The sequence below is a fragment of the Taudactylus pleione genome, unplaced genomic scaffold (genome assembly GCF_031769625.1).
Source record: "Taudactylus pleione unplaced genomic scaffold, aTauple2 ptg000007l, whole genome shotgun sequence".
NCBI lineage: Eukaryota > Metazoa > Chordata > Amphibia > Anura > Myobatrachidae > Taudactylus > Taudactylus pleione.
In genome coordinates, this window is record NW_028284410.1 from 25200326 (window position 1) to 25344504 (window position 144179).

The 144179-nt window shown below is 45.3% G+C and overlaps 1 protein-coding gene across 1 annotated transcript; it reads left to right on the forward strand.

Annotated features, from left to right (window-relative positions):
- The first annotated feature begins 32813 nt into the window (after window positions 1-32813).
- Window positions 32814-109990, forward strand: LOC148542995 (uncharacterized). Its single transcript, XM_088460604.1, has 13 exons — window positions 32814-33273; window positions 34050-34150; window positions 39394-39567; window positions 44118-44209; window positions 44332-44417; window positions 45601-45683; window positions 47493-47648; window positions 82203-82326; window positions 82649-82744; window positions 83498-83646; window positions 99988-100044; window positions 109352-109533; window positions 109843-109990. Exons 1-13 carry the CDS (start codon window positions 32814-32816, stop codon window positions 109988-109990), a joined length of 1908 nt encoding a protein of 635 aa, XP_088316730.1.
- The last annotated feature ends 34189 nt before the right edge of the window (window positions 109991-144179 follow it).

A 144179-nucleotide genomic window follows, 5' to 3' on the forward strand; every position in this document is an offset into this window, starting at 1 on the left:
ATCTCCTGGTCCCTCCACAATCACAGCTCCAACTCCAATTACTCCCGATCACTGGCCACAGTGATCGGGTAGCCCGGCGTGCTCCTTGTGCCCCTGCCCAGCCCTGCAGCCACGGATTTGCCCTTAGTGTCCTGATCACTGTGGCCCCACAGCACAGAGAGTTCCTCGCCCAGCCCTGCACTGCAGCAGCAGCTACCTCTGCCCCCAGTGTCTCGATCACTGTGGCCACAGTGATTAGGTAGCCCCGCTGCACCACTGGTTCCCCTGCCCAGCCAGCAGCCGAGAAAATCTGCCCTCAATGTCCCACCAATGACTTTGGCCACAGTAACCCCGTGGACTCCCAGTGCCGCACTTAAGCTACAACTACCTTTGCCCACAGTAGCCACCAGTCCAACACTGCCCGCACATCACTGCTCACCACTACCAGCGCTCTTGTTCCCTCTAGCCCCCCTTCCTCCCCTTCCTGGTGTGCCTAACCTGCTGATGAACCTGTGCTGTCAAACTGAATGGCAACCAGGCAGCGAGCTGAACCTGCCCATGAGCCGAGGGGCTCTTTCCTCTGGCCGGTTCCCCCCTTTCTCCCATCCCCGCTGCGCTGAGCATGACATGCTGTTGAATGACAGCCAGGCAGCGGGCTGAGCCTGCCTGGCTAAGCGGCTCCTCACACATTCTGCATCCTGACGAGGCTTCAGTAAGTAGCCGTATAAAAGTACAAGTACATTTCCCGATGATTTCTGCATCGCCGGGCCGACAGAAAGGTAAGTATATTTAATTGGGTGCAGGGTGTGCATTGCATGGCCTGCCCTGGCTTGTGTGCATCGCACACCTTGCACCCATTATAAATACGCCCCTGCTTCTTGGAGAACTGGGACACAAGGGACCATTATGGAAATGAGGAGTGCGAACATTTATAGTTTGCAGGGGGGCGCCGAACACCCTAGCACCGGCCCTGCATATACATCAGTAATATTGAGTAACATCGGCACCTTACTCAGAAATTGCTAACCTCGTCGCACGCAGTATACCATCGCAGTGGCTAATTTATGCACGCCCATGCAAACGTACAGGCACGCCTGCGTTTCACCAACTATTCCCCTGTCACCACCCCAAAGCGCTCACAGCCTGTCACTCACTCTGAGATGGCTTTTTTTCTGCGTGAGTGATCACCGAGCAATCGCAGTGCTAATGCTGCCCATCCACTACTAGATGCGGGGATGACAGCACGATTACGACATAGTAATCGCGCCGTCGTCCCCCTAGGGGTGAAGTGTATACACTGAACGTTCAGACGTTCAGTGTATGCAGATCAATCATCCCCGAACATGGCAACCTGACGGCGGTCATCAGGTTGACCGTCTTGTTCGGGGATGATGGATGCTAAAAACAACCAGCGGGTGCGTGCATCGCTGGTCGTTTTTAACATTTTACTGCCCAATTTGCGGCTGATTACCAAGCAATTGAGCGATAACGACGGTCGTTATCGCTCAATCGCTAGGTTTAATCGCCTAGTGGATGGGCACCTTAACTCACGCACGCGCACTGCAATGAATATGCATGAGCAGTACGCAACATTGACCAATCTGCGTAAACTGTTGCAGTTGCTATCCGTGATGAATCAAGTCCTATGAATTGATGCCCATGTAGCAAACTGTGACCTGCTTTAAGCCTATGGAGGCTTTACTTGCCAATCACCGATCCCTCTCTTGCAGCCTCCATATGGTTCCAGAAACTTCCCCATGTGAAAGACTCCTCCAAAATGCTGGTAATTCACAGGGACAGCAGTTATCGCTACCACTGTCCCTGTGGATTCAGTTTAGACATAGTGGGGATATTTTCATTCAAAATTAAAATATCCACCACAATACAGGAATAATAATCGCTGCAGTGTAGTGATTATTAAAAGATAGGCCCTTTAGAGTTCTAATAATACCTATTTTAGGGGCATATTTACTAAGCAGTGGAATTTCAAAACCCTCAATTTTTTACAGAATTTGCCTGTAATATATAAAAGGACAATAATACTTAATGCAAAATCAAGCTTGTTTTGCATTAGGTATTATTGCCCTGGCATGCAAAATCTGTATATAAAAACTGAGGGTTTTGAAAATCTACTGCTTAGTAAATAGGCCTCTTAGTTTGAATAATGAGAAATTTGTTAAAGAATGGAATATGACTGTTCATTGACTGTTCTTTTAAATTCATTTGACTTTTTATTTTTGGGATGAAAGGAATGAAGGAAATGTTAAAAGGTTTGCGTTTTCTTCGTGAAAAACTAAACCCCAAGAAAAATCAAGAACCATGTAATTTGTTTAGAATTGTTTTTGATAAAAATTAATACTAAAGTTGAGGAAGCTGTCATGTAAAATTATCAAAGTTATTAAGTCAGAAATTAGTCTAAAAGAACTTTTAAAACATGTAGGGCTCTATTTATTAACATTATTTTTACTAAAATAAAGTGAAAATGGGTGTTTTCACACCCTTTTCACATTATTTTAGTTTCACCTACAGTTACTATAGGGCAATTGGAATATAATTCATAAAATTCTACTCCAACCCCTAAGTATCACTTATTTTTATTAAGCAGATCGCATTTTCCATAATTGTAATGGGAAATGTGATCCGACCAGAGCTACTAAAAAACTGTAAAAAAAATACCGGGGAAAGCCCTCTGATAATAACGCCACCCGGAAGTGGCGTTATCCATGGTCTCCCCGGTTACCGGACTCCTGTCCTGCTCTAACGGGGAGAGCAGAGCCGGGAGTCGGCCCCAGTGATCAGCTGTGTGGTCTAAACAGACCACACGCTGATACACTGTAAAAAAAGGAAAAAAAAATGTACTTACCTGACTCCAGGGACCGGTGGTCAGGGCTCCGGGTGATGTCCTCCCTCCAGTCAGCTGGTCTCCTATACTGCACTGCGGCCCAGTCATCAGGTGATCGGGTCCCAGTGCAGTATGGGATATCACCTGACCGGAGGACAAGGAGGACATCACCTGAGCCCGGATCATGCAGTTAAGCGTAATTAAGGGAGGGGAGGGTTGCGGGGAGTCCGCAATTGTGGGGGCGGGGCTTAATGATGGGGCGGGGCTTAGCGCTGTTGGGTAGCAGCGACAGTTGGTCGGCACATGCACGGGGGACTGGTCACGGTATTTTTTTGCGAAAATACCGTGACTAGTGTACGGAGGGGATTCACAGGGACAGAGCTTTCTCGCAAGCTCTGTCCCTGCAAGGGTTTTGAAATAAATCCCTGTGATATTGCCTGAATTCGTAATGTGAATTCAGTCGGTAATATCACACTACAATCTGCATTACCAATGCGGATTGTAGTAAATAGAGCCCGTAGTGACAAATCTTGTGTTATTCATTTTTATGACAACATTAGTAGGAGTAAGGCTGTTCAGTCTAGGAGACAATGGATTGAATATGTCAGGAAGCTTGGTTCGGATTACCCCTGATTTTGCTAGACTGGCATAGTGATTTAGGTCACAAATAAATTATAATATTGCCCACAGGCTGAAGACAATAAGGACTTATACAATCTCTCCACTTGCGCAATGCTGCTTGCAGTTTCTTGCAACTTAGATTCCTGTCTACATGGGGTATAAAAGATGTCCGGACCTAGCACACAGTGGTAGGTGATGCCTGAGTGTAGTTCAGCTTGCTGATATTCACTACAGTAGCCTATGTCATGACCCGGCCCTTGAGGTTTCCAGTCAGAGGACTGGGAGTTGGGGTGACTAGGTGGGGAGGCAGCAGTAAACGAGGAGGAAGTACATATGACTTCCTAGTTGGCCAATTCCGGGGATAATAATCAGCATGTCACCCACCACCGCACCTGGTGTCTGACCGGGCTGCTAGTAAGTAAGTAAGTAATGGACTATCCAAGGCCGAATCCTGACAGCCTACTCCAGTGATTCCCGACCTGGCTGTAAGGTTTCTATTTGCTCTGTTTACCCGCACATGTGGCAGACACTTGGAATTTCTTCTGCCTGACCCTTGCTACTGATGCTCAGATGTTTAGCAGACTTATGGACAGTATTAGAATGCACTACTTATTATATGCTATGTTGCTGATACCATTTGACTTTTCAATTAACAGTCTGTACCAAGAGTTACAGCATTACATGTCCTTGTCTGAATAGCATCTATTCTGCCTTTGCTGCCTGTTTGCTACTTACTGTAATTCCTAGTTCAACCCAGAGTCCCAGCCATTGGGGTCCTCTGAACATTTTGGTAGCATCTATATCATGTTCATATGACAGGATAATTGCAATTGGAGCATTGTACCTTTCTCAAAATCTAGAAACAATAGACCTCTATGTGGTAAAATCAGTTTCATACTGGGGTATTAAGGGCCCACTGGGGAAATGTAGTGGCAGGGGCCCGCTGAAGGTGTGTGACCAACCATTGGGTAGGTGTGGTTATTAATGGGAGGAGCGGGAGGGGTAATTATTTATTAATTATATGTAATACTATATTGAAAATATCTGCCCCTATTCCCTCTTTCTCTCCCCAGCCCCCTTTCTCCATATGCAGCAAATGTGAAAGTGATTAGTAATAGCAGTAGCAGCCATCCATATCCAGCAGCAGGAGCAGCAGCAGCAGTTTCACTTTTTCCTGTGACAGCATAGCTCCATGCATGAGTGAGAAGCAGGTTCTCATGTGGTGCATACTTGCCTGCTTTTGAAAAAGCATTTCAGGGAGAGTGTGAAAGCAGCACCTATGAGCGCGTGTTACAGTGGGCGTGTACAGATAAATCTGAGAGGCGTGTCCTAAACCTGACTTACATCCAAATGTAAACCCAGCCCAAAAGCAGTTAGTAAGATCTGTTTGTTGATCAAAACATACTGATAATTTTCAGAAATTCATAGGGATCATTGTGCATTATAATAACCAATGCAAGGAAATGACACTAATGATCCCATTTGAATGTATATATCTTTGATTTTTAATATAACAGCTTCATAATGGGGGTAAGGATGAATTGAGGGAGATTGATAGACTCTTCAGGGAGACAGGGAGATTGCTACTATTTCAGGGATCTCCCTGACAATGAGGGAGAGTTGGCAAGTATGCATGGGGTGGCTGTAATCTCTTCCCTCCTGTCTGCCTGGTAACAGTTGAAACAGACTCCCCACTCGACAGGGGTTAGCAAAGAGCAGTGACATAACTTCATCCCAGTCGCCCGGAGGCAAGATAGATGTTGGAGTCCCCCTCCCCCACACAGGGCCGCCATCATGGAGGGACTGTGGGGACTGGAGTCCCAGGCCCAAACACTCAGGGGGCCCATCCAGCATCTGCTGCCACCCACGCACCTGCCCGCCTGCCACTACCCCCCTGCAGTGAAAGGCCCTGAGGGCCTGCAGTTGCCCGTGCAAGTGCCCACCACTATCCCCCCAGCCGGGCCTCCCCCCCACTGCACAATACAGCTAGTGAATAAGTGACTCGTTGTGAGTCACTTCTCACCCAGCCGCGCTGCCCTCCCGCATTGGCCGCAATGCCCACTACCTTGCCCCCAATAGTTCTTTTCTTACACTGAAGCAAACGCGGCGAGACGTCATGACATCCCGCCGCGCCGCTAAATGAGAGAGAGGAGCCGCGATGGGTGGGTAGTATGAGGAGCCGGTGTCCGGAGCATAGAGGCTGAGTCAGAAGAAGGAGCAAGGTAGGTAAGTTAAGTGTATGTGTGTGTCTTTGTCTGTGTGTCTGTGTCTGTGTCCTTTCTCCAAGACCCAGGCCAGGCCATTTTGATGGATGTGTAGTCCATTTCAGACAATGGATACAGTTGATGGGACTGAGGGAGAAGGGGTGGGGGCCCATGCCTTTTTTTTCAGTCCCGGGTCCCATCATTTCTGAATGCAGCCCTGCCCCCACATGCCAACTCTTCAACTTTGTTACACAAATGACGCGCCGTTGACATCCAAATGAAAATGAGTTGTGTTATGTGACTCAGTACTCTCCATCCACTTACAACTCGTTACCTGCTAACCTGTTACCGCTTGTGTTCACCCTTTGATGCAGATCCATGCGATATTGGACTGCTAATTTGACGCATGTGCAGAGTGATATCGCAGAAAAGGATACATGTGCAGTAGTGTAAAAATCGCTAATTCCTTCTGCAATTGTGACTGCCAGACAATACGGAGAGCATTTTAGTGACGCTAGACAATACAGAGAACATTTTATTGACCACCATATAATGCAGAGGATGTGTGACTGCTATATAATGCAGAGACTATCAGTGCCCACCACATGCAGAGAGCATTGCCACGCCCACAATATAATTTAGAAAGCGTTGCAGTGCCCACCATATAATGCAGAGTGTCACAATGCCCGCCATATGATGCAGAGTGTTGCAGTGCTTGTCGGCTAATGCAGAGTGTTGCAGTGCCTTCCATGTAATGAAGAGAGTGTCGCAGTGACCCCCATATAATGCAGAATGTCGCAGTGCCCCCCTTATAATGCAGAGCGTGTCGCAGTGCCTGACATGTAATGTAGAGAGCATCAGTAATCACCATATAATGCAGAGAGCATCGCAGTACCTGCCATATAATACAGAGACCATCCGGCCCACCATGTAGAGATTGTTGCAATGTCCCCCATATAATGCAGTGTCGCAGTGACCCCCATATAATGCAAAGTGTCGCAGTGCCCACCATATAATGTAGAGCGTGTTAAAGTGCCTGCCATATAATAGAGAGCGTCACAGTGCCCACCATATAATGCAGAGTGTTTTGCAGTGCCCACTAAGTAATGTGGAGAAGCAAATAATGGAACACACATACATTTTATATACATTTATATACTACATATATATTTTATTTAATATACTAATATATATATATATATATATATATATATATATAAACAAAAGTTTACACTAGCTCCTAGCAACCAAGACAAATAAAAAAGAAATAAAATTAATATAGAATAGCATGACTGAAAATTGTGAGAAAAAAGAAACTAAAGTGCACAGCATAGTAAAAGAAAATATATATACACATAGATACAAAATCAAATAAACTAAAATCAATTCAGTTGTAGAAACATGTATACACAAACAATATAACAGAATTGCACTATATTAAACAGCTACCATGATGCACATATAATGATGCAGAAAAAATGTAGCAGAAACAAGGCAAAGCCAATCTCTAGCAGGAAACTACCAATGCCTCCAATATGAGTTATTAATAACTATAGCAGAGAATGATACTATAAGTAATGAGATATCACATGAATCAAATAATGAGGCTACCAATACATTAGGATAAAACACCCCACTATATTTTTCATTAAGACCGTGTGGCTGTACAGTGTTAAGTTCCAGGATCCATATTGTCTCCAAACGCAGTAATTTAGTGATCCTGTTGCCACCTCTCAATTATGCAGGAATGTAGTCAATAGCTTTATATGTTAATCTGGCCAGATTATGACCAGCAGACTTGAAATGATGGGCCACCATTTGATCGATATTCTTCCCTTTAAAAATGACTCGGATAGCAGACCTATGTAAGGCCATTCTTTCTTTAAATGACCTGCTAGTTTGCCCTATTGAGTAAGTCTGCAAGGACAGGGCATGTATTGACCTTGTGTAGAGTAGGTCAGTTTACCCGAATGTGGATTGTTGAAGGTAGGTCCCAGAATCAGATAAGAACAAGTGACACTGTTTGGGCATCGGTAACAACCTGTTTTTTTCACAGAGGACAAAAAGTTACCATCATGAGCACTAAGGGCCTGATTCAGACCCGGACGCTAAGCTGCGAACACTCGCTATGGGCAATTGTCGCCCATCTGCGCATACGTATAAATCGCAGTGCCTGTGCGCAAGCCTGTCATTGTGATCGGGAATCGTACGCTCGTTGAACACAGACTGAGCGCTACTTTGAGTGACAGATTGTGCTGTTTGTGGGTGGTAACAGGGGTAGGTGTTTGTGAACGGAGGAGTGGTGGTGCAAACGTAGGCGTGTCTGGGCGTCAAAACAGAGTTTAATGGGCGTCCATAATTAGCATGGAGGCATCATTGTACACGTCACTTGGTTGTATTTCAGTCTGTCGTGATGCTTGCGGTGGGGTAGGGTCTACCTCAAGCGCTGCGTGCAGCTCCGATGGCTCTCGATGTTACTGATTAATCATACATTTCCTGGAGATGATGTGTGCTAAGAAAGAAAAGTGGGCGTCATAACACCGGTGTGCGCTCACTTTGCTGTCGCTCTCTAATACATAGAGGGTGTCTTTAAGCCAGACAGTGCGATCGCGGAGTTTGCATACCCAGCCCCTGACGGCTGTGAGAGTGAGCAGCTTAGCTTCCGGGTCTGAATTGCCCCCTAAATCCAGTAATGTCTGTTTTGACGACATGATCTCTTATGTTCCTACCTCTTCCATTAGAGTTTTTTTTTTACTTTAATGAATGCAGATCTTTGTCCAATGTGACAATATTGCCCTTTGAACCACTGGACTAGCATCTGTATATTCAGTGGTCAAAATAAGATGCTCATCATTTTTCTTCCTGCTAGATGGACAAAACAATAGTTGCCTAGACATGGGTAAGACCTCTTGTTTTTGATCCCTTAATAATTTCAACAGGTAACCTAGATCAAAAAAGCGGTCAATGACGGCATCTAATTGGTGGGGCAGTTCACTCTGATATGGGCTAGAAGCATCATCTGTGATTTCGGTAACCCGCGATTTAGTGTATTGGGATTGTGACTTGAATATATCAATAAAGTATTATGGTCAGTGGGTTTGTAAAAGACTTCTGTAGAAATATTACCATCACTAACATTACTTTAACATTAACATTCAAGAAATTAATCTCAGAAGGGTGACATTTATATGTAAATTTGATATGTGTATCCTGGGAATTTATGTCATCTATCCAGGTGACAAAGTCAGCTTCTTGACCAAACCAAATTACAAAAAGGTTGTCTATGTACTTTTTGTACAAACACCTTACCCTGTGCAATGAGATGTTGTAACAGCAGTTGTTCTTCAAAATCAAACATAAAAACATTCGCATACGATGGGGCCACATTGGACCACATTGAAAACCCGGTCAATTGAAGAAAAAAGTGCCCATCATGGATGAAATAGTTCCAGGTCAGAATGAGTTCTAGTAGCTGTAGACACAGGGGTATACTGATATGTACCCATAGTGGGACAAGCTCAGGAAACTTTCATGGCACTTATGCCCTCATTATGTGGTATAGCAGTATACAAACTGCTTACATCCATGGTGCAAAATAGAGCATTATCTGGAATAGTTTGAAGTTGATGCAAAAGCCAATAAAATGCTGGTAGTGCCCTTGAGGAGATGCGGAAGTTCTGTAATCAAAGGTTGTAGAATAAAGTCCAAAATCTGTGAGACCATCTGAAATAAAGAGACCCTGGCTAAAATTATCAGTGAGTGACGGTTTTCCGTAGTGTTGTGTGTAACTATATATAATATATATATATATATATTCACAGGGAAACTGGAAAGGAAGTGGAGCTTGCCATATTCCCCCCCTGCATGTAGGAGGGGAGAAGAGGGGCAACACTTGTCAGGCAACTGTTGATCTGTTCCTGCCTGTGGCTGCAAGGAACTCTGAGTGCCATGCAGCAGCTTGTCTCCTTACCCCATGAATTAGTGGTGGTGACGGTGCTGCTGCATAGCTACACACATAGATGAAGGCCTGTCACCAGCAAGCAACGGCACTGTGCCTGGCAGGCCAGTCAGACCCTGGAGCAGCGCGTACTTACTAGTAGAGGACAGAGGAAGTTGGCTGGGACACTGCAGAGCTGGCTGCCACCTCCATTGTCTCCGGCAGTTCCACCCCAGAGAGCTCCACAGTCGCAGAGGTTGCTACAGGCAACCGTGTTCTGAAATCTGGTCTGGTTTTCACCCAACTGGGGACCCGCTGCTGCCGGTGCAGATGACAGCGGGGGCCCACTGCTGCTGGCACTAAGGACGGGGGCCCACTGCTGCTGGCACTAAGGACGGGGACCTACTTCTGCTGGCACTTATTACGGGCCCCCGTTACTTTGTACACCATAAAATAGTAGGTTATTGCTGCCCATAAGCCCCTGATGGTGACCCTGCCCATAGGAACTAGTGACACCAGTTTATCCTATGTATGGCTCCGCGGCCCGATTAAAATTGGTTGAGCTGTAAAGCAGGAGGGCCCACTAGGGATGTACCCAGCTCCCCAGTGGCCAGTATGAGCCTGACTAAAATAAATAAAAATTCACCTTTGCTTTTCTTCCAAATAATAAGATATAGGGCCTGATTCAGAGATGGGCGCAGTGCGATATTTATGCAGCTGAGCGATGTTTTGCTACTGCCCATCAGTGGAATCCCTTACTGCGCAATCACAAACCCAAGTGTCCTGTACTGTTCAAAATTACGTGCGTCATTGCTAATACTTTAGAAAGGGTTTGCAATAACTGGGTGTATTAGGGTGGAGACTAGGAGGTGACATAAAGTGATTGCAAAAAGGGGACGTTCCATGGGTGAGTTATGGGAGTGTCACAGGCGTGTCTGGGAACGCTGCTGCCTTCCCAATCACAAATCTAGTTCTTTAGAGGCAAAGTCTAGTTGGATGTGAGGAGAGCAGCTAGAGGAGACCCTAGGCTACAGCAAATGTCGATGGTGCGACCGATATTACATCGATGTTGGAGTGTTTACAATCTCCATCGAAAATGCACAAACCACACAGCCTGAGAGTGGGCACAAAGGGAAGGCTGAGATAAGCAATCTGCATATTCCCGCATCCGCTATGGTGAGAGCAGCTGCAAGCGCGGCTTCATTACCAACCATCTCTGAATCAGGCCCATAATGCACACAGGGCCGGCCCAAGCCTAAATTTTTTGGTAAGCGAATATAGATTTTGGCGCCCTTTATATATATGCGATTTAAATTTTTCTTAAATATTGGTCCCGAACTTCAGGCACACCTAATATTAATAATTGTATAGTTTGTAATAATCTAGTTCTATCTAAAAGTATAATAACCAGGCTAACCTGGTCGATATCGACCAGGTTCGCCTGCATACACAGGTGATGGTTGATATCGTCGTACCATGTGTACACACCTTTAGGCTGTAACAAAATAAATAAATCCATGAGAGAGACAGTGTGAACCATAGGAGTGGCCAAATCAACAGTGTGGCACATTCTAAGAAATGAACAAAGCACTGGTCATCTTGCAACAGAAAAAGGGCTGGACGTCCATGGAAGACATCAATGGTGGATGATCGCAGTAGCCTTTACATGGTAAGTGATCGCGCGGAGTGAAAAAAATTGTGGGTCCCAGGTAGGGGTGTGCACCGGACACTTTTCGTGTTTTGTGTTTTGGTTTTGGATCTGGATCTTTCTTCGTGTTTTGGATCTGGATTGGTTTTGCCAAAACCACCCTTCCGTGTTTTGGGTTCTGGGTTTTGTGTTTTGGATCTGGATTTTTTCTTAAAAAATAAAAAAAACCCGCTAAAATCACATAAATGGGCCTTTTTTTGTTCCTACGCTATTAATAACCCCAATAACATTAATTTCCACTCATTTCCACTCTATTCTGAACACCTCACACCTCACAATATTGTTTTTAGGCCAAAAGGTTGTACCGAGGAAGCTGGATGACTATGCTAAGCGACACAAGGGGGCGGCACAAACACGTGGCCCATCTAGGAGTGGCACTGCAGTGGCAGACAGGAAGCCAATCAGCGTTATGGTGCCCATTTGCATGTAGCACGAACCCGGGAGATCCGTGCTACATGCATCTGTGTGATTGGCACAGAGCAATGACAGGTCCGTGAGACCCGTCTGTGCTGCTGTGGTAAAAAAAAAAAAAAAAACCTGTGTAAAAAAAGAAAAAAATGGCGTGCACCCCCCCAAAAAAGAGCAACCAGCCCCGGGCATTAGTAACCCAGTGCTGGGTGTGCTTAAATACAGGGGACAAACGACGTAGGGGTCCCCTGTACTTAAGCACAACCAGCACCGGGCTAGTCAGAACCAGCGCTGGTTGCCAAAATACGGGGGACAAACGACGTAGGGGTCCCCTGTATTCTGCGCAACCAGCTCTGGGCTCTGATCCGGTCCTGGTTCTGGAAATATAGGGGACAAAAAATGAGTAGGGTTCCCCTGTATGTTCCAGAACCAGCACTGGACTTTTTCTAGCGGGGGGCTGATGCCACAGCCAGGGGAGCCCTTTCACCGGGCCCCCCAGCCGCAGCATCAACCCTGACCGCTAGTCAGCCCAGGCCGGGGATCCCTGGAGAGCTGGGGACCCCCCCAATAAAGGGGTCACCCTCTCCAGGGCACCCCAGGCCCAGGCTGATAGCCCGGGGCTATCCCCGCCACCCCTGGTGGCGGTGGGTGGCGGGTTGATTGTGTGGTGTGGTGTAAATAAAGAATATCAAACATTGTCTTTACAAGTAGAACTGCAAGTCCCAGCTAGCCTGCCCCGCATGCTGGTACTTGGAGAACCACAAGTACCAGCATGCAGGGCATTAAGGGCCCACTAGTACCTGTAGTTCACCTGTAAAAAAAATGTTTAAAAAAACACAGGACACACACACCGTGACAGTATAAGTTTATTAAACATACATACACACACACACATGTACACATACTCACCTATGTAACCTGTAGCATCGGTCCACTTGTCCGGTAAAGTATCCCTAGGGGACCTGTGAAAAAAAACATACTCACCATCTCCTATGCGAGGTTCTGTCCTCTTCGTTCCAAAGTAGGCATCCCCGGACTTGGCAAAAAAAAAAAACGAAAACGCGATCCACGAACTTAGTACCGTTCTATAGAACGGTACTTCCCGAATGAGAGCTTAGCGGCGGGGTATCACCATGGAAACCCCGCTGCTAAGCGTTCATTGGCTGAGAGAGGTCATCTCCCGTCTCTCAGCCAATGAAAAGGCTCCCTCCATTGTAGTCAATGGTGGGAACCGCAGGGTAAACTTTAATAACCTTGCGGCTCCCAGCATTGACTACAATGGAGGGAGCCGTTCATTGGCTGAGAGAGACGGGAGATGGCCTCTCTCAGCCAATGAACGCTTAGCAGCGGGGTTTCCATGGTGATACCCCGCCGCTAAGCTCTCATTCGGGAAGTACCGTTCTATAGAACGGTACTAAGTTCGTGGATCGCGTTTTCGTTTTTTTTTTTTTGCCAAGTCCGGGGATGCCTACTTTGGAACGAAGAGGACAGAACCTCGCATAGGAGATGGTGAGTATGTTTTTTTTCACAGGTCCCCTATGGATACTTTACCGGACAAGTGGACCGATGCTACAGGGTTACATAGGTGAGTATGTGTACATGTGTGTGTGTGTGTGTGTGTGTATGTATGTTTAATAAACTTATACTGTCACGGTGTGTGTGTCCTGTGTTTTTTTTAAACATTTTTTTACAGGTGAACTACAGGTACTAGTGGGCCCTTAATGCCCTGCATGCTGGTACTTGTGGTTCTCCAAGTACCAGCATGCGGGGCAGGCTTGCTGGGACTTGCAGTTCTACTTGTAAAGACAATGTTTGATATTCTTTATTTACACCACACCACACAATCAACCCGCCACCCACCGCCACCAGGGGTGGCGGGGATAGCCCCGGGCTATCAGCCTGGGCCTGGGGTGCCCTGGAGAGGGTGACCCCTTTATTGGGGGGGTCCCCAGCTCTCCAGGGATCCCCGGCCTGGGCTGACTAGCGGTCAGGGCTGATGCTGCGGCTGGGGGGCCCGGTGAAAGGGCTCCCCTGGCTGTGGCATCAGCCCCCCGCTAGAAAAAGTCCAGTGCTGGTTCTGGAACATACAGGGGAACCCTACTCATTTTTTTCCCCTGTATTTCCAGAACCAGGACCGGATCAGAGCCCAGAGCTGGTTGCGCAGAATACGGGGGACCCCTACGTCGTTTGTCCCCCGTATTTTGGCAACCAGCTCTGGTTCTGACTAGCCCGGTGCTGGTTGTGTTTAAGTACAGGGGACCCCTATGTCGTTTGTCCCCTGTATTTAAGCACACCCAGCACTGGGTCACTAATGCCCGGGGCTGGTTGCTCTTTTTTTGGGGGGGAGGACGCCATTTTTTTCTCTTTTTACACAGGTTTTTTTTTTTTTATTTACCACAGCAGCACAGACGGGTCTCACGGACCCGTTAGTGCTCTGTGTCAATGACACAGATGCAAGTAGCACGGATCTCCTGGTCCGTGCGTGCATCTGTGTCATTGAAATACACAGCAGCACAGACGGGTCTCACTGACCCATCTGTGCTCTGTGTCACTGTCAATCACACAGATGCATGTAGCACGGATCTCACGAGTCCGTGCTACATGCAAATGAGCACCATAATGCTGATTGGCTGAGAGCCGTGACAGACGGCTCTGTCAGCCAATCAGCACTTTGCCCATTAAAGGCAAAGGCATTTTTTTTTAAATGGCCGCTCGAGGCAAAACCTCGAGATCCGACAGCAGATCTCGAGGTTTTGCCTCGGGAGAGGGATCCGGGGCAGACAGGGAGATCCGAGCTTGGGCTCGGATCGCCCCGGATCCCCGAAGTTCGGGTGGGTTCGGTTCTCAGGGAACCGAACCCGCTCATCTCTAGTCCCAGGCAGGGCTGTAGCTAGGGTAGTGCGGCCGTTGCCATCGCACAGGGCACCACAGGTCAGGGGGCGCTGTTTGGGCCTATCAAATTTCTGTTTATTATCATTCTCACTTGTAGCTTCCTCTTATTTCATCCCCAGCAACTCCTGGCCTCCCCTATCTCTTCCCTGGCCCTTCCCCATGAAGCCATGGCCCTTTTTTGGGTGCATTATGTCCCTTTGAAAAATGAGGGGGGCGCCAATGCTCTTTCTGGCACAGGGCACCAAAAAGGCTATTTACGGCTCTGGTCCCAGGGACCCCTCACTTAGAAATTAAAGGTGCTAACCCACTGCTTATATGTCCATCACATATTAAGGGGGGGTGATGGCAGACAGCAGTTGCGACAGTGTTTGGGGGCAAGGAGGGGGCTAGGGGCAGGCAGAGCTGGGGGTAGGAAGGTGGTAAGAGTAGATAGCTGCTAGGGCAGTACTGAGGGGCAAGGAGGGTGTTAGGGGCAGTGCTGGGGGCTAGGGAGGGACGGCAGCACTGGGGGTGGGAGGGGCAAGTGTAGATAGCAGTTGGGGGCACAGAATGTGCACTGTGACAGCATGCCCACCTCCCTTACAAAATGTGTCAGCATCGCTCCTTTACACACACAGAATGTGATAGCATCCTCACCCAATACACACATATCCCCTTACGCATATAGATACACACACACACAATGAGTGACAGCATGCCCTCCCCCTACATACAAAGTGTGACACCATATCCCCTTACACATACACACTGCGACAGATACACACACACACACACACACACACACACACACACACACACACACACACACACACACACACACACACACAATGAGTGACAGCATGCCCTCCCCCTACATACAAAGTGTGACACCATATCCCCTTACACATACACAATGCGACAGATACACACACACACACACACACACACACACACACACACACACACACACACACACACACACACACACAATGAGTGACAGCATGCCCTCCCCCTACATACAAAGTGTGACACCATATCCCCTTACACATACACACTGCGACAGATACACACACACACACACAATGAGTGACAGCATGCCCTCCCCCTACATACAAAGTGTGACACCATATCCCCTTACACATATACAATGCGACAGATACATGTCCCCTTACACACACACATATACACAATGAGTGACAGTATGCCCTCCCCCTACATACACACAGTATTCTAGAAGGGTAGTGTCTAAATCTCCTTCAAGGAGAGGACCCTGACGTCATCAGCCAGTGTCCAGCGTCATTCCCTACCTTCCAAGTGGGCATAGAGGGGGAATATAACCATGTGGCGAGCGTAGCAAGCCCACGAGGGGACATCTTTCTTGATTTATTAAGGACAACTTAATTGTTTAGCTGTCTTTCATTGGCATGAACTGCCCCCTCACTCACGTCACTTCCAGGTTCCCAGCAAGAAGGGGAAATAAGCTCTACCATTCTGGAAGTAGTATGACAGTATGCCCTACCCCTACAACGTTTATCGCAGTGATATAAACTCTTTTATGGCCACAATTTATAGAACCAATAGGAGAACTCTTGTCAAGGCAGCCGGGCGATGCTGGCAGGTGCATTAAGATCAGTGTGAAGAAGACATAAATACTTGCTTGCATGTATGTGTGCCATAAAAAATTATATATTATATATATATTTATATTTATACACACACACAGTGTATATATAATGTATACCTCAGATTTTTGTTTGTTAAAGCCCAAAAATGGGGCATGGCCTCACTACAGCTATATCTATATATACTGTGGAATCGGTATGATATCCAGGCTGCCGCATGGCCGGCAATTCGATTCCCAGCAGCGGCAGCCCAACAGATCAGCAGAGCCCGGCAGCGGAAGCTCAACAGAGCTGGAAATCCCGATCATCCCTAAGGTAAGTATAAACTAACCTAACCTAACCCCTTAATCCTAACCCTCCTTAGGGGTGCCTAACCCTAACCTTCCCCCCAAGTGCCTAACCCTAATCCCCCCTCTAAGTGCCTAACCCTAACCTCCCCTTCCCCGCTGCCTAAACCTAAGTCCACCGGGGGGGTGCCTAACCCTAACCTCCCCCTCGGGGTGCCTAACCCCATTCCCCCCGGGTGCCCTAAACCTAACCCTCCCCCCCTGTGACTGTCTGCTCGCGGCGCCTGGCATCCCTTCGAACAGGATGCTGGGCGCCGGTCTCCCGGCATCGGGTAAATGACAGGCGTCTAGATATAGACACCGGTCATTTATCCCATGCCGGGATAAAGCTGCCGGGAAGCTGGCTGTTGGTATTAAGGCAGCCAGTTTCCCAACTGCATACCTATACTGTAGATAGATCTATTATATATCCTCACCAAAAAGAATTTGCCCCTTGGCTGTCATATAGCCATATTTATCTAATTATATGGCTTAAACACCATTAGCATGATTAAGCCCAATAATTAGATAAATATAGCTATATGATAGCCTAGGGTCAAGATATTTTTGGTGAGGATATATATCAATAAAACCCACAACATTAGCATGTTGAAGCCCAGCCCCAGGCCAGCACCTCTTCACTTGATATGTCTGTATTTTACTGTGACACACACTGTCAGTCTGACACTGACAGTGTTATATGATCTTACCAGCAGGCAGCCCTTGGACATGAGGGATGTGGCTAACCTATCCGAATCGCTGCATTGTGCCATCGATGGTAATTACTGGGAACCATCGATTGTAGCCATTGATTGACTCCCAATCAGTGTCACTGTCATTACATATGCTATTTCTCTATCCTGCCTGCTGCTCGCTACTGGGTTACAGCTCGGGTCACATGGTACAATGACATCGCCAGTGAACACGGTCAGCTGACTTGAGGCAGCAAGCTAAGTTACTGCTCTGTGTCGCGTCCCGTATGCATAGTCCCACCCCCATCTCCCCGCCACTCGGAGCCGCTGTGCCTTTATGCACCCCCTGTGCTGCGGTGTGCGGGGACTTATGGAAGGGGAAAGCGAGTCTCCCCGGCCCGCAGTGTACATGTGTGCCCAGTGCCGGCTCCCGCTGGGGGAGTCATAAATCAGCATGGTCGCGTACCATGCGTAATTATAGAACCGGCCCTGAATGCACAGCAGACTGATTATCCAGCTATGAGGAATCAACCTCACTCTCCGACTACTTCCTTTATTTAGAAAGATCACTGCTGAGATGATTAGAATATTTTCGGTTAGCATTATTTATTTATTTATTTTATTTATTACCAGTTATTTATATAGCGCACATAGGGGGTCATTCAGACCCACTCGCGAGCGGCAGTACGCTCGCAAGTGGGTTGATGGTCCCCACTGCGCATGCGCACGACGGAGGGAGCTCCGTCGTGCGCATGCGCGAGACCCGGCGAGCGAAGGACTTTCCATCGCTCCGGGTCTCGCACCAAAGGGGGCGTGCTGTCGATGTTGATTGACAGCACGCCCCCTTTGGTGGGCGTGCCGGGGGCGTGCCTGCCAGACGGAGGCGTTCCCATGGGAATGCCTACCGTCTGAAGCCGGCCCCACTGACATCACTAGTGATGTCAGTGGGAGTGATTTTGGCTCTGATAGAGCCAAAATCACTCCTGGCCTTGCGGCTGGGAAACCCGACCGCAGGGTTTCCCTCGCAATTCCGATGGTCGCGATGGTCAAGACCATCGCGACCATCTTTTTGCACGCTCGTATATGCTGTGGGTGGTGACCCAGGAGGACGCTCCATATTAATGGAGGAGGGCCCTGATTCAGGGCGATATTCCACAGCGCTTTACAGAGAATACTTGGCCATTCACATCAATCCATTCCCCAGTGGAGCTTACAATCTATGTTGCCTGTCACACTACGGTTAATTTATGTTGGGAGCCAATTAGCCTACCAGTATATTTTTGGAGTGTGGGAGGAAACCGAAGCACCAAGAGGAAACCCACGCAAGCACAGGGAGTATATATAGGCTTACCATACTAATATATATATATATATATATATGTATATATATATATATATAATTATATATGTATATATATATATATATATATATGTATATATATATGTATATATATATATATATATATACTAGGGGTGTGCACCGGCCACTTTTCGTGTTTTGTGTTTTGGTTTTGGATCTGGATCTTTCTTCGTGTTTTGGATCTGGATTGGTTTTGCCAAAACCACCCTTCCGTGTTTTGGGTTCTGGGTTTTGTGTTTTGGATCTGTATTTTTTTGAAAAAAAGCATAAAAACAGCTAAAATCACAGAATTTGTAGGTTTTTCTGCTCCTATGCTATTATTAACCTCAATAACCTTAATTTCCACTCATTTCCAGTCTATTCTGAATACCTCACACCTCACAATAGTGTTTTTATGTCCAAAAGGTTGCACCGAGGTAGCTGGATGACTATGCTAAGCGACACGAGTGGGCGGCACAAACACGTGACCCATCTAGGCGTGAAACTGCAGTGGCAGACAGGATGGCATTGAAAAACTAGGCCCCAAACTGTACATAATGCAAAGAAAAAAAAGAGGTGCAAGATGGAATTGTCCTTGGGCCCTCCCACCCACCCTTATGTTGTATAAACAGGACATGCACACTTTAACAAACCAATCATTTCAGCGCCAGGGTCTGCCACACAACTGTGGCTGAAATGATTGGTTCGTTTGGGCCCCCACAAAACAAGCTGGCAATTAATCTGTCCCTGCACAAACTGGCTCTACGGAGGCAAGAAGTCGTCCTCATCCTCCTCATCCACAGATTCCTCACCCTCTTCAGTGTTATGTACATCCTCATCCTCACAGAGTATTAATTCGTCCCTGCTGGAACCACAGGTCCCTCTGTACGTTCTGGAGGCTGGTCTCCCTGGAAGAGTTGATCATTCATTTTATGAACATCATCTTCTCCACATTTTGTGGAAGCAACCTCCTACGCCTTTCGCTAACAAGGTTCCCGGCTGCACTAAACACTCTTTCGGAGTACACACTGGAGGGGGGGCAACTCAGGTAAAATAGAGCCAGTTTGTACAGGGACCTCCAAATTGCTTCTTTTTCCTGCCAGTACAGGTACGGACTGTCTGACATGCCTACTTGGATGCTGTCACCGATGTAATCCTTTAACAGACAGACGCACGCTTGTCGCTGCTGCTTTAAGGATTCAAGTGCGGCTACAGCCCACACAATTCACAAAGACAGAAAAAAAAAAAGAATATTTTTATTGTTTGTGGAGCACACTTTGAGGGTTACACCACCCTCTAACAGACAGACGCACGCTTGTCGCTGCTGCTTTGAGGATGCAAGTGCGGCTACAGCCCACACAATTCACAAAGACAGAAAAAAGAAGAAGAATATTTTTATTCTTTGTGTAGCACACTTTGAGGGTGTCACCACCCTTTAACAGACAGACGCACGCTTGTCGCTGCTGCTTTGAGGATGCAGGTGCGGCTACAGCCCACACATTTCACAAAGACCGAAAAAAAAAGAACAATATTTTAATTGTTTGTGTAGCACACTTTGAGGGTGTCACCACCCTTTAACAGACAGACGCACGCTTGTCGCTGCTGCTTTAAGGATGCAGGTGCGGCTACAGCCCACACAATTCACAAAGACAGAAAAAAGAAGAATATTTTTATTGTTTGTGTAGCACACTTTGAGGGTGTCACCACCCTTTAACAGACAGACACACGCTTGTCGCTGCTGCTTTGAGGATGCAAGTGCGGCTACATCGCACACAAGTCACAAACACATTAAAAAAATAGTTTTTTATTTTTTGGAGCACTTCGTGAGTTACACCACCCTTTAACAGACAGACGCACGCTTGTCGCTGCTGCTTTAAGGATGCAAGTGCGGCTACAGCCCACACAATTCACAAAGACAGAAAAAAAAAGAACAATATTTTAATTGTTTGTGTAGCACACTTTGAGGGTGTCACCACCCTTTAACAGACAGACGCACGCTTGTCGCTGCTGCTTTAAGGATGCAGGTGCGGCTACAGCCCACACATTTCACAAAGACAGAAAAAAAAAGAACAATATTTTAATTGTTTGTGTAGCACACTTTGAGGGTGTCACCACCCTTTAACAGACAGACGCACGCTTGTCGCTGCTGCTTTGAGGATGCAGGTGGAATCTAGACGGGATTTGGAACCGAGGACACACTACCTCCATCAATTGTCTAAATCCCACTGCACTAATGTCGGATACCGGACGCACGTCTAACACCAACATAGCAGTCAAGGCCTCAGTTATACGTTTTGCTTCAGGATGACTGCTGTCGTACTTCATCCTCATCGCTAGGGACTGTTGGAGGCTCAATTGTTTAGTAAAAGTAGTGATGTTCCTACTTCCTCTCTGGGATGATGAACAACTCCCAGCAGCAGCAACAGCACTAGTAGGAAGTGGTTCTTGATCTTTCCCTATTTTATTTTTATCAGAGAAAGTTTGGTCCTCCATTTATGTTATATTGATATATATACGTGCGGCTAAAGCGCACACAAACACAGAAAATATTTTTTTATTTTTGCTGGAGAGTAGTGCACTTTGTGGGTTACACCACCCTTTAAGAAATGAGCCAGCCGGCTCTTTACTTATGGGACACAGGCGCACGCTTGGCGCTGCTCCTTTGTTGATGCACGTGCAGCCACAGTGCACACAAGTCACAAACACAGAAAATATATATTTTTTTGGTTTGGAGTGTACTTTGGGGGTTACAGAACCCTTTAACGGTCAAGCCAGCCGGCCCTTTACTTATGACACAGGCGCACGCTTGGCACTACTTTGTTGATGCACGTGCGGCTACTGCGCACACAATTCACAAACACAGAAAATAATTTTTTTTTTGGTTTGGACTGGAGTGTACTTTCGGGGGTTACAGCACCCTTTAACGGTCAAGCCAGCCGGCCCTTTACTTATGACACAGGCGCACACTTGGCACTACTTTGTTGATGCACGTGCGACTACTGCGCACACAATTCACAAACACAGAAAATAATTTTTTTTCGGTTTGGACTGGAGTGTACTTTGGGGGTTACAGCACCCTTTAACGGTCAAGCCAGCCGGCCCTTTACTTATGACACAGGCGCACGCTTGGCACTACTTTGTTGATGCACGTGCGGCTACTGCGCACACAATTCACAAACACAGAAAATAATTTTTTTTTTGGTTTGGACTGGAGTGTACTTTCGGGGGTTACAGCACCCTTTAACGGTCAAGCCAGCCGGCCCTTTACTTATGACACAGGCGCACGCTTGGCACTACTTTGTTGATGCACGTGCGGCTACTGCGCACACAATTCACAAACACAGAAAATAAATTTTTTTTTGGTTTGGACTGGAGTGTACTTTGGGGGTTACAGCACCCTTTAATGGTCAAGCCAGCCGGCCCTTTACTTATGACACAGGCGCACGCTTGGCACTACTTTGTTGATGCACGTGCGGCTACTGCGCACACAATTCACAAACACAGAAAATAAATTTTTTTTTGGTTTGGACTGGAGTGTACTTTGGGGGTTACAGCACCCTTTAACGGTCAAGCCAGCCGGCCCTTTACTTATGACACAGGCGCACGCTTGACACTACTTTGATGATGCACGTGCGGCTACTGCGCACACAATTCACAAACACAGAAAATAATTTTTTTTTTGGTTTGGACTGGAGTGTACTTTCGGGGGTTACAGCACCCTTAACGGTCAAGCCAGCCGGCCCTTTACTTATGACACAGGCGCACGCTTGGCACTACTTTGTTGATGCACGTGCGGCTACTGCGCACACAATTCACAAACACAGAAAATAATTTTTTTTTGGTTTGGACTGGAGTGTACTTTCGGGGGTTACAGCACCCTTTAATGGTCAAGCCAGCCGGCCCTTTACTTATGACACAGGCGCACGCTTGGCACTACTTTGTTGATGCATGTGCGGCTACTGCACACACAATTCACAAACACAGAAAATATATTATTTTTTTAGCACTTGGGGGGAGCACCCCTGATGGACAGAGCACCCCCTGGACAACACTACAGCACCCCTTTAGGACTGGGACACTGCACAGGACTTTGGAGTGGACACAGCCCCTATGGAGAACTGACTGCACAACACAGTCCAGCCAGCCCCTATGGACTTTGAAGTAGTGGACACAGCCCCTATTAACAACAGCAGCACAGCACAACACAGCCAGCCCCTATGGACTTTGAAGTAGTGGACAACAGCAGCACTACACTACACTACACTACACAGCCCTAACTCCCACCCTCCCTCTTCACTGTCCACAGCCGAGTGAGAAAATGGCGCCGACGTGGGTACCTTATATAGGATCCAAAACCCGCGAGACTCGGAAGGCGGGATGATGAAGTTTTGCCTCGATTTCAGATCCGAGTCAGGCGGGAAAAGTCGAGCCTGATTCGGATCGGACTCGGATCGGGGGGGCTCGGGGGGGTTCGGATTTCAGAAATCCGAACCCGCTCACCCCTAATATATACACAATGTAGTTAAAGGCAGCACTTCCACAACAGATTAATGACATGGGAGAACTAGCTTCACGTGCAATGTTTCAGATGTTTTATTTAATCTTTCATAAACAGTACCTTTATACCCCTGTGTCAACTCACACCAAGCAGACAAACCTGTGCCCCCGGGAGGCGCACGCCACAACAACATGCGGCGACATGCCTGATAACATCACACGTCAGCACACGCGACAGCGTAACCCAAACCCACCCGGAGGCACACAACCAGTGGTAACAGTGCAACACTAGTTACCTAAGTTACATGTAAACAAAACAAACGCGCGTGATCCAAATCTCAGTGGTCATAACACTAAACTAAGACTGTGCAGCAGCGTAATTACATTATTATATCACTAACTGGACTTAAAACATAGCCAGACAGGGAAGTGGAGAAGCTCTGGAATCAGAAATACACATGCCTGGATAACATTAAGAAAGGTAAAGGGACCCTGGACCTCATTCAGAGCCGGTTGCACAGAGCATGCGGTCGGTCTGAATGAGGGGAGGACGTCTTGAATTTTCAAGAAGTCCTCCTTTGCGGTGGTAAGGCTGTGGGTTAACACCCACAGCCTTACGACCGCCTAAGGTGATGGTCTCGATGGTCAAGACCATCGCGACCATCGGGGCTTACGACGAGACCCTAGGGTAGGGTCTCCCTTGTCGTAAGCCCCGGAGAGCTTTTGGCTCTGTCTGAGCCGGAAGCTCTCCACTGACATCACTAGTGATGTCAGTGGGGCCGCCCCCAAACGGTAGGCGTTCCCATGGGAACGCCCCCGTTTGGGCTGCCGCCACCCCGGCCCACCTTCCAAACGGGGCGAGCTGTCAATCAACATCGACAGCTCGCCCCCTTTGGATCGAGACCCGCTACAACTGGCGCTGTCGGTCGTAGCGGGTCCCACGCATGCGCACGACGGCGCCGTCACCGTCGTGCGCATGCTCTGTGGGGGGCCATCGACCCGGTCCGAGCGCATCGGCGCTAACGACCGGGCCTGAATGACCCCCCCTGTGTGGTTTAAATGTCATTATGTGCTGCAGTGTGCATATGGGGCTATGCGTGATATGCTGCATTAAGAGGCTGTAGCTGCATGAGGGGTGAGCTCACTGATGAACTGCAGCGTCTAAGCAGTGCCAGATTAAGGTCCAAATGTGCCTGGAGCTGATAATAATTTAGGGCCTATTGTATGCTGCTACAAAGGGTGTGACCAGAGCTGTGACTACTGATGTACGGGCGTGACCAATGCTGTGTGGGTGTGGTCTACCCAGGTGGTCTGGCCTGTGCCGTGTGGTCTGGCTAGCTCCACTGAGGGCATAGCTTGTGCCTATCTTCAACCACTCTATAGTGGAGCTACAACAGATATATATATATATATTGTGAAATGGTGTGAACTCTATTGTGTACATTTCCTTAAATAGTTTAGACTATTATAAAAGAAAAACATTTTCATAGATTATTGCCATATTTCTTTATATCTCACATCACTAGCACAATAGATACATTATTTATAAATAAACTACCTTCTTACTGTAGCTGTAGCCTTTAAAAATAATATAAAATAATAGATGCAATCGCAATACTGGACAAGAGCTAGAAGAGTTACCTTACTGCTTTGTAGAGGTGCACATGTGAGCTGGCTTGGGCTCTCAGTTTTACAATTTTCTGAAAAAATAATACAAATAAAGTTCAAAATAAAAAGTCTGCACAACAATCGGTAACATCGAGTACCAACGGAGCCTCACGTACACTTGCACATGGTCTGACCTTACTCAGGAGTTGCTAACCTCATCATACACAGGGCCTGATTCAGAGCCGCTCGCTAGCGCTGTGCGTTCACAAGCAGCCCCATGTTCTGCGTACGCGCATGCCATGCTTCGTTCTGCGTGTGTGCGAACTACACACTGCGATCGTATCCCTCTTGCTCGCCCAGCAAAGGCAGCCCAAGGTAATGAGTGACAGGAGAGGCCGTTTGTGGGTGGTAACAGAGGCAGGACACTAATAAGGGGGGGTTGGAGATGTGAACGCCGGCGTGCCTGAGTGTTTCAACGCCATTTTAGAGGCATGCATAATTAACACGCAGCGTCATAGTACACGTCACTTGCCTTTATTTTTACACTGATTTCCTCACAATGCTTGTGGTAGGGTAAAGCAACTGCAAGCACTGTGTTTGCATCCGATGGTGCTCGATGTACCAGTGTTTTAATACACTTCCTGGAGATGACGTGTTGCTGGTGGGCGGCTTTGCCTGTGCGATTGGGTGTATGTTCACACAAAGTGGCCGTTCGCTTAGACATGGTGGGCGTGCTTATGCCTAGGCGAGCGTTCACTTCCCATGGCGTCACTTCGACAAATTTGCATACGCAGGGAGCGAGCATACGCAGATAGTGAAGTGTAATGAAGGGAGGGGGGGGTCGTGGGGGGGGTGGAGGGGGTTTCGCGGGGGTCCGCGATCGTGGGGGGCGGGGCTTAGCATTGGTGGGGGTAGCAGCGACGGTGGGTCGGCGCATGCGCGGGCTCTTAGTTGCTGTATTTTTTCCGAAAATACCGCGACTAGAGTGCGGATTGGATCCGCAGGGACAGAGTTTTATCACAAGCTCTGTCCCTGCAAGGGATTTATAGTAAATCCCTGTGATATTGCCTGAATTCGCAATGCGAATTCACTCGGTAATATCACACTACAATCCGCATTCAATATGCGGATTGTAGTAAATAGAGCCCTTAGCCTCTGTCCGGTTTACAAATCTGACTGTGCACATGCTTGCACTTTTGTCCCTGGTGCTTATGTTGCAGTATGTAATTTGCACGGCATTCTGGGACGCTTTTCCGGCAGTGATGTTGGTGGTCACAGACTGCCACATCACTGCAGGGGAGACAGACATGCATGAGAATATCCATTCTGCACATGTGCAGAATGAATTTCCTATTTAAATACCAGGGGTAACAGCAGGATGACACAGTTGCATGGCATGCGACAGTATCAGCTGAAGCCATGCGATGGCACCAGATAAGTATTAAATAAATAGGCCTTGATGGCTACTTTTTTATTTTTATTTGCCTTTTCTCTCCTCCAGCCTCCCTCTATATAGATTTTCTTTAAGATTATATACATACAGTAATACAGCATCAGTGTGTTTTTTAGGAATTTCTGCTCGTCTGTGAAATCTGGCAACCCAAAACAATTGAATTCTAACCAAACTTTTTTTATTACACTCCTCTCTCCCCCTAATATCTCCCCCACACACCATAAGATCATCCAAACCCCACTAGGTAGGAGCATACAGATTAAAGACCATTCACTGTACTGTACCTCCACATAACCACAAGACATATAGTATAACAAAAAAAAGTGCAGCCCTATACTCACCCAATCTTTAGCTATTAAAAAAAGGCAGATCCTTTCAGATTCTAGAAGCTCCAAAAAACTGACTGCTACCACAGAGAGCAGGAACACCGTCCATTGTGCAAAATGTATGAGGAGATAAACTGCCGTTCAAGGATGCCAATCTTTACTAGGGGTGTGCACCGGCCACTTTTCGTGTTTTGTGTTTTGGTTTTGGATCTGGATCTTTCTTCGTGTTTTGGATCTGGATTGGTTTTGCCAAAACCACCCTTCCGTGTTTTGGGTTCTGGGTTTTGTGTTTTGGATCTGTATTTTTTTTAAAAAAGCATAAAAACAGCTAAAATCACAGAATTTGTAGGTTTTTCTGCTCCTATGCTATTATTAACCTCAATAACCTTAATTTCCACTCATTTCCAGTCTATTCTGAATACCTCACACCTCACAATAGTGTTTTTATGTCCAAAAGGTTGCACCGAGGTAGCTGGATGACTATGCTAAGCGACACGAGTGGGCGGCACAAACACGTGACCCATCTAGGCATGAAACTGCAGTGGCAGACAGGATGGCATTGAAAAACTAGGCCCCAAACTGTACATAATGCAAAGAAAAAAAAGAAGTGCAAGATGGAATTGTCCTTGGGCCCTCCCACCCACCCTTATGTTGTATAAACAGGACATGCACACTTTAACAAACCAATCATTTCAGCGCCAGGGTCTGCCACACAACTGTGGCTGAAATGATTGGTTCGTTTGGGCCCCCACAAAACAAGCTGGCAATTTATCTGTCCCTGCACAAACTGGCTCTACGGAGGCAAGATGTCATCATCCTCCACATCCACCGATTCCTCACCCTCTTCAGTGTGTACATCCTCATACTCACAGAGTATTAATTCGTCCCTGCAGGAACCACAGGTCCCTCTGTACGTTCTGGAGGCTGGTCTCCCTGGAAGAGTTGATAATTCATTTTATGAACATCATCTTCTCCACATTTTGTGGAAGCAACCTCCTACGCCTTTCGCTGACAAGGTTCCCGGCTGCACTAAACACTCTTTCGGAGTACACACTGGAGGGGGGGCAACTCAGGTAAAATAGAGCCAGTTTGTACAGGGACCTCCAAATTGCTTCTTTTTCCTGCCAGTACAGGTACGGACTGTCTGACATGCCTACTTGGATTCTGTCACTGATGTAATCCTTTAACAGACAGACGCACGCTTGTCGCTGCTGCTTTGAGGATTCAAGTGCGGCTACAGCCCACACAATTCACAAAGACAGAAAAAAAAAAAGAATATTTTTATTGTTTGTGGAGCACACTTTGAGGGTTACACCACCCTTTAACAGTCAGACGCACGCTTGTCGCTGCTGCTTTGAGGATGCAAGTGCGGCTACAGCCCACACAATTCACAAAGACAGAAAAAAGAAGAAGAATATTTTTATTGTTTGTGTAGCACACTTCGAGGGTGTCACCACCCTTTAACAGACAGACGCACGCTTGTCGCTGCTGCTTTAAAGATGCAAGTGCGGCTACATCACACACAAGTCACAAACACATTAAAAAAATAGTTTTTTATTTTTTGGAGCACTTTGAGAGTTACACCACCCTTTAACAGACAGACGCACGCTTGTCGCTGCTGCTTTAAGGATGCAGGTGCGGCTACAGCCCACACATTTCACAAAGACCGAAAAAAAAAGAACAATATTTTAATTGTTTGTGTAGCACACTGTGAGGGTGTCACCACCCTTTAACAGACAGACGCACGCTTGTCGCTGCTGCTTTAAGGATGCAGGTGTGGCTACAGCCCACACAATTCACAAAGACAGAAAAAAAAAGAACAATATTTTAATTGTTTGTGTAGCACACTTTGAGGGTGTCACCACCCTTTAACAGACAAACGCACGCTTGTCGCTGCTGCTTTGAGGATGCAGGTGGAATCTAGACGGGATTTGGAACCGAGGACACACTACCTCCATCAATTGTCTAAATCCCACTGCACTAATGTCGGATACCGGACGCACGTCTAACACCAACATAGCAGTCAAGGCCTCAGTTATACGTTTTGCTTCAGGATGACTGCTGTCGTACTTCATCCTCATCGCTAGGGACTGTTGGAGGGTCAATTGTTTAGTAAAAGTAGTGATGTTCCTACTTCCTCTCTGGGATGATGAACAACTCCCAGCAGCAGCAACAGCACTAGGAGGAAGTGGTTCTTGATCTTTCCCTATTTTATTTTTATCGGAGAAAGTTTGGTCCTCCATTTATGTTATATTGATATATATACGTGCGGCTAAAGCGCACACAAACACAGAAAATATTTTTTTATTTTTGCTGGAGAGTAGTGCACTTTGTGGGTTACACCACCCTTTAAGAAATGAGCCAGCCGGCTCTTTACTTATGGGACACAGGCGCACGCTTGGCGCTGCTCCTTTGTTGATGCACGTGCAGCCACAGTGCACACAAGTCACAAACACAGAAAATATATATTTTTTTGGTTTGGAGTGTACTTTGGGGGTTACAGAACCCTTTAACGGTCAAGCCAGCCGGCCCTTTACTTATGACACAGGCGCACGCTTGGCACTACTTTGTTGATGCACGTGCGGCTACTGCGCACACAATTCACAAACACAGAAAATAATTTTTTTTTTGGTTTGGACTGGAGTGTACTTTCGGGGGATACAGCACCCTTTAACGGTCTAGCCAGCCGGCCCTTTACTTATAACACAGGCGCACGCTTGGCACTACTTTGTTGATGCACGTGCGGCTACTGCGCACACAATTCACAAACACAGAAAATAATTTTTTTTTGGGTTTGGACTGGAGTGTACTTTCGGGGGTTACAGCACCCTTAACGGTCAAGCCAGCCGGCCCTTTACTTATGACACAGGCGCACGCTTGGCACTACTTTGTTGATGCACGTGCGGCTACTGCGCACACAATTCACAAACACAGAAAATAATTTTTTTTTTGGTTTGGACTGGAGTGTACTTTCGGGGGATACAGCACCCTTTAACGGTCTAGCCAGCCGGCCCTTTACTTATGACACAGGCGCACGCTTGGCACTACTTTGTTGATGCACGTGCGGCTACTGCGCACACAATTCACAAACACAGAAAATAATTTTTTTTTTGGTTTGGACTGGAGTGTACTTTCGGGGGTTACAGCACCCTTAACTGTCAAGCCAGCCGGCCCTTTACTTATGACACAGGCGCACGCTTGGCACTACTTTGTTGATGCACGTGCGGCTACTGCGCACACAATTCACAAACACAGAAAATAATTTTTTTTTTGGTTTGGACTGGAGTGTACTTTCGGGGGTTACAGCACCCTTAACGGTCAAGCCAGCCAGCCCTTTACTTATGACACAGGCGCACGCTTGGCACTACTTTGTTGATACACATGCGGCTACTGCGCACACAATTCACAAACACAGAAAATAATTTTTTTTTGGTTTGGACTGGAGTGTACTTTCGGGGGTTACAGCACCCTTAACGGTCAAGCCAGCCGGCCCTTTACTTATGACACAGGCGCACGCTTGGCACTACTTTGTTGATGAACGTGCGGCTACTGCGCACACAATTCACAAACACAGAAAATAATTTTTTTTTTGGTTTGGACTGGAGTGTACTTTGGGGGTTACAGCACCCTTTAATGGTCAAGCCAGCCGGCCCTTTACTTATGACACAGGCGCACGCTTGGCACTACTTTGTTGATGCATATGCGGCTACTGCGCACACAATTCACAAACACAGAAAATAATTTTTTTTTTGGTTTGGACTGGAGTGTACTTTCGGGGGTTACAGCACCCTTAACGGTCAAGCCAGCCGGCCCTTTACTTATGACACAGGCGCACGCTTGGCACTACTTTGTTGATGCACGTGCGGCTACTGCGCACACAATTCACAAACACAGAAAATAATTTTTTTTTTGCTTTGGACTGGAGTGTACTTTCGGGGGTTACAGCACCCTTAACGGTCAAGCCAGCCGGCCCTTTACTTATGACACAGGCGCACGCTTGGCACTACTTTGTTGATGCACGTGCGGCTACTGCGCACACAATTCACAAACACAGAAAATATATTATTTTTTTAGCACTTGGGGGGGAGCACCCCTGATGGACAGAGCACCCCCTGGACAACACTTCAGCACCCCTTTAGGACTGGGACACTGCACAGGACTTTGGAGTGGACACAGCCCCTATGGAGAACTGACTGCACAACACAGTCCAGCCAGCCCCTATGGACTTTGAAGTAGTGGACACAGCCCCTATTAACAACAGCAGCACAGCACAACACAGCCAGCCCCTATGGACTTTGAAGTAGTGGACAACAGCAGCACTACACTACACTACACTACACAGCCCTAACTCCCACCCTCCCTCTTCACTGTCCACAGCCGAGTGAGAAAATGGCGCCGACGTGTGTACCTTATATAGGATCCAAAACCCGCGAGACTCGGAAGGCGGGAAGATGACGTTTTGCCTCGATTTCAGATCCGAGTCAGGCGGGAAAAGTCGAGCCTGACTCGGATCGGACTCGGATCGGGGGGGCTCGGGGGGGTTCGGATTTCAGAAATCCGAACCCGCTCACCCCTAATCTTTACTAGTACTAGTTCCACTTCAGTACACAAGGCTCCACTGGTAGCTCTACATTTGCTTTACTGCTGGGGGCATGGCTTTGGCCCGGGCATCCAAAGTGAATGGTTTGGGCCTTGGGTAGCTGGGGGGCGGAGCTTCAGGTTGGGTGAATGGGCAGAGTTTCGCTGGGCTAGAGTAAGTGAGCATGGCTTTTGTGGCTGGGGGCATGTGTGAGTGGATCTTTGATTGACTGGGGGAAGGGTTTCAGACATCCGGCAGGGAGGTGAAGCTTTGAATTATCCAGGGGGTGAAATGAGGGCCTGATTCAGACCCGGTCGCAAGCGCTGAGCGCTCACGACCGGGTCGATGGTGGCCCACAGCGCATACGCACGATGGAGCCGGCTCCGTTGTGCGCATGAGCGAGACCTGGCTAGCGACGGGCAATCTGTCGCTCCGGGTCTTGCACCAAAGGGGGTGAGCTGTCGATGTTGAGTGACAGCTAGCCCCGTATAGTGGGCGGGCTGGGGGAGTGGCTGCCCAAACGGAGTCGTTCCTGAGGGAACGCTTGCCATTTGGGGGCGGCCCCACTGACATCACGAGTGATGTCAGTGGAGAGCTTCCGGCTCTGTTAGATCCGAAAGCTCTCTGGGGCTTGCGATGAACGAGACCCTACCACAAGGATCTTGTCGCAAGCCAGATGCTCGAAATGGTCTTGACCATAGCGACCATCATCATGGCCGCTCGCTATAGCTGTGGGTGGTCACAAACAGCTATGCGAGCGGCCAGGAGGCCGCTCCTAAAAAAGCCAGCGCCCGCCCTGAATCAGAGCAAGCACTCGCTTTTTGCGAGCGCCTCTGAATCAGGCCCTGAGTGTGCTCGGGTTTGGACTGCATGGTGACAGGAGCAATTTCTTTTCTGTCAACAATCTCTGTAGTGATTCTGTGGGCCTATTTTCATTGGGGGCCTGGAGTTGCAGCTCCACCAACTCCATTGTTAATCCAGCTGTGTTTAAGAGGGCTATATGATGTAGAGTAGTGGTGCTGTGTTATACTGCAGAATGTTTTAATATGACTTTATATTGATGCTGCAGTACATGTATTTGGTGTTTAACAGTTAGGTGCAGGTGCACAGGTAGTGTGGGTTTTCCATTGCAAATCCCCTTCTTCCAATCTTCGGAAACAGTGGCAGATTTGCAGTAGGCCATTAGGCACATAGTGGTGCTGCATGCTTGGGACAGCACAGTAGGCCGCACACTCCCGCCGCTGCAACAGAGCATTTGGGCTTTTTTTTAGACCTTATTATCTCACTGTCCGCCTGGAGGCATCTGATTTGGACGAGCCGGATATTTCATGTAAGGATGGAGCCAGGAGTTATGTGATCATTATGTTTTTAAATAGAAAAAAAGGACAGTGTATATTTAGATTTTGGAGGGGGACACCAGACACCCCCGCACTAGCCCTGTGTGTACTTACACTAAATTGCTGCATAAAGCTTGCCTCCCTCACCTGTGCAGAAAATGTGTCAGTGCCCTCTGCCAGTTCTCCTACCTGTGCTCAGATTACTCTTCAGAGAAACCCTCAGGATGTGCACAAGTGTCACAAATCTACATGCATATGGCGTTAATAAATGCCACTATGCATTTGGTAAGTGTGAGGGATGTATCGCAATCAAAATGTGGTGCTTGATACATCCTGCCCTAAATACCATAGAAACACAATTACAGTCAGTACAGGGAGCATGTGGCTGGTCTCACGGCCACTGACATCACAGGGTTCCATCAGTGACAGTTGGTGGTGAGTGACTGGAGCTGAGCAGCCAGAAGATGGAGCCCAATCACAGAGAGCGAGGAGACCAACCAGAGGAGGAGAAGGAGGTGATGAGAGGTGAGAAGAGGAGGAGAGATCCTGTGGCATCCAGCCAGCTCCTGTATCCCAATGCAGAAGATGTCACAGAGTTGAATATTGTTATCATCAATGAGCTTGGTGAGTATGATGAGGTTACACCTGTTGGAGGTGAGGACAGGAGCAATGTCACCCCAGAGGGTCACCAGCACGAAAGGGAGAAGACGAGTTCCCATCAGGCCATGTCTGGCAAGAAGAAGAGGAAGCTTCAAAGGAATGGAGAGACAGGACAGCGGAAGAAGAAGAAGAAGAAGAAGGAGAAACATCATGAGGAGGATGTGCATGGGAAGAGGAAGAGATTACACCAGGATGTGGCCGAGGTCCAAGAGAAGAAGAAGGTCAGGAAGGATGGTGATTCCCCCCATGCATTGGACACACCAGGTAATGAGGGATACGTGGTTTTGACAGAAAAAGGTTCCTCCATAATTTAGAACCTGCTTTCCTACTGCTACTAGTTATAGATCACACTGTAGCTGCTTATCTGTCACATTTTACTTAATATTTCCCTGGGCCACATTGTACTCACATAGAGGGAGGTATTGTGGCCGCCATCACTTGGATGAGGGATTGAAGCACATTGATTTAATGTGATTCAATGTCCCAATCATATTGGACTTAGAGACTGTGGGCTGTATTATATGTATATTAGTACTCTGATTATTTGTATTAATTAGGAGCATATTGCACATCACAACGACAATGTATATGTTGCTGTAAGTCACTGTGAAATGGGGAGTTTTAAAATACAAAAACTACTAATACCTTTAACAAATGTATATATGAATAAATATGTGTGTGTATATAATTAATGATACACGTAGAGCTTTTAGAAAAGAAACAAATCGTATTTAAGGAGAGATTTACCAAACATTGGAGAGAAACAAAATACCTAACAATCAGACCCTAACTGTCACTTTACAGGCTGTTTTAAAAAAAATTACAGGAGCTGATTGGTCAGTACTTATCTCTCTCCACTTTACCTCTTTCCAAGGTTTGATACATCTTCCCCTTTCCCTTCTTTACAATGGGTCCTAAAATGCAACATCCCGTAGGGCCCCTATGCCACAGCTGGTTTCTGATTTGTATAATATTAATGATCTGACTCTTCATTTTTATAAAGAAAAAAATCATAACCTATTGTTATGTTACCGCATTAGGAGGAAGCGGAGTCTCCTCATCCTGCCCTGGCAACAGAACCCCATTATCCATCAGGAGGTTCATTTTCCACAAAGAGCTCGGCCAGGGCAGCTTTGGGAAGGTAAGATTTGTGGCTTCTGTCTGGTTTGTCTTTATGTAACCATTATGCCTAACTGTGTGTGTGTGTATATTATATATATATATATATATATATATATATATATACATATATAAAATAGCATAAAGCTTGGCATTCCTCCTCAATTAGTGATTCCGGATGCCCTTCGCAAGTAACAGAAACTGCAGGGTAGAAAGTGGTGGCAGCGGCACTCCTTAATAATGAATCAGTAAACAAATGAAGTAATAAACTTCTTTACTTCAACGTTTCAATCTTTTGGATTTTCGTCAGGACGAAAATCCAAAAGATTGAAACGTTGAAGTAAAGAAGTTTAGTACTTCATTTGTTTACTGATTCATTATTAAGGAGTGCCGCTGCCACCACTTTCTACCATATATATATATATATATATATATATATATATATATATATATATATATATGTATATATATATATATATACACACAGTCAGGTGCATAAATATTGGGACATTGACAGAATTTTCATATTTTGGCCTCTATTCACCACCACAATGGCTTAGAAATGAAACAAACAAGATGTGCTTTAACTGCAGACTTTCAGATTTAATTTGAAGGTAATTACATCCAAATCAGGTGAACAGTGTAGGAATTACAATGGTTTCTATATGTGCCTCCCACTTTTTAAGGGGCCAAAAGTAATGGGACAAACTAAACAATCCTAAATCTAACTTTCACTTTTTAATACTTTGTTGCAAATCCTTTGCAGGCAATTACAGCCTGAAGTCTGGAATGCATAGACATCACCAGACACTGGGTTTCATCCCTGGTGATGCTCTGCCAGGCCTCTACTACAAATGTCTTCAGTTCCTGCTTGTTTTTGGGGCATTTTCCCTTCAGTTTTGTCTTCATCAAGTGAAATGCATTCTTAATCGGATTCAGGTCAGGGGATTGACTTGGCCATTGCATAACATTCCACTTTTTAGCCTTAAAAAACTCTTTGGTTGCTTTTGCAGTATGCTTCGGGTCATTGTCCATCTGCACTGTGAAGCGCCATCCAATGAGTTCTGAAGCATTTGACTGAATATGAGCATATAATATTGCCCGAAACACTTCAGAATTCATTCTGCTGCTTTTGTCAGCAGTCACATCGTCAATAAATACAAGGGAACCAGTTCCATTGGCAGCCATACATGCCCATGTCATGACACTACCACCACCATGCTTCACTGATGAGGTGGTATGTTTTGGATCATGAGCAGTTCCTTTCCTTCTCCATACTCTTCTCTTCCCATCACTCTGGTACAAGTTGATCTTTGTCTCGTCTGTCCATAGGATGTTGTTCCAGAACTAAAATGGTTTTTTTAGATGTTGTTTGGCAAACTCTAATCTGGTCTTCCTGTTTTTGTGGCTCACCAATGGTTTACATCTTGTGGTGAACCCTCTATATTCACTCTTGTGAAGTCTTCTCTTGATTGTTAACTTTGACACATATACACCTACCTCCTGGAGAGTGTTCTTGATTTGGCCAACTGTTGTGAAGGGGTTTTTCTTTACCAGGGAAATAATTCCTCTGTCTTTTGGTGTTGCTGAGCTCTCCGATGCAGTCTTTCTTTTTAAGAATGTTCCAAATAGTTGATTTGGCCACACCTAATGTTTTTGCTATCTCTCTGATGGGTTTGTTTTGATTTTTCAGCCTAATGATGGCTTGCTCACTGATAGTGTCAGCTTTTTGGATCTTATATTGGGTGTCGACAGCAACTGATTCCAAATGCAAATGTCACACCTAGAATCAACTCCAGACTTTTTACCTGCTTAATTGATAATGAAATAACGAGGGAATAGCCCACACCTGTCCATGAAATAGCTTTTGAGTTGATAGTCCCATTACTTTTGGCCCCTTAAAAAGTGGGAGGCACATATAGAAACCGTTGTAATTCCTACACTGTTCACCTGATTTGGATGTAATTACCCTCAAATTAAATCTGAAAGTCTGCAGTTAAATCACATCTTGTTTGTTTCATTTCAAAGCCATTGTGGTGGTGAATAGAGGCCAAAATATGAAAATTCTGTCATTGTCCCAATATTTATGCACCTGACTGTATATATATATATATACAGCTATATTTACTTATAACAGTACATTAGGAGAATGTGATTTAGTTGATGAAGGGGTAGTAGGTAGGCTGCTGAAGTGACACTGTTACATTTTCCACATGCCTATTGTCAGTTCTGTATAAGTAGCTGCACTACAGAGACAGTTCCAGGACAAGGAAGCGGCAGCACCTGGCAAGTCACTGCCCAGACCAATGGGTACATTTACATTATGTAATCTAGTACTATGGAGAAAAATAATGCATTCATTGGTGTATCTATAATGGGTGTAGGGTGTGCAGTGCACACAGGTCTTTGGGTACAGGGGGACCCATGCCGCACACCCTACACCCATATAATTATACGTACCTCTCTGGAGTCCAGTATCAGCAGGCACTGCACACAGAAATCACAGAGAAAATGGTGCATTGGCACAAAGCCAGAGTTTACTGCACTGCCAGAGAGGAGGGGGCCGCATTGAGGCTGCACACGGGCCCCTCCTGTCTTTTACTGCCCCTGAATAGATTTACTTATTACTGTAGCATAAAAGTAAATCCTATATGTGCATGCTATTGTGAAAATAATTCTGTGCACATTAACCACATGGTCGCAGTTTTCCGACCACACCAGGCAGTTTTTCATCTGATCTGGTCGCAAAATTTCTTCCTGCAGCTGCTGCTCTCAGAGGGACCTTCTGAGTGCATGCACCCACCCTCAGTGTCTGTTGTGCTCCACATCACTGCTAATTGGATGGCAAAGCAGGACTCCCCACCCAGCAGCTCCAGAGATTAACAGCCGCTGGGAAAAAATAAATTAACCTCCCCCCTCAACCCCTAATGGTGCGTACACACTACACAATATGCTCCCTGAGCGATATTGTGTAGTGTGTCCCCGGCAGGCTGTGCTCAATGTGATTCATGACATTGAGCACAGCCGCTGAACGATATCATTAACGATATCGTTCAGTGCCGGGCTCTCTCCCCCATTCCCCAACATGCAGCAACCTGACAAGATCATCAGGTTGGCCTGCATGTCAGCCCGATGAACGATGATGACGAACGACCCGCGGGAACGCGCGTCGTCGTTATCGTTCATCGTTTTGGGGTTAAAAATGGACGATAAAGTGGACGACTGAACGATAACGATATCGTTATCGTTCAGTCGTCCACTTTATCGCCCAGTGTTTACGCACCTTTAGTGTACCTGGTTCCTGAAACTGGGGTCAAAATGAAGGTCGTGTTCCGATATTTCGACAATTTTTTTTTACAAGTATTAAAATATATTGAAATCATATTGGATAAGTTGAAATAGATGTTCCTCACCTAATTCACTCATAAAAAAACCCCAACAACTTTTGAGCATTTTTTAGAATAGAAATTCGTCAGTTAAGTGGTTAAATCAAAATCCCTGTGTTATACAGCTCCCAGTCATGCACATACAGTCCCAGTCCCAAACATATGGCATTGGCTGGTTTGCATGATTACCAAATGCTGCCCTATATAATATAGATCAACATTGGTGGAAATTGGATCAGGACAGGGGACATCACATCATGGATTTGGTTTGTCTACGTCATGGATGGGTGCATGAAAAGCACTAGGTTGTACCTTTTTACCATCTGTTCTCCCTCCTATCGACCATTCACTTCCCCAAACACCAGTGGCAGGTGTGCGCAACACCCATTTACCACTACTATACAGAAAAGCAGTGACTAGACCCAGGGGCATAGGGAGAGCAGTTCCAGTGGAGCGCAAGCTCCAGGCGCCAAAGGTGTACGGAGGCGCCGCCCGCTGTGTACCCGGCAGCTGTCTAAACTGACAGCCTCCCGGGCAGAGGTGGGCTGGGCCGGGGGGCAGGGTGCCATGTTCCCCCCGGGCCACAGCACCATGCGGGCCGCGGGCAGTCTGTGTCACAACTGCACCGCGCGTGTAGTGCTGACCGGACGGAGTTTGATCAGCACTACACAGTGACAAGCACACAGGCACCGGCGCCGGCAGCTGTGTGTTTTAATTAGCAGCCAATGACAGTCTGTCAGACTCTCACTGACTGCTGCGCTCCGGCTCCGGCAGTGGGTAATGGGAGCGACGTCATGATGTCTCTCCCATAATGCAGAGCGGGCCAGCCTGGGAGGACAGATGGAAGAGCAGATGGTGGCGGCGGGAGCAGGGATTCAGGTATGTGTTTTTTGTTTTTTTTATTACTACTGGGGGTGGACCACTACTGGGGGCACTACAAGGGGGGGACCACTACTGGGGGCACTGCATCAGAGGACCATTGCTAAGGGCACTGCATAGGGGGTGACCACTACTGGGGGCACTACAAGGGGGGCACAACTACTAGGGGCATTGCATAGGAGGGGACCACTACTGGGGGCACTACAAGGGGGGACTACTACTAGGGACACTACAAGGGGAGGACTACTACTAGGGGCACTACAAGGGGAGGGGACTACTACTAGGGGCACTGCATGGGGGGGGCTACCACTGGGGGCACTGCATCAGGGGACTACTGCTGGGGGCTCTATATAAAGGGCAATACTGGGGGTACTGCATTGGGGGGAACTACAACTGCGGCCACTATTTAAAGGGTACTGCATAAGGGTTACCACTATTGGGGGCACTGCATGGGGGGCTACTACTGGGGGCACTATATAAGGGGCACTGCATAGGGAGTACCACTACTGGGGGCACTATATAAGGGGCACTGCACAGGGGTCACCACTACTGGGGGCACTGTATAAGGGGCACTGAATAGGGGGGATCACTACTGGGGGCACTACTGGAGGCATGTATAAGGGGGACCTTTCCTGGGGCACAAGGGGCACTGCATATGGGCACCACTACAAAGGGCATTGCATAAGGGTTCAACTACAGGGGGCACTGCATATTACTTCTTTTTAATGTAATCCCATATAGACACGTCATGCTCCCTGGAACACTTTAGTGTGTGAGTGTGTGGGGGGCGCCATAGCATGCACGTGCTCCGGGCACCCTGTCTACATGCTACTCCTCTGACTAGACCTCCCAAACTATTCAATAGAGATATTACATTCCATTATCTCCTAACACAGTATATTATCATTGCTCATGGTATGATCCCTACCTCATATGAGAGTGTTTGTCATATATATCAGTCTTTCCTCCTGATTCTCTAATGCCTCTCTGTCCTGCACAGGTGATACTGGCATCTGACACCGTGACCAGAAGACAGCTTGCAGTGAAGGTCATCAGGAAGAGGGAGGTGCTGCAAGAGGACGTGGTGAGAGAAGTGCTGGTGGATCGAGAGGCCCTGCACGACATCTCTGGAACGGCCTTTGTCATCCGAGGGCTTTTTGCCTTCCAGACTGAGGTACTTTAATGAATATTTCTGTTACCCCTCTTGGTCTGGAAAATGTTGATGCTGTTCCTGGGCATCCTTACATCTATAATAATAATTAGGGGTGTGCACCAGCCACTTTTCGTTTTCGTATTTTGTGTTTTGGTTTTGGATCTGGGTCTTTCTTCGAGTTTTGGATCTGGATTGGTTTTGCCCAAACCACCCTTCCGGGTTTTGATTTTGGATTTGTATTTTTTTTAAAAAAAGCATAAAAACAGCTAAAATCACAGAATTTTTTTTTTGTTCCTATGCTATTAACCTCAATAACATTAATTTCCACTCATTTCCAGTCTATTCTAAACACCTCACTCCTTACAATATTGTTTTTAGGACAAAAGGTTGCACCGAGGTAGCTGGATGACTATGCTAAGCGACACAAGTGGGCGGCACAAACACGTGGCCCATCTAAGAGTGGCACTGCAGTGGCAGACAGGATGGCAGTTTGAAAAACTAGGCCCCAAACAGTACATAATGCAAAGAAAAAAAAGAGGTGCAAGATGGAATTGTTCTTGGGCCCTCCCTCCCACCCTTATGTTGTATAAACAGGACATGCACACTTTAACAAACCAATCATTTCAGCGCCACGGTCTGCCATATGACTATGGCTGAAATGATTGGCTCGTTTGGGCCCCCACAAAACAAGCTGGCAATTAATCTGTCCCTGCACTAACTGGCTCTACAGAGGCAAGATGTCGTCTTCATCCTCATCCACCGATTCCTCATCCTTTTCAGTTTGTGTACATCCTCATCCTCACAGAGTATTAATTCATCCCCACTGGAATCCACCACCACACTGTGGTGTGGTGCTGGATTCCTCTGTACTTTCTGGAGGCTGGTCTTCCCAGAAGAAATGATAATTCATTTTGATGAACATCATCTTCTCCACATTTTGTGGAAGTAACTTCCAACGCCTTTCGCTGACAAGGTTCCCGTCTGCTCTAAAAACTCTTTCAGAGTACACACTGGAGGGGGGCAACTTAAATAGAGCCAGTTTGTACAGGGGCATCCAAATTGCCTCTTTTTCTGCCAGTACAGGTACGGACTGTCTGTCATGCCTACTTGGATGCTGTCACCGATGTAATCCTCCACCATTCTTTCAATGGTGACAGCATCATATGCAGTAATAGTAGAGTGGTCAGAAATTCTTGGCAAGTCCTTCAGTCCAGACCAGATGTCCAAATTTAGTCCTGCCTGCCCTGCATCACCGCCAGCAGATTGGTTAGGATATCTAAGTTGTTTCCTGGCAGCCCCACCGTGTTACAACCTCTTGCTTCAGGTGATGGCAGGGCAGGTTCAAGAGTGTTTGCTGGTGCTCCAGTCTTCAGCACGCAGTCACTGAATGGCGAAAGTGGCCCAAAATTTTTCGGGCAAAGCAATGTTTCTCCTGCATGCCCCTGTCATTTTTAAAAAAATTCTGCACCACCAAATTTATTGTGTGAGCAAAACATGGGACGTACTGGAATTTGCCCAGATGTAATGCCCGCACAATATTGGTGGCATTGCCAGATATCACAAATCCCCAGGAGAGTCTAAGTGGGGTAAGCCATTGGGCAATGATTTCCTTCAGTTTCTATAAGAGGTTGTTGACGGTGTGCTTTTTACTGAAACCAGTGATATACAGAGTAACCTGCCTTGGAACGAGATGGCGTTTCTGAGATGCTGCTACTGCTGACGCTGCTGTTGTTGCTACGTAAGGCGATACATCTAACCAGTGGGCTGTCACAGTCATATAGTCCTGTTCCACTTGTCCACATGTCCGTGGTTAAGTGGACATTGGCTACAACCACATTTTTTAGGACACTGAGGACACTTTTTCTTATGTCTCTGTACATTCTCGGTATCGCCTGCCTAGTGAAGTGGAATCTAGACGGGATTTGGTACCGGGGACACACTACCTCCATCAATTGTCTAAATCCCACTGCACTAATGGCGGATACTGGACGCACGTCTAACACCAACATAGCTGTCAAGGTCTCAGTTATCTGCTTTGCAACAGGATGACTACTGTCGTACTTCATTCTTCTCGCAAAGGACTGCTGGATGGTCAATTGCTTTGTAAAAGAAGTAGTGGTGTTCCAACTTACTTTCTGGGATGATGAATGACTCCCAGCAGCAGCAACAGCAACAGTGGCAGCAGTAGGCATAGCAATGCAGGAATCTCCGGAGGAATCCCGGATAGGAGAGGAGTCAGTCATGCCAGTGACATGGCCTGCAGGACTACTGCCGATTCTGATTGAGGAGGAATTGAGGAGGGAGTTGCTGGTGTGGTTTGTAGGCGCTTGGATACAACAGGACAAAGGGATTTAGGTGTCCCTGGACTGCTTAGGGTCTTAGCCACAGTTTCTGAACTTGACAGTGACTTTTTATGAACACGCTGCAGGTGACGTATAAGGGAGGATGTTCCTAAGTGGTTAACGTCCTTACCCCTACTTATAAGCTACATATTGCAAGACAGTGGTTGTCTGGATTTGGATAGAAATAATTCCAGACCGAAGAGGTGTATTTTTTGGTCTTCTGCCCAGGCATGACAATGGGCCTTTTCAACCAACGGACAACAACTGTCTCCCCCGGTGCCTGATTTAAACAAACCACATCACCATCAGAATCCACCTCGTCAACTTCCTCCTCAGCGCCAGCTACACCAATAGCCTCATCCTGTTGTACTTCAACAGTGACATCTTCAATTTGAATATCAGCAACTGGACTGTGGGTGCTCCTTCCAGCACTTGCAGAGGGCGTGCAAACGGTGGAAGGAGCCACCTCTTCCTGTCCAGTGTTGGGAAGGTCAGGCATCGCAACCGCCGACACACACCTTGGGGATTTGTGATATCTTCCTAGAATGCACAGTTCTTTGCTGTGCTTTTGCCAGCTTAATTCTTTTCATTTTTCTAGCGGGAGGAGGAAGACTTCCATCGTCATGTAAAGCTGAACCACTAGTCATGAACATATGCCATGGCCTTAGCCGTTTCTTGCCACTCCATGTTGTAAATGGCACATTGGCAAGTTTATGTTTCTCCTCAGACGATTTAAATTAATTTTTTGGGATCATTTTACTGAACTTTGGCTTTTTGGATTTTACATGCCCTCTACTATGACATTGGGCATTGGCCTTGGCAGATGATGTTGATGGCATTTCATCATCTATGTCATGACTAGTTGCAGCAGCTTCAGCACTAGGAGGAAGTGGCTCTTAATCTTTCTCTATTTTATCCTCCAAATTTTTGTCCTCCATAATTTTTACTGAGTGCATTATTTTTATGGAGTGAATAACCCCTGTAAAAATTATTTGGATGAATTAAATCACCCCGTTTTATTTGGAGTGAATATACACAGGGCACAGGTCAGCGTAGCCCTACAATACACACGGGAAGGCCCTGTAAAAATTATTTGGATTAATTAAATAACCCCTCTGTATTTGGAGACTGGAGTGAATACACAGCACAGGGCATCATAGCCCTACAATACACACGGGAAGGCCCTGTATATTTTTGGATTAATTAAATAACCCCTGTAATAATTATTTGGATGAATTAAATCACCCCTTTTTATTTGGAGACTGGAGTGAATACACAGCACAGGGCACCGTAGCCCTACACCACACAGGGCAGCCCCTGTAAAAATTATTTGGACTGAATATACAGTGCAGGAATGCACCACTGGACTGATACAGCAGAGCAGGTCACCCCCAGACTGATACAGCAACACAGCACCACTGGACTGGACTGATACAGCAGAGCAGGTCACCCCCAGACTGATACAGCAGCACAGCACCACTGGACTGGACTGATACAGCAGAGCAGGTCACCCTCAGACTGATACAGCAGCACAGCACCACTGGACTGTACTGATACTGCAGAGCAGGTACCCCCAGACTGATACTGCAGAGCAGGTCGCCACCCCACGCCACGCCACGCCACACCACTTTCCCACAGATACTAGAGAGACCTGTCCTCTCACTACCCTCTCCAGGACTGGAGTGAAGATGGCGGGGTGGGAGGCGCGAAATGTGCAAAGTCCAGGTCTTGCAAGAATCCGACACCAGGATGATGACGTTTTGCCTCGTTCCGGGAACTGAGTCTGGCGGGAAAACTCGAGCTGGACTCGGTTCCCGGCTCGGATTGGGGGGGGCTCGGGGGGGGGGGGGGGTTCGGATTTCGAAAGTCTGAACCCGCTCATCCCTAATAATAAAATGGTGATGTTTATGTGCAAAACAATGTTATATAGTACTTGTACAATGGTATCATGCCACTACTCTATTACACACTGCATGAGCAATACATCAAGTTTGCTGGCCCTAATAAAACACCCAAACCTGTTTTTAAGTTAGATTTGATGCACACAAAGCAGAACCCACAGAAAATTCATATAATCTGCCTCTATCCATCTCATCAAGTGATTTACTCATTAATTGTCACATCCAGTCATTATTAATGTGACACTAAGCTATGAGCTGTCTGTAGATGCGGATAAGTGGGAACAATAATATATTGTATTATATTGGACTTGTGTCTGTCTACTGACAGGAGCTTCTCTTCCTGGGGATGGAGTTCGCCTATGGAGGAGACCTGTTTGACCTTCTGGAGAGAAGTGGGCCCTTGGACCTACACACGGCAACGTAAGAGCTGTAAATGGGGTGAAAAAAGACTGAATAGATGAGGGTCTGACTCACATAATGATATATAGAAGGTCCAGGGTTACAGGGCTTGGTGGATGCAATTTCTGATGTGTCCTTGGTAGCTGGGTCAGTTATCACCCACCCTGGCTCATTGGGCCTGACTCAGAGGTGTTGGGAGTTGCATTTGTTATTGTGATTTGTGGTCTGGGTACGTAGCTGTGATAATATGCAGATTCTATTTTCTGCCTTCCCCTTGTGCACCAGCGTGTGACAGAGAGTAAATGTGCTGAGACGCCCACTTATACAGGGGTATTCAATATGGGAGCGATAAGTCCGTTTTTGCGTTAATATATATGACGTAATTATCGCAGGTTTTAGTTTTACACCGTATTCAATTTCAAAGACTTTTCGCAGGTTCGAAAAGTCTTTGGCAAAAAACGGGGATAACTTTTCACCACTGAATAGGTGGCGAAAAAAAGTGCAGAATTGGAGTTTAGGGGTGCAGGCTTAAAAAAAATAGCCTGCACCCTTCAGAATGACCCCATGAAACGATCTGTGTCAAAAAAAAAAAAAAAAATCGGGACACCCCAAAAAAAGCACAGAGGGGGCCCTTTTTTGGGGGGTCCCCAACTCCCCCAGGATCACCGGCTTGCGCTGACCGACTTGGGGTGTAATGCTTTGGACCTGGAGCCCCGGTGATTGGGTCTCCGGGCTGTGGCATTACACCCCGGTCGGTTGGGTCTGGTGCTGGTCTTAAATATAGGGGGTACCCCACGTTGTTTTTGCCCCCTATATTTAAAACCAGCACTAGTCCCTGCAGCCTGGTGTTGGTTTCTAAAATACGGTGGAACCTTCACATTTTGTTCCCCGTATTTTTAGAAACCACCACTGGCTGGCAAGCCTGGGGCTGGTTTGGCTTTTGGGGGGGGGGACCTTATGTCATTTTTTTTGTAATTTTTTACTAATTTTTTTTACAGTTTAACTAAAACGGGAATTTTCGGGAAATATTCTAGGGACCCCCCTAAAGATGTCTAGACATGGGGGATCACTATGGGTATCCCCATTTTTAACTCCTGAAGGAAGTCGGGGTTTCTAATAGCCGCGGCAGGAAAAAACACCTTGCAAAGCTATTTAAAAACCTGACTTTCTTTTGCAGGCAAAAACGGGGTTACCCATAGTGATCCCCCATGTCTGGACATCTTTAGGGGGGTCCTAGGCATATTTCCTGAAAATTCCCGTTTTTTTCCTTAAATGGGGTCAAGGGTCATTTTTTAAAAAACAGGGATAATTTTTCTAAGCACTTTAGCAAGTTAAAAAAAATGCAGAATAGGGGTTTGGGGGTGTAGGCTTATAAAAAATAGCCTGTAGTTTTGGCCATATTAAAATTGCAGATCTGGGCCTTGCAATAAACAACATGCATGGAGGTCTGGTCGCCTTTGGCTATGCAGGGACACCAGGCTATATTGCCCCCGAGGTGAGTTATAGAGGCTGTCTTATATGGTAATATTTATGCTAAATAGCAAGTACTACAGATAGTAATCATGTCTTACTCTGGGTGACCTAACCACAGTTATAGTCTATCAATGCAACATATCTCTGCTATTTACCTTGCTAATATTTACACAATAATGTAACACAAAATTGGGGTGCAATCTACTTCTTTATTATTTTATATAATGATAGATAGAAAGAGAGACAGAGCAAGAGTCAGACTTTTTGGTTTTCAATGGACCAGAAAAAAGCTGTGTAACATATGGGGCTCTATTTATCAACATTATTTTTACTAAAATAATGTGAAAAAGGGTGTTTTCACACCCTTTTCACATTATTTTAGTATCACCTATAGTTATTACAGGGCAATTGGAGTAGAATTCGTAAAATTCTACTCCAACCCCTAAGTATTACTTATTTTTAGTAAAGCAGATCGCATTTCCCATAATTGTAATGGGAAATGTGATCTGACCATAGTTACTAAAAATAAATGTGAAAAAAATATCGGGGGAAGCCCTGTGATAATAACGCCACCTGGAGGTGGCGTTATCCAGGATCTCCCCCGGTTACTGGACTCCTGCTCTGCTCTAACGGGGAGAGCAGAGCCGGGAGTCGGTCCCTGTAATCAGCTGTGTGGTCTAAACAGGCCGCAAGCTAATTACTGTAAAAAAAAATTAAAAAAAATTACTTACCTGACTCCAGGGACCGGTGATCGGGCCTCCGGTGATGTCTCCCCTCCGGTCAGCTGGTCTCCCACAGTGCACTGCTGCCTGGTTATCAGGTGATTGGGCCCCAGTGCAGTATGGGAGATCACCTGACCGGAGGAATGGAGAACATCACCGGAGGCCCGGAGCATGCAGGTAAGTGTAAGTAAGGGAGAGGTAGGTCGCGGGTGGGGGGGGGGTAGGTCGCGGGGGGTCCAGCCCACCAAGGAGGGATCAGATGTTTCTTCTCCAGCCAGGCCTCTCCCATAGGGGAAAGTGGGGTGTCACCATCTTTAGAAGGCCTTAGCTAATGGATACAAGCTATAAAAAGATGGGATTGTTAATTAGCCCCTTAATGCTGTCCCCATAGAAAACTATCAGGATGCCTGATTCAATTGCTCCTTCTTTACAGCCTTGTTCAAAAGGGATGATATTAAATTCTGGCCTAAATACACTATGTGTAAACAGTAATTTCTGTGTTTCTTAAGGACAGAGGGCCTGATTCAGAGGTAGACGCAATCTCATTGGCGATTGTGTCTTTGTACCCAGTGCTACTGCACCAATAGATGCCACTAGTGGTTGCACCATTGAAACTTGCACCAGCCCTATGCTAGGTGCAGATCATCTGCCTGAGTATGGCCTCCAATGTGAATGATTAGGCATTTATGTATGCAGCCACTCTCAGCAACACACTCATATCACTCCAATAACACACTCATACTCTACCTCTCCTAACAGAGATAGATCCCAGGTGCAGGTTGGAAGTTGCACCTCTGGCATTCTGCTAGGTCTGAGTGCCTGGCAGCTGTCTGGCTCTGATACAGGCCAGGGTGCAGATCATTTTGGTGATCTGATCGGCAATATAGGGAACCCCCTTTCCTGTGAGAAAGGGAGGTTTGGGGCACATCCAAGCTGCCCGGCCCAGCAGGAACTATCCCATGTAAAAATACACTCTTGGATTCCACCAGGGAAATATTATTCTTACACCAATGTATGGGATTTTAATACAGTGTTTACTATTCAGACTTTTATTTACATTATAGAGAATAACCTATAGTTTGAAGTAAATTAAGTCTTTATTTTGGCAGATGGAAGATTTCCTTGGGTACAACAGTGCGGCAGACTGGTTTTCCTTTGGAATCGTACTGTTCCAAATGCTAACTGGAGAATCCCCGTTCCTGTGCAGGCTGCTTGACCTCCCGAGCTTTTCATTACATCCTGATGCGCAAGACATCATTGAAAAGGTGAGTGTGAGTAAGTGCTGAGTATGCTTCTCAGGTTGCAAGATCACTCATTTAATATGAGAAACAGGAAATGTAAGTGATAAATATAAATAGAAACCTTTACAAAGAGTAACACCCTAAATTAGCAAAACACAAATACAGAGGTAACATATTTGTATAATAGGAAACAAAAGTACAATTGCGCACTGAACTGTAGCCTATTGTGCGGGGGAGCTGCGTTAATGAGGAAGAGTATCTGACCTCCTAAAATAGATATAAAGCAAAAGATAAAACACGCTCTATAAACCCCTTGATGTAGTATGATGCAGAGGAATGGATAGTAATATAATGCAGTGTGACAAAATAGATAGATGAAGCTGATATAGTAGTGAAACTTAGATTTACTAAAGAACTCTATTTTTTGTTTATGTAGGCATCTCAGTTAGGATTTTGAGAATATTATATTGATTGTGTATATGTATACATTATACTTCAGTTCTTTAGTAAACCTACGTTTCACTAATATATCAGCCTCATCTATCTATTTTGTCACACTGCATTATATTACTATCCATTCCTCTGCATCATACTACATCAAGGGATTTATAGAGCGTGTTTTATCTATTGCTTTATATTTGTATAATACACCATAACAAACCTACAGATAATTATAAATTCCAACTAATACAAATTTACTGAGCACATATTAAATCACAACAATGGAATATGTTAGTGTGAAAACATAAAACGGGGACAGTAATGGCAGGCTGACACGTTACATACCTGTGTAACATCATGGACCTAGCGTTTTTACACCTGCACATAGCAAGCAGAGTAAACAGGTGCCCACTGTACCAGTGCTGGTTTTACACGAATGCTGCACTTGTAAACACACAAAACATAGAGTCACTCACCAGACGCACTCTTGTCTCTTTGCTGGAGGAACGCTTGCGATCTCAGTACCTGCCAATCAGCCCTCGTACCTCAGGGCCCTAAATCTCGCTGACCAGGTGAACAACAATGCAAGCTGGATGTAGTGCTCTCCCTAACACCCATTACCCCTATACTCCCAAACAAGGCATTTACACCAACAATGCAGTAATAGTTACAAAGCAAAGTAATAATGGTGAAAACAATATTATAAGCTGTGAGGTGTTCTAAATTAGGGATGTGCGCCAGACCATTTTTGCTGGATTTGGATTTGGCTCTGATTTGTCGTCAGTCTTTGGATTTGGATTTATCCAGCGACAGGAACTGCCACTTTTGTGGGAGTCAAGGTGCTTATAGCCTATTGCCCAAGGGGTCACAGTGCTTATACACACAGAGGGCTAATGCGCAATCAGTCACGGTGCTTGTATACAGTAACAGTACACTGCACAGTGGGATACATCACAAAAAAAAATTATAACATATGATTTTTTTTTTCAAATTAAATTTGCTTTTTGTTTTACACTGGAGCAAATGGGCAACAGCCACCTAACAGCACAGCCTGGAGTCTGGACACAGGCTACTACAGCCACTGTAATAACTCTTCCCCCTACCCTGCCTATGGTCACTAACAGCACAGCCACTTAACAGCATAGCCTGGAGTCTGGACACAGGCTACTACAGCCACTGTAATAACTCTTCCCCCTACCATGCCTACAGTCACTAACAGTACAGCCATTTAACAGCACAGCCTGGAGTCTGGACACAGGCTACTACAGCCACTGTAATAACTCTTCCCCCTACCCTGCTTAAAGTCACTAACAGCACAGCCACTTAACAGCATAGCCTGGGGTCTGAACACAGGCTACTACGGCCACTGTTGTAGCGCACACCACTGCTGACTCTTTCCCCCACCCTGCCTACAGTCACTAACAACACAGAGCCAATGAAGTTTATGCAGTCGAATTTGCAGAGCTCCATGCAGTGTGCGTGCTTAAAGACAAATGGCGCCGAGTCCCGGGCCCAGCGCCTTATATAGAACCAAGTATTGTGAAAATCCAACGTCAGGAAGATGATGTTTGGCCTCTCAGTGGATCCCTGCTGTTCAGAGCGGTTCGGACCACTCATCCCTAATTATCATTAGCCTACCTTTAATGTGTACCTGACTGTGGGAGATGCAATGACTAGGTGACAAGGTTACTTAACATGCGGCATGTCCTCTTTATGGGACACACACTACTATCCATGGACAAACGAGAATTGTTACAGGGCCTAGTGCCCTTCAGTGATGCTGGCCTAGTGTTTGCCTATCAATGGGGCTGAACAATACCTATGATGCTTGCTGTCCTCAGGCCTGTTGCCTCCCTAACAGGGCCAATACTAATACGATACAGGGCCTAATGACATAAGTTGGTCTGGCCTATTGCCCGCCTTTTCAGGAGCCAGATATATGTTTCCTACAGGACCTAATGCCCTCTGCACATCTGGCCTACTGCCTGCCTAGCAAGGGCCTTCAATAATGCTACTGAGACCCTACTGTCCCCATATGCCTAGCCTATTACACTCCAGTACTAGTGCCTAATGGGGCCCACAGGATGCAAAACAATTGGACTTACCAGTCCTGTAGTCTTTGGCTGATCCACACCTGGTTCCGCCATGGTTATCCACGCTGTGTTCGCCTAAGGCAGGCTACTCCACACTGCCTCAGGGCTTCCAGTGGTCTTTAACTGAGGGGCAGTGGCCACTGCTTCCTCAGGAGTTTTGCAGCCATTGGACCGTATTTGTCAGTGACACCTGGATATCAATGGTACAATGGGATTGGTACCCCTTCATCATCATACGGGACAAATCAGATTTGTCATACCACTTCCCCATGAGGCGACACTCTTTGTTTGGGTGCTCGTCTTATGTACCTATTTGAAAAATGGGAGTGGGGGATTTTCTGGCCGAGGGCACCAAAATGTCTATTTATGGCTCTGCACATGCCTTAGACGGCCACTGGTTCCCGGCACTTTGGCAGCCGGGATCTTTCCAGATCCAGGGCTGCGATTGTACCCAGGGCACCAGCCGGACCCCGTTACACTGACATATAGATGTCTTCCCATACACCTAACCTCATTACAACATACAGTGCAAGTCACCCATCGCTAATGAGCAGCTCTGAGAGGTGTAGCGTAGAGTCTTTTTCTTTACATTTTGCATCTTATTCACATTGCAGATACAGTGACTCACCACTTACAGTGTACTAAAGATGTTGGGCTGCAACTTTAACCACACAGGAATTCCTTTTAAACACATACAAAGTTGCAGATAAAGTACAACAGAACTTTGCGTGACAAAATGCGCATAGAGTCAGACTCATTTACACACAGATGTACAAATGTTACATATCAAACTGATCAGTGTAATCTAGGAAAGTAGTTTTGCAGCTTCCAGTTGTTTTATTTGTGAGAATAAGATGCACATTTTGAGGGAAAAGACGCTGGGAGGGGCTGTTTGGCATGTCTGAGGCCACAGTGTATGACAACACATCTGTATATATTGTATAAAACACAGACATCATATATACTAGGGGTGTGCACCGGCCACTTTTCGTGTTTTGTGTTTTGGTTTTGGATCTGGATCTTTCTTCGTGTTTTGGATCTGGATTGGTTTTGCCAAAACCACCCTTCCGTGTTTTGGGTTCTGGGTTTTGTGTTTTGGATCTGTATTTTTTTTTTAAAAAGCATAAAAACAGCTAAAATCACAGAATTTGTTGGTTTCTCTGCTCCTATGCTATTATTAACCTCAATAACCTTAATTTCCACTCATTTCCAGTCTATTCTGAACACCTCACACCTCACAATAGTGTTTTCATGTCCAAAAGGTTGCACCGAGGTAGCTGGATGACTATGCTAAGCGACACGAGTGGGCGGCACAAACACGTGACCCATCTAGGAGTGACACTGCAGTGGCAGACAGGATGGCAGTTAGAAAAACTAGGCCCCAAACTGTACATAATGCAAAGAAAAAAAAGAAGTGCAAGATGGAATTGTCCTTGGGCCCTCCCACCCACCCTTATGTTGTATAAACAGGACATGCACACTTTAACAAATCAATCATTTCAGCGCCAGGGTCTGCCACACAACTGTGGCTGAAATGATTGGTTCGTTTGGGCCCCCACAAAACAAGCTGGCAATTAATGTGTCCCTGCACAAACTGGCTCTACGGAGGCAAGATGTCATCCTCATCCTCCTCATCCACCGATTCCTCACCCTCTTCAGTGTGTACATCCTCATCCTCACAAAGTATTAACTCGTCCCCACTTGAATCCACCACCACAGGTCCCTCTGTACCTTCTGGAGGCTGGTCTCCCTGGAAGAGCTGATAATTCATTTTGATGAACATCATCTTCTCCACATTCTGTGGAAGCAACCTCCTATGCCTTTCGCTGACAAGGTTCCCGGCTGCACTAAACACTCTTTCGGAGTACACACTGGAGGGGGGGCAACTCAGGTAAAATAGAGCCAGCTTGTACAGGGGCCTCCAAATTGCCTCTTTTTCCTGCCAGTACAGGTATGGACTGTCTGACATGCCTACTTGGATGCTGTCACCGATGTAATCCTCCACCATTCTGTCAATGGTGACAGTATCATATGCAGTGACAGTAGACATGTCAGAAATTGTTGCCAGGTCCTTCAGTCCGGACCAGATGTCCAAACTTGGTCCTGCCTGCCCTGCATCACCGCCAGCGGGTTGCTTAGGATACCTAAGTTTTTTCCTGGCAGCCCCAGTTGCGGGAGAAAATGAAGAAGGAGCCGTTGACGTGTCACGTTCCGCTTCAGCTGACAGTGTGTTCACCAGCAGGTCTTTGCACCTCTGCAGGCTTGTGTCAGCCGGAAAGAGAGACACCACATAGGCTTTAAACCTAGGATCAAGCACGGTGGCCAAAATGTAGTGGTCTGATTTCAACAGATTGACCACCCTGGAATCCTGGCAAAGCGAATGAAGGGCTTCATCCACAAGTCCCACATGCCGAGCGGAATCGCTCCGTCTTAGCTCCTCCTTCACTTTCTCCAGCTGCTTCTGCAAAAGCCTGATGAGGGGAATGACCTGACTCAAGCTGGCTGTGTCTGAACTGACTTCACGTGTGGCAAGTTCGAAGGGCTGGAGAACCTTGCACAACACGGAAATCATTCTCCACTGCGCTTGAGTCAGGTGCATACCCCCTCCTTTGCCTATGTCATAGGTGGATGTATAGGCTTGTATGGCCTTTTGCTGCTCCTCCATCCTCTGAAGCATATAGAGGGTTGAGTTCCACCGCGTCACAACCTCTTGCTTCAGGTGATGGCGGGGCAGGTTCAAGAGTGTTTGCTGGCGCTCCAGTCTTCGGCACGCAGTCGCTGAATGGCGAAAGTGGCCAGAAATTTTTCGGGCCACCCAAAGCGTCTCCTGCACGCCCCTGTCGCTTTTCAGAAAATTCTGCACCACCAAGTTTATTGTGTGAGCAAAACATGGGACGTGCTGGAATTTGCCCAGATGTAATGCCCGCACAATATTGGTGGCGTTGTCAGATATCACAAATCCCCAGGAGAGTCTAAGTGGGGTAAGCCACTGGGCGATGATTTCCCTCAGTTTCTCTAAGAGGTTGTCGGCGGTGTGCCTCTTACTGAAACCGGTGATACACAGCGTAGCCTGCCTTGTAACGAGCTGGCGTTTCTGAGATGCTGCTACTGGTGACGCTGCTGCTGTTGCTGCGTAAGGTGATACATCTACCCAGTGGGCTGTCACAGTCATATAGTCCTTAGTCTGCCCTGTTCCACTTGTCCACATGTCCGTGGTTAAGTGGACATTGTGTACAACAGCATTTTTCAGGACACTGAGGACACTTTTTCTGACGTTTCTGTACAGTCTCGGTATCGCCTGCCTAGTGAAGTGGAATCTAGACGGGATTTGGAACCGGGGACACACTACCTCCATCAATTGTCTAAATCCCACTGCACTAATGGCGGATACTGGACGCACGTCTAACACCAACATAGCAGTCAAGGCCTCAGTTATACGTTTTGCTTCAGGATGACTGCTGTCGTACTTCATCCTCCTCGCTAAGGACTGTTGGAGTGTCAATTGTTTAGTAAAAGTAGTGGTGTTCCTACTTCCTCTATGGGATGATGAACGACTCCCAGCAGCAACAGCAGCAGCGGCAGCAGGAGGCGTAGCAATGCAGGATCCTCCGGAGGAATCCCGGATAGGAGAGTCAGTCATGCCAGTGACATGGCCTGCAGGACTACTTCCGATCCTGACTAAGGAGGAAATTGACGAGGAGGGAGTTGACGGTGTGGTTTGCAGGCGCTTGGATACAACAGGACAACGGGATTTAGGTGTCCCTGGACTGCTTACGGTCTTAGCCAAAGTTTCTGAACTTGACAGTAACTTATTATGAACGCGCTGCAGGTGCCGTATAAGGGAGGATGTTCCTAGGTGGTTAACGTCCCTACCCCTACTTATTCCACCTTTACATATGGTACATATGGCAAGACAGTTGTTGTCCGGATTTGGATAGAAATATTGCCAGACCAAAGAGGTGGAATGTTTGGTCTTCTGCCCAGGCATGACCGTGATGGGCTTTTTCATCCCACGGACAACAACTGTCTCCCCCGGAGCCTGATTAAACAAACCACATCACCATCAGAATCCTCCTCGCCAACTTCCTCCTCAGCGCCAGCTACACCAGTATCCTCATCCTGTTGTACTTCAACAGTGACATCTTCAATTTGCATATCAGCAAGTGGACTGTGGGTGCTCCTTTCAGCACTTGCAGGGGGCGTGCAAATGGTGGAAAGAGCCACCTCTTCCCGTCCAGTGCTGGGAAGGTCAGGCATCGCAACCACCACCACACTTGGACTCTCCTTGGGGATTTGTGATATCTTCTTAGAAAGCACAGTTCTTCGCTGTGCTTTTGCCAGCTTAACTCTTTTGATTTTTTTAGTGGGAGGAGGGCTTCCATCGTCATGTGAAGCTGAACCACTAGTCATGAACATACTAGGGATCGACCTTAGCCGTTCCTTGCCACTCCGTGTCGTAAATGGCATATTGGCAAGTTTACGTTTCTCTTCAGCTGATTTAAATGTCTTTTTCAAGGTCATTTTCCTGAACTTTGCCATTTGGGATTGTATGTGCCCTCTACTATGACATTGGGCATCGGCCTTGGCAGACGACGTTGATGGCATGTTATCGTCTATGTCATGACTAGTGGCAGCAGCTTCAGCACTAGGAGGAAGTGGTTCTTGATCTTTCTCTATTTTATTTTTATCGGAGAAAGTTTGGTCCTCCATTTATGTTATATCGATTTAATATATACGTGCGGCTAAACACAGAAAATAATTTTTTTTTTTGTTTGGACTGGAGTGTACTTTGGGGGTTACAGCACCCTTTAACGGTCAAGCCAGCCGGCCCTTTACTTATGACACAGGCGCACGCTTGGCACTACTTTGTTGATGCACGTGCGGCTACTGCGCACACAATTCACAAACACAGAAAATAATTTTTTTTTTGGTTTGGACTGGAGTGTACTTTGGGGGTTACAGCACCCTTTAACGGTCAAGCCAGCCGGCCCTTTACTTATGACACAGGCGCACGCTTGGCACTACTTTGTTGATGCACGTGCGGCTACTGCGCACACAATTCACAAACACAGAAAATAATTATTTTTTTGGTTTGGACTGGAGTGTACTTTCGGGGGTTACAGCACCCTTAACGGTCAAGCCAGCCGGCCCTTTACTTATGACACAGGCGCACGCTTGGCACTACTTTGTTGATGCACGTGCGGCTACTGCGCACACAATTCACAAACACAGAAAATAATTTTTTTTTTGGTTTGGACTGGAGTGTACTCTCGGGGGTTACAGCACCCTTAACGGTCAAGCCAGCCGGCCCTTTACTTATGACACAGGCGCACGCTTGGCACTACTTTGTTGATGCACGTGCGGCTACTGCGCACACAATTCACAAACACAGAAAATAATTTTTTTTTGGTTTGGACTGGAGTGTACTTTCGGGGGTTACAGCACCCTTTAACGGTCAAGCCAGCCGGCCCTTTACTTATGACACAGGCGCACGCTTGGCACTACTTTGTTGATGCACGTGCGGCTACTGCGCACACAATTCACAAACACAGAAAATAATTTTTTTTTTGGTTTGGACTGGAGTGTATTTTGGGGGTTACAGCACCCTTTAACGGTCAAGCCAGCCGGCCCTTTACTTATGACACAGGCGCACGCTTGGCACTACTTTGTTGATGCACGTGCGGCTACTGCGCACACAATTCACAAACACAGAAAATAATTTTTTTTTGGTTTGGACTGGAGTGTACTTTCGGGGGTTACAGCACCCTTTAACGGTCAAGCCAGCTGGCCCTTTACTTATGACACAGGCGCACGCTTGGCACTACTTTGTTGATGCACGTGCGGCTACTGCGCACACAATTCACAAACACAGAAAATAATTTTTTTTTTGGTTTGGACTGGAGTGTACTTTGGGGGTTACAGCACCCTTTAACGGTCAAGCCAGCCGGCCCTTTACTTATGACACAGGCGCACGCTTGGCACTACTTTGTTGATGCACGTGCGGCTACTGCGCACACAATTCACAAACACAGAAAATAATTTTTTTTTTGGTTTGGACTGGAGTGTACTTTCGGGGGTTACAGCACCCTTAACGGTCAAGCCAGCCGGCCCTTTACTTATGACACAGGCGCACGCTTGGCACTACTTTGTTGATGCACGTGCGGCTACTGCGCACACAATTCACAAACACAGAAAATAATTTTTTTTTGGGTTTGGACTGGAGTGTACTTTCGGGGGTTACAGCACCCTTAACGGTCAAGCCAGCCGGCCCTTTACTTATGACACAGGCGCACGTTTGGCACTACTTTGTTGATGCACGTGCGGCTACTGCGCACACAATTCACAAACACAGAAAATAATTTTTTTTTGGTTTGGACTGGAGTGTACTTTGGGGGTTACAGCACCCTTTAACGGTCAAGCCAGCCGGCCCTTTACTTATGACACAGGCGCACGCTTGGCACTACTTTGTTGATGCACGTGCGGCTACTGCGCACACAATTCACAAACACAGAAAATAATTTTTTTTTTGGTTTGGACTGGAGTGTACTTTCGGGGGTTACAGCACCCTTAACGGTCAAGCCAGCCAGCCCTTTACTTATGACACAGGCGCACGCTTGGCACTACTTTGTTGATGCACGTGCGGCTACTGCGCACACAATTCACAAACACAGAAAATAATTTTTTTTTTGGTTTGGACTGGAGTGTACTTTCGGGGGTTACAGCACCCTTAACGGTCAAGCCAGCCGGCCCTTTACTTATGACACAGGTGCACGCTTGGCACTACTTTGTTGATGCACTTGCGGCTACTGCGCACACAATTCACAAACACAGAAAATAATTTTTTTTTTGGTTTGGACTGGAGTGTACTTTCGGGGGTTACAGCACCCTTAACGGTCAAGCCAGCCGGCCCTTTACTTATGACACAGGCGCACGCTTGGCACTACTTTGTTGATGCACGTGCGGCTACTGCGCACACAATTCACAAACACAGAAAATAATTTTTTTTTGGTTTGGACTGGAGTGTACTTTCGGGGGTTACAGCACCCTTTAACGGTCAAGCCAGCCGGCCCTTTACTTATGACACAGGCGCACGCTTGGCACTACTTTGTTGATGCACGTGCGGCTACTGCGCACACAATTCACAAACACAGAAAATAATTTTTTTTTTGGTTTGGACTGGAGTGTACTTTGGGGGTTACAGCACCCTTTAACGGTCAAGCCAGCCGGCCCTTTACTTATGACACAGGCGCACGCTTGGCACTACTTTGTTGATGCACGTGCGGCTACTGCGCACACAATTCACAAACACAGAAAATATTTTTTTTTTGGTTTGGACTGGAGTGTACTTTCGGGGGTTACAGCACCCTTTAACGGTCAAGCCAGCCGGCCCTTTACTTATGACACAGGCGCACGCTTGGCACTACTTTGTTGATGCACGTGCGGCTACTGCGCACACAATTCACAAACACAGAAAATAATTTTTTTTTTGGTTTGGACTGGAGTGTACTTTCGGGGGTTACAGCACCCTTAACGGTCAAGCCAGCCGGCCCTTTACTTATGACACAGGCGCACGCTTGGCACTACTTTGTTGATGCACGTGCGGCTACTGCGCACACAATTCACAAACACAGAAAATAATTTTTTTTTTGGTTTGGACTGGAGTGTACTTTCGGGGGTTACAGCACCCTTAACGGTCAAGCCAGCCGGCCCTTTACTTATGACACAGGCGCACGCTTGGCACTACTTTGTTGATGCACGTGCGGCTACTGCGCACACAATTCACAAACACAGAAAATAATTTTTTTTTGGTTTGGACTGGAGTGTACTTTCGGGGGTTACAGCACCCTTTAACGGTCAAGCCAGCCGGCCCTTTACTTATGACACAGGCGCACGCTTGGCACTACTTTGTTGATGCACGTGCGGCTACTGCGCACACAATTCACAAACACAGAAAATAATTTTTTTTTGGTTTGGACTGGAGTGTACTTTGGGGGTTACAGCACCCTTTAACGGTCAAGCCAGCCGGCCCTTTACTTATGACACAGGCGCATGCTTGGCACTACTTTGTTGATGCACGTGCGGCTACTGCGCACACAATTCACAAACACAGAAAATAATTTTTTTTTGGTTTGGACTGGAGTGTACTTTCGGGGGTTACAGCACCCTTTAACGGTCAAGCCAGCCAGCCCTTTACTTATGACACAGGCGCACGCTTGGCACTACTTTGTTGATGCACGTGCGGCTACTGCGCACACAATTCACAAACACAGAAAATAATTTTTTTTTTGGTTTGGACTGGAGTGTACTTTGGGGGTTACAGCACCCTTTAACGGTCAAGCCAGCCGGCCCTTTACTTATGACACAGGCGCATGCTTGGCACTACTTTGTTGATGCACGTGCGGCTACTGCGCACACAATTCACAAACACAGAAAATAATTTTTTTTTTGGTTTGGACTGGAGTGTACTTTCGGGGGTTACAGCACCCTTAACGGTCAAGCCAGCCGGCCCTTTACTTATGACACAGGCGCACGCTTGGCACTACTTTGTTGATGCACGTGCGGCTACTGCGCACACAATTCACAAACACAGAAAATAATTTTTTTTTGGGTTTGGACTGGAGTGTACTTTCGGGGGTTACAGCACCCTTAACGGTCAAGCCAGCCGGCCCTTTACTTATGACACAGGCGCACGTTTGGCACTACTTTGTTGATGCACGTGCGGCTACTGCGCACTCAATTCACAAACACAGAAAATAATTTTTTTTTTGGTTTGGACTGGAGTGTACTTTGGGGGTTACAGCACCCTTTAACGGTCAAGCCAGCCGGCCCTTTACTTATGACACAGGCGCACGCTTGGCACTACTTTGTTGATGCACGTGCGGCTACTGCGCACACAATTCACAAACACAGAAAATTATTTTTTTTTTGGTTTGGACTGGAGTGTACTTTCGGGGGTTACAGCACCCTTAACGGTCAAGCCAGCCGGCCCTTTACTTATGACACAGGCGCACGCTTGGCACTACTTTGTTGATGCACGTGCGGCTACTGCGCACACACTTCACAAACACAGAAAATAATTTTTTTTTTGATTTGGACTGGAGTGTACTTTCGGGGGTTACAGCACCCTTAACGGTCAAGCCAGCCGGCCCTTTACTTATGACACAGATGCACGCTAGGCACTACTTTGTTGATGCACGTGCGGCTACTGCGCACACAATTCACAAACACAGAAAATAATTTTTTTTTTGGTTTGGACTGGAGTGTACTTTCGGGGGTTACAGCACCCTTAACGGTCAAGCCAGCCGGCCCTTTACTTATGACACAGGCGCACGCTTGGCACTACTTTGTTGATGCACGTGCGGCTACTGCGCACACAATTCACAAACACAGAAAATAATTTTTTTTTGGTTTGGACTGGAGTGTACTTTCGGGGGTTACAGCACCCTTTAACGGTCAAGCCAGCCGGCCCTTTACTTATGACACAGGCGCACGCTTGGCACTACTTTGTTGATGCACGTGCGGCTACTGCGCACACAATTCACAAACACAGAAAATAATTTTTTTTTTGGTTTGGACTGGAGTGTACTTTGGGGGTTACAGCACCCTTTAACGGTCAAGCCAGCCGGCCCTTTACTTATGACACAGGCGCACGCTTGGCACTACTTTGTTGATGCACGTGCGGCTACTGCGCACACAATTCACAAACACAGAAAATAATTTTTTTTTGGTTTGGACTGGAGTGTACTTTCGGGGGTTACAGCACCCTTTAACGGTCAAGCCAGCCGGCCCTTTACTTATGACACAGGCGCACGCTTGGCACTACTTTGTTGATGCACGTGCGGCTACTGCGCACACAATTCACAAACACAGAAAATAATTTTTTTTTTGGTTTGGACTGGAGTGTACTTTGGGGGTTACAGCACCCTTTAACGGTCAAGCCAGCCGGCCCTTTACTTATGACACAGGCGCACGCTTGGCACTACTTTGTTGATGCACGTGCGGCTACTGCGCACACAATTCACAAACACAGAAAATAATTTTTTTTTTGGTTTGGACTGGAGTGTACTTTCGGGGGTTACAGCACCCTTAACGGTCAAGCCAGCCGGCCCTTTACTTATGACACAGGCGCACGCTTGGCACTACTTTGTTGATGCACGTGCGGCTACTGCGCACACAATTCACAAACACAGAAAATAATTTTTTTTTTGGTTTGGACTGGAGTGTACTTTCGGGGGTTACAGCACCCTTAACGGTCAAGCCAGCCGGCCCTTTACTTATGACACAGGCGCACGCTTGGCACTACTTTGTTGATGCACGTGCGGCTACTGCGCACACAATTCACAAACACAGAAAATAATTTTTTTTTTGGTTTGGACTGGAGTGTACTTTCGGGGGTTACAGCACCCTTAACGGTCAAGCCAGCCGGCCCTTTACTTATGACACAGGCGCACGTTTGGCACTACTTTGTTGATGCACGTGCGGCTACTGCGCACACAATTCACAAACACAGAAAATAATTTTTTTTTTGGTTTGGACTGGAGTGTACTTTGGGGGTTACAGCACCCTTTAACGGTCAAGCCAGCCGGCCCTTTACTTATGACACAGGCGCACGCTTGGCACTACTTTGTTGATGCACGTGCGGCTACTGCGCACACAATTCACAAACACAGAAAATAATTTTTTTTTTGGTTTGGACTGGAGTGTACTTTCGGGGGTTACAGCACCCTTAACGGTCAAGCCAGCCGGCCCTTTACTTATGACACAGGCGCACGCTTGGCACTACTTTGTTGATGCACGTGCGGCTACTGCGCACACAATTCACAAACACAGAAAATAATTTTTTTTTGGTTTGGACTGGAGTGTACTTTCGGGGGTTACAGCACCCTTAACGGTCAAGCCAGCCGGCCCTTTACTTATGACACAGGCGCACGCTTGGCACTACTTTGTTGATGCACGTGCGGCTACTGCGCACACAATTCACAAACACAGAAAATAATTTTTTTTTTGGTTTGGACTGGAGTGTACTTTCGGGGGTTACAGCACCCTTAACGGTCAAGCCAGCCGGCCCTTTACTTATGACACAGGCGCACGCTTGGCACCACTTTGTTGATGCACGTGCGGCTACTGCGCACACAATTCACAAACACAGAAAATAATTTTTTTTTGGTTTGGACTGGAGTGTACTTTCGGGGGTTACAGCACCCTTTAACGGTCAAGCCAGCCGGCCCTTTACTTATGACACAGGCGCACGCTTGGCACTACTTTGTTGATGCACGTGCGGCTACTGCGCACACAATTCACAAACACAGAAAATAATTTTTTTTTGGTTTGGACTGGAGTGTACTTTCGGGGGTTACAGCACCCTTTAACGGTCAAGCCAGCCGGCCCTTTACTTATGACACAGGCGCACGCTTGGCACTACTTTGTTGATGCACGTGCGGCTACTGCGCACACAATTCACAAACACAGAAAATAATTTTTTTTTGGTTTGGACTGGAGTGTACTTTCGGGGGTTACAGCACCCTTTAACGGTCAAGCCAGCCGGCCCTTTACTTATGACACAGGCGCACGCTTGGCACTACTTTGTTGATGCACGTGCGGCTACTGCGCACACAATTCACAAACACAGAAAATAATTTTTTTTTAGGTTTGGACTGGAGTGTACTTTCGGGGGTTACAGCACCCTTAACGGTCAAGCCAGCCGGCCCTTTACTTATGACACAGGCGCACGCTTGGCACTACTTTGTTGATGCACGTGCGGCTACTGCGCACACAATTCACAAACACAGAAAATAATTTTTTTTTAGGTTTGGACTGGAGTGTACTTTCGGGGGTTACAGCACCCTTAACGGTCAAGCCAGCCGGCCCTTTACTTATGACACAGGCGCACGCTTGGCACTACTTTGTTGATGCACGTGCGGCTACTGCGCACACAATTCACAAACACAGAAAATATATTATTTTTTTAGCACTTGGGGGGAGCACCCCTGATGGACAGAGCACCCCCTGGACAACACTACAGCACCCCTTTAGGACTGGGACACTGCACAGGACTTTGGAGTGGACACAGCCCCTATGGAGAACTGACTGCACAACACAGTCCAGCCAGCCCCTATGGACTTTGAAGTAGTGGACACAGCCCCTATTAACAACAGCAGCACAGCACAACACAGCCAGCCCCTATGGACTTTGAAGTAGTGGACAACAGCAGCACTACACTACACTACACTACACAGCACTAACTCCCACCCTCCCTCTTCACTGTCCACAGCCGAGTTAGAAAATGGCGCCGACGCGGGTACCTTATATAGGATCCAAAACCCGCGAGACTCGGAAGGCGGGATGATGACGTTTTGCCTCGATTTCAGATCCGAGTCAGGCGGGAAAAGTCGAGCCTGACTCGGATCGGACTCGGATCGGGGGGGCTCGGGGGGGTTCGGATTTCAGAAATCCGAACCCGCTCACCCCTAGTATAGTTATACTGTAGTTTAAGGATAGGTTAGTAATAGTGTAAGGATAAGAATAGACTTTTGTGGCCAATCTAGTCAACCTGGTGGATTTTCCTCCAACAATGATGAGGAACAATGCCTGACCAAACACACCATTCTCGCAGATCAACCCAAATCCATTTCAGTCTCCCCAAGTCACTCCCAAATGAGTAAATAAATAAAAATCCCGGGAAGCACAAAGATACTAGCTTTACCCTCTACCAACTGCATAAAACATTCCCAACACAAACCACCACCACCCATTGCCGAAAGAGCTATTAATGGAGGGCATTTTTACGCCATCACACAACCTTATGCCAGCCCCAACCTTATTTAAGCACTCTAGTACTTCCCTGCAGGGTGGTTGCAGAAGTAATGCACCTAGATCTGCATGTTTAAGGCGTGTGATTGGCCGGCTATTGAGGGGCTAGGTGGAGGCCGGAATTTTAATAAAAAATATAATTGAAATATTTTTCTGGGACTTCCCTGCAGGAAAGATTCAAGATATGCCAATGGATGTGCATGTTTGAGGTTCTGTATATTATTCGGGGTAAAGCACCTCCCCTAGGGCCCAGAACATACATGGTTACCACCTGGTAGAACAGCCACCTGTGACCAGACTATGCTTAGTTTGTGGCTGCTTTAGCCGACAGCTAGATTGACTAAAACTACAGGCTCCCCACTCCCAGTCTAGAGGGAAATCTCTCTCCTAAATCGGGGCCTCAGGTGCGTGGTCCAGTGTTGTGGCCCAGTGGCAGGTTAGTAGCATAGGGTCTTTCTGTTACTGCCTGCAAAGGCAATGACTGCATTCTTCCGGGAAACACTCAATATATGGGAGAAGGGACCAGTGGGATGTCCTGGGATTACACTTCCTAGGCCTGCCCTGGCACCCTGTATTCCGTGTACGATGTGTAGATGACTGTGACCATTGTTGGAAATGTCCCAAACAAACTGAAATTAAAGCAACATGATACCAGATGCATCTCAGTGCCTAAGTGCACTACTGACTTTTCTGCAGGGTGGGTTATGGAAATGGGAGGAGTTTGAAACACAGGACCTGATTCAGACCCGCTCGCTAGGATGCGTTCGCATGCAGCCAGCTGATTGTTTGCATTCTACACATGCGTACGCATCGCAATGCATGTGGGTGAACCAGTGCGAGTGATCGGGAAGTGTTCGCTCGCTGTGCATAGACTGTATGGCAGAATGAGTGACAGGAGAAGCTGTTTGTGGGTGGTGACAGGGACTGGTCGCTAGAAACGGGGGAGTGGAGATGCGAATGCTGTCATGCCTGAGCATGCATAATTAAGAGGCAGCATCACTGTACACGTCACTTGATAGTTTTTCACACTGAAGCACTCGCAGTGCTTGCGGCAGGGTATGGTCAACCACAAGTGCTGCGATCGCATCCGATGGTACTCAATGTTACCGATGGTTGCATACACTTCCTGGAGAAGACGTGCACAAGTGGGCATCTGCATACACAATGCGATTGCACATTAAGACATAGTGTATGTGCTAATGCCTTGCGTGCGATCGCCTGCCTTGCCGAATTTGCCTACGCATCTAGCGAGCGGGTCTGAATCAGGTCCACAGTTCCAAACTCCTTGCTGAGCCCCTATTTCTCCAAGTTCCAGTGTCCCTAGAGGATGATAGCTAAATAATAACTGAGGCGTGTGATTGGCCGGCTATTGAGGGGCTAGGTGGAGGCCGGAATTTTAATTAAAATATTTTTGTGGAACTTCCCTGCTGGAAAGATTCAAAAGATGTATCTGGATCTGTATGTTTGAGGGTCTGTGTATTTTAGCAGACTTTCCTCTGAAAAAAGCCCAAGAAGCTGGTACCAAACTGTTAAGGGTTAAGGGTTAAGCACCTCTCCTAGGGCCCAGTATATACATGGTTACCACTAGGGGTGAGCGGGTTCGGATTTCTGAAATCCGAACCCCCCCGAGCCCCCCCGATCCGAGTCCGATCCGAGTCAGGCTCGACTTTTCCCGCCTGACTCGGATCTGAAATCGAGGCAAAACGTCATCTTCCCGCCTTCCGAGTCTCGCGGGTTTTGGATCCTATATAAGGTACACACGTCGGCGCCATTTTCTCACTCGGCTGTGGACAGTGAAGAGGGAGGGTGGGAGTTAGGGCTGTGTAGTGTAGTGTAGTGTAGTGCTGCTGTTGTCCACTACTTCAAAGTCCATAGGGGCTGGCTGTGTTGTGCTGTGCTGCTGTTGTTAATAGGGGCTGTGTCCACTACTTCAAAGTCCATAGGGGCTGGCTGGACTGTGTTGTGCAGTCAGTTCTCCATAGGGGCTGTGTCCACTCCAAAGTCCTGTGCAGTGTCCCAGTCCTAAAGGAGTGCTGTAGTGTTGTCCAGGGGGTGCTCTGTCCATCAGGGGTGCTCCCCCCAAGTGCTAAAAAAATAATATATTTTCTGTGTTTGTGAATTGTGTGCGCAGTAGCCGCACGTGCATCAACAAAGTAGTGCCAAGCGTGCGCCTGTGTCATAAGTAAAGGGCCGGCTGGCTTGACCGTTAAGGGTGCTGTAACCCCCGAAAGTACACTCCAGTCCAAACCAAAAAAAAATTATTTTCTGTGTTTGTGAATTGTGTGCGCAGTAGCCGCACGTGCATCAACAAAGTAGTGCCAAGCGTGCGCCTGTGTCATAAGTAAAGGGCCGGCTGGCTTGACCGTTAAGGGTGCTGTAACCCCCGAAAGTACACTCCAGTCCAAACCAAAAAAAAAATTATTTTCTGTGTTTGTGAATTGTGTGCGCAGTAGCCGCACGTGCATCAACAAAGTAGTGCCAAGCGTGCGCCTGTGTCATAAGTAAAGGGCCGGCTGGCTTGACCGTTAAGGGTGCTGTAACCCCCGAAAGTACACTCCAGTCCAAACCAAAAAAAAAATTATTTTCTGTGTTTGTGAATTGTGTGCGCAGTAGCCGCACGTGCATCAACAAAGTAGTGCCAAGCGTGCGCCTGTGTCATAAGTAAAGGGCCGGCTGGCTTGACCGTTAAAGGGTGCTGTAACCCCCGAAAGTACACTCCAGTCCTAACCAAAAAAAAATTATTTTCTGTGTTTGTGAATTGTGTGCGCAGTAGCCGCACGTGCATCAACAAAGTAGTGCCAAGAGTGCGCCTGTGTCATAAGTAAAGGGCCGGCTGGCTTGACCGTTAAGGGTGCTGTAACCCCCGAAAGTACACTCCAGTCCAAACCAAAAAAAAAATTATTTTCTGTGTTTGTGAATTGTGTGCGCAGTAGCCGCACGTGCATCAACAAAGTAGTGCCAAGCGTGCGCCTGTGTCATAAGTAAAGGGCCGGCTGGCTTGACCGTTAAGGGTGCTGTAACCCCCGAAAGTACACTCCAGTCCAAACCAAAAAAAAAATTATTTTCTGTGTTTGTGAATTGTGTGCGCAGTAGCCGCACGTGCATCAACAAAGTAGTGCCAAGCGTGCGCCTGTGTCATAAGTAAAGGGCCGGCTGGCTTGACCGTTAAGGGTGCTGTAACCCGCGAAAGTACACTCCAGTCCAAACCAAAAAAAAAATTATTTTCTGTGTTTGTGAATTGTGTGCGCAGTAGCCGCACGTGCATCAACAAAGTAGTGCCAAGCGTGCGCCTGTGTCATAAGTAAAGGGCCGGCTGGCTTGACCGTTAAGGGTGCTGTAACCCCCGAAAGTACACTCCAGTCCAAACCAAAAAAAAATTATTTTCTGTGTTTGTGAATTGTGTGCGCAGTAGCCGCACGTGCATCAACAAAGTAGTGCCAAGCGTGCGCCTGTGTCATAAGTAAAGGGCCGGCTGGCTTGACCGTTAAGGGTGCTGTAACCCCCGAAAGTACACTCCAGTCCAAACCAAAAAAAAAATTATTTTCTGTGTTTGTGAATTGTGTGCGCAGTAGCCGCACGTGCATCAACAAAGTAGTGCCAAGCGTGCGCCTGTGTCATAAGTAAAGGGCCGGCTGGCTTGACCGTTAAGGGTGCTGTAACCCCCGAAAGTACACTCCAGTCCAAACCAAAAAAAAAATTATTTTCTGTGTTTGTGAATTGTGTGCGCAGTAGCCGCACGTGCATCAACAAAGTAGTGCCAAGCGTGCGCCTGTGTCATAAGTAAAGGGCCGGCTGGCTTGACCGTTAAAGGGTGCTGTAACCCCCGAAAGTACACTCCAGTCCTAACCAAAAAAAAATTATTTTCTGTGTTTGTGAATTGTGTGCGCAGTAGCCGCACGTGCATCAACAAAGTAGTGCCAAGAGTGCGCCTGTGTCATAAGTAAAGGGCCGGCTGGCTTGACCGTTAAGGGTGCTGTAACCCCCGAAAGTACACTCCAGTCCAAACCAAAAAAAAAATTATTTTCTGTGTTTGTGAATTGTGTGCGCAGTAGCCGCACGTGCATCAACAAAGTAGTGCCAAGCGTGCGCCTGTGTCATAAGTAAAGGGCCGGCTGGCTTGACCGTTAAGGGTGCTGTAACCCCCGAAAGTACACTCCAGTCCAAACCAAAAAAAAAATTATTTTCTGTGTTTGTGAATTGTGTGCGCAGTAGCCGCACGTGCATCAACAAAGTAGTGCCAAGCGTGCGCCTGTGTCATAAGTAAAGGGCCGGCTGGCTTGACCGTTAAGGGTGCTGTAACCCCCGAAAGTACACTCCAGTCCAAACCAAAAAAAAAATTATTTTCTGTGTTTGTGAATTGTGTGCGCAGTAGCCGCACGTGCATCAACAAAGTAGTGCCAAGCGTGCGCCTGTGTCATAAGTAAAGGGCCGGCTGGCTTGACCGTTAAGGGTGCTGTAACCCCCGAAAGTACACTCCAGTCCAAACCAAAAAAAATATTATTTTCTGTGTTTGTGAATTGTGTGCGCAGTAGTCGCACGTGCATCAACAAAGTAGTGCCAAGCGTGCGCCTGTGTCATAAGTAAAGGGCCGGCTGGCTTGACCGTTAAAGGGTGCTGTAACCCCCAAAGTACACTCCAGTCCAAACCAAAAAAAAAATTATTTTCTGTGTTTGTGAATTGTGTGCGCAGTAGCCGCACGTGCATCAACAAAGTAGTGCCAAGCGTGCGCCTGTGTCATAAGTAAAGGGCCGGCTGGCTTGACCGTTAAGGGTGCTGTAACCCCCGAAAGTACACTCCAGTCCAAACCAAAAAAAAAATTATTTTCTGTGTTTGTGAATTGTGTGCGCAGTAGCCGCACGTGCATCAACAAAGTAGTGCCAAGCGTGCGCCTGTGTCATAAGTAAAGGGCCGGCTGGCTTGACCGTTAAAGGGTGCTGTAACCCCCGAAAGTACACTCCAGTCCTAACCAAAAAAAAATTATTTTCTGTGTTTGTGAATTGTGTGCGCAGTAGCCGCACGTGCATCAACAAAGTAGTGCCAAGAGTGCGCCTGTGTCATAAGTAAAGGGCCGGCTGGCTTGACCGTTAAGGGTGCTGTAACCCCCGAAAGTACACTCCAGTCCAAACCAAAAAAAAAATTATTTTCTGTGTTTGTGAATTGTGTGCGCAGTAGCCGCACGTGCATCAACAAAGTAGTGCCAAGCGTGCGCCTGTGTCATAAGTAAAGGGCCGGCTGGCTTGACCGTTAAGGGTGCTGTAACCCCCGAAAGTACACTCCAGTCCAAACCAAAAAAAAAATTATTTTCTGTGTTTGTGAATTGTGTGCGCAGTAGCCGCACGTGCATCAACAAAGTAGTGCCAAGCGTGCGCCTGTGTCATAAGTAAAGGGCCGGCTGGCTTGACCGTTAAGGGTGCTGTAACCCCCGAAAGTACACTCCAGTCCAAACCAAAAAAAAATTTATTTTCTGTGTTTGTGAATTGTGTGCGCAGTAGCCGCACGTGCATCAACAAAGTAGTGCCAAGCGTGCGCCTGTGTCATAAGTAAAGGGCCGGCTGGCTTGACCGTTAAAGGGTGCTGTAACCCCCAAAGTACACTCCAGTCCAAACCAAAAAAAAATTATTTTCTGTGTTTGTGAATTGTGTGCGCAGTAGCCGCACGTGCATCAACAAAGTAGTGCCAAGCGTGCGCCTGTGTCATAAGTAAAGGGCCGGCTGGCTTGACCGTTAAGGGTGCTGTAACCCCCGAAAGTACACTCCAGTCCAAACCTAAAAAAAAATTATTTTCTGTGTTTGTGAATTGTGTGCGCAGTAGCCGCACGTGCATCAACAAAGTAGTGCCAAGAGTGCGCCTGTGTCATAAGTAAAGGGCCGGCTGGCTTGACCGTTAAAGGGTGCTGTAACCCCCGAAAGTACACTCCAGTCCAAAGCCAAACCAAAAAAAAATTATTTTCTGTGTTTGTGAATTGTGTGCGCAGTAGCCGCACGTGCATCAACAAAGTAGTGCCAAGAGTGCGCCTGTGTCATAAGTAAAGGGCCGGCTGGCTTGACCGTTAAAGGGTGCTGTAACCCACAAAGTACACTCCAGTCCGAACCAAAAAAAAATTTATTTTCTGTGTTTAGCCGCACGTATATATCAAATCGATATAACATAAATGGAGGACCAAACTTTCTCCGATAAAAATAAAATAGAGAAAGATCAAGAACCACTTCCTCCTAGTGCTGAAGCTGCTGCCACTAGTCATGACATAGACGATAACATGCCATCAACGTCGTCTGCCAAGGCCGATGCCCAATGTCATAGTAGAGGGCACATACAATCCCAAATGGCAAAGTTCAGGAAAATGACCTTGAAAAAGACATTTAAATCAGCTGAAGAGAAACGTAAACTTGCCAATATGCCATTTACGACACGGAGTGGCAAGGAACGGCTAAGGTCGATCCCTAGTATGTTCATGACTAGTGGTTCAGCTTCACATGACGATGGAAGCCCTCCTCCCACTAAAAAAATCAAAAGAGTTAAGCTGGCAAAAGCACAGCGAAGAACTGTGCTTTCTAAGAAGATATCACAAATCCCCAAAGAGAGTCCAAGTGTGGTGGTGGTTGCGATGCCTGACCTTCCCAGCACTGGACGGGAAGAGGTGGCTCTTTCCACCATTTGCACGCCCCCTGCAAGTGCTGAAAGGAGCACCCACAGTCCACTTGCTGATATGCAAATTGAAGATGTCACTGTTGAAGTACAACAGGATGAGGATACTGGTGTAGCTGGCGCTGAGGAGGAAGTTGGCGAGGAGGATTCTGATGGTGATGTGGTTTGTTTAAATCAGGCTCCGGGGGAGACAGTTGTTGTCCGTGGGATGAAAAAGCCCATCACGGTCATGCCTGGGCAGAAGACCAAACATTCCACCTCTTTGGTCTGGCAATATTTCTATCCAAATCCGGACAACAACTGTCTTGCCATATGTACCATATGTAAAGGTGAAATAAGTAGGGGTAGGGACGTCAACCACCTAGGAACATCCTCCCTTATACGGCACCTGCAGCGCGTTCATAAAAAGTTACTGTCAAGTTCAGAAACTTTGGCTCAGACCGTAAGCAGTCCAGGGACACCTAAATCCCGTTGTCCTGTTGTATCCAAGCGCCTGCAAACCACACCGTCAACTCCCTCCTCGTCAATTTCCTCCTTAGTCAGGATCGGAAGTAGTCCTGCAGGCCATATCACTGGCATGACTGACTCTCCTATCCGGGATTCCTCTGGAGGATCCTGCATTGCTACGCCTACTGCTGCCGCTGCTGCTGTTGCTGCTGCTGCTGGGAGTCGTTCATCATCCCAGAGAGGAAGTAGGAACACCACTACTTTTACTAAACAATTGACCCTCCAACAGTCCTTAGCGAGGAGGATGAAGTACGACAGCAGTCATCCTGAAGCAAAACGTATAACTGAGGCCTTGACTGCTATGTTGGTGTTAGACGTGCGTCCGGTATCCGCCATTAGTGCAGTGGGATTTAGACAATTGATGGAGGTAGTGTGTCCCCGGTTCCAAATCCCGTCTAGATTCCACTTCACTAGGCAGGCGATACCGAGACTGTACAGAAACGTCAGAAAAAGTGTCCTCAGTGTCCTGAAAAATGCCGTTGTACACAATGTCCACTTAACCACGGACATGTGGACAAGTGGAACAGGGCAGACTAAGGACTATATGACTGTGACAGCCCACTGGGTAGATGTATCACCTTACGCAGCAACAGCAGCAGCGTCACCAGTAGCAGCATCTCAGAAACGCCAGCTCGTTACAAGGCAGGCTACGCTGTGTATCACCGGTTTCAGTAAGAGGCACACCGCCGACAACCTCTTAGAGAAACTGAGGGAAATCATCGCCCAGTGGCTTACCCCACTTAGACTCTCCTGGGGATTTGTGATATCTGACAACGCCACCAATATTGTGCGGGCATTACATCTGGGCAAATTCCAGCACGTCCCATGTTTTGCTCACACAATAAACTTGGTGGTGCAGAATTTTCTGAAAAGCGACAGGGGCGTGCAGGAGACGCTTTGGGTGGCCCGAAAAATTTCTGGCCACTTTCGCCATTCAGCGACTGCGTGCCGAAGACTGGAGCGCCAGCAAACACTCTTGAACCTGCCCCGCCATCACCTGAAGCAAGAGGTTGTGACGCGGTGGAACTCAACCCTCTATATGCTTCAGAGGATGGAGGAGCAGCAAAAGGCCATACAAGCCTATACATCCACCTATGACATAGGCAAAGGAGGGGGTATGCACCTGACTCAAGCGCAGTGGAGAATGATTTCCGTGTTGTGCAAGGTTCTTCAGCCCTTCGAACTTGCCACACGTGAAGTCAGTTCAGACACTGCCAGCTTGAGTCAGGTCATTCCCCTCATCAGGCTTTTGCAGAAGCAGCTGGAGAAAGTGAAGGAGGAGCTAAGACGGAGCGATTCCGCTCGGCATGTGGGACTTGTGGATGAAGCCCTTCATTCGCTTTGCCAGGATTCCAGGGTGGTCAATCTGTTGAAATCAGACCACTACATTTTGGCCACCGTGCTCGATCCTAGGTTTAAAGCCTATGTGGTGTCTCTCTTTCCGGCCGACACAAGCCTGCAGAGGTGCAAAGACCTGCTGGTGAACACACTGTCAGCTGAAGCGGAACGTGACACGTCAACGGCTCCTTCTTCATTTTCTCCCGCAACTGGGGCTGCCAGGAAAAAACTTAGGTATCCTAAGCAACCCGCTGGTGGTGATGCAGGGCAGGCAGGACCAAGTTTGGACATCTGGTCCGGACTGAAGGACCTGGCAACAATTTCTGACATGTCTACTGTCACTGCATATGATACTGTCACCATTGACAGAATGGTGGAGGATTACATCGGTGACAGCATCCAAGTAGGCATGTCAGACAGTCCATACCTGTACTGGCAGGAAAAAGAGGCAATTTGGAGGCCCCTGTACAAACTGGCTCTATTTTACCTGAGTTGCCCCCCCTCCAGTGTGTACTCCGAAAGAGTGTTTAGTGCAGCCGGGAACCTTGTCAGCGAAAGGCGTAGGAGGTTGCTTCCACAGAATGTGGAGAAGATGATGTTCATCAAAATGAATTATCAGCTCTTCCAGGGAGACCAGCCTCCAGAAGGTACAGAGGGACCTGTGGTGGTGGATTCAAGTGGGGACGAGTTAATACTTTGTGAGGATGAGGATGTACACACTGAAGAGGGTGAGGAATCGGTGGATGAGGAGGATGAGGATGACATCTTGCCTCCGTAGAGCCAGTTTGTGCAGGGACACATTAATTGCCAGCTTGTTTTGTGGGGGCCCAAACGAACCAATCATTTCAGCCACAGTTGTGTGGCAGACCCTGGCGCTGAAATGATTGATTTGTTAAAGTGTGCATGTCCTGTTTATACAACATAAGGGTGGGTGGGAGGGCCCAAGGACAATTCCATCTTGCACCTCTTTTTTTCTTTGCATTATGTACAGTTTGGGGCCTAGTTTTTCTAACTGCCATCCTGCCTGCCACTGCAGTGTCACTCCTAGATGGGTCACGTGTTTGTGCCGCCCACTCGTGTCGCTTAGCATAGTCATCCAGCTACCTCGGTGCAACCTTTTGGACATAAAAACACTATTGTGAGGTGTGAGGTGTTCAGAATAGACTGGAAATGAGTGGAAATTAAGGTTATTGAGGTTAATAATAGCATAGGAGCAGAAAAACCTACAAATTCTGTGATTTTAGCTGTTTTTATGCTTTTTTTCAAAAAAATACAGATCCAAAACACAAAACCCAGAACCCAAAACACGGAAGGGTGGTTTTGGCAAAACCAATCCAGATCCAAAACACGAAGAAAGATCCAGATCCAAAACCAAAACACAAAACACGAAAAGTGGCCGGTGCACACCCCTAGTTACCACCCAGGAGAACAGCCGAGAATGGCCAGATTGTGCTTAGGACTTGGGCCCTCATTCAGAGCCACTCGCAAGCGGGCGCACGTACGTTAGGCGTACGTACAAAAATATTTAAATTCAATGGCTCGCTCGTATTTTCGTTCGCATCTAAAATTCCTCCCTAAACTCTGACGACCCCTCCTCTAACTAACGAGCGTACGAAATAGCGAGCGTACATCCCCGAAATGGCTTGAAAGGAACGCACGCACACGTATAAACAGGAAGTGGCCTTGTCAGATGTCGATTACCTGCTCCTTTATTCTGCCTACCTCCATCAATCGTATCATGCCAATCAATGTATCAATTAGCTTAATTGTTTGTTTTTTTTCAACACAATGCAAGAAACTTTACTCTTGTCCGTGTTTGTGTTTACCCGCAGAATACGTACGGATGAAACATTCGCTTTTATTGTTCAAAAAACATGTGAACCACAATTAAACAATTGTACTATTGCTGTGGATCCCCGCATATTTCCCTGGGTTCATTTCTTTATTTAAATTTGCTTACGCATGTCACTGCATCAAGCCTATCCTAACTCTCCAGAGATTTCTGGCCCTGTCGAACACATGACTCATACACTAACCAATAAAATTGCTCCTGTTAATTTCCAAAATACATTAGCCAATCAGAAAATTTTTACACACTTTATCAAAAATGATTTTTAAGAAAAACACCATTGCCATCATGAGAGCCTCCGCATTCACCAGGCGTGAGCTGCTGGTGCTTACGGAGGTCATGGATCGCCGGATCACCAGCCAGCCTCAACCCATGACCAACCGGCAGAAGCGCTCCGCGTATGCGGAGGTACGGTCCCGCCTGCGGTCCTTCGGCTCACGCCGCAACATCGGGCAGCTGGAGCGCAGGTGGTCCGACCTGCAACGGCGAACGCCCCGCTTGCTGGCATGCTTTCGCATGCAGATCCTGGCAAGTAAGTGTTATGTATTGTGGTTTTAATGTTTGTGTTTGTGGGGCAAACTGCGTCTGCATGTTTTCCTGTCTGTTCTATTTATTATTTGTACTCATATCTGCGTCTGCATGTTTTCCTGTCTGTTCTATTTATTATTTGTACTCATATCTGCGTCTGCATGTTTTCCTGTCTGTTCTATTTATTATTGGTACTCATATCTGCGTCTGCATGTTTCCCCTCTTTTTCTGATTTTTTAATTCTACTGCTATTTTTTTTGGTTTTATTTTTTATTAATTTTTTTTTTTTTGTTTGGTTGCCCGGATTTGTCCATAAACTAAACGCAATTTCTTTGACATATTTTAGGGGGACAGCCAAGACTCCGCCGTCAACGTCCGTCCAGACGGCGTTCCCGCCCACTCTCCCCAACCCCCAGCCAACACTCCACCCCAAATCTTTCCCCTATTCCCCACTCCTCCCCATCCTTCCCAGACCCTCTCCAGGAAATGTCGGGCCTCCTTCCCCTCCGTCCCACTTCCCCCTCTCCTCCACCCACCCCTCTTCCAATTACCCCCTCCCCGGAGTCCAGCATAACTCCGCCCCATTCTTTGGGGAATGACGGATCCTCCGAGGAGGATCATGGAGGTTTGGCCGGAGCTCCCGATTTGTCTCCCGGTATGTTTTTTTATTTTTTTTTTTAAAGCACAAACTGTTTGTATGTAATCATGTGTCGTGCCTTTCTTCGTGTTTTTGTGGCTTGACTTTTGTTGATTGTGAAGGTTTGCCTTTACCTCTTCCTGGTGATTTAAGCATACACATATCATACCTGTGGGAATTTGTACCTAGGCCTTGTATTTTTGCCAGCCCACCCTTTTTATTTCTGTTTTTGGGTTTAGGAGTGATTTGGTTTTTTTTTTAAGTTTTTCTGTGGATTCCCTATTGTTGTATTAACCCACACACTTTTCTCACCCACAGAGGAACAGAGGCATCGGCAAGAGGTGGCGGATGTTGTGGGGCAGATGCGCCACCATGTAATCGGCCTTCTGGTGGCCCTCGACCGGCTGTCTGGCCTCCTTCGGCATTAGATTTTTTTTTTTTGTTCTATTTTCCAAATAAATTTATTAAGACAAATATACGTTGTGGCTCATTTTTAAAAACCAAAACCAAGATAGTTTAGCCTGACATAAGTTCCTGCAAGGATTTCCCTTTTTTAAAAGTTAGATTGTGTTTTGTCTTTGTATGTCAAACAGACACCAGAAACACATAACAGTAACAATGTCATTTCCCTTTTTGGGTGTAGTGTCAATTACAGATTTCTACATTTTCCAGGTTCCTACTTGGTGCGCAAGCTGCTTAGGCCAATCTTACAAATCCCAAGGTTGGGCCAGGCTTCCTTTTGGTGTGGATTGGGAAGCTGAAAACATATTTCAGTTTTGCTCAACTGGCGTCAGTACTGGTTTACCCCTTAGTCAAATGTAACTTGTGTTAACCTGGTTACACTTGCTGTTAACGTCCCAAAAAAGGAAGACCATTTCACTCTTCAAACATTTATTCACAACATAACAGAGAAAACAAAGTGGTCACTCCCAAAAAAAATACACAGTGATAAATTCAAATACAACACATACCAAGAAATAATTAAATAAAAACACAAAATCAAGAACTGGTTGACGAAGGACCATGCCAACATGATTCCACAAACATGGCGTTGCGATATGGGTTCAAGAATATATGCCCAAAAGGACCAGATCCAGGTTTGGTAAGGGTAGCAGGAAGTAGTGAGCGTTGGAGTGCCAAAGATTATGTGAACAAACAGAAGATGGTGAGAAAATTAAAAATAAATTAGATGTTCGCCAAAAAACAAAAACACATTAGGTATAAACACTGGAGTTTTGTGCAAACTTACCTAAAAAATCTGGCCACCACATCATCGCGTATGGCCCCCCCCACATACTGACCTTCGACCAACCTCGGGGGGGCCATCCTCAGGTAAGGCATCCTCTGGCTGCATTGGGACACCACTCCTTATGGCAATGTTGTGAAATATCCCACACAGGACCACAATTTTCGACACCATATCCGGCACATACATGAGCTCGCCACCAGAGCGGTGGAGGCATCTGAATCGGCCTTTTAAAAGGCCGATACAGCGCTCCACCACTTGCCTGGTGGCTGTAAGTGCGGAATTATACGCACTTTGTGGCTCTGGTGTGGGAGCCAAATAAGGAGTGAGCAGCCAGGACATGCAAGGGTATCCACTGTCTCCTGTGAACAAAAATAGACCACATCAGGAACACTGTGTATCAAGCTTAACATTGTTATGTACTAAAGGTCTCCACTTACCCAGAAGCCACGCATCACCAGCTTGTAGGTTGGTTAATTTCTGCCATATCCCTGATTGCCGGATGACGAAGGAGTCATGAGCACTTCCGGGTAATTTAGCATTCAGGGACAGGATCTGGAGGGAGGCATCACATACCACCATTACATTCAGGGAGTGATAGTGTTTCCTGTTTCTAAATATTGCCTCCAGCCGTGCTGGAGGCTGAAGTGGTATGTGAGTACCATCCACAACCCCTATGATGTGTGGGAAGCCAGCTATTTGGTAAAAATTGGCCTTGGCCACACTAAGGGCACCCATATCCAAAGGCATTTTAATAAAATGATGGAGGTGCTTGAAAAGTGCCTCCATCACTGCCCTCAGGATCCTGGAAAAGGAGGATTGGGAGATGCCCGCCACTATTCCCACCGTTGTTTGAAATGATCCTGAGGCACAGAAATGTAACACCGCCATAAATTGCGTCAGTGGTGGTATTGCTGTTGGACTGTCAATTTGCCGCTCAAGATCACTTTCTATTAATGAGAGAGTGTCTATGATGATTTTGGGAGGTAGACGGTAGCGTCTTAAAACCTCATCATCGGGCATTCCAAAAAGGGTGACACGTGTTCGAAATATCTGGGGCCTTGCATGCCTACGATGCCTACGCCTGGGACGAGTTTGAGGTTGGTCGTCTTCCGGGAGCAGGGCCAGAACAATTCGCCCCAGATCTACCTGAAATTCAAAGTTTACAATGTAAGGCTTTTGACCCACCCCAAAAGTAAGAAAAAACAACTTAGCTTTCTGATACCATCCATAGCTGCTTACATGCCGGGGTATTGTCATGATACGTATAAACTGTAAAAAAGCCAACAATGAGACTTCAAAAATTTAGAGGGTGTTTTTTTTGTTTAAAAATTGTTGCAAGCCAACACAGAAAATAGCGGAAAAACACATTTGGCCATCGATGAAAACGACATTGCACACCGTACGTCAAATAGGGTTCAAATGGACCCAAAAAATGGAAAAGGGAAAAGCAAAACTGGATTATATGATGAATAAGCCGTCAAAAATGCGGTAAATAATTCGCAAATGCAAGTCGCTACACCAACAGTCAAAAATGCGGTAATTAATTCGTAAATGCAAGTCGCTACACCAACAGTCAAAAATGCGGTAATTAATTCGCAAATGCAAGTCGCTACACCAACAGTCAAAAATGCGGTAATTAATTCGCAAATGCAAGTCGCTACACCAACAGTCAAAAATGCGGTAATTAATTCGCAAATGCAAGTCGCTACACCAACAGTCAAAAATGCGGTAATTAATTCGCAAATGCAAGACAAAAAATGGACTTACCCAACTCGAATATATAAGATTTCCACAAAAAACTTCTTTGGGTCCGAAAACAAAAAAAAACTAAAAAAGATGAAATGAGTGTTAAACAAATTAACGAACCACAAAACAGAAGAATACACCAATTGGCCACAAATTTGAATGCACAAAACTTACCAAATCAGGAAAGGATGTTGAAAAAATGAAAAAAATGCGAACGGAAAAACCAAAGAAATGTAGCAAAAACAAACAAAAAAACAACTCTGCCAAATCCTCCAAACGCAAACAACCAAATCCAAACCACTTAACCGACAACACTCCAAAAACCCCACCTCGAATCCACACACACCAAGCCATAAATAGTGTTTATTTTCCCGCACAAATTAAGGATGAATCATAGGGACGCACAATCAATGATGCGGCCGCAAACTAAGGACGCATGTATAAATACGTCACGAAATCACATAGAATTTCTGGATGATTTCATGCTGGAAGCAGAGACATGGCTTCAAACCAGGGAAACAATGGTCAAAATTGCGGCGGTAAGGCCTTCATGCATTTTGTGTCAATGATTCTTTTAAAACATAATATTGTGCAAGTTGTGAAGTGGCTAAATCTGCATATTTACCCAAATAGGTGAGGAGGATGACATGGAAGAGACTGCTGGCCCCAGTCAACCCGCCAAAGCTGCCAAAAAAAAAAGGCAGCCACATTTCACAAGCAAGGAGATGGAGGTTTTGATCCAGAAGTGCGTTGACATCCTGCCCCAGGCAGCCAGGAATATGAGCCAAAGCCAGAAGTGGAGAATGTGGGAGGAGGTCGCCGTTGCTGTCAATAGGGTGGGTGATTATGTCCGTCTAGCCCGGGATGTCAAACGGCGGTAAGTAAACACTTTCCCATCCTATAAACAAACCCCATTGTAAAAAAAAGGATAATGGTTCCAAATTCATTCCACAGATGGGCAGACTTCAAATATCGTCTCAAACAAAAACTTGCCGACAGGGCTAGGCATGCAAGGGGGACAGGTGGGGGTCCCACCCCTGTGTCATTGGAGTTGACAGACTTAGAAGAGATGGCACAGGGGTGTGTGCAGGCTGTGGAGGTGTTTGGCGTGTCCAACATGGATACGGACATGCCAGACTTTGCGGCTCCTCATGTTGGCCAAGGTAAGTCTTGTGATGTCACCAACTCAGAAATGCTATTGTGCCAATATGTAGATTCTAATGTGAGTCTTTTCTCCAATTTCCTAACAGAGACAGAGGCGGATGAGTCTGCTCCAGAGGGGAGCCTTGGCCGCAGAATTTCTGCTGGCTCTGCAGGGGAGGAACCAGTACATCCGGCTGAGGACCCTGCAGAAGCCAGTCCAGGGCGTGCCCCCTCGCAGGCAGTGGGCCTCCTCACAGAACTCAATTTTAAATCGGATTGCCATACGGAGATTCTGCAGAGGATGGACGCCAGTCTGATACGGGTGGCTGAGGCCCTGGAGCAAAATGCTGCGGCCAACGTGACCATTGGTCAGGCCCTGGCGGAAAATACCAGGGCCAACATCCGCATCACCGATGCCCTGGAGCAGCTCGTTCGCCAGCACATGGTGGAGCCGACCTCCCTTCCTGCCGGAACATCCGGATCCTCCACCTCTGGCACAACATCAGCCAATCCTCCAAATGTGCCTAGCCCTGTGCCTAGTCCAGAGGCCACAACATCTGCCTCTGGACAGGCCAGCCCGATGGCATCCCGAACCCGGTCTGGCGCCCACCCTCACCCAGCCAAACGGGCGAGAAAACGGTGACAGCAATGGCGACTTTTCCCACACTCCTTCTGTGCTTGGCTCATATTCCTTTCTGTTCAAAACTTCCCTCTCCTTTCTTGTGAAATGTTTTTAAATTTTGTATTTACGCTTATGTTAGTAGTTATGTTATATTTTTTTTTGGATCAAATATCTTGGCCACAAAAAAAGGCAATACAATATTAGGCCAATTTGTTTGTGTGTAAACAATAAATTAAAAACAAAACACTGACATTGTATTGTGACATTATTGTACAAATGGGTTACATTTAATCCTGGCCTTAAACGCAAAAACTGACCCTCTTTAAAAAAAAAAAAGGCCTCTTTAAGGAACGTTTAAAAAATCACATAGCGATGCAAATTCCACAGTAAACCAAAAAAAAGGGGAGCTAATTAAAAGATGATGACATTATTGTTACAATAGGCCATAACCACCAAATTGTGGCCAAAATAAAACCCCAAAAATGTACGCTAATTGATTGTGTAATCATGACATTAGCAGCTCTGATTTCCACCTGCGTACGCTTTTGTGCTATCCCAATAAACTGCTTTCCAAACACATACCAAGCCGGATTTCAATCCAACACTAATTACTTTACTGACCAGCCGCGATTAATCGCTGCACCATCGCGGAGTCCCGGGACGGAGGAGAAGGCCATCGCCAATGTGGTCGAGTAATCCTGACCCTAAGCTGTGCGAGCATTTTGAAGGGAAAGCGGATGTTTCAGTGACGTATGAGACGGTCCGAACACATTTGACGTTCGCATCTGCTAATGTATGTACGCCCCAAAAACGCCTCGCCACGCCTGCGTTTTTTCATCTCCACCCCCGTCAACACCCAAAAACGCCCTGTTCTGTCAATCACATTTGACATGTCACTTCCTGTACGCTATTTTAGGAACGAGAGAAAAAAAGCTCGCAATCTGCCGTACGCACATGCGCAGTGTAACACCGATGCATGCGCGGTTAGTCAACATCGGAACGCAACGAGCGTACTGTTGTTAACGTGCGGCTCTGAATGAGGGCCTTGATTCAGTAAGGATCGCTATTGCGAATGCAATAGAGATTACGCACACAGTTCAACTGCGATAGTATGCTAATCCATTGTGATCGCTATGCCATCACAGCACAACATAAGGACGCCCACTTTACCTTACACACATCCGTAATTTTAAGCAAGACTACAAAACCATCGGTACAATCGAGTACCATCACAGCCATACGCACACTTGCGCAAGGTCAGACATTACTCAGAATTTGCTAACTTCAGCGCATGTTATGAGGTTTCAAGCTATGCATGGCATCACAGTGGATAATTTATGCACGCCCATGCAACGATGTTCAAACGCACTGGCATGCCTGCGTTTCATCCCCCCAAACGGTACTTCCTGTCAATCACTCTGCGATGGGTCTGCAAAGTCACTGCGATTGCAGTTCCAATCACAGTGGCCGATTCGATGCATACGCATGCGCAGTACGTAACAATCGGCTGATTGCGTGTTTTTTAGCAGTTGTGATCCAAGCTGAATCAGGCCCTTAGTTTGTAGCTGCTTTAGCGAACAGCTCCAACCTTATCTGCTTCACAAATACTTTTTGTGTAAGTCGTGGTCATCAGAGAGTGACTAAAACTACAGGCTCCCCACTCCCAGGCAGGAGGGAAGTCTCTCCCCTGAAGCAGGGTCTCAGGTGCGTAGTCAAGTGCTGTGGCCCAGTGGCAGGTTAGTAGCATAGGGTCTTTCTGTTACTGCCTGCAAAGGCAATGACTGCATGCTCCCAGGATCTATGTATGGAGCAAAGGTAGCAGTGGTATGGCCTGGGATTACACTCCCTAGGTCTGCTCCTGGCACCCTGCATCAGGATATGCTGTGTAGATGGCCGTGAGCAATGTTAGAAAAGTCCCAAACAAAATGACGGCACAAGTCACACACTCCTAGTTATGGCCCTGAAGTGCGCTACTGAGTTCTCTGCAGGGTGTATTATGGAAAAGGGAGGAGTCTCAAACATAGGTCCTGATTCAGACCCGGATGCTAAGCCGCGAACGCTCTCTATGGGCGATTGTCACCTTTCTGCGCATGCGTATAAGTCATAATGTGCATGCACAGGCCAGTCATTGTGATCAGGAATCGCACGCTCGTTGAGCACAGAATGAGCGCTACTTTGAGTGACAGATTGTGCTGTTTGTGGGTGGTAACAGGGGAAGGTGCTTGTGAATGGGGGAGTGGTGGTGCAAACGTAGGTGTGTCTGGGCGTCAAAACGGAGTTTAATGAGCATCAATAATTAGCATGTAGCATCATTGTACACGTCACTTGGTTGTATTTCAGCCTGTTGTGATCGCAGTGCTTGCGGTGGGGTAGGATCTACCTCAAGCGCTGCGTGTAGCTCCGTTAACTGCTGATTAATCATACACTTCCTGGAGATGACGTGTGCTAAGAAAGAAAAGTGGACGTCATTACATCGGCGTGCACTCACTCTGCCATCCGGACAGTGCGATTGCGGAATTTGCATACTCGGCCACTGATGGCTTCGAGAGAGTGCAGCTTAGCATCCGGGTCTGATTCACCCCCATAGTTCTAAACATCTGCCTCACCTCTATATCTCCAAGTTCCAGTGTCCCTAGAGGATGATAGTGAAATAATAACTAAGGCGTGTGATTGGCCGGCTATTGAGGGGTAGGTGGAGGCCGGAATTTTCATTAAAATATTTTATTTAAAACAGAATGCTATTTATTTTGCACATCTGTACAATAGTGAAGCAATCAACCACCAGCTTCGTCTCTGTTCTAGTAGCACAGACCACCAATCATTCAACACATTGTTTCTCCTTCATCCACTAGGGAACACTGGAGGCTTCAAGACAGTGGGGTATAGATGTGTGCTAAGTGGCAGCTGGCACTTTAACTTTTTTAAGTGTAACAAGCTCCTCCCCCTCTATACGATCGTCCTCGTTTGCAGGTCTGCTGCTCTAGAAGACCAACATGGGCGCAGTCCTTAGCTATATCTATTACTGGAATCACAAAAGCCATGGCTCCTTCCCGTGCCTACGGCAATGCCACAGGTCTCAAAAAAGAGTTCTCCAGTCAGACGACTCGGAGGAGGAGGATATGCCAGTTTTAGAAGAGGGCGAATATGCTCCAGATTTGCCTGAGGAGCTCGAGGAGGAGCCTGAGCCTGTGTCTGAAGGGATAGAGGCGTTATTTCTGCAATCCACCAGGTATTGCAGATAAAAGAAGAGGCCAAGGGTCCTGCAAGGCAGTCTTTCTTTTTAAAGAAACAAAGACAGGCTGCTACTTTTCCAATTTCAGAAGAACTGGATTCTCTTCTGATTTCAGCTTGGGAGCATCCAAATAAAAAATTTCAGATGTCCCGGTGGTTATCATCCTTTTATTATTTTCCTGCAGATAACAGAAAATCTTGTGAGATTCCTCCTACGGTAGATTCGTCGGTGTCGCGTCTGTCTAAGAAGACTAAGCTACGGTTCCTGGGGCCACGTCTTTGTAGGAGACATCAGACAGGAGATTGGAGAATACTCTCAAGTCCATTTATACAGTGGCTGGTGTGACTCTGCATCCTGTGATTGTAAGCTGCTGGACTAACAAAGCAATTCAGCTTTGGGCAAAACAATTGGCTGACGGAGAGATCAGCTGCCAGTGGAGGAGCTTATTTCATTAGCAGAGCATATAGGTGAGGCTGTAACTTACCTTGGAGAGGCATCCAAAGATGTTTGCAATATCGCCTCCAGCTCTGGCAATTTCTGCGCGCAGGGCGCTGTGGCTTAAACATTGGCAGGCGGATGTAGAATCAAAGAAAGCTATGGAAGCACTTCCATTCATGGGAAGTGTATTATATGGAGTGGAACTAGATAAATGGATTTCTCAGGCTTCTAGGGGTAAATCCACTTATCTTCCATATGTGGCTCCACCCCCTAGAAGATCTTACTCGGGACCCTTGTTTCGGTACTTTCGTGCTCCGGGACATTACAGAGGAGGACCATCAACTTCCTGTGGTTCCAGAGGACATGGCAGAGCTGCAACATCAACATCTACTCAACAGGAGGTTAAGTCCACTACCAAGCATAGTGTATGACGGGCTTCCCTCTCACCTGGGGGACCCCAGAGTGGGAGCACATCTTTGGGACTTTAGAGAAGTATGGACGGAATCCTGTATGGACGCTTGGGTCTGGGATCTCATCACTCTGGGATACAAGCTTGATTTTCAGTTTCAACCTCTACCTCGGTTTTTTACCACAGGTTTACCAGTTTCCAATGACAGGAGTGTTGTATTACAAGAAGCAATAGACAAACTTCTATCCGCAAGAGTGATGGTCCACGTTCCCAGGAATCAGACCGAAAAGGGTTTCTACTCCAGTCTTTTCATGGTTCCGAAGCCGGACGGCCCAGTCAGACCTATTCTGAACTTGAAGGATCTCATGACCTCATTCAGAGTCGGTCATTGCGGCCGCACGGTCGTACGCATATGATGTTTTTCTTTCTGCGCCTGCGCACGGCTAGCAGTGCGCATGTGCGTACGAGGTCTACCGATGAAAAATACTGACGGTCGTAGGGCTTCCGACACGGAAGTGGATTGCTAAAGTTGATTGACAGGTAAGACCGTTTGTGGGAGTATACGGGGGTGGTGGTCTGCAAACGGAGGCATTCTTCAGCGTTTCTAGGCGTTTTAGGGGAGTGCATAAATTACCTGCTTCGTACGACCAAGAATTGCGGATGCATGAAAACGTCACTCTGCGAACAGGATGATCGTCCAGGCTAAGGTAAGCAAGAAGCGTCTGTAAGCCACAACAGTACAATCGTTAATCTGATGTTACCTGCGATGTTTCGATTTGGAACCACACAAACCAAGCAGCTAAGATTGCGGCATTGTAACTATTAACACTGCTAATTACCTTGTAACTCATTTCACTTGCGTGTGCATTAGGAAATTCGTAACACAAATGTTTATTTGTGCTTTTTAAACCTTTTTTTTGTAAAACAGTTTTTAAAACATCTAGCATTGTGTTTTGCATAGCAGCCTTTTCAGATACCACACTTTTTAAACCTTTTATACATTGATATAGTTAAAGATAGACATTTTTGGTATAATGTTTTTTTATTTTTGGGAAATTTGGATGCACGGGTAACCAATCCAGGGATGCGCTCACATCTAGCACAACCCATGCAGTGATTACGGAATGCAGGAAAGGTGTGCATTTGTAGTTAGGGAAATAAGGATGCACGGGTAACCAATCCAGGGATGCGATCACATCTATAAAAAAGTCTGCACAAGCAGTATTCTTCATGCTCTCTCACAGGTTACCACAATGTCAAGCGAGGAGCATGGTGAGCAGAGGCCAACTGAGCCAGGTAAGTTCCAATCACATTTTTTACACAACACAAGAACTGGTCATATTTCCCTCAATAAATAAAAAAAATTTGTACTATTTTAAAAATTGTTGTTGGTGCTGGGAATCAAAGTCCACCAGTAGGGGAGGAGGAGGCGGGTCCAAGCAGGCCAAGGCCAAGAAACCCTCCATTTTCACGGATCGAGCTTGAGACATTGGTGACCATGACAATGGAGAACCTAGTCAATGCACCCAGAAATATGGGGGCTGGAGCCAAAGACAAGATTTGGGAGGAGATATCCAGGGCTGTTAATGGTGTGGGGACAACCTACAGAACACAGAAAGTCGTAAAAAAATGGTAAGAAAATTATATTGTGAGTGTACTGAAGGCCAAAGCTTGATCTTATTTAAAAAAACTAACACTTAAAATTTCCAAAATAACATTGACAGCTGGACGGATTTCAAGTACCAACTGAAGAGGAAGCTACGGAGTAGGGTGGACCATGCTGCGGGGACAGGTGGTGGTCCCATCCCTGAGGCGCTGGCCTCGACAAGGTTGGAGATGTTGGCTCAGGGATGTGTGACGGAAGAGGAGATAGTCGGCGTGTCCACTATGGACACTGACATGGCCGACTTCAACGCTCCACATGTGCAAGAAGATAATTTAATTTTGCAAAACAAAAAGTCTCTGTTTTTTTTTTTGGGGAAAAACAAATAAATTTTTTTTGTTTATATTCCAGACTCAGAGGAGGTAGTGCCTGCTCCTGAGGTCAGGTCTGGGTCCAGCACAGATGGAGACTCTGCAGGGGAGGATCCAAGTACTCCATCTGGGGACCCTGTGGAGTCTACTCCAGGGCAACCATTAGACCGAGCAGTGCCTCTCCTCACCAGGTTGGTCTCCCAACCTCAGGATAACACATGTGTTCTTCTGAGGATGGAGACCACTCTGGTGAGGGTGGCGGTGGCCCTGGAGACCATTGCTGGGGCCCTAGATCATTTGGCCAATACCCAGGAGCAGGCCAACCCACCTGCCATGATGGAGCGAGACTCCCTTCCTCCCAGGACCACCACCTCTGGCAGCCCAACAGCCACCCCCGCAAGTATGGAGAGCCCTATGCCTAGGCCAAAGGAAATCCCATCTAACTCTGGCCAGGCCAGTCGGCGTGTTACACGCCAGTTGGCTGTCCGTAGCTTACCTCTTCCTCCGAGCCGGCCCAAATGACGCAAGTAGCCCTGGATATCTCTGCCCTCACCTGTTGTCCAGTCCCCATATTTCTTGTCACCAATGTCTCAAGCTCTTTTTTTTTTTTGGACCAAAAATGTTTTTTTTTTTTTTTTTTCATTATTTTAATTATATACAAATGTTGCCTAAACAATTATTCTTTACATTGTGATGAAAGGCAATTTTCACAAAAATAGAAAAATGTCATACCAAAAATGTCTATCTTTAACTATATCAATGTATACAAGGTTTAAACAGTGTGGTATCTGAAAAGGCTGCTACGCAAAACACAATGCTAGATGTTTTAAAAACTGTTTTATCCAAAAACTGTTTAAAAAGCACAAAGAAACATTTGTGTTACGAATTCCCTAATGCACACGCAAGTGAAATGAGTTACAAGGTAATTAGCAGTGTTAATAGTTACAATGCAGGAATCTTAGCTGCTTGGTTTGTGTGGTTCCAAATCGAAACATCGCAGGTAACATCAGATTAACGATTGTACTGTTGTGGCTTACGGATGCTTCTTGCCTACCTTAGCCTGGACGATCAGCCTGTTCGTAGAGTGACATTTTCATGCATCCGCAATTCTTGGTCGTACGAAGCAGGTAATTTATGCACTCCCCTAAAACGCCTGGAAACGCTGAAGAACGCCTCTGTTTCCAGACCACCACCCCCGTATACTCCCACAAACGATCTTTCCTGTCAATCAACTTTAGCAATCCACTTCCGTGTCGGAAGCCCTACGACCGACAGTATTTGTGATCGGTAGAGCTCATACGCACATGCGCACTGCTAGCCGTGCGCAGGCGCAGAAAGAAAAACATCGTATGCGTACGATTTGCAGTTATTAATGAACCATCTATATCGTTTGGTGGTTTGTACAATCGTTCCATATGTAGGTACAATATAGTTTGTTCAGGAGTTCAAGTGAAATCGCATACCATGTGTAGGCCCCTTAAATCAAATCAATATTTAGTGTGACCACCCTTTGCCTTCAAAACAGCATTAATTCTTCTAGATCCACTTGCACAAAGTCAGGGATTTTCTAGGATTATAGACAGGTGTTGGAAAACATTGCTATAGGTAATAACGGCTAATGCCATCTGATGGATCTTTTCTACACAACATGAGCAGTAGCGCCAGCAGGGGGGGTTTCTGAGTACCCAGAAACCCCACTGACAGCAGGTACCATGTTATTAAGTCTTGCCCCCTTGTAGCAAAATGCTGCGATATACGGGTCAATCGGGAGGAAGCGTAGTCAATATGACCCGATTGACAATTTTCACTACAGCCCTGCCTCACAACCAGTCAGCAGCTACTAACTGTAGAGCAGTCTGTGATTGACTGGCCGGCCCGGCTAATGACAGAACCACCCGATCTCTGTCATTTACTGGGGTAGAGATATATCATCAAATACATCTCTACATGTCAGAAGGGTCCGCATTTTTTTTTATTTCCAAGTCCTGTGGAGTCTACTGGACTAGGGGACAGATACTACACCAGGAGGTAGGGGAGTATTGGATTTTTTTTATAGGAATAATGTGGGAACTCTACTGGAGAAGTACATAGAACATCTGGCACAAGGTAAGTGTGTGTGAGTGTGTTATGTATGTCATAAAATTTTACTTTCAACGATGTGTGAGTTCTGTCATTAATTTTTTTTTTTTTTTTTTACAGTGGGGCTATAGGAGCCGGCCGCCTACTGGCTTTTGTAGTTCCACAAGTGCCAAAGGGCAGGTACACTGGGACCTATAGTTCCACTATAAAAAACAATAATATAATTCTATTTTTCACACTATTACCCCTGCACTCACCGGCCAGGGCTGCAGGAAAGAGCACCAGGCTTCAGCGTAAGCCTGAGGTGCTCAGGAGATGAGGGGTCCCCGTCTCCCCTGAGATCACCAGATTGGGCTGCTTAGCTTGGGGTGTTAATGCTTTTGGCTCGGGAGACCAGGTGAAAGGGTCCCCTGGCTGTGGCATTACAGCCCAGCTAGGTTTGAGTCAGGTGCTGGTTTAAAAATAAGGGGAACCCCACAACATTTTCTCCTCCCCTATTTTTAAAACAAGGACTGCCTCAGGGTGCCCAGTGCTGGTACACAATATATGGGCGAACCCTACACATTTCCCACCCATATTTTTAAAGCCAGGACTGGCTCAGAAGCCCATGCTGGTTTTGCTTTTGGGGGGGGGGGGGCTACGTATTTTTTTTTTTAAATGAACCCTTTAGAGAATAATTAGAGGCATAAATATGCACAGGTCACACTGACCTGTGTATGTTTCTGCCAAACATGCAGCTGAGAAAGTAGTCTATTTAAAACTTCTATTTAGGACAGGGTTTGCTAAAATTACACCAGTGATTATAATCACGATTATTGGTAAATTCCCGAGTTGTATATTTTCAATGGAAAGTACTTGTGAGGTTGGCTGATGGTGTATTTATTACTATTTGTGTTTTCACACGAGTTTTGCAGAGAGTTTCATGATTTCTCACCTGAGTTTGCTTTTAGTAATTTGTGAGTTGTAAAAATTAGCAAAACACACCCATGTTTGACAACGCAACCAGATATGATTCTTAGTAAAATTACCCCGATTTGTGTAGACCTTGGGGTAAATTTACAAATATTCTAGTTTGGTTGAGATGACAATCTCGGGTAAGTTAAGGCATGTTTTTCATCTCGCAAATTTACTAAAGATAAACTCGGGTGAGTTTGGGAAAGATTTCTCTCTTTCACTGGTAAAACTCGGGTGAGATCGCAAACTCAAATCAACTCACCATCGGCCAAATGCGGAAGTACTTTTCATGAAAAGGATACAACTCGGGAATTTATCAAGAATCGAGACTACAGTCTCAGGTGAGATTGTAGGAAACTCCCTGATAACTTGAAGTTTTAAACACTCCATCTCCTGAGCTGCGAGTTTGGCAGAATCATACACAGATCAGTATGATTTGTGTACGTTTCTGAATGTAAACACTATGTAAATGGTTAATATTTAATAAAAAAAGACATAGGGTCCCCCCAAATCATAACCAGCCCCGGACTGCTTAGCCAGTCCTGGTTCCCAAAATTATGGGGAAAAAAATGTGTAGGGTACACCCGTACTTTAGGAATCAGCACCTGGCTGCAGGGCCCCACAGTCCTGAAACCCCAAGCTTGGTCTGAAACCTGGGGCTCTTCCCCACACGATATCCATCCATCTATATATTGGGCCTAATTCAGAGGTGTATGCTATTACCAGTGGCGTAACTAGGGTATTTGGAGCCCAGGGCAAATTTGAAAAGGGAGCCCCCCCCACCACCACCGCGATATGTGTGCGCACTTAAGGCGCGCTCGGAAAAAAATGGGCATGGTCACTTAAAAATGGGGCCTGTCAACATGATACACCCCTTTATTTTCACGCTGAACATTCCTATCCATATGCACCTTAACCCCAGTAGTACCCCTTATACAGTACCCCCAGTATGCAGTTGTGGTCCCTCTTATGCAGGCGCATAGTAGTGCCCCTTAAACAGTATTCCCAGTAGTGGTCCCCCTTATACAGCCCCCAATTAGTTCCCCTTACTCAGTGCCCCCAGTAGTGGTCCCCCCAAATGCAGTGCCCTATGTAGTGTTCCCCCTTATGCAGTGCCCCCAGTAGCAGTCCCCACAATGCAGTGCACCCAGTAGTGGTATCCCCTTATGCAGTGCCCTTTATATAGTGCCCCCAGTAGTAGTCCCCCCCCTATGCAGTGCCCTTTATATAGTGCCACCAGCAGTAGTCCCCCCCCCCATGCAGGTTTCCCAGTAGTGGTCCCGCTTATGCAGGCACCCAGTAGTGATCCCGCCTATCTAGTGCCTCCTGTAGTGGTTCCCGCAGTGCCCCTAGCAGTAAGCCCCTTATATAGTGCCCCCAGCAGTAGTCCCCCCCCTTCCCATGCAGTGCCCCCAGTAGTGGTCCCCCTGATGCAGGCTCCCAGTAGTGACCCCCCTATCCAGAGGTCCCTGTAGTGGTCCTTCCTGTTATTGCCCCCAGTTGTGGTCCCCCCAGTGCAGTGCCCCTAGTAGTAGGCCCCTTTTATAATGCCCCCAGTAGTAGTTCCCCCCCCCAAGTAGTGGTCCCCAGTTGAGGTTCCCCCTCCCGATTAAGTGCCCCCTGTAATAGCCCCCCCAGTAGAGGTCCTCCCAATAATGGTGCCCCCAGTAATAGCCCCCCCCAGTAGAGGTCCTCCTAATAATGGTGCCCCCAGTAATAGCCCCCCCAGTAGAGGTCCTCCTAATAATGGAGTCCCCAGTAAAAGCCCCCCAGTAGAGGTCCTCCTAATAATGGTGCCCCTAGTAGTAGCCCCCCCCGTTGTGCCCCCACCCCAGTAGAGGTCCCCCCAGTGGTAGCCACCCGTGTTGTGCTGACAGGTTTTTAAAAATATATATATAAAAACATACTTACCTGAATCCATGCTGCTTCTGCTCCTCCAGTCCGCGCCGCCGCTCCCGCCGCCACCGCCACCCGCCAGTCCTCCCGGGCTGGCGCGCTCAGCATAATGGTACAGACGTCATGACGTCTGTCCCATTACCCACTGTAGGAGCCGGACGGAAGTCCAGCTCTTGCAGTGGGTGCTGCAGCAGTCAATGAGAGTCTATCTGACTCTCATTGGCTGCTGTTTAACACACACATCGCAGCCAGCGCTAGCGGCGATGCGTGTGTTATGCACAGCCTGAGCCCGCCTCCTGGCGCTATTGGGCAAGTGCTCAGGGGGAGGGAACAGGCTCAGGCGTGCAGCACAGGACCGGCGCTGGAAGCCTAGCGCCGGTCCGGTGTAAATGTGTAGCGCTGACCGCACTCATTGCGGTCGGCGCTACACTGGTGGCTAACTAGGGCGGGCCAGACCGTGGCCGGCGGCACCCCCCCCGCGCCGCCGGTCCCACGGCGCCCATGGCACGCACCCTGCCCGACCCTCCCTAGTTACGCCACTGGCTATTACAGCCACGACTGTGTCTTTTGCCACAGCGTGACTGTGACGTATATGCTAATACCACAACCAATATGCTTTCTACTGAGACACACATACCCAGCATCGCAAAATCCCACACTGACGTACCATTAGCCACAATTGCAGCCCTATGGAGGTGCAGAATATCCAACAGAACATTGCCGCTGATGCCAGTGCAACTGCCTCTCTCAGCATTTAAAGTTGTTCTGCATGCGCGCAGTGTGACTCAGACACATGTGGCAGCAAAGACGGTGTAATGGTTATCATTACTGCCTCACAGCTCTGAGGTCATTGGTTCAATACCCACTATGGCCCTAACTGTTAAGAGTTTGTATATTCTCCCTGTGCATGTGTGGGTTTCCTCCAGTTGCTCCAGTTTCTTTCCACACTCCAAAAAATATACTGGTAGGTTAATTGCCTCCTAACAAAAATTAACCCTAGTGTGTATGTGTGTGAGTATGTGGTAGGGAATATAGACTGTAAGCTCCACTGGGGCAGAGACGGATGTGGATGGCCAAAACTTCTCTCTAAAGCCTGTCGAATATGTGTGTGCTATATAAATAACTGGTAATAAAATAAAAAAAATAATATCACCATCTGGTACAGAGGCTCATTATATGTGTATGGGAATGTAGAGCTGACAGTTAGGGTACTGAAGGGGAAAGTATACATATCATCATCTGGTACAGAGGCCCATTATATGTGTATGGGATTGTAGTGCTGACAGGGTACTGAATGGGAAAGTATACATATCACCATCTGGTACAGAGGCGCATTATATGTGTATGGGAAATTGAATGTAGTGCTGACAGGGTACTGAATGGGAAAGTATACATATCACTATCTGGTATAGAGGCCCCTTATATGTGTATGGGAATGTAGTGCTGACAGGGTACTGAATGGGAAAGTATACATATCACCATCTGGTACAGAGGCCCATTATATGTGTATGGGATTGTAGTGCTGACAGTTAGGGTACTGAAGGGGAAAGTATACATATGACCATCTGGTACAGAGGCCCATTATATGTGTATGGGATTGTAGTGCTGACAGAGGGCCTGATTCAGAGCCGGACGCTATTTGCGTTCGCTCGTTCAGAAAAAGGGGCCGGCTATTTAAATTGAGCGCTCGCTCTTTGCGGTCTGTTGACGCCTCTATGTCTGAGCAAGCGAACGAAATATGCGCTCGCTATTTTGTAAAGACGCCCCCTGGCCGCTCGCATCCTACGTCATCTCCGCTATTTATTTGATTAATCGAGTACATCGAAAGGCATCTGAACTGCTCGCAGTGCTTGTGGTAGGATTTTCCTACAGCAATCATGCGAACAGTTCAGGCTAAGAAACAACCAAGTGACGTGGTCGATGACACTGCTTTGTTAATTATGCACACCCTTAAAATGCCCGTTTTGACCTTTTGGCACGCCTGCGTTCGGATCTCCACTCCCCGTTTTCAAGTACCTTCCCCTGTTACCACCCACAAACGCCTCATCCTGTCACTCAAATTAGCAGGCACTCTCTATTTTGCGAGCGCTCGATTTCCGACCGCAATGACTGGTTGGCACATGCGCATTATGACCCATATGCATGCGCAGATGTGCGAAAATCGCTCGGAGCGAACGAGCGACCGCTTACGAGCGGCTCTGAATCAGGCCCAGAGTACTGAAGGGGAAAGTATACATATCACCATCTGGTACATAGGCCCATTATATGTGTATGGGAATGTAATGCTGACAGTTAGGGCATTGAAGGGGAAAGTATACATATCACCATCTGGTACAGAGGCCCATTATATGTGTATGGCAATGTAATGCTGACAGTTAGGGTATTGAAGGGGAAAGTATACATATATAATGGTCCTCTGTACCAGATGGTGATATGTATACTTTCCCCTTCAATATGTCAGCATTACATTCCCATACACATATAATGGTCCTCTGTACCAGATGGTGATGTGTATGGGAATGTAGTGCTGACAGGGTACTGAAGGGGAAAGTATACATATCACCATCTGGTACAGAGGCCCATTATATGTGTATGGGAATGTAGTGCTGACAGTAAGGGTACTGAAGGGGAAATAATACATATCACCATCTGGTACAGAGGCCCATTATATGTGTATGGGAATGTAGTGCTGACAGTTAGGGTACTGAAGGAGAAAGTATACATATCATCATCTGGTACAGAGGCCCATTATATGTGTATGGGAATGTAGTGCTGACAGGGTACTGAATGGGAAAGTATACATATCACCATCTGGAACAGAGGCCCATTATATGTGTATGGGATTGTAGTGCTGACAGTTAGGGTACTGAAGGGGAAAGTATACATATGACCATCTGGTACAGAGGCCCATTATATGTGTATGGGATTGTAGTGCTGACAGAGGGCCTGATTCAGAGCCGGACGCTATTTGCGTTCGCTCGTTCAGAAAAAGGGGCCGGCTATTTAAATTGAGCGCTCGCTCTTTGCGGTCTGTTGACGCCTCTATGTCTGAGCAAGCGAACGAAATATGCGCTCGCTATTTTGTAAAGACGCCCCCTGGCCGCTCGCATCCTACGGCATCTCCGCTATTTATTTGATTAATCGAGTACATCGAAAGGCATCTGAACTGCTCGCAGTGCTTGTGGTAGGATTTTCCTACCGCAATCATGCGAACAGTTCAGGCTAAGAAACAACCAAGTGACGTGGTCGATGACGCTGCTTTGTTAATTATGCACACCCTTAAAATGCCCGTTTTGACCTTTTGGCACGCCTGCGTTCGGATTTCCACTCCCCGTTTTCAAGTACCTTCCCCTGTTACCACCCACAAACGCCTCATCCTGTCACTCAAATTAGCAGGCACTCTCTATTTTGCGAGCGCTCGATTTCCGACCGCAATGACTGGTTGGCGCATGCGCATTATGACCCATATGCATGCGCAGATGTGCGAACATCGCTCGGAGCGAACGAGCGACCGCTTACGAGCGGCTCTGAATCAGGCCCAGAGTACTGAAGGGGAAAGTATACATATCACCATCTGGTACATAGGCCCATTATATGTGTATGGGTATGTAATGCTGACAGTTAGGGTATTGAAGGGGAAAGTATACATATCACCATCTGGTACAGAGGCCCATTATATGTGTATGGCAATGTAATGCTGACAGTTAGGGTATTGAAGGGGAAAGTATACATATATAATGGTCCTCTGTACCAGATGGTGATATGTATACTTTCCCCTTCAATATGTCAGCATTACATTCCCATACACATATAATGGTCCTCTGTACCAGATGGTGATGTGTATGGGAATGTAGTGCTGACAGGGTACTGAAGGGGAAAGTATACATATCACCATCTGGTACAGAGGCCCATTATATGTGTATGGGAATGTAGTGCTGACAGTAAGGGTACTGAAGGGGAAATAATACATATCACCATCTGGTACAGAGGCCCATTATATGTGTATGGGAATGTAGTGCTGACAGTTAGGGTACTGAAGGAGAAAGTATACATATCATCATCTGGTACAGAGGCCCATTATATGTATGGGAATGTAGAGCTGACAGGGTACTGAATGGGAAAGTATACATATCATCATCTGGTACAGAGGCCCATTATATGTGTATGGGAATGTAGAGCTGACAGAGTACTGAAGGGGAAAGTATACATATCACCATCTGGTACAGAGGCCCATTATATGTGTATGGGAATGTAGAGCTGACAGAGGGCCTGATTCAGAGCCGGACGTTATTTGCGTTCGCTCGTTCAGAAAAAGGGGCCGGCTATTTAAATTGAGCCCTCGCTCTTTGCGGTCTGTTGACGCCACAAACGCCTCATCCTGTCACTCAAATTAGCAGGCACTCTCTATTTTGCGAGCGCTCGATTTCCGACCGCAATGACTGGTTGGCGCATGCGCATTATGACCCATATGCATGCGCAGATGTGCGAACATCGCTCGGAGCGAACGAGCGACCGCTTACGAGCGGCTCTGAATCAGGCCCAGAGTACTGAAGGGGAAAGTATACATATCACCATCTGGTACATAGGCCCATTATATGTGTATGGGAATGTAATGCTGACAGTTAGGGTATTGAAGGGGAAAGTATACATATCACCATCTGGTACAGAGGCCCATTATATGTGTATGGCAATGTAATGCTGACAGTTAGGGTATTGAAGGGGAAAGTATACATATATAATGGTCCTCTGTACCAGATGGTGATATGTATACTTTCCCCTTCAATATGTCAGCATTACATTCCCATACACATATAATGGTCCTCTGTACCAGATGGTGATGTGTATGGGAATGTAGTGCTGACAGGGTACTGAAGGGGAAAGTATACATATCACCATCTGGTACAGAGGCCCATTATATGTGTATGGGAATGTAGTGCTGACAGTAAGGGTACTGAAGGGGAAATAATACATATCACCATCTGGTACAGAGGCCCATTATATGTGTATGGGAATGTAGTGCTGACAGTTAGGGTACTGAAGGAGAAAGTATACATATCATCATCTGGTACAGAGGCCCATTATATGTATGGGAATGTAGAGCTGACAGGGTACTGAATGGGAAAGTATACATATCATCATCTGGTACAGGGGCCCATTATATGTGTATGGGAATGTAGAGCTGACAGAGTACTGAAGGGGAAAGTATACATATCACCATCTGGTACAGAGGCCCATTATATGTGTATGGGAATGTAGAGCTGACAGAGGGCCTGATTCAGAGCCGGACGCTATTTGCGTTCGCTCGTTCAGAAAAAGGGGCCGGCTATTTAAATTGAGCCCTCGCTCTTTGCGGTCTGTTGACGCCTCTATGTCTGAGCGAGCGAACGAGATATGCGCTCGCTATTTTGTAAAGACGCCCCCTGGCCGCTAGCATCCTACGTCATCTCCGCTATTTATTTGATTAATCGAGTACATCGAAAGGCATCTGAACTGCTCGCAGTGCTTGAGGTAGGATTTTCCTACCGCAATCATGCGAACAGTTCAGGCTAAGAAACAACCAAGTGACGTGGTCGATGACGCTGCTTTGTTAATTATGCACACCCTTAAAATGCCCGTTTTGACCTTTTGGCACGCCTGCGTTCGGATCTCCACTCCCCGTTTTCAAGTACGTTCCCCTGTTACCACCCACAAACGCCTCATCCTGTCACTCAAATTAGCAGGCACTCGCTATTTTGAGAGCGCTCGATTTCCGACCGCAATGACTGGTTGGCGCATGCGCATTATGACCCATACGCATGCGCAGATGTGCGAACATCACTCGGAGCGAACGAGCGGCCGCTTACAAGCGGCTCTGAATCAGGCCCAGAGTACTGAAAGGGAACGTATACATATCACCATCTGGTACATAGGCCCATTATATGTGTATGGGAATGTAATGCTGACCGTTAGGGTGTTGAAGGGGTAAGTATACATATCACCATCTGGTACAGAGGCCCATTATATGTGTATGGGAATGTAATGCTGACAGTTAGGGTATTGAAGGGGAAAGTATACATATATAATGGTCCTCTGTACCAGATGGTGATATGTATACTTTCCCCTTCAATATGTCAGCATTACATTCCCATACACATATAATGGTCCTCTGTACCAGATGGTGATGTGTATGGGAATGTAGTGCTGACAGGGTACTGAAGGAGAAAGTATACATATCACTATCTGGTACAGAGGCCCATTATATGTGTATGGGAATGTAGTGCTGACAGTTAGGTTACTGAAGGGGAAAGTATACATATCACCATCTGGTACTGAGGCCCATTATATGTGTATGGGAATGTAGTGCTGACAGTTAGGGTACTGAAGGAGAAAGTATACATATCACCATCTGGTACAGAGGCCCATTATATGTGTATGGGAATGTAGAGCTGACAAGAGTACTGAAGGGGATAGTATACATATCACCATCTGGTACAGAGGCCCATTATATGTGTATGGGAATGTAGAGCTGACAGGGTACTGAAGGGGAAAGTTTAGATATCACCATCTGGTACATAGGCCCATTATATGTGTATGGGAATGTAGAGCTGACAGTTATGGTACTGAATGGGAGAGAATACATATCACCATCTGGTATAGAGGCCCATTATATGTGTATGGGAATGTAGTGCTGACAGGGTCCTGAAGGGGAAAGTATACATATCACCATCTGGTACAGACAGGCCGGTTCTAGACATTGTGGAGCTCAGGGCGAAAGTTCACAGATGCGCGCCCCCCCCCCCCCAAAAAAAAAAAACCAACAACTTTTTGTAGATGACGTTCTTCTGCACGCGCTGAAAGCACATACGCTTCCGGAAAGGGGGTGTGTCCTTGCGGAACACCTCCAATTCATCACAGTGTGGGGTGTGCCCAGCACTTATGAAGGTGCTGGGCTTCCCCCAAGCTCTCCCCTCATCGCAAATAATTGCCATGTGCAGTATTGCGCCTTACACGGTAATACCCTTTATAAATACATTATGCCACATGCAGTAATGCCCTTTATAAACACATTATACCACACGCAGTAATGCCCTGTATAACACATTATGCCACACGCAGTAATGGCCTTTATAACACATTATGCCACACGCAGTAATGCCCTGTATAACACATTATGCCACATGCAGTAATGGCTTTTATAATACATTATGCCACATGCAGTAATGCCCTGTATAACACATTATGGCGCATGCAGTAATGCCCTGTATAGCACATTATACCACATGCAGTAATTCCCTTTACAATACAGTATCCCCAATTCAAATTATGCCACAAATTAGTCCCTTATTCATGTTATGACACACAGTGGTGCCCCTTTTACACAATGCCCAAATTAGTGCCCCTTATACACAAGACCCACAGTACTGAGTAGTAGTGCCCCTAATACAATGCCCACAGTAGTAGTGCCCCCTATAGTAGTGCCCACATTAGTAGTGCCCCAGTAATAATGCCCCCTATAGTAGTGTTCACAATTGGAATGCCCCCATTGGTGCCCCGTATAGGATTGCCCCCTTATAGACATGTCCCCAGTAGTAATGCCCCCTTATAGACATGCCCCCAGTAGTAATGTCCCCTTATAGACATGGCCCCAGTAGTAATGCCCCCTTATAGACATGCCCCCAGTAGAAATGCCCCCTTATAGACATGCCCCCAGTAGTAATGCCCCCTTATAGACATGTCCCCTTATAGACATGCCCCCAGTAGTAATGCCCCTTTATAGACATGCTCCCAGTAGTAATACCCCCCTATAGACATGACCCCAGTAGTAATGCCCCTTATAGGCATGCCCCCAGTAGTAATGCCCCCTGTAGTAATGCCCCTTATAGACATGCCCCCAGTAGTAATACTCCTTATAGACATGCTCCCAGTAGTAATGCCCCCTTATAGACATGCTCCCAGTAGTAATGCCCCCCTATAGACATGTCCCCAGTAGTAATGCCCCTTATAGACATGCCCCCAGTAGAAATGCCTCCTTATAAACATGCCCCCAGTAGTAATGCCCCCTTATAGACATGCCCCCAGTAGTAATGCCCCCATGCCTCCCTTCTGAAAAATTAAAAATACAAACACAATACTTACCTTAGGCCCCGCTCCTGTGTCCGCTGCCGTCCGGTCCAACCACGGCTCCACCACGGATCTATGGGAGAGATGTCATGACATCCCTCCCATAGTGCTCTCTGCTGGAGCCGGAGCTCTGGAGTGAGCTCCGGCTCCATGGATCTATGGGAGAGACGTCATGACGTCCCTCCCATAGTGCTCTATGCGGGAGCCAGAGCTCTGGAGTGAGCTTCGGCTGCCTTTGCAGGGAGGGAGCGGGGTGCCTGCTGATAACAAATATCAGCGGGCGCCCCGCAACTCGGAAGAGGCCGGTGCTGTTTTTTTTTATTATGGGATTTTTTATTTATTTACTTTCTGGGGACTCAGTGGTGCGCCCTATAGGGGCCGGCACCCTGGGCGACAGCCCTGTTAGCCCACCCCTAGAACCGACCACTGGGTACAGAGGCTCATTATATGTGTATGGGAATGTATTGCTGACAGTTAGGGTACTGAAGGGGAAAGTATACATATCACCATCTGGTACAGAGGTCCATTATATGTGTATGGGAATGTAGTGCTGACAGTTAGAGTACTGAAGGGGAAAGTATACATATCACCATCTGGTACAGAGGCCCATTATATGTGTATGGGAATGTAGTGCTGACAGTTAGGGTACTGAAGGGGAAAGTATACATATCACCGTCTGGTATAGAGGCCCATTATATGTGTATGGGAATGTAGTGCTGACAGTTAGGGTACTGAAGGGGAAAGTATACATATCACCATCAGAGATGGAGATAAGTTTGTTTAAAAAAAAGATAATTATCTATTCTTCAGTTTATATAAATCTCTCCAGGAGAAAACTCCCATTAGATTCTATGGGGGAGGCAGTGTTCTCAGGAAACAGTGAAAAGTATGTGATATCAGTGATTTCTCCATACTTTTCACTGCACTTAAATATGGAGAAAACATAACTATCATATTTTCCAGCTATTATGGACCACATGATATTTATCAGACTCCGAATACTGAAAGTTTTTGGAGTTTGCTTGCGAGAACAAGTGTCATTTTCAGATGGCGTTTGTTCTCAGATCCCGGCTCCTTCCTATGGGAAGGAGTACCGGGGATGCGAAGAGGGATCCGAGCAGCTCCCTCTGCCGCCTTCTCACTACTTCCCCGGCGGCTTTGCGCATGCATGACCTCGGGTCACGCATGCATAGCCGCGCCAATGGGGCTATGTAGCTGCAATACTAACCGAGGGGACAGCTGCTTTTCAGAGCAGATGTCTCTGCACCGGAGCAATAATTAATTCCTCCAGTGCAAAGTTTTACCTGCTGCGAGTTGGATTACTTAATCGTTGGGGGACTTACAGCTGCCAATGATGAATAGGCCCCTCAACCTTTACTCCTTCCCCCATTTCTCTCTTCCCCATGACCTACCCCTTCTCTCATTCTCCTTTTTTCCTTAACCCTTTTGTGCTCTCTCTCCTCCTTCCCCCTTTATTGTTTCTATTGCTCCTTCCCCTTCTCTCTGCCCCTCTCCTCCCCCCTTCACTCTCTCCCCCATTCTCTCTTCCCCACCCCTACATCCTCTCTCACTACATCCCCCCCCTCTCTCTCTCTTCCATGTAACACAGTTGGAGCCACAGGTAGGGGACAACACATCACAGGTTGGATCTGTATGTATTGCTACCCTCACAGGCTCTCGTGGTTGTTTCATGTGCCCGGGAGAAGAATGACATGGTGGGGTTGTGCACGGTGAGTATCTTGTTCTGTGGAGACCTGCAGCCCAGCACACTAATGGCCTATTGTGGCACTGAGGAAGAAGAGAAGCTGTGTAAGGACGCCAGACAGCCAATGAGAGCTGGGAGAGGATTGCGATGTGAGTCTCCCTTCTGGTCTCATGGCCTGATTTCCGAGATTTATACTAATGCAATCGCAACTGTGATCTCTTAAGGATCGCATTAGTGAAATTATACTAATGTCTTCCAACACTTACCCCAGCATAGGGATGTCCACTGCTGCCTTCTTTTATCTATCTGATGATGTGCATCAGCGTAAACATCGGGAACATTGATGCAGTTCTGGCAGCCATGCTGCTCCTAAGTGAAGTCTGACCTGTCTCCAGCACTTCATCTCTCCTGACATGCTGAGAGCTCTCATGCTGCGAAGGAGATCGCGTTGGCTAATTTATGCACGTCCATGAAACAGAGGCCCTGATTCAGAGGCGCTCGCAAGTGGCTGTTCGTTCGTAGTCAGCCGATGTTGTCCAACCACGCATGCGTCGGTGTAACAGTGCGCATGTGCGTACGTCTGATTGCGGTAATTTTTCAGTCGATCATATACACAGCGAACAGGAAGTGACATGTGAAATGTGATTGACAGAACTGTCCGTTTTGGGGTGGTGACGGGGTGGAGATGGGAAAACGCAGGCGTGTCGAGGCGTTTTTTGGGTGTAAATAAATTATCTTATGCGAGCGCCAAATGTGAACGGAACAAGTGATACGTCACTGTCTGATCCAATTTCCATTAAGACTGCTCGCTCAGCTTGTGGTCTGGTATAGTCTACCGCAATGACGATGGCCTCTTCGTACTTCCCTGGGCTCATCGATGGTGTAGCGATTTATCAATTGAGGCCACAAAAAACAATCTTCTTTTAATTGCTAAACTGCTTGTAAGGTGTTTAGCAAATAGACCTTTTTTAGTAGCTAAAAACCGAACGCAGGTGAACTGCTCAGCTGCTAATTTCTGGGTCATACAATCAATTAGCTAACAAATGGATTTTTTTTTGTGGGCTTTTAAAATATTTCTAAGTGTTTCTTTTTTAGGGAAACAATATTGTACGCATGTTTGTTTTTTTTCATATTTTTTTTTGGCCAAGAAAGCAATTGTCCTTTTGTTTTTTGCTAAGTGTTAATTAAAACTCATAAATTGTTTTTAACCCTTGTTTTTTTTTAAAAAAAATTAAATGTTTCTATTTCTGTTGTATTGTTTGTAAGTTTGTAAGTTTGTAAATTTGAGGGATTACCTTTTAACTAGTTTTTGAATAAATCAACAATAGAATTTTGCAGATTTTGAACATAATTTTATTAAATGATTGTGTCCATTTTTGGATTTTTTTTTTTCATAAACATATTTATTTTAAGGTAAAAAAATGTACAAATGATTTTGGCCACACAGAAACAAAATAAGTGGCATTTGAACTAAAAAAATAAAAACAAATAAAAACAATTCACAAGAAAGGAGAGGGAGGCTTTTGGCATGAAGGAATATGGGGCAAACACAGAGATGGATTGTGGGGAAATTAGCCAGTGCTGTCATTGCCTTTTAGGCCGTTTGGCCGGGGGTTGGAGGGAGCCTGAACGGGTCCGGGATCTCTTTCGGCTGGCCTGGCCAGAGGCAGATGTTGTGGCCTCTGGACTAGGCATAGGGCTAGGCACATTTGGAGGGATGGCTGTTGTTATGCCAGAGGTGGAGGGTCCTGATGTTCCGGCAGGAAGGGAGGCCGGCTCCAACATGTGCTGGCAAACGAGCTGCTCCAGGGCATTTGCAATTCTCATGTTGGCCGCAGCAGTTGCCTCCAGGGCGTCCGCCACCCGTAGCAGATTGTCGTCCATCCTCAGAATCTCGGTGTGCTGATCCATTTTAACATTGAGATCAGTGAGTAGGGCCACTGCCTGCGAGGGGGAATGCCCTGGACTGTCTGCCACAGGGTCCCCAGCCGGATCTACTGCTTCCTCCCCTGCAGAGCCAGAAGAAATTCTGCGGCCAAAGCTCACCTCTGGAGCAGACTCATCCGCCTGTGTCTCTGTGAGAAAAAAAGAGAAAAGAGTAAAATTATAATCTAGATATTTTCCAAAACACATTTCTGAGTTGTTAACATTACAACATTTACCTGAGGCAACATGAGGAGCCGCAAAGTCTGACATGTCGGTATCCATGTTCAACACGCCAAACACCTCTTCATCCTGCACACACCCCTGTGCCAGCTCCTCCAAATCCGTGAGCTCAAGTGACACAGGGGTGGGACCCCCACCTGTCCCCCCTGCATGCCTAGCCCTATCAGCCAGTTTTTGTTTAAGCCGATATTTGAAGTCGCTCCATCTGTTGGTTAAAAAGTTGGCATTATTACTGCAGTATTTGGACCTGTAAACACTTTTTAGTCAAATGTAGTTTTTACGTAACGGCGTTTGACCTCTCGGGTTGAACGTTCAAACTCACCCACCCTATTGACAGCACTGGCTATGTCGTCCCACAGTTTCCATCTCTGGGTTGCACCCATATTGCTTGGTGCCTGGGCCAGGTTGTCGTTGCAGATTTTCACCAAAATCTCCATCTCCTTCCTTGTGAATTGTGGCTGACTTTTTTTTTTCGGCCCTAGTTTGCCTACTAGGCCCAGCAGCCTCTTCCATGGCATCCTCCACACCTTTTTTTTAAATGGTTTAACAATTTTTAATGTAATATGTTTCAAAATGTAATGTTAAACATAAGCATTTTCCCATAAAAAACCAAATACTTACATGGCGCCTCTTGGCTAGTACTTTGCTGCTCTGTACTCATTGTGTTTTTTCTCAATGCAGCAGACCGATTTGGGCCTTCAGTGACGTTTTTATACATGCGTCAGCATTATTCGGCCACATCATTCATTGTGCGCTCCTATTGTCCGTCCTTAATTTGAGCGGGAAAATGTAGACTATTTATGGCTTGGTGTGACTCCATTCGAGGTGGCATTTTTTGATTGTTGGAAGTATTTCGGTGTAGAGTGGTTTGTTGTTTGGTTGGTGGAATGTGAAGGAGTTTTTTTTTTTTTTGAAGGAGCGTTTTTTTTTATTACTTTCTATGTTTAAGTTAGCATTTTTGCGTATTTTTATTTGCTATTTTTATTTATATTTTTGAGTAAGTATTTCAATAATTCCCATAAACATTTATTAATAAATTGTGGAAAATTTTTTATATTGTTTTTTTTTTTTTTTTAAAGTTATTTTGGCTGGAACCCAAGTGACCTTTTCTAACTTTTTGATATTTGTCTGTTTTTGGTAAGTGTTTTTGGTTTTATTAATTAACACATTAGATGTGTTGGTCTTAGCATATGTTTTGCTAAGTAATGTGTGCTTGTTCTGTGTAAAATCATGTCTTAAGTCTAAATGTAGCGTACTATTTTGCGAACTAATGTGTGCTTGTTCTGTGTAAAATCATATTTTAAGTCTAAATGTAGCGTACTATTTTGCGAAATAATGTGTGCTTGTTCTGTGTAAAATCATGTCTTAAGTCTAAATGTAGTGTACTATTTTGCGAACTAATGTGTGCTTGTTCTGTGTAAAATAATGTCTTAAGTCTAAATGTAGCGTACTATTTTGCGAAATAATGGGTGCTTGTTCTGTGTAAAATCATGTCTTAAGTCTAAATGTAGCATACTATTTTGCGAACTAATGCGTGCTTGTTCTGTGTAAAATCATGTCTTAAGTCTAAATGTAGCGTACTATTTTGCAAAATAATGTGTGCTTGTTCTGTGTAAAATCATGTCTTAAGTCTAAATGTAGCGTACTATTTTGCGAACTAATGTGTGCTTGTTCTGTGTAAAATCATGTCTTAAGTCTAAATGTAGTGTACTATTTTGTGAACTAATGTGTGCTTGTTCTGTGTAAAATCATGTCTTAAGTCTAAATGTAGCGTACTATTTTGCGAACTAATGTGTGCTTGTTCTGTGTAAAATCATGTCTTAAGTCTAAATGTAGTGTACTATTTTGTGAACTAATGTGTGCTTGTTCTGTGTAAAATCATGTCTTAAGTCTAAATGTAGCATACTATTTTGTGAACTAATGTGTGCTTGTTCTGTGTAAAATCATGTCTTAAGTCTAAATGTAGCGTACTATTTTGCGAAATAATGTGTGCTTGTTCTGTGTAAAATCATGTCTTAAGTCTAAATGTAGCGTACTATTTTGCGAAATAATGTGTGCTCCCTTCTCTAAATTTTAGAAAACTATATTTGGTTTAATTCCTAGTTTATAAGATTAATCTTAAAAATATTTTCTCCTTTTGAAATGTAGGTGGATTTTCACATGACACTACCCAGGCCTGTAAGATTCTTTGTTTTTTTTTGAAAAGATAAGTATATTTTTCTTAACACATTTGTCTAAAACAATAACTACCTTGCTTAACATTTCAGGTTGATGTTGGTCGTATTCTCTTGGCCATGGTTCCAGAACCCGACCAACCTCAACTTCGTCCCAGGCGTAGGCCTCGTAGGCATGCAAGGCCCCAGATATATAGAACACGTGTCACCCTTTTTGGAATGCCAGATGATGAGGTGTTAAGGCGCTACCGTCTGCCTCCAAAAATCATCATAGACACTCTCTCATTAATAGAGAGTGATCTTGAACGGCAAATTGACAGTCCTACAGCAATACCACCACTTACGCAATTAATGTCGGTGTTACATTTTTGTGCCTCAGGATCCTTTCAAACCACCGTGGGAATAGTCGCAGGAATCTCCCAATCCTCCTTTTCAAGGATCCTGAGGGCAGTGATGGATGCACTATTTAAATACCTCCATCATTTTATTAAAATGCCATTAATGTGGTGAAGGATAAATTTTACCAAATTGCTGGCTTACCACACATCATAGGGGTTGTGGATGGCACTCACATACCACTTCAGCCTCCAGCAATGCTGGAGGCAATATTTAGGAACCGAAAACACTTTCATTTGATGAATGTAATGGTGGTATGTGATGCCTCCCTCCAGATCCTGTCCCTGAATGCCAAATTCCCAGGCAGTGCACTTGATTCCTTCGTCATCCGGCAATCAGGGATTTGGCACAAATTAAATAACCTACAAGCTGGTGATGCATGGCTTCTGGGTAAGTTGACACCTTCTGTTGAAACCAATGCAAAGCTTGGTACACAATGGTCCTGATGTTGTTTTTTATATTTTCACAGGAGACAGTGGTTACCCTTGCACGTCCTGGCTGCTCACTCCTTATTTGGTTCCCACACCAGGGCCACAAAGTCAGTATAATTCTGCACTTACAGCCACCAGGCAGGTGGTGGAGTGCTGTATCGGCCTTTTAAAAGGCCGATTCAGATGCCTCCACCGCTCTGGTGGCGACCTCATGTATTTGCCGGCTATGGTTTCCAAAATTGTGGTCCTGTGTGGGATATTTCACAACATCGCCATAAGGAGTGGTGTCCCAATGCAGCCAGAGGATGCCTTGCCTGAGGACGGCCCCCCCGAGGTTGGTCGGAGGTCAGTATGTGGGGGGGCCATACGCGATCAAATTGTTGCCAGATTTTTTAGGTAATTATTTCCACAAAGTTATTTCATTGACACAATTTAGAGATGTATTATTTAAATGTACACTTTTAACTTTTCTTAAATTTTGTTTTTGTTTTATTCCCTAAAATAACCATAAAAATCCATGCATACTACATGATAAATAAAAATGACTTTATGTGGACAAATTGGATATAACTTCGGGAACAATGATTTCTTCTCCTCATTTGTGGATTCATGTTGGCATGCTACTTCTTCAAACAGTTCTTGATTTTTTTTTTGGGGGGGGGGGATTTTGGAATTTTTTGGTCTTATGTGTGTGTTTTAACTGTGTGATTTTGTTTTGACAATTCACTTGGTGTTTATTATTTGTGTAAAATAAATTTATTTTTTTCATTAAACAACCATTTCCTTCGTAAATTACAAACAAGTGAAACCTGGTCCAAAAAATGCAAACATGCTTAATGCCTAATACTGTAATTTCTTAATTTCTAAACTTTTGTACCCTGCTTTGTGGCTAAAAACAAACACCAAAGGTGTTATGGTGAATCAGTATGTTTACAATTCTAGGCCTAAGCAGGTTGCTTTAATTTTTACATTACCACCAAAAATATTTAATCTATTTTTGACGTTAAGTCTAAAAACCTATTGGTATTGTTATGTGTTTAATGTGCAAGCTTACATACTTACTTGACCTTTCTACAAACACATTGACATTACTTAAAAGCACAGGGACAAATAGTAGACTTATGTAAGGTTCAACAATCTAAGATTTACAGCAAGGAATGAGACTTAAATAAATCAAAATAAACTATTTTTTTTGTTATTTTTTTTTGTCAAAATACAAAAAATTATTGGCGCAGGATCACCAAAAGGTGGTCCAAGGCCACCAGCATGCCAATTACATGGCCCCGGAGTTCCACCAATCCTCCTGCAATGGCCTTGTTACGCCTCTGGGCCTCTGTGGTGAAAAAAAATGTGCGGGTTACTAAAATGACACCTTCATTTAGAATGTTCAAACCCACAAAAAATTCAGGCTATACCAAAAAAAAATATCAGTTACAAAAACATGTCCAAAAAAAAGGATTCCCAAACGAAAAGATTTTCAAAAAATAAGGGGCCAAAAAGTAGAAATAACCTAAAAAAACATATGTCTTAAACCTAAGCAAAACTACGACATTTGTTGGTACCGTAAACAAGAAAGACACAAGTGGGAGTGTTTGGACATGTGTCATATGTGTAAGGGGAAAACATCCTTGACATTGTTTCACAAAGATATATATAAAAAACATTTGAACTACTTTACTATTTTGAACTGCACAGGCAAAAGGTCAACATCAAACAAATTAATTTACACAATAAGAAAACAAAAACAAAAAAACCCCATAGTTTACAATGTAAACATACCAGCCACACTGCAGACTGGGCCTGGAGCCACGAAATCCTACTCATCTGAGGTGGGCCAGTGGGTAAGTGAAGGAGGAGGAGTTATGGCTGAGGGAGTGGAGGGTGTGGACAAGTGAGGTGGGTTTTGAGGGGAGGGGGAAGTTGGAGGGATGGTCAGGTGAGGAGAGGGAGGGGACTGCAGGATGGCAAGGGCTGGGGTGGAGGGGGAATTTGGGGAAGAGTGGGCAGGGGATGTTTGGGTGGGAGTGGGGGATAGGGGACGAGCCACATGTCGGCGCCATCTGACTATCCGCTCTGCCCCTAAATGATGGAGAAAAATATTTTTAATTACATTTTTTTTTTTTCAATTTTGGGATAAAATAATAAAAACAGGGATATACTGTAAACAAGCACACGCAGGTATGACCAAAATAATAAAAACAGGGATATACTGTAAACAAGCACACGCAGGTATGAGAAAAAAAAAAAAACAGACACAGAAACACTTACTTTGGCCAATCCGGCGCCGCAAAAGGGCCAGCAGGCGTGGTGATTGGTGCCTCAGATCCGACCACCTGCGTTCCAACTGGCCGATATTACGGCGATAGCCGAGGGAACGCAGGCGGCAGCGCACCTCCACGTAGGCCCTACGCTTTTGAAGATTGGTGATGGGGAGCGGATGGTCAGTAATGCGCTCGTCCATGACCTCAACTAGCAACATTAGCTCCCGCCTACAGAAAGCGTTGGCTCTCATGATGGCAATGATTTTTTTTACACAAACCAGTTTTAATAAAGTTCCCAGAAAAATTTTGATTGGCTAATGTACTTTGTAAATTAACAGGAACAATTCTATTGGTTAGTGTATGAGTCATGTGACCTACACCCTCACAAATTTAAAAAAAAATTTGAAAATCTGCATTTAAAAAAACAAACAAAACATTAGTAGCATTCAAACAAACTTTTACATTAGAAAAACCATCCCCTTGGTCAAACTGTACGTATTCTGCGGAAGAAATGACACACACTAGCAAGAATAAAGTTTATTGACATTGAAAAAAAACCCAGGATTGCAAACATGTGAAACAAACAATTAAGGTAATTAATATAGTGATTTCCAGTAATCGATTCAAGTATGTTTGCAGAATGAAATAGCAGGCAATCGAAACTGACAGGGCTACTTCCGGAATTGACTTGTGCGAGTGCTCACTGCAACCAAAGAGGAGACGGACGCTCGCTATTTTGTACGTTCGCTAGCTAGAGGAGGGGTTGGGAGAATATGGGGCGGAAGGTTAGCTACTAGCGAACATACGAGCAAGCGCTTGGATTTAAATATTTCCGCTCGTACGGCGGACGAGCGATCGGCCACTTGCATCCGGCTCTGAATCAGGCCCAGAGTTTAAACTGTCCCGACACACCTACATTTACCTAACCCTCCCCACCTGTTACCTCCCCCAAATGCTGGCTACCTGTCTCTCACTTGCAAATGAATTCCATGTGTGAGCGCAGTCGCAAACTGATTTTTGCGCATGTACAGTGCAGCTTTCACGCATGCGCAATGGCTACAAAAATCACTCAATCTGCATAAATATCGGTATTGCATAAATCCCTGAATCAGGCCCTCAGTGCACAGCTGTTGGCTGTTACACTGCCAGAGGCCATTACATGGCTCCACTAGCAGCTGAAACACAGCAATGGGGTGTTCTTAGTAGGCATGTTCAGAGAGGGCATGTGGATGGAAATACAGGCAATACAGAGTTGGCCAGAAGATATGTATTGAATGTTTTTATGTTTATTTTTACTGAAGTAGATCATGTATACAGTATGCAATAAACATTGTCAGTAACAAAACTATTTTCTTGTTATTTTTCAAACGGCGGTATGTGAAGATAAGAGGCCATCTATGCCTATGAGGTACATCTATGAGGTTATCTAGGCTAACAATAAGCTGATTCAAATCAGCAGAAGCGATAATTAGCTCCAGTACAGAAATGCAGAACAAATATCTCTAAATTTCATAACCTGGTGAAACCTGCAGGGGACCCACTGTTGGTCCTGTCTGCTGACACTGCCGCTGACATCACAGCCTTTTGCTCCCTCTCAATAGCGTGTCTGTCACTAGCTGGGGCTATCATCTGGCAACCCGATTTTTCGTAAGTGCATTGCTCAGCTGTCACAAGTAGTATGTATTACGTGTAAGCATTCCAAGCGGGCCATCCAAACTGTGGTCCATTCGGTGGGCTGAATTGCTGCAGGGGGAGGCTGCATTTGGACACCCTCTGATTAAATATAACAACTGTTTGCGCAAGTAACAAATACGAGGGGTGATTAAAAAGTTCATGACCTAAAGTATAAAGATTTATTTGTAGGCAATTTAACTATGTTATTTTTCAACATAATCCCCTTGTAGATGTACACACTTAGACCAGTGGTCGTGCAGCATACATATCCCTGTCTTGTAGAAGTCAGGATCTTGAACCCTCAAAAACTAGTCAACGGCTTAAATTATGTCATCGTCTGTGGAAAAATGGCGACCACCAAGCACTTTCTTAAGTTTGGGGAACAGGCAGTAGTCAGAGAGTGCCAAATCAGGTGAATAAGGTGTTCAAGCAGTTGGAATCCGCAATTTTGGATGGTCACCAGTGACTTGTGAGCACGAGCATTGTCTTGGTGGAAGAATACCTATCTTGTCACCTTTCCACTTCAATTCTTCTTGATTTTTTAAAAGATCAGTGTATTATGTTCCAGTAATAGTTTTACCCTTTTCAAGGTAGTCCACCAGTAGTACTCCTTATGCATCCCAAAAGATAGAGGCCATCACCTTTCCATCAGACAGCACTGACTTTGACTTCTTTGGAGCAGGAAACTCCTGATGCTTCCACTGTTTTGATTGTTCTGTAGTCTCAGGTTGGATGTGATGCACCCAAGTCTCATCCATGGTTACAAATTGCTGAAGAAACCTCTCAGGATCTGTATCAAAGAGAGCCTGATTGGTGAGATGCTCCTACTTGTGATCAACACTAAGAAGTTTTGGTACCCATTGAGCTGAGACCTTTGTCATTCTTAGTTTGTTGTGAAAAACAGCATGAACTCGTGGGAGATACACAAATGTTTGGCAATGTAACACTCTATTATCTTCGATTTTCCAATATCATGTCAATAGATTTTGTCAATGGTTTCTTGTCTGGTAATGTTGATGGGCCTCGCGGGATGGGGATCATCTTCAAGGCTCTCCCTTCCTCGTTTGAATTCTGCTGCCCATTTCTTAACCATGCTGTAAGAAGGAGCAGCCTCCCCGAGTGTAATAACCATATCCTCATAGATCTCTGTGGGTGTTAAACCCTTTATGACAAGGTAGCAGATGACTGCGTGATGAGCAATTACGTCCATTTTTGGAAAATCTGTCATCCTCTCCATTTCAAATGTCTGTAAAAGAAAAACAACAACAGTTATTAGCTTGAAACTTGTTATGTAATCCTAAAAGATGTTTAAGTTTATATGAAAATAATAAGAACTGTTTAGCAGATTTCATTGTACCTTAGGCAACAAACTTTTCAATCACCCCTCGTAGGTGTGGGTTATAGGTGGTTTGCCTGGGATTGTCCTTGTTTATTAACACTCTAGTCCCACATCCTGGGCAATCCCTCCCTGGGAAGCCTAAAGTTTTTGTTTTCTTCCGAGTGAAAGGAAATGTAACATCTATTCAGTGGTTTTAAAAATAAAAAACAGGTTGAAGAAAGCAATGCTGTTTTGGGATCATATGGATATGCTGTAAAAATAACAAACTGGCAACACTGTTTGCGACAACATGTAATTCATTATTTAATGGATCATTCAATGTTGCATTATGTTCTCCTTTAAAATTAAGAGCATTGTCATCATGGCTCACAGCTGTTACTTGACAGTTTTTGGGGTCTATTCATCATTCATTTATAGACACGGAAATCTCTCTATGGCTTTTACACAAATTAATGTAATGTAATGTAAAGTAATGCTCCAATTCTTTGTCTACCCGACAGCACCAAAGTTGACCACAGTCCCCATACACCAGCACAGTTACCTACTTATATTCTAATTCAACAAGCTCAGAAAATACATTATTTTCAAAATTTAGTGTAGTTAAACCCTGTCTAGGTGGTGCAATTAGCTCCAATTTTCTTGTAAATCACATTTTCAGCATTCAAATAAAATGACAATGAATGAAATGCATTGTTGAAATCTAACTTTTTTGCTCTGGTGATAGTTGGCCCGCAAAAAGTTGGTCACACTAACGGGTTATTACACAAAATTATAATGTTAGTATGGTATAAGCACTGTCCATGGGTCTGGTACACTTTGCGGGGTATTCAATTAAACCCAGCGGCTAATTGTCACGCCGTAGCTATTCAATCAGTGGGGATTACCCTGTGCGCGTTTCCCCTCAGTCGGACTGAACCTTGCAGCTCATACAGGTGCGAGGTAAAGTCCACGCAAGGAAAGAACCCATTGATTCTACAGTTGAAATCAGTGCATTTCCTCGTGAGTCCCGATTTTTCGGCGTGGGAAAAAGACTATTTAATTGAATAACCTTTCCCCGCACCGCTGGGATTTTGGCTGGCAAGTAGTCGTGGGGTAAACCCGCGGCTAATTGAACACCCCCTTTTGTGGGCAATGTAATAACAAAGAGTCCAGCAGAAGTGTGATCTTATGCTGACCAAGAGTCTAGTACACTTGTAGGCAAAAGCAGCACAAAGGGTTCAGGCAGAAGTGTGGCCTTATTAGAATTCAAAGCTCTGGTCACTTGCTGGCAAAGAGATAATGATATAGCCAGAGAATAAAGTCAGAAAACAATAACCAGGTCTGTACACAGAGAGCCGCAGGGGCACATATGCACAGCAATCAGGCATAATTGCTGGGTTCCAACATCCTTTATACACCACTGAACTGGGGACCAAAGTTCTAAGTACCTGCCAGGCAGTGACAATGCAGAGAGCAAAAGTTAATCTAAGTGAGTAGATTATTAACCATAGACAGGTGCGCACACAGGGTGGGTTTTCAAGTACCTGGAAACCCCCCCTGGCCCAGTGTCGGGCTGGGCCGGGGGGCAGGGTGCCTTGTGCCCCCCGGGCTGCTTAATAGCCGAGCTGCCACTTCCTTAGACAGGTAAGGGACGCTGGGCTGCAGATTCCATGCGGACTAGCTGTCCACATGGAATCTGCTGAAAATACCCTCCAAAAATGGCAGCCGCCTAATAGGAGACAGATGCTAGAGGTGCTACTTGACCTCTAGTGTCTGTCAGGGAACACAGTGCATAGCAGTCGGGAGAAGATGCAGAAAGCTGCATCTTCTCCCATATAACCCCTGGCAATGAGCATGAGACCCTTGGCAATGAGTATGAAACCCCTGGCAACGAGCATGAGACCCCTGGCAACGAGCATGAGCCCCTTGGCAATGAGTATGAAACCCCTGGCAACGAGCATGAGACCCCTGGCAACGAGCATGAGACCCTTGGCAATGAGCATGAAACCCCTGGCAACGAGCATGAGACCCCTGGCAATGAGAAGGTGATTGAAAAGTAATTTGAAGCCTTACTATGGGGAATAAAATGGTGTTAGGGGCATAACTATATGTGGCATAATGTGTAATTAGCTGTACGGTGTGTAGCATAATGTGCAATGGGCATTACTATAAGGAGGAAAAATGATGTAAACTGTCTGTGGGGGATGGAGGTGCAATTTTAACTGTTCGCACTAGGGGCCTGATTCAGAGCCGGATGCTCTGACCAGAGCGCTCGCTCTGAATCAGGGCCCTCCTACCTAAACTTGGAGCGGCCTCCTGGCCGCTCGCATAGCCGTGGGTGACACCTGGGCAAGTTTTCATTGAATATAGGAGTGCCGGGCCGTATCCACTATTTATATACATATATATATATATTTTTTTTTCCCTTACATGATTTTTTTTTAGCAATATTACATCAAGTGATCCTACACTGTATTTGTTGTATTTGTGGGACTTAAACAATTGTGAGACCATTATATTACTGTTATATTCCATGTTTACAAATCCTGTTGCTCTAAGTTATCCGCTAACAATATTTCATGCTTATGGTCACTGTAGACATTTCCCATATTTATGTTTTGTATCATAGGCATAACCCCCCCCCCCTACAAAACTACAACCAGGCAGCCGATAACACCTGGAAACAGGAGTGACAAAATGTATAATGTTAGAATCAGTGCTTTATGGGGCACCAGTAAAGAGCTATGTGGAGCTACTGTATATGTAAATACATAAATGTAGAGGAGTTACAGTGACTCAGGATAGCCCGACACAGTCTCCTTATTATTGTCAAAAACATCAGCTAGGTGGCAGCAGGAATCACAGACTTACACACATGGATGTGCATAATACAAAGCCAAGCAGCAGTGATGGTTTTGGAGTGATGATGACAAATATGTGATGTAGAGCACTGTCAGTGGTGAGTGAATAAAACAAATAAATGTGGACAGTACCTTGAAACTGAGCTGCAATGCGAGACAAGTGAATGCCCAGTGGTACTCCTTTTCTAATGTTGTATGAAAGAAGCACAGCAAGTAGATGCAGACGTCTGCACTGCCCTGTCATCAGGCTGTCTTACTATTTTAGAGCCACTTTGATGGAGGCAGGCAGGATCTTAAACTGTACTGTATGTACTGTGGAGCCTGCCACCTACTGATGTGGTCCTGATGCGGTATACAAATTAGAGATGTGCGCCGACTCCCGTGTTTTGGTTTTGGATCTGGATCTCCCCTGGTTTTGGATCTGGATTGGTTTTTCCAAAACCTCACCTCCGTGTTTTGTTTTCATGTTTTGGTTTTGGATCTGGATTTTTTTCTTAAACAATAAAAAAAACTGCTAAAATCACATAAAATGTGCCTTTTTTTTGTTCCTGCAGTATTAATAACCTCAATAACATTTATTTCCACTCGTTTCCAGTCAATTTTGGTTACCTCACAGCTCACAATATTGATTTTTTCCATCTAGTTAAAGAGCCAAAAGGTTACATCCAGCTTGCTGGCTCAAAACTGATTGATATCATTATTAATAGAGTTGAGGACTGTGCAAAGATGATGGTTGGGATACCCTTGAGGATTGAAGGCATGGGCCTTCATAGAGGACAAGGAAGTTGATGGCCTTGCATTATCATGATGACTGCTGGCGGCAGCTATAATATGTGCTTCTTGGCCTTGCTCTCCTGTCATGTGACAGCCCTCCATATTTTCTGCGGTCTTGAAGCCGTGTCACAAGCACCAATAGTGTAGCCAAGGTGCGGTTACAAAATTCACAAACGTGCAGTCGTGCGCACACAGAAAAAAAATATACAAAAGACACTACTTATTTTTTGGGGGGGTCCAGAACTTGGGCCCAGAGCACAGATTGGTGACGACTGGAGTCGGGAAGAACTAGGTTGCATTGTTGTATCTTGTGCGGCTAAGCCTAAGACGCACAGACACACAGACAATTATTAGAAAAAAAACCCATTGATTTTTTTTTTTTCAGCTCCAGAACTTGGGCCCAGAGCACAGAGTGATCACGACTGTAATCGGGCAGCACTATGTTGCAACTTGCATTGCTGGCTGGATTTGTGCGATACTGCGGTTAAGCCTAACATGCACGCACACACAAACAGAAAAATATAAAAGACACTTTTTTTTTTTTTTTTTAATTTTATTTTTTTTTAGCATGACTGGAGTCGGACAGCACTAGCTTGCAACTTGCGTTGCTAGGTGGATCTTGTGCGGTACTGTGGTTAAGCCTAACACGCACACACACACATACACACAGAAAAATATGAAAGACACTTTGATTGATTTTATTTATTTACTATATATATATATATATATATATATATATATTTTTTTTTTTGAGTCCAGAACTTGGGCCCAGATGGACACAGCACCAGCCTAGATGTATCTGCAGTTTTGCACCAGCCCAGATGGACACAGCAGACATGAAAAACACCAGCCCAGGACACAGCAGACAGCACAGACAGCCCAGATGGATCAGCAACAGTCCAGATGGACAAGCAGACAGCACAGTGACAGCTGTCACAGCACCAGCCCAGAATGGATCAGCAGTCACCAGCCCAGGACACAGCAGACAGCACCAGCACCTCTCCCAGCCCTACACTACCCACCCTCCCTGTTCAGTCTCCACAGCTGGAGTGAAATGGCGTCCGTCGCTTGCTCCCTTATATACTACATTGATCATAGAGACGAAAGCTCGCGAACCGCGAGATTTCGTCTCTATGGTTTTGCCTCGATTTGAGAGATCCGAGTAAGATGGGAACATCCGAGCCGGCTTGGATCTGACTCGGATCTTTTAAATTTGGGTGGGTTCGGAGCTCTGGAAACCTAACCCGCTCATCTCTAATACAAATACATTGGTGGCCAAATGTCAACTTGTAATATACTAAATAAGCATTGACTAGTATTAAAACTATCAGTCTTGCAAGTGAACATGAGAAAAAATAGCATTTCTCCAGGGGCTGGTTTGGCCGAGGCTTACTTGGTGGTTCTTGACACAGAAATCTAATCTCTTGTGTGTGGTCTTTGGGATCCAGGAGCCAGAGCTGTAGATGGTGTTTGAGCAAAAGAAGAGCAGGGCGCAGAGTAAAGATCTGGGGTAGAAAGGCCCAAGTGGGTAGAAGTAGGAAAGCTATTGTGTGCTCCTTGTAAAGGTGAGTCTTCAAATAACATTTTTCTGATGTTTCTGGCACTCATCTCACAGGCTCCTTTGAAGTATAACATTACGGGAGGGATGCATGACGCATCGCAGGCAGGATACGATGCATCCCGCTGCCCTTCGCATGCATGCCGGCATTGCCCCCCCCCTAAAAAAAAAAGTCTTTACAGATGGCACTTCCGGAAAGGAGGCATGGCTGATCGGGGAGGGGGCATGTCCTTGTGGAACACCACCAATTCATCAACCTTTCTAATACATTATGCCACAGGTAGTAATGCCCTTTCTAATACATTATGCCACATGCAGTAATGCCCTCCAGACAAAGGCTGCTCCTCAGTGTCCCGGTCTTCAGTTCTCTCCCCTGCATCACAGAATGCCAGGCGCGGCCGCACAGGCATTCTGGGAGACAGTGGGAGGGTCTAAGAGACAGTGGGAAGGAGGCTGTTGCCGTCATGGCGCAGCCGGATTGATAGCTCAGTTTCACAAGCCGCCGCCCTGCGTACGCAGGACGACGCGAATGCCGGGTGAGCGTTCATTGAAACTCCTCCTACCTCCTGTCCATCATGCTGGGATCGACCTGGATTGGCTCCTGCTTCTATTTCCTCCTGGTGTGAATGCTGCTCCAGTGCCGGTGACAGCGTTTCACGTGTTTCCGATTGTGGTCAGTCCTGTTGTTTTCCAGTCGAGTTCCAATTATCCTGTCAGCCTTATTTCTTACCTGCCGTTTGTATAATCGATGCGGCACGGTCCGCACAACATCTGCCACCTGCTGCTTGTGTCATCTAGGTGTCACAGTGTGTATTCCATCCCCCAGCCGCTTGTGTCATCCCGCCGGCTCACTGTGCACTCGCAGTTCTGAGTGTACAAATCAGCGTCCAGCGGCTGTGTCAACCCAGTGGCACAGGTCGCATCTCAGCATCCAAAGTATGCAACCTAGCGTACCATTGCTTATGTCAACCTGACAACATAGGCCGCACCTCAGCGTCCAAAGTGTGCAACCCAGCGTACATCACTTGTGTCAACCCGGCGACATAGGCCGCACCTCAGCGTCCAAAGTACGCAACCCAGCGCACCATTGCTTGTGTCAACCCGGTGACATAGGCCGCACCTCAGCATCCAAAGTATGCAACCTAGCGTACCATTGCTTATGTTAACATGACGACATAGACCGTACCTCAGTGTCCAAAGTGTGCAACCCAGCGTACATCGTTTGTGTCAACCCGGCGACATATGCCGCACCTCAGTGTCCACAGTACGCAACCCAGTGTACCAACGCTTGTCCATAGCCCACAGGCCGCTACCAGCCAAGGCATTCCAGTCCTCAAGGCTGCTACACGGCCAAAGCCGTGCCTTGTTACACAGCCCAGAGGCTGCTTCTTGCCAAGGCTTACCAGCCCTCAAGGCTGCTACATGGCCAAGGCCGCATCTTGCTACACAGACCAAAGGCTGCTTCTCACCAAGGCTTAACGGCCCTCAAGGCTGCTACATGGCCAAGGCCGCATCTTGCTACACAGACCAAAGGCTGCTTCTCACCAAGGCTTAACGGCCCTCAAGGCTGCTACACGGCCATGGCCGCATCTTGCTACACAGCCCAGAGGCTGCTTCTCGCCAAGGCTTACCAGCCCTCAAGGCTGCTACATGGCCAAGGCCGCAACTTGTTACACAGCCCAAAGGCTGCTTCTTGCCATGGCTTACCAGCCCTCAAGGCTGCTGCATGGCCACGACCGCATCTTGTAAACAGCCAGAGGCTGCATCTTGCCACGGTTTACCAGAACTCAAGACTGCTACACCTCACCAGCCCTCAAGGCAATAACGGCTGCCACTAGCCAAGTGTTCCAGCCCACAAGGCTGTAGCAGGACTATCCTACTACCAGCCCCAACCTATCTTCTTACACTATCCTCCGCTCTGCATTATCGGAGTTGATTCCCACCTGGTATCGTTACACTCAGACAGTGGCGCCGGACGGGCACGAACCCTGCTAGCAGTTATGTCATTTCGTACATAGTGGTCATAGATTATTGTCATATTTCTATAAGTACTCATCACACATCATTAGCCACTGTAGTAAATTAATTATAAATAAACTGCCTTCTTACTGTAGCTGTAGCCTTTAAAAAGAAAATAAAAAAATAGACGCAATCGCAATACTGGACAAGAGCAGTAAGGGTTACCTTAGTGCTTTGTAGATATGCACGTGCTGGCTTGGGCTCTCAGTTTTACAATTTCATTAAAAATAATACAAATAAAGTTCAAAATAAAAACATTGTTAAAATGATTTGTAAATAAAAACAAATAATCAATTATTGCCATCCTGATCGCCAACAGGACCAGTAATGTGGCCAATAATACTTGACACTGTAAATTATAGTCTTTCCAATGTAAAGGCTTTATTTACAAGAGATAAATAAGATAAGGCTTTAAGATATGTAAGATAAGGCTTTATTTATAAGATAATGGTAGAAACAGATCAATATAATAGAAAGCGAGAGATCACTTACTTGAGATGTTTAGTGAAACCAAATTTCACACTTTCCATATCCATAGAAAAGCACACACATCTTCATGTGCGCTCATATAATAGCACTCTATAGTTTCAAACTGGTTGGCGATTTTTCTGTTTCTTTGGATAACACATTCATACATTTGATGATCAGCTGGCAACTTCTCCTACATATTTGTGTGCTGATTGGCCAGGATTTTGATAACCTCAGATTTATTGTATTTTTTCAAATTAATTCTAACTGGGCTTTAACATTTGTGCTAAATACATATATTTTAGTAGCTATGATATGTCTTTTCTGTTTTTATACATTCCCATAGCAATTTATTGTTGTCATATTTATTTACTTACAAGGTTCAATTTAGCATTCACTTCTGTATTAGATGTTTACTTGTTTGTTAAGAGTATTGATATAATTATCATAAATTATAATGTATTTGTAAATGTGTTCCACTGATGTTTTATTTCACACATTTATGTGTATCATTTTATATGTATTGTAGTGCAGTGCAGGCTGTATGACTCTAGTGTGATGCATTTGACCTCGACTTCTTGTGCTCTAGGTTCAGCATAATGAGGAAACACTTTCTGCCTTCATCTGATAAGTAATGGGTTTCTAGAGGAAACTGCAACCTGGTGACTCCGTAATCTATTGTTACTGTATACTTTAAGACTAAACAGTGGCAGGATTAAACTTCCAAGTAACAAAACATATGCACATTAGGGATTGGCAGAAAACACATGGCTATAGTTCCCAATTAGAAACTCTAAAAACAAGGGCCCTCATTCAGAGCCGTACGCTCTGAGCAGAGCGCACGCTCTGAATGAGGCGCGCCCTCCATGAAAATGGAGCGTCCCCCTGGACGCTCGTATAGCTGTGGGTCACCACCCACAGCCTATACGAGCGTGCTTTTTGATGGTCGCGATGGTCGTGACCATCGCGACCATCGAAACTGCGAGCCGGAGCCTGCGGTTGAGGTTTTCAACCGCAAGCTCCGGAGTGATTTTGGCTCTATCAGAGCCAAAATCACTCCCACTGAAATCACTAGTGATGTCAGTGGGCCGGCTTCTGACGGGAGGCGTTCCCGTGGGAACGCCCCCGTCAGGGAGGCACGCCCCCGGAACGCCCACCAAAGGGGGCGTGCTGTCAATCAACATCGACAGCACGCCCCCTTTGATCAGACACAACGAGCGAAGGACTTTACTTCGCTCGTCGCGTCTGGCGCATGCGCACGACGGAGCTCCCTCCGTCGTGCGCATGCTCAGTGCATAACATCGACCCACTTGCGAGCGGACAGCCGCTCGCGAGTGGGTCTGAATCAGGCCCAAGGTTCTCTAGCCTACAGTACTTTTCTACAGCTACAATCTATGAAATACTGATGCACAAATAAGTGCTGTTAGCTGCATATGACTCATGTATTATAAAGCAATGTGGCCACATTAATTGCTTCTTCCTCACACTAACAGTTCCCTTAAGGTGCCCACACACTGAACGACTTGCAAACGTTGCGATGTCACTAACGATTTCCATTGAACTCCCTGGCAGCTCCCTGGCAGTCCTGGACAAACAATATTGTGCATTAAGTGTTCATTTTGACAACCGATCTACTAACGACCTAACGATATATTGTGCGTCGCTAACGATTTCCAAATCATTAGATCATTAACGATATATCATTTGCTTACCAAAACACCTGATGATTTTAAAGAGATATTAAAGGGATTCAGTATGATTTACCGCCGGCCGCAGCGACAGCGGCAGCCCGACAGAGGAGGAAATCCAGATCGTCCATTAAGGTAAGTAAGATAACCTAATTCCCCCCCCTAACCCAAACCCTCCCTCTGGGGAGCCTAACCCTAACCTCCCCTCCAAGTGCCTAACCCTAGTCCCACCCCAATAGTGCTTAAACCTAACCCCCCCTTCCCCGCAGCCTAAACCTAGGTTCCCCAGGGAGGGTGCCTAACCCTAACCTCCCCCCAGGGGTGCCTAACCCTAATCCCCCCTAAGTGTGTAAACCTAACCCCCTCTTCCCCGCAGCCTAAACATAGGTCCCCCAGGGGGGGATGCCTAACTCTAACCTCCTCACGAGGGTGCCTAACCCTAACCCCCCTTCCCCTAGCCTAAACCTAACCTCGCGGGGGGGTGCCTAGCCCTAAATCCCACCCGGGAGCCCCTAACCTAACCCTACCCCCCATGGCTGTTCGCACCTGGTGCACGGCTTACCTTCGATCGGTAAGCCGGGTATCGGGCTCCCGGCGTAGGTCTAATGACAGGCGTCGGGATATTGATGCCTGTCATTAGTGCCTTGACGGGATTAGACAGCCGGGAAGCCGGCGGTCGGGATTACGTCCGTTGGCTTCCCGGCTGCTTCCCTATTAAAGATTTCTTCTAAATTTAAATAATGGGTTGGACTAACTAGGGGGTATATAAAGCAGGCGCCATTTAAGCTCTGTGCACTTCTGCTCTGTGACTAGTGAGGCTTTGTGTATACCTGCTGAAAGTTATACATTGTTATTGTGCTCTGCTTTGTTTTTGGCTTGCCTTAACAAAGTGTGTTCTATACTACATTCTATACTACATATCTGTGAGAATCAAAGAATAATAAATTATGGACTACAATTTGATATGTGGACAATTTGATATGTGGACACTCCCAACAGTGGGGGTGTCCAGATTTTGACTATTGTGGCCCCCAATCAATAGGGGGGTCCTAAACCTTATTTTAAGCATATAATACACATTGGGGGTTAAACATATAAAACACATTTGTGGACAGTTATTTTAACACAAAGTAAATGTATGCAAACGTTTTTACATTTCTGTGTTAAATTTTTTTTAAGATTTTTAAATTTTTAGATTTTTGTACATAGTTTAGTGTTTTTAATGTTGAGTTAATGTTTTTTATTATTTTTAATAATAAAGTTTTATTCATTTACTCATCTATCTATTATTTTATACACATTGGTGATCAGTGGGATACACATTGGTGGTCAGGGGGGTAAAATAAATACACATATGTCCCTACATTGGTGGTCAGTGGGATACACATTGGTGGCCAGTAGTACACATAACAAAAACCTGAAGAATGAGGGGTTAAATCTGGATGTCTGCTACTTCAGTCTCCTCATGATGCTGCGCAAAATGGTGGGTGGGAGTGTACAGTAAAATGCCACTCAAATGACGCAGATCGGACGATTGATCGTACAATCAATTGCAGATGCAAAGACACTACTGATCTGCAAAAGATCGTTAACGAGATTGCCAGATCTTACCTGCAGTAGGTAAGATCTGAAGATACGTCAAACAACCCATGGGGCCGCACATGGATCATTATCGTTCCCGGAAGCTACAGGATTTTCACGTTTTCAAATGATGTATCGTTCCGATGCGTCGTTTTCGTACAATTTGAGCCTAAAATTACCCAGTGTGTGGGCACCTTAAGTCTTTCAATAAAACAGTTTTTGTTAAATCAATCAATAATATGCTCAGATTCATTACTAAAATGTAAAGAAGAAAGCACAGTGGTTTTATTTGTAGAAACTGTCAGTATTTCATTGGATTGGTGTTAAGTTCGCTAATAAAACACTCGATAAATTTTCGCCAAGTCCAATTGCGAATTTTTCACTTAAAAATCGGAGTAAGCCTTTCGCATGTTTAGATTTTCGTGGGTTTTATATTATCCATAGGAAGTTGATGTCTTCTCACCTGTTCACTATTCAATCAGAAACCGGCATTAACTTTATGCTGGTTTTCAGCTTGCTGTTGCAAGGTTTTTTTCAGGTCCCGGAGGGTGGTGAAAATGGAAAAAAAAAATGTTCAAAATTTTTTAAGAAGTTAATCGATCCTGTATGTTTTCTTTTTTGAACCTTTTTTATTGCTGGTGATTTAAAACATTTTTTTCACCGTTTTTGTACTGTTTTAAAATGATTTGTTTCTACCTCAGATCCACTTCCTGCTCTTACTTTAGAACCATATGCTGTTCCTGACAGGAAGTTTGTCACTCCTGAGCAGGGACATTCAGAGAGAACAGCTATTGTACAGTAACTTCAGTGCTTTTTTCAGCTATATTTGTGTTTTTTATTACTGAAAATATATTTTCATAAAACAATGATTACAACAATGGAGTGCTTTACTGACACCAGTTGGATGTTCATGATTCAATCAACTATGGAGGGCACGGTCATGGAAGATGGTGGTGCTCAGGAAAATGATCCATTTAGTGCTAGTGTCTATTCCATGACAGCATCAGTATCATACTAGGGGCCCCATTTATAAATGAACGAAAATACCAGCGGCAATAGTCACTAGTATTTATTAATGCTTACCCCTATGGTGAGGTCCCTTCGAAGTCTAGCAAAGTCCTCGGCGAGGTCCTCCATTGGGCTTCAGTGTTATTCGTATGCGCGATGGTCCGTCTGCGCATGTGCATGACACAGGGACCCGGCAGTGCCTAGATGGCTTCGCTGAAGTCGGAAAGGCACCACCGGATCTCCATTGCCGGCAATGGAGATGGGGAGAGTGATGCTATGAAAACAGCGATAATCTTAGATTACCGCTGTTTATTAAATGCAGAAAGGTGGCATAACCCCTTTATCGAGCGCTAAAGAGGTTATGTTTCATTAGTAAATGGAGCCCAAGCTGTGTCCTGGATGGTCTCCCCGAAGTGGAGGTGATTTGTGTGTTTGTCTGCCCCGCCCCTTTAGAATCTAAGCTCTCACGAGCAGGGCCCTCTACCCAGAGGCATCTTTAGAGAGGAGGGGACCTGTGTGCCTTCCCCGTCTGGGGCCCCCTCCTCTCTGATCAGTGGCCGGCAGCCGACTGACGTGGCTGGCTGGCCACCGGAGAATTAGTAGACTCTGGGCACTAGAGTGTGCCCAGAATCTACTGTGCATGCACAACAATGCCGGAAAAAAAATGGCCACGGCGGCCATCTTTTCGGCTTTTTGTACAGAGCTGGCACCCGGCACGGGACCTCAGAGAAGTATGTTTTAAATAATATGGGTGCAGTGTGTGCGGTGCGGGCCTCCCGGGGGCTCGTGTGCACCGCACACCCTGCACCCATTATATATATATTTTTCTGTGTCAATTTTAGACATTGTTACCTACATTATGATATCTATGGACTGAGTGATTCAGATATCTATTTGCAGCTTCAGTTATCATCTGGATTCAGATTAATTAGTATCTTCACACAATTATTATTCATTACTCATTAATTTTTCATGTATGGTTATTTATTTATTCTTCTGTGGCCACAGTACGTTTTTATACATATTGTTATTTATTATTAGTTTGTTTTATCTATATTAAATAGTTGGGTGATATTCAAGCACTCCCAGTTCATTTTTTTTTTAATTGTAGATACGCCCCTGCCTCTACCCTCTTGTGCTTCTCCTTACTTATACTGACATCTATTCCTCACTCGGCGAATTAACAACTGGTTGCTTATGCTATGTTGCTGCTTTGAGTGTTATGATCACTAATGCAGCAATGTATATAAACATTGTCCTTGTCCTGCATTGTATTGTACTGAAAGTCGCTTGTTCACTTATTTGTCTATGTACTGCGGATCACTTGTGGCGCCATATAAATAAAAGATAATAATAAATATTATTGCTTATCTGCTGGGGCAATCTATTCGCTGTATGATCTGTTGGAGCCGGACCTGGAACCTCGGGTGCCCACAAACAAGGTATGTCTAAGCTGATGGCTGCCTTGCATTTTTTTTGTGTCTGGCACATGCCAGCCAACTCTGTCCCTTGTTGCCGTTTTTTCCCAATCTACATTTTTGCGTAGTTTAACTCAGGTCCTAAAGGCTGTCTGCAAATTAATGACCCAGTTCATAAAATTCCCAGACAATGACAGCAAATGGAGGGAGACCAAATTTAGCTTTTTTTCAGAATTCATGGTTTCCCAACATTCTGAGCGCAATAGACTGTAGGCATGTGGCAGTCCAACCATCAAGGGATTTGGAAGAATATTTTTGTAATCGAAAAAAAACACTTTCATTCCTTGAATGTGCAAATGATGTGCGATGACGTGCAAAAGATAACGATCTCCTAGTGACTTTCCCTGGGTCAGCCCATGACTCCTTCATCCTCATTCAGTCGTCATTAGCACGTGACTTTGAGTCTGGCAAGATCCGAACGGCTGGCTATTGGGTGAGTGTTAATGGTAATTTTCTTTTTGCTAACATGAAATACATTTACTTATATGTATATAATTACTTTTTTGTTTTGTTATATTTTCCGTACAGGTGATGTGGGCTATCCGAACAAGACCTGGCTATTAACCTCATTGCCCAATCCCAAAAGAGTGGCTGAAAAAAGTTATCAGGCATCACACATAGCATCAAGGGAAGGGGGGTGTAATTGGAAGAACCTTTTGTGCGCTTAAGAGTCAGTTCCTGATGGTCAGGTTGTTGCTATATACACCGGAGAAGGTTTGCAAAATTTTAAATGCATGTTGTATACTACACAACATATGTGTTGCAAACCATTTGCCTCTGGATATAGACAGGGGTGGATTGGGACGCAGGGACGTCGGGACGTTTCCCGCTGGGCCGGCCCCTTTTTATGCTTTTTGTGGGCCGGCGGCCGCCTTTCCCTCACCCACCCCACTGCCGGCCTAGCTGCCGCGATAGGAGCTCTGCTCCGATCGGGCAGCGTTGCAGCTCCTGCGCAATGTTGGCAGCCACCCCTTTGCCGGCACAGCTCTCTGCCGCGATCGGAGCTCAGCTCCGATCGGGCAGTGTCTCTAAACCTAAACAAATATGGCCGACGGGGGAGTTTCACCATAAGCCTTTGCGGAACCCGCGTCAGTCACTACTGACGGCTCCGCTTTCAGGCTGTCAGCAGCCCGCCTTGGCGCCTCCACCTCCAGGACCATCTACTCACTGTATGTGCACTGGCAGCAATGGACGCTGCCTACATGAAGCAGCAGAGCAGACCTACAGCAGTACACAGAGGCACAGCAGCGGCCAGCACAGAGGAGCCGGCAGCCTACTGTGACAGTCAGTAAGTACTGTAAAGTGTTTATAGCCAACATATATCAGCCTGCCTATATATATATATATATATATATAATATATATACACACACATATATATTTATATATATATACATATAACACATTATATATATATATATATATATATATATATGTGAACGCGCAGTCCGGCTCTCCTCTAACTTCCAAACGAATTTACTTCGGTGCCCTCAGTGAAAGGTAGGTCCGAAATATAATAAAGACTGCGGCACTGGAAGATTGTTGTAGATTTCACACCTTGACAAAGGAGCTTAGAGCTTCGAAACGTTGGATTATATTTGTGACACTTGTTAATATATTCATTCTACAAACAGTCTTCGAGTGCCACAGTCTTTACTATATAGCACCTTTAACAACATGTTTTAGTGTGGTTTATTCGGGAGTGCCACCGCTTTGGAACTTTATATATATATATATATATATATATATATATATACATACAGTCAGGTGCATAAATATTGGGACATTGACAGAATTCTCATATTTTGGCCTCTATTCACCACCACAATGGCTTTGAAATGAAACAAACAAGATGTGCTTTAACTGCACACTTTCAGATTAAATTTGAGGTTAATTACATCCAAATCAGGTGAACGGTGTAGGAATTACAATGGTTTCTATATGTGCCTCCCACTTTTTAAGGGGCCAAAAGTAATTGGACAAACTAAACAATCCTAAATCTAACTTTCACTTTTTAATACTTTCTTGCAAATCATTTGCAGGCAATTACAGCCTGAAGTCTGGAATGCATAGACATCACCCTGGTGATGATGTGCCAGGCCTCTACTGCAAATGTCCAGTTCCTGCTTGTTCTTGGGGCATTTTCCCTTCAGTTTTGTCTTCATCAAGTGAAATGCATGCTCAATCGGATTCAGGTCAGGGGATTGACTTGGCCATTGCATAACATTCCACTTTTTAGCCTTAAAAAACTCTTTGGTCGCTTTTGCAGTATGCTTCGGGTCATTGTCCATCTGCACTGTGAAGCGCCGTCCAATGAGTTCTGAAGCATTTGACTGAATATGAGCATATAATATTGCCCGAAACACATGATTCATTCTGCTGCTTTTGTCAGCAGTCACATCATCAATAAATACAAGGGAACCAGTTCCATTGGCAGCCATACATGCCCACGCCATGACACTACCATCATCATGCTTCACTGATGAGGTGGTATGTTTTGGATCATGAGCAGTTCCTTTCCTTCTCCATACTCTTCTCTTCCCATCACTCTGGTACAAGTTGGTATTTGTCTCATCTGTCCATAGGATGTTGTTCCAGAACTGTAATGGCTTTTTAGATGTTGTTTGGCAAACTCTAATCTGGTCTTCCTGTTTTTGAGGCTCACCAATGGTTTACATCTTGTGGTGAACCCTCTATATTCACTCTTGTGAAGTCTTCTCTTGATTGTTGACTTTGACATATATAAACCTACCTCCTGGAGAGTGTTCTTGATTTGGCCAACTGTTGTGAAGGAGTTTTTCTTCACCAGGGAAATAATTCTTCTGTCATCCACCACAGTTGTTTTCCGTGATCTTCCGGGTCTTTTGGTGTTGCTGAGCTCTCCGGTGCGTTCATTCTTTTTAAGAATGTTCCAAACAGTTGATTTGGCCACACCTAATGTTTTTGCTATCTCTCTGATGGGTTTGTTTTGATTTTTCAGCCTAATGATGGCTTGCTTCACTGATAGTGACAGCTCTTTGGATCTCATATTGAGAGTCGACAGCAACTGATTCCAAATGCAAATGTCACACCTAGAATCAACTCCAAACCTTTTGCTTGCTTAATTGTTAATGAAATAACGAGGGAATAGCCCACACCTGTCCATGAAATAGCTTTTAAGTAGTCCCATTACTTTTGGCCCCTTAAAAAGTGTGAGGCACATATAGAAACCGTTGTAATTCCTACACCGTTCACCTGATTTGGATGCAATTACGCTCAAATTAAATCTGAAAGTCTGCAGTTAAAGCACATCTTGTTTGTTTAATTTCAAAGCTATTGTGGTGGTGAATAGAGGCGAAAATCCCAAAATTCTGACAATGTCCCAATATTTATGCACCTGTCGGTATACAAACACACACAAACACACAGTATATATACACACACACAGTACATATATATATATATATATATATATATATATATATATACACACACACACACACACGAAAAAATATCCGGCACTCAAAAAAGCACTGATAATACCCTGTTGCCCTCCACAATTAGTGTAAGCATACACTGCACATATCATCCCCTCTAACGGCGGCACTCAGGGATTTTTGAAAAAAAGACGACAGCCATCATTAGGTCTAGACCTAATGGTGGCTGTGTTGTCTTTTTTGTCGTCTAAGTTGTCTTGTGTCGTCTAAGTATGGCCATAGGCCATACTTAGATTGATAATCTACCAGATGGTGCATCTAATGGTAATGTCTAAATACAAAAGTGGGTGTCTCACTCCTTGCACATTCGGACGCACGGCTGTGCACCATGCAAGGGGTTAGTAGCAGTCGCGACTGCGTCCAACTTAGAATCAGAATGAGGGAGTATCCCATTCCCTCAGCAGACCCCGCCCCCATCAGGGCTGCTTTCAAAAATTTCCCGGGCTGGTTTTCAATCCCAATCTGCCCCTGGATATAGATCCTGTGGTTTGCCAGGATGCTGACCTTTCTTCAGCATCACCAGAGGGCCCGGATGAAGGAGACAGCTTATCCGGGACTATTATTCATGTAAGTAATATATTTTATAATTTTTAACTCTTGACATATATATTTAAATATAATAGTTTCATTTATTTCTAATTTAATTTCTGTTTTTCAGAGTTATTCTGCCTAGTTGTATACGTTGTTCTTCCCTCCTGTTGATTTGGCCAATTTGTATTGTTTCAAATCTATGGTATATCCCTTTCAAAATTTAAAATTAAGTTATGGAATTTTATGTATTATTTTAATATGTTTTAAATATAATTGTTGATTGTCATTTTTTTTCCAGTTTTGTTAAGTTACCCTTGAAGTTGTTGTCCAGGTCACAGTTAAGGTTTTTTTAACAATCTCCTCTGTAATGGATCAAGTTAGCTGGAAGGAGAACAACATATGCAGGCCTCTTCATGTTGTGCTTGGATGGAGACCTGCAGACACTTGTAACCTGTGAGGCCCTTCTGGACTGATGTCACTGCTCCCCAGCTGTTGGGATCTGGTGAGTATTATGTGTTCTATGTTGAATATGCATTTTAACCCATGTGTTTTCCCTTCCTTATTATTTTTTAAATTTTTGTTTCCCCTTATATTTCCGCAGTGTTGAAAGAAGGGTTATAGGCGCAACCTGCCAACGAATCGCCTGTATCAGGAGAAATAAAGCTACACTGTAATGGTCCATATACCCTGGAAGGAGACCCACATATGCCATCCTGCTTCATGTTGACCAGCGGACACTTGTAACCTTTGAGGCCCTGATGCAGTGATGTCACCACTTCCCAGCTTTTGGCATCTGGTAAATATTCTAGTCAAACGACTTCTGTATTCTATGGATGAATACTAATTTTAACCCATGTTTTTTCTCTTCCCTATTTTTGTTATTTTTATTTTTCCTAATCATTTCTGCAGTGTTATAAGAAGGGTTATAGGTGCACCCCACTAGAGAATTGACTGTATCAGGAGGAATAAAGCTACCCTGTAATGGTCTATGTGCCCTGGAAGGAGACTCACATATGCCGTCCTGCTTCATGTTGACCAGCAGACACCTGTAACCTGTGATACTCTGCTGCACTGATGTCAGCGCCCCAATATAAGATGTACGGATGGTTTGTTTAGTGTTGGTTTTGTTCCTCTGGACCTAAACCTAGCAAAGTCTTGGCATCATCTCTTAGTTCTCACTGTTGCTGATACTCATTGAGAAATACCAGGGTATAGAGACTTAGCTTACTATATAATCCGACAAGAAAAAAATGAAGAAAGACCAGGCGCTCTAATTCAGGTCTGAATAAGAAAAAAGTGTAGCGCTGGTAGACAACAAGAATAATTTAATACACCATAAAACAATAAACATAAAAACACATATACATATAAATGAAGCGCCTATTGGCTGTGGTGAATGAATAACCAAGCTGCTATAAGTGAGGAAGATGAAAAGTTCATTCAATATAACTTCCCTGACAATATCAGTCCATGTGTTGGAATGTATTATTAGTGGAATAAGGGTCTCACCCAATAGAGCTGTCCACAATGTCCAATCCACAGTAAGGAAATATATTTCCAATAGGTATGGCACAGGAGTGTGGGAGATAGAGATGAAATAAATGTTCGTTACCCTGAGGGTGCCATGGTATATTCTCCACTTGGGTCCAGGTAGCTCACCTCAGCTGAAAGAGGTAACTGGGTACGAAGATCTCCTCTCCGATCTCCTGAAGCCTCACCGGCGATGTTAATGGTCACCTGCCTGGACTGGAAAGTGTGTCCACTCTATCCACTCTCCTCCTTAGTGCCAGCAACCTGCCAGACTGCCTCCGTGTGATGCAGCCCGCCGGGCTGCCTCCGTATGATTCCGTCTGTGAACAGCAGGGTTCAATGCATAAATAGCGAGAGCCAGCTGTCCGGTAATCTTCGTGGACGGCAGCCGGTGGTAGCGGCTAGGTTTATCCAAAATGCCAGTGCAGAATCGGAGGAAGGGAAGGGGATTTACCAAGGACACAGCATCTCAAATAGCAGCGTGGTAAATGCATAAAGGGAAGCCCATATGCCTTAACGCGTTTCTCCGGGACAATCACTCCCAGTTTCATCAGAAGGATGGCATGAGTATTGTGCAGTGTTTAATCAGGTTTATATAGGGTCTGTAATTGCAACCCATTTCATCATTTAATTAATTATTATACACCTGCTCCACTAGAGTCTCTGTGCATTCTAGGCAATTAGAAAAAGGCAATTGCAGTTCAAAACATAAATAAAAATAAATAAAAATAAAAACATAAAATATATATATACAAATATGTCTCATATTCATATTCCACAGAAACAAATATATACTATACATAAAATAAAGAAAAAGGAGATTATATATTTAATTTTAACACAAAACTATAGTAAAAACAAGTATAAATGATGGATTAATTAGTTATATTCCTTAAGGATAAATGTCCTGATATTCCGTAAAAATGCTAAAAAATGGATTGAATTAAACTTATAACAAATTAATCCAGTTCATTATTTATACATTATTATAAACATTCCTAATTTAATATATTCCTCTATCACAGAGGGTAATATCTTTCACTGTGATGATTTACGTCATCACTTGTAACGGAATTATCAGAAAAAGACTACAGATAAAACCAAAATTATACATGACGAGAAGAGGAATAATACACAAAAAGGGGGGGGGTCACTATACTATAGGATAAATATAAGTATCAGCTTATATGAAAAAGCTGAAAGGGCCCAGACTAAAGATGCAAACCTAAGAACACAAGACATTAATAAAAGAATTGAGAATTATGAAAAGGAGATTATAAATAAAAAAAATGAAACATTTTATAGAGATAAAAGAGACTATATTTATTTGTCCCAGGTGTTACTAAGGGGAGAAGTCACTTACCGTTGGGTGACTTCTCCTGGGCTGATATCACCTCCTGTAGCTGCTGGTATCTGCTTCTCACTTCTTCACTGGAGAATCTGGAAGTGCTTGTTGTCATTTTAGTTTGTTGATAAAGATTTTACAAAAATAAAGTTCACTGCAGCTGCCGGCCAGGACAGTGAGTCAGACTCAGGCTGTCAGGGGAAAGGGGTCTCAGCTGTTACCGCCGAAGGGGTGACTTAGTGGTCACTCTCCTCAGCGGGTCTGTTTTTAGTAACAGCTGCGGTAGCCAGCTCCTGCTTTGCAGCCCAGCATGCGAAGCAGGTGTGGTATTAACGAGCGTACGCATCTAGCGAGCAGGTCTGAACTCCCAACCACCTCTTGTCCTGTCCTTTTAAAATATCTCAATTGTTACGATGTTGGTATACACCCCTATGCAGGTAATTCATTAGTATGTCCCCTGATAGTGGTTATCCCTGCAGAGATGATCAATGTGATGCACAAGTATACCTCACCTTGTGGGGTGAGTGCCAAAGTATCTGAGAGTTACCTGGACAAAACAATGGAACTCAGGAATTGTTAATGAAGAGAGGGGTCTATAGCTGGGTACACACTAGACGATATGTCATCTGATCTGGCGGATTTCATGACATATCGTTCACATCGGTTAATGTTTACCGGCTATATCGCTGACAATGCGTGCTCTCGCTCTTCATCAGCTACATCACCCTTTGCACCTGCATGCAGGACCGATGAGCGATATCCTCAGTGATGTATGCACTTGCCTTGTAGTTATTTGTGACATTATGTACCCTCTATCTGTTCAGAGTTTCCTGCCTCAGAGGTAGACAGGGACATGGCTATATATAGACTTCCTGCAAAATGTTTGATAATTCACCTGGCAAAGCTTTAGAAACAGAACATGACAGACACACTGCACAATATTCCTATACACTCCCAAGATGCTGTCTATATGCCCTGACCCACAATACATGCTGTATAAACATAGGGCCCATAAAATATCCACTGGCAATTGAGAAGGGTTGTCACAATCAACTTGTCTGTTCTTGGATCTGGTTTCTGTATCCTTTGGAACTTATTGTATCCAACAAGAATCCCTTCCACTGCTTGGGTGTGTAGTTTGCTCTATTTGTCTTCAGGAATATAAGCAAATTTGTGATAGCCAAAAATTGTTATGTGTTATATGCTAGATTTTTGATCATGCCAAATGTCATCTGCAGTGTTCTGGAAAATAATCTGTTTTGCAAGGAGCTATCATTGCTGCTACAACCAGTTGCATAAGTTTATCCCATGCAACTAGAGGCAAAATAGATAGGGGTGCTCCCCCTACCCTGGGTGTGCTGATGTCTGTCAGCACATGTGCATTAGCACAGCTGAGAGGGCAAAGGAGGAAGTAATGTCCAGTGTTTCTGCCAGTTCTGTATAATCCCCTCAATTTTCTTCAGCTTTACTCGTTTTGTTTCTGCAGCTCCAGCCTTCCAGTGTCTCTCCAGACCCCAGTGTCTCTCAAGCACCCCTTGTGTTTTTTCAGCTCCACCCAGTCCCCTTCTGTCTCTCCGGTTTCCCAGTGTCTCTCCAGCTTCATTCTGTCTCTCCTGCACCCAGTGTCACTTCAGTTCCAGCCAGCCTCCCAATGTCTCTCTACCTCTCCAGTCTCTCCCCAGCTCTCTTCTGTCTCTCCAGCCCCACAGTGTCTCTCCAGCTCCCTCATCCCTTTGGCCCCAACCCACAGACACTTATCTTCTTCTGTGTCATCTGGCTACTCCTCTTCATGCGTGGCTCCTCTGCCTTTCAGAAGTGTGGCTCATTATGTCATGCATGCTGTGTTGCAATAAACAAATAAACTTTATTACACCAGCCACTGGCAATGCTGGAAGATCAAGTGACAGTGGCTCCCTGGATCCCACAGATAAATCCATCTATAACCGCTGCCTGTGCTGATGCAGTGATCAGCTGGTGTATGCATTAGTTATAGATGTATTTATATGTGGCCTTGGAATCTCAAGACCCAGTACAACTGTCATCAGGCCTCCTCTGTGCCCCCCTGGCAACTGGCGCCCAGAGGCCAATAATTACATTGCCTCTAGGAGTTCCGCCACTGTAATTTGCAGTCTGTAAGTATGTATTTTATCATTTTAACATGCACAGGTTCACCTGTTCCTTTATGATTTGAGACAATACAAATGTTTATCTGCTTTGGTTGTGGCCATCACCTTTCACCCATATAACATGGTATATTTGTCATCAGTGAACCCTTTATCTGGATTCATCTTACAGATAAGTGTATGCATTCCAAGCTAAGAAGATACAGCACATTCTTTATTGGTACTACCATATTGTAACATTTGATTAGATTCCTTCACTTCTCCAATCTGCCTTTTTGGTCCCAAACCTATGCACCGAACTATATCTGTATCACAGGTGACTTTCTGATACCTTAAAAGTTCCATTACACTGATGGGTGCATGCATCTATGACTGTGGAATTGTCTACATGAAACCTTTTGGAAAATGTCTCTGTTCCTCTGCTTTCTATAGTTAGCAATATTTATTGCTTCCTTGTTGTGTGACTTCTATATCTGCAGCTTTAAGGGCCATTCTGTTGTAACTTTCCATGTTGTCAAGTATGATAGTGTTCATCTATAATTCTAGTGTTCACAAAGTCTAGAGTTAATTCCGCTTGATAACCAGGGCACTGTATGTGTCAGGTAGCTTGCTGAAAAGTATTGCTACCACGTGGTCACCCATTTACCAGGTTGTGCTACTGTCCCTAGCATTATATTTGTATGCTCCCGCATATCCTTTCCTTTCTCAAGTCTCATTTGTTATAGTTTCCCCAGCAGAAGCAGCTTACATTATTTATACAGCAAGTTTCATGATGCTTCTGCAATGCTTCCCATGACCAGTAACTGTAAAACTTTATAACATATCATAATATGGAGGATTAATAGGTAAAAGAGAAAATAGAGTACATTATAACAAAAGATAGAAAAACAATAATGACAACTTAGTACACAGCACCAACAACCGTTCCTCCAGTGTATTCACTCAAGTAACAGTCAGTAACTGTTGCCATACTCCAACAATACTTTGGACCTCATGCAGAGATAAACAGTAAGGTTATATGATCCTGTACTCCTTAATCAGCATCTAGCTATCCAGCACAGTTTATGAAATGACAGTCAGAAGCTGATTGGTTGCTATAGGCAACTTCTCCACTTTATCTCTCTAGGGGTGGACCGCATGACGCATCGCTTTCAGGATGCAATGCATCCCGCCACCCTTCGCATGCATGCCGGTGTTAGTTACGCCAGTATGCATGAACAAAATCACAAAGGACATCTCTCTCAGTAAGAGCTGTCCTTTGTGAATCCGATTGGATCCCTCTCATAGCAATTTCTGAATAGAATTCCCATAGGGTTATATAGGGTAATGCCATCTGTTAATGGCGTTACCCACTGCATCCAAGTCCCGGAGTTCATCGCATTCTGGGGCTTGGTGCATATGAGAAATACAGTCAAACTTGCATTTTAGGGGGTTTGACCGCATTTCTCCCCTTGCCGCATCCCGCCTTAGAAGGTTGATAACCTCAATGTTTTAGGCAGCTTCTAAACATTGGTGCTCTAAGGGGTATATTTACTAAAAAAACTATCAGATTCTACTTTCCACTTCTCTAGCACCTTCTAGAAGATGATAACTAGAATCTGATTGGTTGCTATGGGCAACAACTCCACTTCCAAAAATCCACCCTTTAGTAAATATACCCCTAGGCAACCATCTAATTTCACCTAACAGAAGTGTTTGCCCTGCATACAGTAGATTGCACTCACATGAATACATTCAGCCCGTAAATTATTACTCCCCCTGTGTGTAAGTGACAGGTACACTTTAAAGTACCTTTCAGAATCCTTCGTATGTCATGAAAAAAACGTGAGTTTAATGTCTCAAAATTATGCAAGGCTGCTGAATTATGTACACCCCACAGATAGAAGGGAGCAATGTTTGTGTAAATAGTTTGTGTATAAAGTTGAAACTTATTTATAATTTAGCACTTACTAATATTACTTACTGTAATAGTGGGGTCTATGGGCCTGATTCAGACCCAGACGCTAAGCCGCGATCGCTCACTATGGGCGACTGTCGCCCGTCTGCGCATGCGTAAGCATCGCAGTGCATGAGCCAGTCACTGCGATCGGGAATCGTGCGCTCGTAGCACAAGGACTGAGCGCTACTTTGAGTGACAGATAGTGCCATTTGTGGGTGGTAACAGGGGAAGGTGCTTGTGAACGGGGAAGTGGTTGTGCGAACGCTGGCGTGTCTGGGTGTCAAAACGGCATTTAAAGGGCGTTCATATTTAGCATGGAGAGGTCATTGTACACGTCACCTAGTTGTATTTCAGTCAGCACTGATGACAGTGCTTGCGGCTCAAGACCTGCATGCAGCTCCGATGGCTCTTGATGTTACCGATTAATCATACACTTCCTGGAGATTACGTGTGTTAAGAAAGGAAAGTGGGCGTCTTTATACACCAGCGTTCGCTCACTGCCGTCGCTCGCTAAGACATAGAGGGCGTCCTTACGCCACACAGTGCGATCGCAGAATTTGCATACCCGGCCCCTTTTGGCAGCGAGCAATCGCGGCTTAGCATCCGGGTCTGAATCAGGCCCTATGTACTAAGCCTTAGAGAGAGATAATGTGGACGGAGATAAAGTACTAACCAATCAGCTCCTAACTGTAATTTTTCAAAACAGCCAAAAAAGTGACAGTTAGGAGTTTATTGGTTGATACTTTATCTCCATACACTTCACCTCTCACCAAGGTTTAGTACATATACCCCACTGTATAATATGCTCCATGCAAAGAGATTATATCTTTAGAAAAGCAGCAATAATTTTACATGTACAATGCATTGTTTCCCTAAGTAAACATTTCCCTTCAGTCTCCTGTTGCGGTAAAAGTCAGAATGGCATGTCTGAAGCTCACAATAAGTTTTTAATTAGAACATAAAAAGACCCTCAAATGTTAGCATTGTGAAGCGAAGAACAAAACATGGGGACTTACACGGAAATAAAGTTTCTTGTTATTGTTGCAAATACAATTAGTAGCAGAGAGAATGGGTGCAGCTTACTGTAGCTGAATTGGGCGTCTTCCTGGGTATGGGAACGGTGGCCCTTGGAAAGATATACTACATTTGCTTATCAATGTGTCTGTTCTCTGAGGTCTTGACTTATTCTTGTAAGGGCACAGGAAGGAGCTTGTAGGGGATGTAATGAGAGGTACTTAGTAGGGAAGTGCTCTTGATAATGTATAATTCAATAAGAAATTTGGATAGCAGGTTAGAGGAAATGTTATAAAAAGGAGCCATTGTATTCTTTGTTGAGAAATAACTGCTTGGCCCTGTGAAGTGAGACAAGGCAAAGTTTGCAGCTTCCTACCACTATTAATTAATGAAAAGAACTCTGGCTGATATCACTGACATCAGTGTTTTTTAAAACCCTGGGGAGTCTGTAAATATTTGTACTTTTTATATATTACATCAGTTTTGCTTGAGTTGGCTAAATCATAGCATTTAATTGAGTAGTACATTGCACCCATACAATCACAGAACCTTTGGGCTTCTGGACCTATGTTTATTCATATCTGTACCCGGCAGATAGTGCTCAGCAGTTCTGATTATGTTGTATATACACATATGTATGTGTGGCATGTTTCCATGTGCGCACTGCACATGGAACATACTTTTCAACTTCCAGGGGATGATTACTTAAAAATTAAGACTATAAATAAAAAATATATGTTAAAAGGTAGAACAATGAAAGAACACATTTTAATTTCATTTAATGTAGAAAAAAATGGATATTTGATTGATTAATTAAGAATTTTTACTCTGTACTGCATATGTTATCAACATCCTGAGATTATGGTAACATAGGAGCCAGTGCTGTCCTTCCTAAATACAGTATGCTTTATCTAGCTTCCCCATTCTTTCTATGTGGACTTTAATAAATAGGGAGAATCAATACATCTGGCAAAAATTGCTGTATTCACAAAATTTAGGGATTTTCTTCTTTTGATAAATAAGCCCCAAACAGTCCTCCTGATAATAAAAACACCTGTTATGTAAGCTTCCACCGTGCGCTTCTTAATTACAGCAGCTGCTTCCGTACCAAAACAGTTCAACTGGCTGCTATACTTTATATACTATAGTCAATAGCTCTAGGTTCAGCAGCTCTGCAACTTATATTAAGTTCCTTTATGTCAAGTCTTAATATACTTCAGATTCTATACCGGTTTTCAATGACCAAACAGTATCCTCCGCTATTGTTGTTGTAATCCTTTTAGGCACATGTTCCATTTAAATGAAGAACGATCGGAAATGCAATCCAAGTCTATAATCATCACATATATTAAATGCAGTTCACAGTGACAAAACTTGCAAGAAGACCGATGAAAAAAATAATGTCTTTATTAAATATCAAAAGTCCATAGGTTGTATAATCCTTCAGAGTTTTCCTCTATAATTCGCAATGTCTAGCGGTAACCAGTAAAACAGATGACAATAACCGAGCTCACCGAACTTGTGGGAACCAGATGCTATGCAGACTCCTAGATGGTAATATCTCAGGTTTAGGGGCATATGTATCAAAGCTTGATGTGAAATAAAATTGTGAGATATATATCACCAACCAATCAGCTTCTAACTTACATTTTGCAAATTCACCATTCAGTCCCTTGGGCTGCAGAGTGTTTAATTTGTATATCCATCTCATCTCTGCACATGCCAAAGCTGGATTAGTGTCTCCCTGTCTCCAATTGTTTTCCACTTGTTCAGTTGCCTTAAAACTCACTATATCTTTCACTGAACATTTATAGTGTGTTTTGAAATGTGATGTCATACAATGATTCTCTACCCTATTTCGGATATTTCTCACGTGTTCTCCCAAACTCACTTTAAAGGGACGGCTCATTCTCCCAACATACTGCCTATGGCATTTGCATTGTATCAATATATATATATATATATATATATATATATATATATATATATAACAATACTGCTATTACAAGTATTAGGAACTGATTTATTTTATATTCCTTTTTTGTGACATTTGATACAAAACCATCAACTTTATATTACCTTCTAGGGTTTTACAATTTCTACGACTTGTACAGAGACCGCACCTAAAGAAAACTTTTGTTTTTATACTTGTACCAACCTTTTTTTTACAGGGGGAGGTGTACTTTTTACCAAAAGTTTTTTAAACTTATTATCCTCCTGATAATGATCTATTATTTTTGCTTGGCTTTCAATTCATTTTACAAAGTTTATGTTTTGTCAATCTTTGTTGTCTAGTTAAGAATATAATCTGTCTGTCTGTCTGTCTGTCTGTCTGTCTGTCTATCTATCTATCTATCTATTATTATTTTTAACCTTTATTTATATGGCGCCACATAGTACATAGAACTAATAAGTGAACAAGAAACAAGTAACTTACAGTACATTACAGTGCAGGACAAAGACACGATTTATATACATAGCTGCAATAGCGATTAAAGCACTCACAATAAGCAGCCGGGTGTTGGCAGTCACGTGTTAGGTGCCCTTATGGGGAGTAAAGAGTAGAAGAAAATGTAAAGAGAAGCACATGAGGGAAGAGGTCCCTGCTCGTGAGAGCTTACATTGTTAAGCTATGATCTTTGTATGCTGCAAAACATCCAATTAATTCACTACATTGTACTAGATAGTTTAACGATAGGACCCAGATATACGTTATATGAAGAGTTGTGTAAAATTGTTGTTCTAACTAAACGGAGATGCATTTATATAGAGGGAACTATTATTAATGTTTATTTATTCCAGAATATTTCTGTATAGCTGTACATTAATGAGTTATTGCATACAAATACAGACAAGCACTTGCAATGCTCATGTTTAAAATCTGTTATGCAGTTCAAGAAAATCTTGACATACTGCAATCTCTATCATTACATATCATTATCATTACATATCATTACAATTTCACTGAACATAGTAACAATATTTTTTCTTATGAAATGTTAGTAAATATTAATGTACAAAGCCCCAAGCATAAGAACAGACTGTGAAAACTGCATCTTACAGTATATAAACAATATGACAAGTTGTATTGGACAGTTACTTTTCAAATATAGGGAACTTTAAATTAGCTAGGACTGTCCCTACGGCATTTAAGGGGTGATTCAGAGATGGACACTAATAGCATCACTGCTGCATTTTTGGATGCAGCAGCGATGCTAAAATACGCTAATGCCGCAGGAGGCGTCTGACGACAAAAGATGCCTCCTACCACCATTGTAGTGCTGTTTCTGAAGATATAGCATTGATGCTATTCGCAGCCATTGGCCATCTGAGTAAGCTTACTCAGACTGGCGTCCGGAACTGCTCAGTTAGGGCAGGAAATCTGCATCGGAAGCCGCAGACCCTGGCCTCGGCACACCTACAAAATGGGTGATACGCCTCTTTTTTGCAAAAATGATCTGGTGACCGCCCCCTCCTCACCCCAATATGGTCACAGCCTATCAATCTGGCTGCAGCTTAGGAGCGAAGTCGCAGTTCCCCCGCCATCAGAAATGTACGCAACCCATCAGGTTTGTGTAAATCTCTGAATCAGGCCCTTAGGCACAGATAGAACGGCAACTATGCTTCCTATGTAATGCACTTAGTAAAAAGTCTATTGTTTTCCATTAAAATCATCACATGTACTGCACCTGGCTGAATCAATGTTTTTCTTATAACAGTCACTACAATGTATAAGGCAACTGCAAGATAATAAACAGACTATTCTTCACAGAGGCAAAAATAGCTTGTTTCTGTTTCTCATGCTCTATGTCTTCAGTGGCTTCTCACAGTGACCCCCTGAATCTATTTGATTAACTCTATCTTGGCTGGTATTCCAGTGTTTTTCTTGAGTCTTTTTACTTATTCCAAGTATTTTTTTTCTGCTTGTCTAATGAATGTGTTTACTCATATTATCATGGCAACAAGCATAAAGGTTTTTAAAACTTTCATTTAAAGATGGAGCATGGGTTTTTACTATTACTCTTTTATCTAATCTCATATACACCTCTAACTCGCAGACAGAACATAGAGCATCATAATATAATCACTGTAATACAAGCTAAGGAGTCTATTAATCATAGGGGAGAAAAGTCCTGGTTTCTATTGCTAATATTGCTAATAATAATAATAATAATAATAATGATAATAATAATAATAATAATAATAATAATAATAATAATAACAAAGAAGGATAAAGGTGTTCCTGCTCCCCACCCCATCTCTTTCTTCCTGGACCCTTTTATTTTCCTTACCATACCCTCTTTCCCTTCCCTCTTATTACTATTCTTTGCTTTCATCTTAGTGTTTTATTTATTTCTATTGTCAGGATGATGTGGTTTTTGTTTACACACTGTGATCATTTTAACGCTTTTCAGCTGTCGCCATTACTCTTATCATTTTTGTACCTTGTTACTGATGTTTGTCACTCCTTCGCTCCAAAGTTTGTATACTGTTGTCATACTGTACATAAAAAGTGATCAGTGTGGCCACACCCCCGTTGCGTGTATAGGTCCCACACTGGAAGAGCTATAGGTCCTTGGTGGCCCATTGTGATACTAAAATAGGTGAAAACTGTGAAAATCTTATACCCCCCCGTCGCTGACTAGCTACAAACACCAGAAAAATCATGCAACAACATTAAGTACATACAATAACAAGGTCAGGACAAGTTATTTCCTTTCTATACTTGCAGAATTGACATTGTGCTGCAGCTGCCAGATCGTGTCCACAGTTCCGTTGTTGCCTTTCTAAATCCTGGAAATATGTGCCCCCTCCCTCTATATATCTCTTGAAGGTTTGACACATATCCCCTTCATTTCCTTCTCCCTCCATATCTTTCTCACTGCCCCATCCATAGTTCTGTGATTGAATCATCCATAGCTGTCTCATTGCCTCCTCTATCCATATCTCTCTGATTTTCCCCCCATAGCTGTCTCATCGCCTCCTCTATCCATATCGCTCTGATTTTCCTTCCATGGCTGTCTCATTGTCCCCTCCCTCCATATCCCTCTCTGACTGCACTTTCAATAACTGTTTCATCCTGTTACTTTTATGCAGTGGTCTGTGTCAGACTTCTGTAGCTGCTCCGCATTCTCCTACAGTATGTTGCAGCTGCTTAGTGCTCAGACAGGAAGTGAACAACACACTTCCTATCTAGTTTAGGCATGGGCTGGAGATATGGCACGTGAAGCTGACTGACGTCTTATTGTATCAATTAGACAGCGATCTGGGGAGTCAGATTAAACAGAAGCAGTCAAAACAAAACTGACCAAAAAAATTACAATGGTTAGGGTAACTCCCTGAATCTGCCAATGGTAATATCATCAGAACTTGTATTACCTGTTTGCCACTCTGACCATTAGTTAGGCAGTAAAGTTTTCTAACTTCATCTCTATTCTCAGATTCTCAACCTGATTTTTTTCTAAATTACTGTCGAAAACAAAGTCAACATCAAACATCACTGTAATGCCCACAATTCATGTTATTCCACACAGTACGTAGTGCCTCCAGTTCATACTATGTCACACAGAATAAAGTTCCTCCGTTTAATATTATGCCACACTGAAAACACACTGGTAGTTTAATTGGCTTCCTACAAAAATGGACCCTAGTGTATATTTTTTCTGGAAAGTTCTACATGTGTTATGGCACTATTCAAATACAGTAACTGTCACAAAATTGATCAATTCAAGATTCGCAGCAGAATTTTGGCAAAGAGTTTGTGCAGGTTCATCTTGCTTTAAAGCTGTGCTCTATATTTATTCTTTCTCATTTTACAAAATTATTAACCTATAGAGATGCAACAAAATCAACTAGCACTGCTATGTGGAGTGGTTGGGGTAGAAACTGATATTGTTCTCTCTAAAGATTCCTCTTTCTCTTTTCCTTGCATCCAGCAGTTTTCCCTAAACAAACATGGCATCTAAAGATTCTGAAACCCCCAAAACTGTCAGAGCTTATGGTAAATTTGATGCCAACTCTCATCTGGCCAATGACAGAAGATTTTCTCCCCTGGACTGGGCTGAAGGAGGACAATGGTCATAAGTGGCTTCTAATTGCCTTGGGAGAAATCATGCATGACTGGTGTCCACAGGACCACAAGTGAGTCACTCCTGACACAGGTGGAGGGCTGATTCATTGATTATTCACTCACTAATTATTTCTCGGCTCGACTACTGCAACCTTCTCCTCACTGGCCTTCCACACTTCTATCTCACTCCTTCCAATCTTTTCTCAATGCTACAGCTAGACGTATCTTCCTCATCCACCACCCCCCTCTGCCAAAACCTGCACTGGCTCCCGTTCCCCTACTGAATCCTCTTTAAACTCCTCACCCTCACGTACAAGGCCCTCTCTAACTCTACTGCTCCCTACATCTCCAACCTCATCTGCTTACATACTCCCACTCCGGTCGGCCAATGATGGTTGCCTCTGCTCTACCGTGGTTACTGCATCTCACGCTCCAAACCAAGATTTTGCCCGTGCAGCCCCCCTTTACTGGAATGAGCTCCCTTGCTGGATCAGGCTCTCCCCGACATTGCATAGCTTCAAACATTGACTGAACACCCCCCTGTTCATCAAAGCATACCCTTCCACCACATAACCACATCACCAGGTTACTCACCCCACCCTCCTACCTCAGCCATCTCTACCTCACCTACTTTCTGCCCTCAGGTCCCCATCCACATGCTTACGCTTCATGTCATCTGTCTGTCTCCCCTCTCCCCTAGATTGTAAGCTTCTAGGAGCAGGATCCTCCTCCCACATGTTTTCACAGCCCTCTTCTCTAGCACTTCTATGACAGCCTTCACCTTCCCCGCTGTATTGTGTACTGAGAATTGTGGTGGTAATTGTTACTTGTGCACTATTTAATTTTCAGTTACTGTATTGTAATGTAATGTTCTGTGTACTCTGTGTTGTGGCGCCTTATAAATAAAATGTAATAATAATTGTGGGGAGGACATATAGCGACATTGTTAATATGGAGAACAGTGTACGCAATGTCGCTCCTCTTCTTTTTGGTAATGGGTGGTCCCATGTTTCTAATGATAATGTCAGATTTAAAGATCTGTTTTTGTAAACTTCCCTGTTTTTAATATTAAGATCAACTGCATGGCACTATTTCTATTGTTACCCATGATGGTTTTCGTTCCCGCTATCTTTTCCTATTCTTATTGGGCTTTTGAAATTGTAAAAAATAAAATTGTATCCAAGTTCAATAAACATGATATGATGGTTACTGCTGGGCATAACGGTTCACCTATACTAGGATCTGAGACGTATCGGCTAAGCAGCAAAGGCCCTCATTCAGAGCCGTACGCTCAGAGCAGAGCGCACGCTCTGAATGAGGGCCGGGCTCCATTTTCATGGAGCGTCCTCCTGGACGCTCGTATAGCTGTGGGTCACCACCCACAGGCTATACGAGCGTGCTTTGTGATGGCCGCGATGGTCGAGACCATCGCGACCATCGAAATTGCGAGCCGGAGCCTGCGGTTGAGGTTTTCAACCGCAAGCTCCGGAGTGATTTTGGCTCTATCAGAGCCAAAATCACTCCCACTGACATCACTAGTGATGTCAGTGGGCCGGCTTCTGACGGGAGGCATTCCCGTGAGAACGCCCCCGTCAGGGAGGCACGCCCACGGCACGCCCACCAAAGGGGGCGTGCTGTCAATCAACATTGACAGCACGCCCCCTTTGATCGGACACAACGAGCGAAGGACTTTCCTTCGCTCGTCGCGTCTGGCGCATGCGCACGACGGAGCTCCCTCCGTCGTGCGCATGCTCAGTCCATAACATCGACCCACTTGCGAGCGGACAGCCGCTCGCGAGTGGGTCTGAATCAGGCCCAAAGTGTCCCTGCATATTACTGTAAATAATTATGCTATTTACGTACAATGTTCCTCTGTCACACTACCTTGCAGCACTAAATGGTACTGACTACTAAACTACACTGGATTTGCTAGCAGACAAGACAAATCTTGTTTTGCATTGAACCATGTTATGTATCTGTTATCTTTGTTATTGTTAGTTTTGTTCTATTACTTTACATTATACTAGCCTGCCAGGCTGCATCTGTCACAGTCACATAATACACAAACATTTGAGCTCTGCTTCTGGGAATATGTGTAAGAGAACATTTTTGTGCATACAAATTAGCACTGTAGTATATAGCTGGAAATTTGGTGGTGACATAATATACAATGAATTAGTTTGATAGGATTTTGTTACTTAGTTATATTAATAATTTTATCATTCATCAATTGAATGTAATTACAACATAGTAGCAATACAGCTTTCTCTCTGGGTCT

What these genes read in the sequence shown, in the direction of transcription:
- LOC148542995 (XM_088460604.1), top strand. Translation starts at nt 32,814, where the DNA reads ATGGAGCCCAATCACAGAGAGCGAGGAGACCAACCAGAGGAGGAGAAG. An exon ending in CAGGCTATATTGCCCCCGAG is followed by an intron (nt 45,684 to 47,492) that starts GTGAGTTATAGA and finishes TTATTTTGGCAG; the next exon opens with ATGGAAGATTTCCTTGGGTA. An exon ending in ACATGGTGGGGTTGTGCACG is followed by an intron (nt 100,045 to 109,351) that starts GTGAGTATCTTG and finishes ATCCCCTTGTAG; the next exon opens with ATGTACACACTTAGACCAGT.